The sequence below is a fragment of the Rosa chinensis genome, chromosome 7, assembly GCF_002994745.2.
Source record: "Rosa chinensis cultivar Old Blush chromosome 7, RchiOBHm-V2, whole genome shotgun sequence".
In the NCBI taxonomy this organism is placed as follows: domain Eukaryota; kingdom Viridiplantae; phylum Streptophyta; class Magnoliopsida; order Rosales; family Rosaceae; genus Rosa; species Rosa chinensis.
In genome coordinates this window covers 65,434,024-65,578,126 of record NC_037094.1, presented here as the reverse complement: position 1 = coordinate 65,578,126, position 144,103 = coordinate 65,434,024, and the positions used below count along the sequence as shown (strand labels likewise).

At 39.9% G+C, this 144,103-nt stretch overlaps 5 protein-coding genes and 3 pseudogenes across 10 annotated transcripts in view; 7 read left to right on the top strand and 1 right to left on the bottom strand.

Moving 5' to 3' along the window:
* Window positions 1-27,068: 27,068 nt before the first annotated feature.
* On the top strand, window positions 27,069-32,041 carry LOC112176675 (uncharacterized WD repeat-containing protein C2A9.03). Of its 6 annotated transcripts, XM_024314721.2 has the most exons (10): window positions 27,069-27,245; window positions 27,335-27,520; window positions 27,614-27,781; window positions 27,867-27,953; window positions 30,273-30,407; window positions 30,483-30,593; window positions 30,686-30,777; window positions 30,849-30,954; window positions 31,067-31,153; window positions 31,239-32,041. In XM_024314721.2, exons 2-10 carry the CDS (start codon window positions 27,341-27,343, stop codon window positions 31,650-31,652), a joined length of 1,380 nt encoding a protein of 459 aa, XP_024170489.1. In that variant the 5' UTR covers window positions 27,069-27,245; window positions 27,335-27,340; the 3' UTR covers window positions 31,653-32,041. The 6 variants fall into 6 exon arrangements, with proteins under 6 accessions (XP_024170489.1, XP_040365950.1, XP_024170492.1 ...); XM_040510016.1 differs by lacking the exons at window positions 27,069-27,245; window positions 27,335-27,520 and adding an exon at window positions 28,387-28,471 and having other exon boundaries at window positions 27,734-27,781; XM_024314724.2 differs by lacking the exons at window positions 27,069-27,245; window positions 27,335-27,520; window positions 27,614-27,781 and adding an exon at window positions 29,159-29,207 and having other exon boundaries at window positions 27,865-27,953.
* An 866-nt stretch (window positions 32,042-32,907) lies between these two features.
* LOC112176887 (MDIS1-interacting receptor like kinase 2) lies at window positions 32,908-35,890 on the top strand. Its single transcript, XM_024314988.2, has 2 exons — window positions 32,908-35,404; window positions 35,496-35,890. The coding sequence occupies exons 1-2, from the start codon at window positions 32,908-32,910 to the stop codon at window positions 35,888-35,890; spliced, it is 2,892 nt and encodes a 963-aa protein (XP_024170756.2).
* A 190-nt stretch (window positions 35,891-36,080) lies between these two features.
* LOC112176889 lies at window positions 36,081-52,473 on the top strand (annotated as a pseudogene).
* A 770-nt stretch (window positions 52,474-53,243) lies between these two features.
* LOC112176886 (probable leucine-rich repeat receptor-like protein kinase At1g35710) lies at window positions 53,244-59,000 on the top strand. Its single transcript, XM_024314986.2, has 3 exons — window positions 53,244-53,505; window positions 54,190-58,010; window positions 58,105-59,000. Exons 2-3 carry the CDS (start codon window positions 54,638-54,640, stop codon window positions 58,491-58,493), a joined length of 3,762 nt encoding a protein of 1,253 aa, XP_024170754.2. The 5' UTR covers window positions 53,244-53,505; window positions 54,190-54,637; the 3' UTR covers window positions 58,494-59,000.
* On the top strand, window positions 58,662-62,873 carry LOC112176145 (annotated as a pseudogene).
* A 979-nt stretch (window positions 62,874-63,852) lies between these two features.
* On the top strand, window positions 63,853-68,602 carry LOC112176888 (annotated as a pseudogene).
* A 26,430-nt stretch (window positions 68,603-95,032) lies between these two features.
* LOC112176804 (ethylene-responsive transcription factor RAP2-4) lies at window positions 95,033-97,038 on the top strand. The gene has a single exon (XM_024314890.2). It carries the CDS (start codon window positions 95,565-95,567, stop codon window positions 96,696-96,698), a length of 1,134 nt encoding a protein of 377 aa, XP_024170658.1. The 5' UTR covers window positions 95,033-95,564; the 3' UTR covers window positions 96,699-97,038.
* A 44,928-nt stretch (window positions 97,039-141,966) lies between these two features.
* LOC112179771 (endoplasmic reticulum-Golgi intermediate compartment protein 3) overlaps window positions 141,967-144,103 on the bottom strand; it is a 5,620-nt gene continuing 3,483 nt past the window's right edge. The window contains exons 8-13 of the mRNA XM_024318253.2: window positions 143,927-143,994; window positions 143,730-143,781; window positions 143,079-143,132; window positions 142,880-142,972; window positions 142,686-142,752; window positions 141,967-142,345 (exon numbers count right to left, since the gene is read on the bottom strand). Of these exons, the coding sequence (XP_024174021.1) occupies window positions 142,254-142,345; window positions 142,686-142,752; window positions 142,880-142,972; window positions 143,079-143,132; window positions 143,730-143,781; window positions 143,927-143,994 (426 nt within the window). The 3' untranslated portion in view covers window positions 141,967-142,253. The remainder of the gene's footprint in view (window positions 142,346-142,685; window positions 142,753-142,879; window positions 142,973-143,078; window positions 143,133-143,729; window positions 143,782-143,926; window positions 143,995-144,103) is intronic.

Genomic DNA, 144,103 nt, shown 5'->3' with positions numbered 1-144,103 from the left:
ATCGTAAGATTTATTGCAATTTGTTTCAGTCAAGATACGTACATTCATTTACACTTTCGATAAAATGATGACTATCTTAACTAGCTTGCCACTACTGCCAAAAGGTATAAATAGTGTTTAAGGATAGCTGCATGTACGTCATGGCTGCTCCTTAACCCTAGCTACCTGCTCTCTTCTAGTACTTCTTGTTCGGTTCTCACTAAGGCTGGGCATTTTCACCCGAGAGACAGAAAACCCGACTTGATCCGGACTGAAACCGACCATTCGGGTCAGTTTTGAGACACAAATTCCTCGGTTCAGGCTAAACCGAATCGATTAACGAATCATTCGGGTCGACCTCGGTTTCCATATTCGCAGAACTGATTAGGCCTGATCCGGACCGATAATTTGTACATGTCTACGTGTCGAGTTTTAGTTGGTTCCCAGATAAGCCTACGGAGCACAGCCTAAACTCACTTGCTGGCAATCACCCGGAGTCTTCGACCTAAAATCCCCAATTCCCCATTTCGATTTCATTTCAGCTGTCCCCTTCAGTCTGAGAAAACCCTCTTCCCATTTCTTTTGTTCTTCACTCTTGAGTGTCGATCACTCATCACTATGTCTCGATCAATCACCCATGGATTCATCCACTGGAAACACACCATAAACCGAATCCCAATCCGAATCCAATTCAAATTCCGATTCGGAAAATGCAAACTCGAATTCCAATTCTGATCCTGACACCGAAATTGCCTAGAATGCTGTCATCCCTGCAAGTGCTAGTGCTGCAACAGACCAACCAACTTCTGCTGGAACTCCGTCTACGATGACATCGTCCCGACCACCAAAACCCAGAAAGAGAGAGAGGAAGAGTACATCCACAGGGTCGAGGGAGCTCCACAACTTTGCATAGTTTTTCAGGTTTCACTTATTTTGTGCAGCTCCAGTAGCTTTTATCTGTTTAATTGATCTGAATTAGTCATTTCTATTGTACTGAGGCTGAAAATGAAGATGTTTGTCATGTGGAATTCTGAAAATTGGAAGCAGGTTACCTAAACTCTGAAAGCTGGAAAAATAGGTTTTTTAGCCCGGAAAACCGAAAGACCTGACCGATTGTGTTCAGATCAGTTTCTCATAGGTCCTAGCATGCTTAAAAGACCGATCCGGACCGAACCAACAATATCGGTTTCCAACTTTTTAGGACCGGACCGATCCGAACCCAGCCCTAGTTCTCACTTGACCAAATGTGAGTTGGTCAATGCTCAATCCTGGGCGGTCGTTGTTAGAGTCAGGTGGAACCCGAACAATCGACCTATTTAAGATAGGGATCGTCATTAGGCCAGGCCAGCCCTACCTAAAATTGACAGGCTTGGGTCAGGTCTTAACATGTTTATGCAATTTTATGGGCTGGGTTGAGCTTGGGCTTTTTTTGAAAAATCAAAGCAAGGCCTCGCAGGCCGGGCATGACTAGGATATTTAAATGGACCCGGGTTAGGCCTTAGTTTTTTAATCATGTTTTATGTAAATTTTTACAATATAAGATATATATATATATATATATATATAAATTTAGACGAAGTAAAATATTAATACAGATTATCAAATCTTAAATCATATGAAGAACATATACATCAAGTATAATTCATTTAATCTATTAATCTCCAACAACACCAAGTATAAAGCTAGTAATACATTAAGTGGCTACATGCAATTAAAGACTCAATATGAGGAATTCAATATAACACCATACCCATATTTCATGCCTCTTATTAGAGGAATTCAGACTACCTGTGATGGTGGTTATTATTGTTATTTTATTATTTTTTGAATAAAGGATTGTTGCGGCTATCCTCAATCCTTGATTAATGAAACTGTTGAATACAAGGGGGGACATTGGGCCTAAACCCCTGATTATAATAAGCATCTAGAGAACGTCCTGAAATAATATCAGGATTCTCTATAGAAAAAAAAAATATTCAACTAGGCACCAACTAGCAAAAAGTGCATCATGGGCTACTCTATTTGCTTTGACATAACAGAAAGATAACTTGATATGTAATACGATTACAACATAGCATAATTACAATGACCACATCTTTCCTACTATGTTGCCGCCGGAGGATAAATCCGACGACACTTCGCTTCACCCTGCCATGCATTGGGAGGTAGCAATCATTTGACGAAGCAAGGAACTCGCCACCTACCTAGAACAGACAACGCACTGTGAGTGCACCCACAAGCATATAGCCCGACTAGCCCTACAAAACAAATGTAGGGACTTATTGCTCGTAAATAATGCAAACAAACTAAGCAATCTAAATAAAAAGAAACTTTAAATAAAAAAAACCATAGGACAAGGCCCAATAGATGAGCCCAAACCCAATCTCCAGCCCAGATCGGGCCCACAGGCAGTATCCAAGCTCAAGAGACCAGAACATCAGAGTTACTGTATCAAACTCTTCCAACCCAAGTTCGTAGTTGTACCACACCACCACTTATGCCGCATGACTCCCGAGGTTGGACCCTCACCACCCTACCGCCGGGGGACCACCATCGAAAGATCCCACACACCATCACAATTCTGAACCCATATGGGCAGAGACAAGATTGAAGGGCTGATTCAGCAATCAGGCCAGCATGATCGCTCTGAGCACCATCCTCAGCCTTTCCATCCAACCACTGATTCCCCACTCCAAACCAGCTAAGATCCGTCTCCCTTCTACATCCTCCCACCAACCCTGAAGTAGTTACTTTCATCACCCAAGAGAGAAGAAAAACAGAGGCCCCTGACCCCAACCTCCAAGCACTAGACACGCCTATGCAATAAGCAGCCCGTCCGGACTCACTTATCATACACCGGGGTGGCCAAAGGCCGGCACCCAAACCCACGGGCAGCCGGACAGGAATTGAAGAAAGCAATTGCAAAAACCCTAGGAGCTCAGCACGTGTAGCGCGTTCTAAAAACCCAATTTTTTTTTTTTTTTGGGTTATTTTATCTGAAAACCTAATGTGTTTTTTTTTTTTTGGTTATTTTATCAATAGATGGAGACAAAACAGCTAACCCTTCTTGAACAATTAAACTCAAAATATGACTCTAAAAGACTGAAACTATCACTGGGCTTTTCAGGTAGCTAGGGATTTCAAGACCGGGTTGGGCGGGCCTTATTCTGGCTTAAATGGGCCAGGATTTGGGAAGGCCTAAGCTTTGAACCCTCGGCCCTAGCGCTGCCTTATGCTCACGTGGACCAGGCTGAAATAGGCTTTTCTTTGATGGGTCGGGCAGACTTTCTCAGGTAGCCAGGCTCGCGGGTCAAATGATGCATGGTACCTAATTTAAGATAAGCAAAGAAAGCGTTGTAGGCAAGCCCTCAACTAATAACTGCAAAAAGGGGTATAAACAAGTTGATGGGTTGGACGAGTCACATGAATATGGAGGCTAAGTGGACTTGGTGAGATCAATGAGGAAGATGAGGGTGGAGAAGAAGATAAGAGGGATGAGAATAAAAGCTCGAAACTTCATTTCTGTGTGTGTGGGTTTTGTTTGAGCGAGATGCAAAAATGAAAGCAGAAAGAGAGTAACATTTTTACTCCTTGAATCGACCGTTAATTTTCAAGGCAGCTTTCCCACTGAATTGACCAGTTAATTTTCATGGCAGCTTTGCTCATATAACATTTTACTCCTTGGTCCTTGCCTTTTCTATTATCAAATTAATATTATAATTTTTTTTTGGGCTAAATACTGTTTACCACCCTGTGGTATGGACCTCACATCAATTCAGTCCCTCGACTTTCAATTTCTTCAAAAACACCCCTGCACTATCATTTTCTCGTCCAATAGGTCCCTCCGACTCAATTCCGTTAATTTCAGACGTTAAATGCTGACGTGGCATTTCCAACTCATCAAAAGTGTGGTCCACACGAAAGTGAAATTTCCAAAATAACCTTGGCCCTATTCTAACTCAAAATTGAACCCCCAATTCCTCACAATTTTTTATTAATTCAAATTATTAAATTAAAGTCCTCGCTGTGTGTCCCAACCTCTTGTCTCTTCCTCCTTTCTTCTTCTTCTGCTTCACTCTCACTCCTCCACACTTTGAGCTCAGAGTTTGAGACAAGCAACCAACAACCATGGGCTGCGTTTCTTCCAATCTGTTCAACCACAACGATGACTTCTCCTAGCTCGGTAGCTCCGCCTTGAGCCACCACATCGTCTCCCTCACCTCCTCCACCTACAGCCTCCCCGCCCACCACCCCACCTTCTAAATTCACATTGAGTTCCATCTTTCCCACCTCCCTCTCTGAGCCCAGATCGCTCTGGTCCGACCCGAAGTCATCAACTCTTGGGAGCTCATGGCCGGCCTCGACGCCGACAGCTTCCGGTTCTCGCCGCTCCCTCCACCGAAGCCCTTCTCGATTCGAACCTCAAAATCCACATATCACATGTCGAAATTCATCTGCCAGAGCACAAACCCACCCGACTCTGCACATCTAGATGTGTTTCTACAAATCTAAACTAGAATATAGTATATCTTGAAAAGAAAAAAGTAAAAAGAATCTAACCCATTTCTGTAACATAAATCCAAACCCCCATTCTTGTAATGTTGCCACAGTTCAAATTTGGTCCACAGTAGCAATAAAAACAAACCCAATACATAAACAGAATGCATGAAACCAAATTTTTCAACCTTAATCAAACCCAGCCCCTATTCTAACTCAGATCACAGCCCCAAAATTTTCCAGCAATTGAAATGACTTGAAGAACACCGAAACCAATCCTCCAAGAACACCCACACCAGCCCTCCCCTCACCTCCTCATCCATCTCTAGAAGTGGAGAATAGATGTGGGGTTTGATTACCAATTTGAGTCGGAGTCGTTTGGGAAATTGGGAGGGCGAGGTCGGCATCGGCATTGGCGTTTAGGGATTTGAGGATCGGAGGTAGAGTAGACGAGGATGAATTGGGTGGCTTTGCAGACGAGGTCGTGTTGCGGACTATCAGTGGGGAGCTGCGGAGGTGGGCTGAGTAGCCATCTCTGAGCTTGAGCAGAAACGAAGAAGAAGAGAAGAGAAGAAAAGAAGGGAGAGAAGATCGTGAGGGAGTGAGAATAAGATATTAAAGAGCCAGGGTCATTTTGTGAATTTCACATTCATGTGGGCCCCACTTTTGATGAGTTGGAACTCCACGTCAGCAACTTAATGTCTGAAATTGACGAAATTGAGTCGGAGGGACCTATTAGACGAGAAAATGATAGTGCGGGGGTGTTTTTGATGAAATTGAAAGTCGAGGGACTGAATTGATGTGAGGTCCATACCACAGGGTGGTAAACAGTATTTAGCCCATTTTCTTTTTCTCCAAAAAGTTTAGTATTTTGTAGACTGATCACTTTTCCTATTATTTTTTCGTTGAATGATCAAACCTAGGTTTCGGGATGGCGGTGGGGAGTCTCGTACTCTCCAGACCGAGCAGTGGCAGGACGACAGCGGAGGCTTGGAGAGATGGTGGTTTCTCTTACAGCGATGTCGGGGTCTCGACCAAGACTTTCGGAGACTCTGTTTGAAGCGTTTGTCAGCTGAGGGTGTTTTTGAGAACAAGGTTGGGCGGATCGAGTCGGAGCTGCGACGTTGGGATCGATGCCTGCAGTTCTGGAGGAGATTGGGCTCTGCGTTGGCGTGGTGGCGTGGATCGTTTCCTTCAGTGGTGCCGGATTGGGGCGGCGTGGTTTGCTTCCTCAGATTAGGCCATGGTGATTCAGTGCGCTTCATGGAGGCACAGCGATGGGTCTCTGTAGCACTTGGGCTGGTGCCGGCGAGGATTGGGCTGGTGGCTGCGATTGGTCGTCTGAAAGTCAGGGCGGCGAAAGATAGGCAGGAAGCAGTCCCTGAAAATTCGGCCGAAAACCAACTAGGGTTGATTACCGGTTTGATTGGATTGTTTTCTGGGCCACATGTGATTGGGCCTAGGGCAATGACTGGGTCGAAAGTAGCAATTGGGCGTTTTTGGCTCAAATCTGAAAATGGGGCTATTTACTGCAGATCCCTAACGAGAGCCCGAGGAGCAACCTGATGCCGAGGTTGTTGGCTACTGAGGAGGCTGTAGAAGGTGTTGGTTGCAACCCTATGGGGAAAGGACTCTCGCTTTTTTAAGTCCTCCAAGCTTTTAGACATTCTGGACTCAAGCCTTTTGAAGGAGGGGTAATTTCTATAGGCTTTTCTAAGATGTTTCTAGTTGATATTTGTACCACAATTGCGTGACTGGCAGATTAGACTGGATGAATATTTCTCCCTTAGAGAGCGAGACTACTCTTGCTTAGTTTAGGCTTGCTGTTCAGCGAGCGTCCTGTAGATCTTAATGAGTTTAGAGTGGCTTAGATAGATTATCTGATTTGTCTCGGGTTTTCTTATAAGTTTTGCTAGACTCTAGCTTGTTTTTATGGCTTTGATATCCAATAACATCAAATCCATTTCAAAAAAAAAAAATTTCAATTTTTTATATTTGTGTTAATGCTTGGATCCGTGGGGGATCTAATTAACGATAAGTAAGAGAGAGGGAGAGATTGACACAAGATGTATAGTGGTTCATCTCCCGCCTTAGCGGGAGACTACGTCCACTTGAAAGCTTATACTAGTGTATCGAGCCTTGCGGCCTAACATGATCACAAAGTGTGTTGTGATGGGATCCCTTGAGTTGTGGGAGGAGAGTTCCTTTTATAGGTGAAGGAAGCTCTCTCATTTACATTTTCTTAGATGTGGGACTCAAAGCTACTATTCTAGTCTAGAGAAACATATTGTGGAGGCAACTTGGCAAGGCCGGGAAGGTGGCTTCCCGGCGACGGATTTGCGACTTCCGGATACCGTAGCGTAGCTTGAACATAGGGCTACAAGATGCATGTCTCGGTTGGGCCTAACCATGGCTTGTGGGTGTCTCAAAGAGGGTGTTACTTATGCTTGGTGATGTAGTAAATACTCCATATTGTTGGAGGTATGTACAAGTCCCCGAAGTCCCCAAGTAAGAGGAGCTTCTTGGTTGGGGAGTTATAACCACGATGTCATCAAGCATAAGTAACCGGGCGGCACGGAGCCCCTACAAGTCCCCGAACTCCGTAAGCAAGAAGGGACTCGTGAACCTGCAAAACAAAGACAAAAAACAGGCATATGTAGGATTCTCGTTGCATTGGGCAACAAATGTGAGTTGCACTTATATGCGTTGGCATATACGAACGTACGGGGTGCATGATACATGTTGATGTATACACTCGAATGGCACCGAGTACGATCGCTTATGACGTACAAACTCGAGAACGCGTATGGTCGTGTGAGCATATGGATTGCATACGATAAATGTAAGTTGTATGAGCGTTGCGGAGGTAAGCGTTTGTAATTCGTGAGTGTTGAATGCTTGAACGCTTGTGTTTGTTTGGTTGTCGCTCATATTAATGGAACGTGAAAAGAATTCGATTTGTCACAAGCGACAAATGGTAGAAGAATTCAATGTTCCATTAACGTGTGGTGTGTCGAGTAGACATGAGTGTAAAGTTCGAGGATTGCCGGGCAGGCATGAGCGAAACACTCGGGGTTGCCGGGAAGGCATGAGCGGGAAGTTGGTGGGTTGCCGGGAAGGCATGAGCGGGAAGCTCGGGGTTGCCGGGAAGGCATGAGCGGGAAGCTCGTGGGTTGCCGGGAAGGCATGAGCGGAAGCTCGGGGGTGCCGGGAAGGCATGAGAGGGAAGCTCGTGAGCGGAAGCTCGTGGGTGCCGGGAAGGCATGAGCGGAAAGCTCGTGAGCGGAAGCTCAAGGGTTGCCGGGAAGGCATGAGCGGAAGCTCAGGGTGCCGGGAAGGCATGAGCGGGAGCTCGGGGGTGCCGGGAAGGCATGAGCGGAAGCTCGTGGGGTGCCGGGAAGGCATGAGCGGAAGCTCGGGGTGCCGGGAATGCATGAGCGGGAAGCTCGTGGGGTGCCGGGAAGGCATGAGCGGAAGCTCGGGGTGCCGGGCAGGCATGAGCGGAAGCTCGTGGGGTGCCGGGAGGGCATGAGAGGAAGCTCGGGGTGCCGGGAAGGCATGAGCGGGAAGCTCGTGGGGTGCCGGGAAGGCATGAGCGGAAGCTCGGGGTGCCGGGAAGGCATGAGCGGGAAGCTCGTGGGGTGCCGGGAAGGCATGAGCGGAAGCTCGGGGTGCCGGGAAGGCATTAACGGGTAGCTCGAAGGTGATGCCCTGAGGCATGAGCGTGGCCGTTGCTAATTATGCTGGGCTGTATGTACAAGTCCCCGAAGTCCCCAGTCAAGGAGGGTGTTCTCGCGGGTTGATACCAAAGCGTAGCTTCGTGCCGTATATCAAGCATAATTAGTGCGAGTGCGTCGTCCATCTAGAATTGGTTGGAGCGAACGCTTTTGCCCTTTCGGGTGGGCCCCTGCTAGGCCCTGCGAGGAGTCCCCCACTCCTGGCTATAGACCTCCGGATGGTCGGAAAATTGTTTGATGAGGGGAGCTGCGCGGAGCAGAGGGTGTTGGGTAGCGAGCCCAATCTTAGATACCCAAGCGTCGGGGTTAACTGCCGGATCAATGGCTGCCGTGGGCTGTGTTAACTAGTCCCTAGCTGTTTTCTCGAAAGAGAAACTTGACTGCAATGCCGCGTAGCGGTCATTGTCATTATGAGGCGTTGCCTTACCGCCTGGCGGTTGGTCGTAGAACATAGACTCGTAAAGTTTGTATCTGTATGAAAAATGATAAACACATAGAGCAAGGAATAATATTTTGTTTATGTCCCCTGTTTATTTAATTGGGTTGCAATTAAATAGGAGCATGGCATATGCGTCTAGCATATACCTGTGATGTGGATGCTAATAATATTTTATATTTTTGTAGGCATGCTTAGAGATCGTTTGAGATCGATATAAGAAGCATGGCATAGCTAGCATGGCATATGTGTATAGCATGTACTTATAGTAAAGTTGCTAATAACATGTTGTAGGCATGCTGAAGGGTTATAGATACATGTAAAGATATATCAAGTGTGATATTCTATAAGCATGTAACGGCTGTAATTGCGAAAGCGTAAGAGATAAGACATAGTGACTTATCTTATGCCGATTTGGAGGCTAGCGGAGTTGGACGAGCATGACGCTCCATTGCTCCGGCGGAGTTTCTTTGTAGAGAGATGATGATTTCATTACTTGCGGAGGTAATTGGTGATTATATCTCCTTGAAACAAAATAGGTGATTAGTACATGGGTGTGTAAAATCAACACTAGTATTTTGTATATGTACATTTTGCATATGTACTTCGATAAAATTTTGAGCAAAGTGTATAAACAAAGTAGTGGTAATGATAACGAATGACATATTTGACGGTGTGCCGCTAATATGAATTTCAATTTGGCAAAGTAATAAGCGCCGGAGCCCTTATAGTCATATTGATGCCAAATATAAACAATGAACCACAATGAAGACATTGGGTTTGGACCAAAAGTCGTTGCTATTGTTGATGTGCAATTATAATGTTGAGTAGATTAAGGGTGAGCATGGTATACGTGCATGGTAGTTCATATAATTAACCCCCTCGGTTAATTCATATGTGGGCATGTTCCGCTAACCAATTTGGATCGCAAGTATATATATATAGCTCATACTATCACTTGCAATTATGGTGCTATACAAGACAAGCACAGTGATGAGACTTGGACTGGTCACGTGCAATTATGACACTAGTTTGTGAAAGGGAAGCATATATCAAGGTATGTGCACATGCACCACAAAGCAGCCCATAATTAAATTAATGTCCAGTGGTCGTAGTGTACTAAACATATATGTGTGAGCTGTCAACTGTGTATGTAGCCATGTATGCCACGGTGAGCTGCACATATGCAAGTGCTTTGAGTTACATGTTAAAGTAGCATACGTGTGAACTGTGAAGCATGCATACGTGCACACATGCATATGTTCTGTTTAAATTGTAAGAGTTGCAGTTTCATATCAGTAGGGTGAGAGAAGCTTAGCTCTCTGCATGGAGGGTGTGCCGCTAGAACTGGAAACACCGCTGCAGATTTCCAGTTGGGAGTTTGTCCTCTAGATGCCCAGGCGAACTGCATGGGTTTATTGAAGCTCTGCTACGACGTGAAGTCCTTCACTGCAGATTGGGGCTCCGCTGCGAAGTGAAGTCCTCCGGTGCAGTTTTAAGTTCGGCGGAGGATCTTGGCGGAGTACAGGGCGTCCAGAGTACACCGTGCTTCGGTTTTGCGCGCTGGCGGTGAGGAGCCCTAGCGGAGGTGGGAGCTAACCATGCAGAGTTGTAACTGGAGGAATGAAGTTCTGCCATGCTCAGCGGAACGGAGATGAGGGAAGCTGCAGCAGTGGGCGGAGTCTAGTCAGTTGAAGCAGTTTTGGTCAGCGGCACAGCGGAGCTCGAGTTCAGCGGAGCTGGAGCTCGGCGGAGTTTTGGTGTCCGGACGACGCTTTAGGTAGCTGAGGTGGAAGTCCAGCGGAGGAAAAGTTCGGCGGAGACTCGAGAGTCCGGCGGAGAAGCAAGAGTTCGGCGGAGCTGCAAGAGTCCGGCGGAGACTCGATAGTCTGGCGGAGACTCGATAGTCCGGCGGAGACTCAATAGTCTGGCGGAGACTCAATAGTCTGGCGGAGACTCAATAGTCCGGCGGAGACTTATACCGGCTAGCGGAGCCTCGGGCTCGGCGGTGCTTGAACTCAGCGGAGGCCGGCAAGCGGAGCCTTCTGTAGCGGAGAGGAATTTTTAGCCTGTGAAGCTTTTGGCCAGCGTTCAAGCTCGGCGGAGCGGAGACAGTCCGGCGGAGCGGAGCTCGGTGCTCGGCGGAGTTGGCCAGTGGGATTTGGATGGCGGAACTCTTGGTGGAGTTCGGCGGATCTGGGTCTTGCCAGCTGCGGTCTTGGTTGGCAGAAGTTGCTGTCAACAGTAGTGGAGCTCGGATGGAGGTCGCCGCGCCAAGCGAAGTTTGAGCTGGCGGTGGGTTACCGCTGGGTTGTGCGGGCGGTGGTTATGCGCTGGAGGGCGGGCTTGGCTGTGTTTGCTTGCAGTGGGCTGACGCTAGCGTGCCGGCGAGCTTGCTGGCGGTTCCGCTAGTGGTGTTTAGCGGAGATGGTGCCAGTGGAGCACTGGACGAAGCTGGGCGGAGCGGAGTCGCTGGCTGGTGGTGGCAGTGAAGATTGCTGCTCACTTGGAGCTCAGCGGAAGGACTGAGCTAAGCGGAGGCTCGATGCCGGCGGAGGTGTGCCGCTGGTGTTTATCCATGGGTGCCCAGAGAAGTCTTCTGGGTGTCCAGAGTAGACCAGCGGCAATTTTTTTTTTTTTTTTTTTTTTTTTTTTGAGTTGGGCGTTGACCAAAATTTGATCAAGCCTCGATGGGCGTTGACCGATCCCGCCGGGCGTTGACCGACCCCAATTTGATGTTGAATGAGTGTTGACTCGACATTTTCGGGTCAAAGTTCGTGGTAGGTGATGAAGCCTTTGTGTGTCGGCTTCCCACAGACGGCGCCAATGTTAATGCTTGGATCCGTGGGGGATCTAATTAACGATAAGTAAGAGAGAGGGAGAGATTGACACAAGATGTATAGTGATTCATCTCCCGCCTTAGCGGGAGACTACGTCCACTTGAAAGCTTATACTAGTGTATCGAGCCTTGCGGCCTAACATGATCACAAAGTGTGTTGTGATGGGATCCCTTGAGTTGTGGGAGGAGAGTTCCTTTTATAGGTGAAGGAAGCTCTCTCATTTACATTTTCTTAGATGTGGGACTCAAAGCTACTATTCTAGTCTAGAGAAACATATTGTGGAGGCAACTTGGCAAGGCCGGGAAGGTGGCTTCCCGGCGACGGATTTGCGACTTCCGGATACCGTAGCGTAGCTTGAACATAGGGCTACAAGATGCATGTCTCGGTTGGGCCTAACCATGGCTTGTGGGTGTCTCAAAGAGGGTGTTACTTATGCTTGGTGATGTAGTAAATACTCCATATTGTTGGAGGTATGTACAATTTGCAAACTAGAGATGTTACACTAAGGCATTATAAGACAAAATTTCACATTTCTCAATGTCAAATGTGGTTAAGTGTTGACAATATTGGTTTTATATGATAACAACAAGAGTGAGCTATGCAGTTTTTGTTGAACAACAGTAAAAATTGTCAAAACTAACCCCGAGCTTATTCGTTTACGAAAATGATATCTTGGATATGTATGATTATTTAATCTAGTGGCATCAACCTTTCCTTCATAAGTGAAATGACTCAAGATATAAGTTCATGAATATCCTTTCATCCATGAATTCAACATCAAGTGGTTTTTGTGAATTTGTCAAGTAGGTCGCCAACATTATCATCATTTTCCCTTTCCGTGATTGCAACACACCATTGATGCCTCTCACCCTGTCATCGTACGTAGGTCGTCTCGAAAAACTTATGAATTTGGGAGTGGTGATGAGATCTGAGTATAAGTATTGATGTTTTCATTTCTTTTTGGTCAATGAAATTGTTAATTTTACTTACCAAAATAGTATTAACCAATTTAGTTTGAGAAGTGGACCTCCTCATTCCTACTCTCAATAATTTTTTTAAATATTTTTTTTAATTTTAATTTTAATTTTAATTTTTAAGATTCTCACAAACTTAAGTTTTACTTTGCACATGCTCAGTCCCTTCTCACGTCGAGTTAGGGTTTAGTGAAACTAGGGTTTTGAAAGACGAGTACCAACCGGCGGCGGCACTTCTCGTGATTAGTTCGTGCATGAGGTGGCTCTTTCCTCTGCTGGTGTGGTTGTGGTCGAAAGGTGTGAGTATCTTGCTTTGGATGGAGGAGGTTGTGGGAGAGTTTTCACGGCGGCTGGCCATACAAGATGAGGAGGACTTGGAAGTTATTATGGTGGAGGACCCTGCAGAATTCATGGCTAAGCGGTTTTGGTTGGTAGGCAAGGTCCTAACTGCTAAAGTGTGAATAAGGAGTCCTTCAGGAATATCCTAAAGAAAATATGGAGGACGAAGGAGGACTTTTCCATTCTTGACTGGGAAGATTCGGGAAGGTTCGTCTTCTCTTTCAACTCTGATGAGGATCGGCTTAGGGTTCTCAATGGAAGCCCCCGGTCGTTTGATAATGCTCTGTTAGCCCTGGCCCCATCTGATGGTCTTATTAACCCTGGCGAGGTGTCGTTGCTGGTGCAAAATTTCTGGATTAGGGCTACGGGACTCCTTCTTGTGTTTCTCACGGAGGAGACTGGTCAGAAGATTGGTAGAAGTATTGGCGAATATGTTTACACGGATCCAGGGAGTTTTGGTGATGGTACTGGGAGCTTTCTTCGAATACGAGTGGGATTGAAGACGTGTGAACCTCTGCGAAAGGGGATTCGAATGAAACTCGACCCCAGAGATGTCTTTTTGTGTACGATGAAGTTTGAGTATGAGCACCTACCCCACTTCTGTCTTTACTGCGGTGCATTGGACCACATTGGGGCAACCTGTGCTGCTAGGTTGGAAGAGAAGAATACGGAAATCAGATTTGGGCGCTGGAAAACACTCTCTAAAGACGTCTATTCTATTGACCCCCATGGTCAGCTGCAAGGTCGAACATTTGGTCTGAATGTAGGGACGAAAAAATGGTCCTTGAGAGTACTTGATGCTCCAGTTTGTGGCGTGGTTCGGGCTTGAGATGATGTAATGGAGGGGGATGGCATTTCTGCTAGAAGAGAGGAAGGAGTTTTACTTGGGGTGGAACAGGTTGGGGAAGCGAAAAGATGTAAGTTGTTTTGGGGCGAGAAGAATTTGACTAGGGTGGCCGAGGGAGTAAGGGAAGTGACTATGATTGATGCTCCTCTGACTGAATTGACCAAGGCGGCTAGTAATGTTCACTTACCTACCCTCTTTGAGGTTCCAGTGGTGGATGAAGTGGTGACAGGAAAGGCAACTGGTTCTGCTCCTCCGGTGCGGAAGGGTTCTAGGTTGGCGGATAAAGGGCTAGGGATCTCTGCAGTTAAGAAAGGTGGGAGGAATAGGCAGGCGGCTGGTGCTTTGGAGACTGAGTCTAAGCAAAAGAAAGGCTCTCCGACGAAACGTGGGAGAACAAAAGGATTTGTCATGTCCAGGTCACCTAGTAAGCGACTGCCTTTTACATCACCAAGGAAAAATTCTCTGAAGGACTTGAAGCAAGGAGACTTTAGTTCTACTATGCCTGGAACTGAAGTAGTGGGTCCCGAGGGTCGGGCCCACCACGAACAATTATCATTTTAAGCTGGAATGTGCGCGGGCTTGGGAACCCGTCCACATTCAATGCCCTGAAGAAATTACTTAGGGCTCAAGATCCCGACTTAGTTTTCTTGATGGAGACTAAGAAAAAGAAAGAAGCAATGGAGAAGATTTGTGGGTCGCTTGGTTATAATAAGTGTAAAGTTGTGGATAGAGTAGGAAAGCAAGGTGGTGGGTTGGCACTCTTATGGAAGGATAGTTTACAGGTCAGTGCGTTGGATGCTACACCGGGTTTTATTGATGGGACGGTGCTGGTTAATGATAAGAAGTTGAGGTTTACGGGATTTTATGGTAACCCTGTTACTAGTGAGAGACATCATTCGTGGGAGGTGCTGCGACATCTATCTCACATGTTACCTAATGAGCATTGGATAATCTTCGGTGATTTCAATGAGATCCTGCGAGATGATGAGAAGAGTGAGGGGAGATTACGGCCAGCTTGTCAAATGGAGAGGTTTGGTAGAGTAGTGGACGAATGTTTACTTCAAGAAATTGGGTTTACAGGACCTAAATATACTTGGAGTAATGGGACGGTCTTGGAGAGGTTGGATAGGGGATTTGTGAACCCTAGTGCAACTGTCTACTTGCCTCGGGTGCATGCTTTTCATTTAGACGTGGGGGCTAGTGACCATCTCCCTCTAATTTTTGACGTACTTGGGGTTGGATTGCCAAAGCCGCAGAGGAGTAACAGAAGATTTTTATTTGAGCGCTTTTGGGTCAAAGAAGCACAGTGTGAAGATATTATCAGGAACGTGTGGGCGGATGAGGAGGCCGCTGATCTCAGCTCTAAGCTGAGGCTTTGTGCAGTTAAGCTAATGGACTGGAATAAGAATGTTGTGGGACATGTTCCAAAGAGAATTGCGGAGCCTAAAAAGGCCTTACAACGGTTCCCACTAGACCTTACAACTGAGGAGGATAAGGGACAGCGTGCAACCATTAAAGCGGACTTGGAGAAGTATGCTGAGTATGAGGAGTCGTTGTGGCGACAAAGATCGCGTATTGACTGGTTACAAGAAGGTGATCGAAATACAAAGTTTTTTCATGCTTTTGCCAAGAGTCGTGGGAAACAAAATAGAATTGCTGGGGTGTTTGATGAAGTAGGTCGCTGGTGTGAAAGAATGGTCGACGTCCAGGCTGCTTTTGTCTCTTACTTCTCTAATCTGTATACTTCGGAGGGATGTGACAATGTGGACTTCGTCCTTGAGAAGATTCCAAGGAAGGTCACAGATGTGGTGAATGGAAAACTTTTGCAGAAGTTTGAAAAATGGGAGATTGAGATGGCTCTGAAACACATGGGGGTAACGAAGTCACCAGGATGGGATGGTATGTCAACTCTATTTTACAAAACTTATTGGTCTGTGGTGGGGGATGAGGTTTGTAAGTTTTGTCTTGATGTGTTAAATGAAGGCCAGGAGCTGAGGGATTTCAATCATACTCTCATCTCTCTTATTCCAAAACTTCCGAACCCGAAAAATGTGACTGAGTTTCGGCCTATCAGTTTATGCTCGATTGTGTATAAGCTTATCTCCAAAGCTGTGGCTAATAGACTTAAGAAGCATCTGCCTGATATCATTGCTTGTACCCAAAGTGCTTTCGTGCCAGGAAGGAGTATACAGGATAATGTCATTGCAGCCTTTGAGACGGTGCATACCATACGTACCCAAAAGACCACCGCTGATCCAAACATGGTATTGAAGCTAGATATCAGTAATGCTTATGATCGGGTGGATTGGACCTTCTTAGAAGCGGTAATGCGGAGGTTAGGGTTTGCGGATGAATGGGTGAAGTTACTTATGACTTGTGTGCGATCTGTATCATTTTCCATCCTTTGGCGTGGACAACCTATTGGTCTTTTTAAGCCTACTAGAGGGATCCGGCAGAGTGATCCTTTGTCCCCGTATTTGTTTCTCTTTATATCTGATGGGTTATCTGGGCTGCTCCACCATGCTGATGTAATGGGATTGATTCAGGGAGTACGGGTAGCACCATCTGCACCCTCTATTTCCCATCTCTTATTTGCTAATGATAGTTTGCTCTTTGATAATGCCACGTTGCATAATTGCATTTCCTTGAAGCAGTGTCTGACTGTCTGTTATTATATAAGTGTGCGGCTGGTCAACGTATTAACTTCCAAAAATCAGCTTTGTCATTCGGTCCTAATGTTCCTGATCAGCAAAAGGATGAAATTCAAGAGCTGCTAGGAGTGCCTATAATGGAGTTTCATGAAAAATATTTGGGCCTTCCCACTACAATTGGTCGAAATAAGAAAGATGTTTATAGAAAGATGAATGAAAGATTGGATGTCCATCTTCAAGGTTGGCAAGGGAAGTTCCTCTCAAAACCGGGTAAGCTTGTCTTAATTAAGGCAGTTGCGCAAGCTATTCCCACTTATTCCATGAGTGTGTTCCAGTTGCCAATCAGGGTTTGTAAAAAATTCCAGTCGAAAGTTAGCCAATTTTGGTGGGGAAAGGGAGGAGGCGCTAGAGGTATTCATTGGTGTAATTGGGAGAGGTTGTGTGGGAAGAAGGAGGACGGAGGATTGGGGCTTCGAGACCTTAGAGCATTTAATCAGTCAATGCTTGCGAAGACGGTTTGGAGAATTTTTTGGGGAAGACCCTCGTTAGTAAGTGAGCTACTGCAAGCTAAGTACTTTCCACATTCTTGTTTTCTTAATGCCACTTTGGGGACTACTCCTTCAGCGATTTGGAGAGGGTTCATATGGGGGAAGCAGGTTCTTGATGGAGGTACTAGGTGGCGCATTGGCAATGGGAAACGGGTGAGCATCAAGGGTGATAGGTGGATGCCTTGCCCAACAAGTTTCAAAATTATTTCTCCGCTAAATGTTCCTCTGGATTGGAAGGTTGAGAAGTTATTCACCGACTCGGGTGCTTGGAACATTCCTTATTTCTTTCCCAAGAAGCGGAGATGATCCTCAGTATGCCAATGGGGTTGAGAACGACTCCTGACAAGCTAGTTTGGCACTTTACTAACAGTGGAATATTAACAGTCAAGATTGGTTATTGGGTAGCTTGAGATTTGCAAGCAAAGAAGTGCGGCTATGTGGCATGTACCAGTTCCTCCAGAGGATCTGACATTTGGAGGAAGATGTGGAATTTGAATGTACCCCAAAAGATTAAACTGCTGTGTTGGAGGGCCGCCCACAACTTCCTCCCATGTGCGCAAAACTTAGTCAAGAGGAAGATCATCTCTGATGCCTCTTGCTTGCTTTGTGGTGCTTCTATGGAGTCTGTTATTCATGTGTTTTGGGACTGCCCTAAAGTGAAACGTGTTTGGAAGCTTTCCTTCTTGAGTGATGTTTGTAGAACTTGGAAAGAACCTTCATTCCTTGATTTGTTCGACCATGTCAGTAGCATTGCTATTGGAAGTGAGCTGGAAACGTTTGGTTTCTTAGTGTGGTGGCTGTGGAGGAATCGCAATCTACATAGGCATGGGGAGAGATACATGGGGCCCGAATAGATTATACATGCAGTTGGAGATTGGCAGAATCAATATTCCAATCTTGGTACGGTCAACAGAGTCTCCAATCAACCTAATGTGGCCAGTCATGAAGTACGGGCTACTTGGCAGCCACCTGCTTTGGATTGCATAAAGCTGAATTTTGATGGAGCTACTGACTTGAAGAACGGTGTTAGTGGGTTGGGGGCGGTTTTCAGAGATCATTATGGCCACTTAAAAGGTGCGATCGCAGTTCCTCAAGTGGGAAACTTGTCTCCACGGGCAATGGAAGCTTTGGCCTTATTGCATAGTATCAGGTTCGCACTCCATGTTGGGTTTACTAAATTGGAGGTAGAAGGTGATGCTTTAACAGTCATCAATACCCTGCATGACGATGGTGAGGATCTTAGTTGGGAAGGTCACTTGTTAGATGAAGTTAAATTTCTAGTTCAGTTTTTTTTCAGTTTGTAATTGGCGTTTTGTGAAGCGGGACTGTAATGAGGTTGCACACTGCTTAGCAAAGGAAGCCTTAAAGTTGAGTCAACATTTTCTTTGTTTGGAGTCGGGGCCGAGTTGGCTCCATCAGTGTGTCAGTATGGACTTTGAGTGTGAAGTCTGAGTGGGCAAAGTTTTCTTCCTGACTTTGTTGGGGTTGTTGAAAACTTCTGTAACCATTCTCGTTGTAATCTTCGTCTTTTAATGAAGTTCTTCTTGATCAAAAAAAAAAAAAAGTTTTACTTCGCACCAATTTTGTCATCAACCAATTTAAAACTCGAAACTCACAACCTTCTAATCCAAGAAATTAGATAACCAAAAATAATAGATAACAGTGACCGCAAATTTAGACTTGATGCATGATGAAGGAAGAGAATTAAGAGTGTACCTCCAAATTCAGGATTTCAGAGATGGATAGTAGCCAACAACTAGCCATGGTGGTAGACTTATATAGTTTGTTTAATTGCTACGTACATCTTGTTTAATTATTTTTGTTTAATTGTCTTTATTTCAATTTCTAGATTTTTAATAGCTGGTGATTTAGGTACCTTTCTAAGTGTTGATTAGTCGCATATATTTTAGGCAAGTACCTTGCATAATTCTTTCCCAATCTTTATGTGGGCTGCAATTAGGACTTGTGCAACCAGGTCATGCAACGGGTCTTGGCCCTTTGGTGATGAAGATTGTATTGCCAGCCCATATTTAATTGCCATCCATATTTAAAAGCCCAAAATATATGGATTGGGGTTAACATCCAATCCAGAACAAGTTTACAATAGTATTTGTAGCAAGGAATAATGTTGAAACAAAAATTGTTTACTCATTTGATTATTATCACAATTATTTTCAGGTTTGTAAAAAAATGTATGACGATCTCAAATACACAATGTAGACGGTCAAAAAGTCCCATTTGATTAGTTTTGTCAATATTCTGCAATGATGACAATTGTTTTTCTTAAAAAAAAAAAAAATCTTAACCCAACCTACTCTTACATATGTCAGTAAGAATCGAACACATAATTTTACAATATTGGAATTATAACTTATTAATGGGGCTTACTTTACTAAAGATTTGGCTTCCTAACGAATCTCAAAGTCTATTTCGAAGTGAAAGCTTGCCCTACATAAGTTGGCAATCCATGTCCGTTTAACCTCCAACTATACGACCAATATTTGGATGTAGTAGAGCCCGTTCCAAGGGTTTCTGAGCAAAGCTCGGAGGCTGATCCCAAGTGTTGTAGTACCGATGAGCCTCCTTGTCGAGGGTCCTGGGGTGGAGGTTACAGGATCGAGTGCGAGTGTGAGTGCAGATCGGGCTTTGTGATTAGGTGATTGATGTTTTGCAGAGGAGGCAAATAGAAGTAAGGCGCAACGGGCAGATCAGCGGGGCAAGCAACTTTATTGATTGAAGCGGCATTAGGGCGAGAAGTAGTGTCAAAGGGGAGGGTTGTGGTCAAGCGTAGGCGGGCAACAGAGCTTCTCCTTTCGACGTACAGAGGGGAAAGGCAAGCCAGGGTAGCAACACTTGTAGACCCGAACTTGATAGGTTGCTGGTACGGCAAGCTGCCGGAAAGCGTGTTGGCGACTTTGGTAGAAGAGGGATTGGGCTTCTGCTCCCTTTGCTCAGGTTTGGGCTTAGGCCTTTAGGTCTAGGCTCAAAGTTGACTTGTTGGGCTCTAGGTTATGGGTCAGCAGGGAGGGTGTCTTGCCACCTTCAGTTATGACCTATGAAGCACGGATACGGCATTTTGGCCTCGTATCCCGTACCGATCCGGGATACGGGTACGATACGCTCGGATACGTGTGGATACGCGGATCCTGATTTAGATACGGTCTGGATACGTCGTATCTGAATAGGATACGAATTTTTGTAATTAAATTGGATACGCGGGGGTACAACTGACATTTTCCTTACAAAAAAGAAGAAGAAGAAGATAAAGACCTACCCAAACTATCTGCAGCAGCCGCTTCTCTTCTCTTCCAGTACGTGCTTCTCTTCTCTCCTCTTCTCTTCTCCTCTCTTCTCTTCTTCTCCTCCTTCGTTGGAGCTTCTGTTCCTCTTCTTGGAGAGGGAGAGAAAGAGCCTGGTCGTCAAAGACCTTGAGGAATCCATGATTGCAGACTTGCAGTATTGAATATCAATTGACCTTGAGGAATCCATGATTGCAGCTTGCAAAATAGAACGGGAGGAAGGCCAAATCTACTTTCTCAGAGAGTCAGAGGCCATCATCTCATCCCTAAATTGAATATCAATTGACCTTATCCATTTAATGACGTTTAGTTAGATGCTCCACCTATATATGGACTTATAAATGTATTTATTTATTTATTTTTTATATGGAGGAAAATCAAAGAGATATGTATTCTTGGTGGCTAGCTTGGTGTGTATTAAACTATTAAACTATTAATTGATGATGAGGAAAACTGACCTCTATATATGGCATACGATACTATTAGTCTAGTTATGAAGGATTACTATTAGCGACCGTGGTTAATTTCTTTCTCTATATTATACATGTTTTATTTATATTTTAAAAATTAATATATATATATATATATATATATATTTAATTAACGTATCCATCTCGTACCCGTATCCTAAAATGTTTTGAATTTGCCGTATCCACGTATCGTACCGCATCGTATCCGGATACTCATACCCGTATCGGTGCTACTTAGGTTATGATCTAGTGGTGAGAGTGGGCCTGGCCTAAGAGGTGGACCTTCTTGGCCTTTTAGGTCGTTGTATCGTCCAGAACCAATCATTTCGGGCCATAACTTTTGCGGGAGTTGGTAATTATTTGGAATAAGATTGGCTTTCAAGCGGCTTATGAATAAGGAGGTGCTCATATTTGTTGGTTAGGAAGTGGTCTTCTGTTGTTACCATGATTGAGTGATTAGCTAATGGGAGGCTAGATAATGATTTTGCCCTATAAAACATGGAGTTCCTTTATAAGTTCGCTAATTATAGTGAGCTTGTCATCGACTGGTAATGAGTTTGTTTTTGCTTAGAATAGGTTTTCGGATTTTCTTGCCAGTTATCTTGTTGTAAGTGCAAATAGACTTTAGCTATTAGCTATTGCCGGCTATTTATTCTAATGATATCAATTTATATTTAAAAGAAAAAACGACCAATATTTGTTGCACTTTAAGAGATAAATTATGGTTAAAATAAACACAACATCTTACGAACTACTTAGCTCTAATTACTTACTATATCGATTGGTGCTTATTTATTCTGATCTTGCTTTAACTGGATATTGACATGCTTCTAATGATAATACAAAATAATTTCATTTATGCAGCAAAACTAATCTCTGATGTAACTACTAGTTTTCTGGTCAAATAGGGCATTCTCCAGTAGGCAAGAAGAAACAAACTTTATCCAACTACCTTCTGTCTTGGTATTACCTCTGTTGAATGTCGGTCACTATAAAGATAGAATAATTTAGAAGAAAGTAATATTCCATTACGTGGTAACTTGATTATGTTCGATAGTTACCGCTATGAATGCGATTGTTGCATCTTTCAAAGAAATATCCTTACATTTGGTTTCAAAGTCAATCGTAAAACGTAATCCCTAGCCTTTTCGCATTGAACATTAAAATAGGTTTTTACAAAATTAGTAGAGACGGAGGCAACGTTCCATATTTTAATGTGAAATTGAGAGTAACAAATAAAATTTTGATGGCGAAGAAAATTGTCTTACTAGTTCAGGCAATTGTACCGTAAATCTTGCATGGTTATGATGATTTGATTAACGACCTATTATTTTTAAGTTTTAGAATTTTGTGCATAGAAGACTACCCTGATATAAAGCAATAAACCCACTAACTTATTCTTAGTTCTCATACAAATGACGTGCACAAATATAGGCACGAAGCATCATCATCTATATAAAGTGATCAAAACAAAAGAACTAAATTACCTACCAGGAACCAAATTGAAAGAAAGTAGCCAATTACTCTGATCCAATGTGCATGTTAGCTCGTAAGGATATATGTTGTTTAATTGCTATTTGCTTGGTAGTACCCGAAATCCTATCCATCGATCACTGATATGAATTTCACGTATATATGTTGGAAGCTTGTCCCTACTAACTTAATCTTAATTTGCTTTTTCTCACCTAAAAGGTTTAGATCATCATCTTATCTATTTCCACATTCCATATCGATAGTTGGTCATTCAAACATGTAGCTAGCTGTTTAAGCTTGGCGACAAATATTGAAGCAGACATGTACCTAATCTGATTAAGCTAGTCATTCTCTTTGGTATAGTTTCTAAGATCCAAGACTCATCAAGTTATCAAGTTAGCTAATTTGGGAAACCAGAACAGTCATCAACAGTGGCTACATAGGGTTAATGATTCAGTACATTTGAAAATTGAAACCAGAAACGATTTAGTTATGAAACACGTGTAAGATCATATTAGATCAGTAACCTACAAATCCATGTGTGTGTAGGTCTTTATTATTAACCTACTACATGAGACATCATCAATCTCAGCAACTACTAAAATTCTACTTGTCATCATATTTAACCAAGAGGATGCTTCTGATAATGACATTAATTATATTTAGAAACTTTGAATAACATGTTATCTGTGATGTATTGTATGAGGATTTTTCTTCCGATTGATCTCTTTTTAATAGAATGGCTAGCTTTCAACTGTTCTACGATACACGGATCGATCATCAATACAGAAGAAGTGGAATTAATTTTCTTCCAAATCTGCAGTGTTAATTAAAGAAGATGTATCGATCACTACAACTTCCTGTAAATAAAGAGCCTGAGTCGTAAAGGAATTACATTTTTCATTTAGGCAATTCCAACTTAGAACTTACATCTATAGCCAGAATCACAATTAAAGTAGTAGTTAGAGTATAGAAATGAAGGCCGAGACCCTAGGTGCAGCAGCTGCTATATGTTTATTGATTTCAAATATTGAGAAAAATATTTTCACTAGTACGTATAAATGATGAGACTATCGTGAAACAATTTTAAAATATAAAATGTCGTTGAGAAAAAATATAAAATACATTTAAAAATTTTATATGTTTTGATATTGTTTATTTATTTATTTTTATTCAAATTATTCCAATCAAGATACCGACGTTGATTTAGATTTTTTATTCGATTCCTAGATGAGTAGCTTGCCACTTTCATTACATTCCCACCGCCAAAAGGCATTAACAGTGTTTAAGGATGGCATGATGAGTAATCATTAATTAAAGAAACAACCATGCACGTACGTCATGGCTGCTCAGGTTAATTTATGATTCGATGGCCTGGGTGGCTCCTTAACCCTTAAGCCACCTGCTCCCTTCTCCTTCTCCTTCTTCTTCTTCTTCTTCATTTCTTACTTGACTAAATGCGAGTAGGTCGATGGTCAATGCTCATCGGACCCAAAATTACAGTTAGCCCTCAACCCTGGGCGGTGGTTATCCGAGTCGGGTGGGACCCCAACGACCGACCAATTTAAGAAAAGCAAAGAAAGCGGTGTAAGTACGCTAAGCCCTCAACTAACCGCCGCACAGGGGTGTTTAACGGCCGCGCTGAACCCGTAACGGCGTCACAGCGACCAAGGGGGACCCGTCAGCTTCGTGAGCCACGTGGTGGCCCATCGGTGCGCCGAAGGTTGTAGATGTCGCGCTGTGAGTCCAACCACGTGGATTCATTGTACTGTGCATGGTGGACTCAGCACCTCGTTTTGGTGCCCAATGGGGACTTGTGGGGCCGCCAGTTGGTATTTTGTAATGGCGGTAGGGCCCGAGTTTCGAGTAATTTAGTATTTTCAAGTGGCCGTGAGACCCGGAGCAACTGACAAGTGTCGAGTGTAGTTACTTGTTTTTGTTGGGGGTGACCGGTTAGTCAACTTGTAGCAAGTGACAAATTCTTTGAACAGACGGTTTTGCCCCTTCATATTTTTTTTTTCCCTCTAATTATCCTTCCCCATTTCATAGAAGGTAAAAAAACACAACGATCAAAGAAAAATTATGTACATTCTCAAAAAAAAAAAATAAATAAAATTATGTAGAAGAAAAAGCATGGAAATTAACTAGAAAATTTTCTTTTATCCTTCTTATGGAAAGAAAAATCAATTTTTATGAATTTTCTATTTAAATTTTAAATATGTGATGACACTTAAAAAACAATAAAGAATTAATCATTAATGTATTATTTATAAGGTAAATGAATCCCTTCCCATGCTGTGGCGTAGCTAAAAATCTCACTGAGGAGATCAAACTTATTTAACTAACAAATTATACTAATTTTCAGTCGTCTTCTAAAAATAACACAATCTTTAGCCCAAAAAAATATATATTAGTATAATTAAGAAAATTTAGGTGTAATATTTCTTGTACTAATGCTGAAATTGAAAGATCCTTAAATCATGTTGAATAAATTTTGGCTTTAAGATGAACGATAAATATAGAAAAAATTATGTGTTACTTCAATTTAGCATATTAACAAAGAATTCAATTTAGCATATTAACAAAGAATCGTAAATATGCGCATATGGGCATATACCGATCAATAGGGTAAGAAAACCTTGAAAAGATTCTTATTAATTAGATATATGTAGTGTATTAATTGTGTAAAATATTATTTCATTCCATTAAAGTTTAAGGATAATTAAAACTAATTAAGATAAATTTGTATTGAATTTTAAAAATTGAGACTAGTTAAGGATTTCTCAAAAGTTGAGAAGGGTTAATTTTATTTCATTCCATTAAGGTTTATAGATCATTAACACTAATTAAGGATTTTCCAAAAATTGAGAAAGGTCAATTGACCTTTCTCACCCTAGGCTAGCTATGCCTTTGTTCCCATGCTTCCTTAACCGACCACCTTTGGCATTTTTGGCATGTTAACCTAGCCTCCCTTTCTTTATACAGACAACATAAACACAAATTATATCTTTCACTCTTTCCTTTTCTTTCCGAAATTTGTTTGTATCATTGTTACATGTCAAATATAGAAAAATATTAAATTTCTTTCTTAAATCCTCAAATTTATGAACCAAAATAGGTCTACATTTGAGTACGTACCCTAGGAGGTATTAGAAGACCTAGAACGAGTCGCACGCGCCTAGGAGTTTTTCTCGATCGTTTCGCTCGCTCGTCCGGCTGCTCATCCCTACGGCATTGTCGTCGACCAGTTGCTTCCTCTCTTGTCATCCCTCTTCTACGTGCCAGCGTGCTTCTAGTTAGCAGGGAGTGGTGGTGTCTTGTTTGGTGGATGGATTTGATGGATCTGACATGGATCGCGGCTTAGCTTTTGTTGGAATGATTCGACGACGGGGCTGGGTTGGAGGTGGGGTGTTGCAGGGTGGTCAGATCTAGACGCGATGGTCGGTGCATGGTGATGGCATAGTGTTGGCGAGGCTGGGCTCCTGGTTACCTTTGTTCAATCGGTGGTTGTGCTCGCAATCCAGATGCAAATTGGATTATGGGGTATGGTGACGTGGTGGGACAATAGAGATTGTCTGGAGGGGCTGGTGGTGGTTAGGAGGAGGCGCGATCAGATGGGTGACGCTACGGTGGTGGGGGATGTTGTTCTGTTGGGGATTGGCTAGCGATGCTTGGTTGACGGTGGCGGCGGTTTGGGCCTTAGTCTGATTGTGGGCTCGGCCTGGGCTTGGTGGTAATTGGGTCTGAGGCAATTCTCTAGGTCCATTAGGTGTTGTCTTATGTTTTAAAGCTTTTAGTTTTTGTTTGCTTGGCAGTTGGTGTCTTGTTGGTAATAAGACACTACAAAGGGTGTGGTAGAGACAGTCTTCTCTTTTGACATCTTGAAGGTCGTTTCTGTTCTGGAGTTGGGTCAGCAGCAGTGGCAGAAATGTCTGGCTGTTGCATAGACAATCATCCTTGGCCTTCTAGTGGATCGTTCCTGTCTGGGTTCAGGTCGGAGGAGATGGTGATTTGGAGCAGTTGAGGATTAACGGTGTTGACAATAGGGTGGTGATGGTGTTGGGTTTTCTTTAGTCCCAGGTTTGAATGTTTGGCGACTCTTTTTGTCAAGTTTAGGTCACAACGAGTGTTGACTTGGTCGATCAAAGCTGGTCAGGAGGATTCTTGTTGGTGAGTTAGTGTTGACACAAGTAAATCGTCTAGTTTAGAGTTCTTACTGGCTGAACGAGAGGTGAGATGTCAAGGATTCACTGCTCCTGTGCTTTTTGTTTTTGCCATACAGTTGTAGTGCAAGTTTGGAGTCAATCATTGTAGAGTTCCAGTGTGAAGTTTAGTGACAATTTATGTGTAAGAGATGTCACCTAAAACTCGTTGTAAGCAGTTCATTATTAATGAAGTTCTTCTTAAATAAAAAAAAATAAAAAAATAAAAAAATAGGTCTACATTTCTTATACCACAACTTCATTTCTCCAAAATTTTAATCATTAGATAATTTTGAGGAACTTTTACCCTTTTTTTTTTTTACTGCTAATAGCTATTACGTACTTATATGATTTACTTCATATTGAAATAAGTGTTTAAAAATAAATTGAAAACAAATCAACCCGATAAATTCAACAAGCAATATGAAGTGTAATCTAATAATGTGTCATCATCAAGTGACCTATCACAAATTCATGTAGAAATAAACAGAAAATGTCAATGCAAATATAAAATACGAGCCAAAAAAGAAAAATTTGTAAATAGTAAAAAAATTCAGCCTCAAAATGGACACACAATTCATTTAGATTTATTAGTAAAAAAATAGAGAAATATCAACCGACTCATTTAGTCATTTCCAATTAGAATGGCATGGTGGTAATTGCACAATTATTACATGAGTTGGCATCTTCTTTCCACATCAGTGTGCTACCGTCCCCTGGTTTCAGCTCTCTCTCTATCCACCAAGTCACCAAGCCTATAAGTAGAGCAACATGGTTCAGCCCACCTCGCTTTTTTTCAGCACAATCCAATTCTCGCTCTCTGGATTCTTCTCCCTCCTTTCACTTTTCTACATCATCGTCCTCAGATTCCTTTGCTCTCTCCAAAAGAAAGCACTTTTCTACTTGTTTTCCACACACTTCCTACCTCATCAGCTCTGTTCCTCCAATTCCAGGTAATTTTGATTCTGATTCACTGTGAAATCTCACTTGTTGTGTATTGTGTAACGTGAATTTTGAGAAATTGGAAGGCTTCTGTGTCTAGGTTTCAATGGCGTATTTCCAGAACGATGACCTCGAGTACGTCGTCAACGACTACTACGGCGACGTCGTTGAGTTTGAGGAAGACAACGACGCTTTTGCTGATAACCAGCCCCGGCGAAGCCTTGAGGTCGTAGACTCCGACTCCGACTCCGACTCCGACGACGACTTTGAAGACGACCTTGATTCGGTAACGCCTCTCTGTTTATCTTCAATTTTCATGTACTGAAATTACTTGATTTTGAGAAATTGAGATGAGCTGAGTGATCTCTGGGAGTTACAGAGCCAGGTGAAGAGTGATACATCGGCTTTGGAAGCTAGAAATGGAAAGGATATACAGGGAATACCATGGGAGAGGCTTAATTTCACAAGAGATAAGTACCGTGAGGCGCGATTGAAGCAGTATAAGAACTATGAGAGCCTCGGTCGGCCTCGTCAAGACCTCGAGAAGGTATACCTTTTGATCTTATGCGTTCCTCAATTTTCAGCCGGATCGACTTTTTTGTTTGTGTAGTAAACTCTTCTGGATCTTACAGGAGTGCTTGCAAGTGGAGAAGGGGAAGAGGTTCTATGACTTTCACTACAACACAAGGCTTGTGAAGTCGACAATTGTGCATTTTCAGGTAGAGATCATGATCTTGGTTCCCGTAACTGTTTGAAATGATTTTGAAGAAAATTAGTTTTTGATTTTGTTTCCATTTCATTTTTCAAAATTTCATTCATATGTAGTGGTGCACAATGCATACCTTCATATTCATACTCAAACTGCATTTTATAAGTCCTTGTATTCATTTTGTTAGGAGAATATTGTGATGTTCCATATGTAGTGCATACGTTAACTTTTCATTATGTAAGTCCTTGCATGTAGTTCATATGAAGGGTGTTGCATCTGTCATATAATTAGTATAGATGGCATGTTGTCCGCAAAAACTTTGATTTTGGATTTCTTTTGATTTTCTTGCCTTGCTGCTAGATACAAATACATCGTCATAACCTTAATATATAGCTGCTCCTTGCTTTAGTTCTATGTATATCAATAGTTTGGTAGTTTTGCAGGTCTTATAAAAAAAATGTTATATCATTTCTGATGGATATCTTAATTTATGATTATGGTTCTGTGCCTCAAATCATTCACCGGAAGGTATGAAGTTCATCAAAATTCTGTCTTTGTTGGGCATGTTTATAGATGTTGCATAAATCTGAGATGTAACCAATATACCTACCTAAACTGTAGCCTGTAGGTGAAGGGTGACCATCATGACATAACTTATTATTCATGTGTAAAATTTTATTGTTGCTGAACTTAATAAGAAAACCTAAGAATTATATTTTTCCGCAAACATTAATTAGCTTTGTGTTTTCTGAAAAAAGAATCACCTAATCAGATATCTATAATACATTAGGTCCCCCCCCCCCTCTTTTTCTTTCTCTATGATCTATTTATTGGAAATAAGGATTTCTTGTTGAGAGGGCATTTTGCCTGCAGTGTAGTTTTAGGACATTTGAAAAAGTTGATTGCTCCTGAAGTACTAGTTTTAGATGCATGTCACATAAATATGCTTTTGCGCACTGACATAGGCATAGAATGTTTGAACTGTGATGGCCACATAATGGCATCAAGCTGGGGTGTATTCACTTGATCCTTTCTGCCTTTCTGGTAGATGTGTGAAGGCTGCCCTTTCAGCCATTTCTTTTGGTCACTCACTGTTACTATTTACTTCTGTAACTGGTCCTTGAGTTTTGCTTTTGCTTGTAATTATATTGTTTCTGCTGTCTCTTAAATATAATTATGTTGCTTTTAGGATTACTATTGCTCTCTTTATTTCAGCTTTTAAGCAGGGTGGAGTTAGAGCTGCTGGCGCGACTTTGGTTATATGGTATGATAGGAGAATATCTGAGCATTTAAGAGACCTCTGTAGCAAGTTGGCCATTCCTGTTATTTAAGTAGTGTTATTGCGTTCTATAAGATAGGACCTATTAGCATTATCCTTGATTTCTTAGACTTGAATTTTCATGAGGATCCTTGTAGGCATCAAGGACTTCACATTTGCATTTCTCTGACTTATTAGTTTATTTTCCATTCTGAATTTATGTTGGCTTGACCACATACTATCTGCTAGTACTGTTGTACAATTTTTTTTTTTCCTTCTTTTAATTGTAATGGTGTGCCATGTAAGTTTCATATTTTGGGTAAATCTTCTTTTGGAGTTATTAACTATGGCTTTGCATAATTGCACTTCATGGTTGGAGGCACATACCTTGATCAGATGAAGTTTTCATTACAAGCCCCAAGTTATAGACCCTCTAATTTAGAAATCTGCAGTGTTGCATGTTTCTGATAAAATGCATTCCTGTACAGCCACCAAAATTCCTATGCATATTTTATTTTTGTCACTTCAGGGCTGTAGAATTGAGTCTTAGTCTCTCCCTGTCCATCCAAGTTTAAGTTTTTCGTCAACTATATATGAAGCTTCCAAACTTTGGTGTAACATTTAATTGACATTTTTTTTTTGGTTGGGATTCTTGTGGTCTACTGATCTCTAGGTTTAGGATTTAGGGTGCTTGGTTTTTTCAATTCAGTCTTGTGGTGCTTAGTAAAATGGCATTTCTCTTTCATTTGCTAGTTTTTTCTCGTTGTGGGTTCTGGTTTTAGGGTATGCATCGACACAGAAAAAATGGCCCACATCTCTTGTTTTAGCTGAGCATTAAACATTACTTGGTACAAGCTTTTTTAGTAATGGAATAGAATGCAAATAGATAATGTGCGAGCTTGAATGGCCTATATATTGTTGCTTCAAAGTGCATTATATTGTTCGTTCTGTTAGCTGAGAGATGCACACAAACATAAGATATGGTTAATGAAATGCTTTTATTTGCTTTTTTGGTTTGTCGAAACGTGTTACCAATATGTCCCTCAACTTGGTTTCTTTCTTCTTGTACAGCTAAGGAATTTGTTATGGGCCACATCAAAGCATGATGTATACCTGATGCAGAACTTCTCAGTGATGCATTGGAACTCTTTGCACAGGAGAGGCAGCGAAGTACTCAATGTGGCCAAACCAATTGTACCTACCGAGGTATAAATGCTAGACTGATTAGTACGGAAACCAGGCTAAAAGAATGTTGTGATTCATGTTGGTATGTTCTTACAGAAACAACCTGGGTTGTTGGCACGACCACTCTCTAGAGTGCAGATAAGCACTATGGCTGTCAAGGACAATTTGTTGGTTGCTGGGGGCTTCCAAGGTGAACTAATCTGCAAGGTAACCGGGTGTGATAACAGATGTTTCTTTGCGGATACTGAATCAGTTGTATATTTATTTCACATTTCTTATTTTTCATTTATTTGGAGCAGCACATGAAACAACCTGGAGTTGCTTTCTGCTCAAAACTAACAACAGATGAGAATGCCATCACTAATGCAGTGGATATTTTCCAAAACCCAACGTAAGTTCTCCTCCAGAAAATGTTGCAGGTTGCTCGACTTGACTTAATTTGACTGAATGCTTTCTGTGTAGTGGCTCAATGAGGGTAATGACTGCAAATAATGATGCTCAAGTTAGAGTTTTTGACATTGAAAAGTTCGCTTGCCTCAACCGCTTCTCCTTTGAGTGGTCTGTAAATGTGAGTACCCTATACAAACTTTTTTTTTTTTTTTAAATTTAATTTATTTTATTCTGACGTAAGGTTATTCTTTACCATTTCGCTCAATGTTGGCTTCGTTATATATTGGCAGAACACCTCTGTTAGTCCCGATGGTAAGCTGCTTGCAGTACTTGGTGATAGTGCTGACTGTTTGATAGCTGATGCTCAGTCTGGAAAAGTAAGTCGCATACTATTCTCTGCCTATATAATTTGTTTTATGCACCGAGTGTGCAGAGTTCTGATATATTTCCTACTATATATAGGCTGTCGGGGGCTTGAAAGGGCACTTAGACTATTGCTTTTCTTCAGCTTGGCACCCGGATGGACGAATCTTGGCTACTGGGAACCAAGACACTACCTGTAGGCTATGGGACATAAGGAACCTGTCAGAGTCCCTAGCCGTGTTGAAGGGAAGAATGGGAGCAATAAGAGCTATAAAATTCACCTCTGATGGTCGTTTTATGGCCATGGCTGAGCCAGCAGACTTTGTTCACATCATTGATACCCAGTCTGGATATGCAAAGGGACAAGAGATTGATCTGTTTGGTGAGATTGCCGGAATATCCTTCAGCCCCGACTCTGAAGCTTTGTTTGTTGGAGTTGCTGATCGCACATATGGTAGTGTATTGGAGTTCAATAAGAGGCACTATAATCCCTATCAAGAAATAGTCTTCTAGTTCAAGACCCTCGGTCATGGGAAGATGAAGGTGTATATTTGGCTAAGGTTTCTTTATCAACTGTATTTACAACTATATTTAGCTGAGGACGGAGAGGTTCATCCTCTCTGGTATATTTGGGATTTACTCTGCCTTATTATATTCAGCGAGATTGATCCACCAAGTATCCAAAAAAAGAAAAAATTGTATCCAGTTTTGTTTCATCTTGGCTTCTCAGTCCAACAAATTCGCAGGTTTTGAGTTTTGTTTCTCCATTTCTGTAAAATGTATTTGTTTCATCAAGCAGAAATGGAATAAATAACTCTTGGATTGTAAAGCTCTTCCCGTTGGTGTGTATATTTGTAAACAGTTCAAGGTTTCCTAGTGCATTTTACTTATTTTACTGTTTGCATTTTATGTGTAGTGTTGTATTCTTAGACTAATATGTTAGCATGGGATTTGTTTGAAGTTCCAGATGCCCTCTTGATTGAGAGTTTGAGACCTAACCTTTCCCATTTCATCAGAATTCAATGGAGAAGATAAATAACAATCCACACATGGGTTCCAAATGGGGCAAAATGACAATCCTGTTATTTGCTTGAACAGTCTGGTAAGATCATATATAGAATAAAACAAAAGGAACCCTTGCTTCACTAAAACAATTCTGGGTTTGCCGAAAGAAGTCTCACCTCTGACTCTCTCAAAGCAATGCTTCGATAAAAGGGAAGGAGCAGAATCAAGTGCCAGCTGCAACTAGGAGATCCCCTCTCTTATTTCTGACAGTAGTATAGCTAGTAATAGTCGTCAATTTCATCTTAACGTACGCGTTCAAACCCAGTTTTTGCAAGCCGAGCTTCAGTAGTTGAAACTTGAAAGTACTGAAGAACACGAAGTGCACGTTACGCCTCAACCGACTCTAATGTTGACCAACAGTAAACCCCACACGCCTAAAACACCAAATAGTCGAAACGCAAGGACAAATTACTGTGGAACACGAGAAGTGAAAAAAGCAAGACTTGAAACAGTAGTCGATTAATGATTTAATGTGGAACACGAGACCAGGGCACTATAAAGTGATAGCTGACCCTCACTGAGTGTACACAAGAACAAAACAATAACCATGAGATCTTGTTATTGCCTTATTTTCTTGTATGTTCACCTACTTTCATCACAAAACTACTTTATTTTTGCTTCTGCTAGGTCAACTACTGAAGCGCAAGCCCTTCTGAAATGGAAATCCAGCTTACAAAATCAAACCCAACTTCTCAACTCATGGATGTACCTTCCCAGTACAAATAATGCCACCACTACTTCCAGCACTCCCAAAGCAATTGCAAACCCTTGCATTTGGACCGGTATTTCATGCAATGCTGCTGGAAGTGTCAACAGGATAAACCTTACCAATTCTAGTATACAAGGTACGCTACATGAATTCTCATTCTTGTCATTCCCTAATCTTATGTATCTAAACCTCAGCTCAAATAAACTCTTTGATGTCATACCACCTGGAATTAGTTCCCTCTCCAAACTCATTTATCTTGATCTATCTGTAAATCAATTTTCTGGAGAAATCCCGCCAGAAATAGGTCTTCTAAGAAGTCTCACATTTCTCTATCTCGATAGAAATAATATTTCCGGCACTACTCCTATGGAGATAGGAAACTTGAAATCATTGGTGGGTCTGCAGTTAAGCACCAATCATCTCAGTGGTTCAATTCCAACAACGTTGGGTATTTTGACCAACCTTACCACTCTCTATCTCCATTCAAATAATCTTTCTGGCACTATTCCTATGGAGATAGGAAACTTGAAATCATTGGTGGGTCTAGACTTGAGCACCAATCAACTCAGTGGTTCAATTCCGACAACATTGGGTGATCTGACCAACCTTAACATTCTTTATCTCCATTCAAATAATCTTTCTGGCACTATTCCTATGGAGATAGGAAATCTGAAATCATTGTTGGATCTAAGGTTGAGCACCAATCAACTCAGTGGTCCAATTCCGACAACACTGGAGAATCTGACCAATCTTACTATTCTCTCTCTCTTCTCCAATAATCTTTCTGGAACTATTCCCACGGGGATAGGAAATAACCAGAAGTTGATAAAATTATTCTTGGGTTCAAACCAATTTTCTGGTTATTTGCCCCAAAACATTTGTCAAGGTGGATCCCTCACACACTTTACAGCAGGCAATAACCATCTAATTGGTCCAATCCCAAAAAGCTTGGAAACCTGCACGAGCTTATTTAGAGTCCGTCTTGATGGGAACCAATTTACAGGCAACATATCAAAGCACTTTGGTGTTTATCCAAATTTGAATTTTATAGATTTGAGCCATAATAGATTTTATGGTGAACTTTCAAAAAATTGGGGACTGTGCCAAAATTTAGCGGCCCTACGATTTGCGGTAAACAACCTTTCTGGTCCATTACCACCAGAGATTGGAAACGCAACCCGAATTCAAGAGCTTGATCTTTCTTCAAATCAATTAGAAGGGGCGATTCCAAAGGAGTTCGAGAGATTGACTTCACTACTGAAGCTTAAGTTGGATGGCAATCAACTTTCGGGTCGTGTCCCTTCAGAGTTTAGATCATTGACTGATCTAGAATATCTTGATCTCTCAGCAAACAAATTTGATGATTCAATTCCAAGCTTTGTAGGTGACCTTCTCAAGTTAAATTACTTGAATTTGAGTAACAACAAGTTCAGTCAAGCAATTCCATTTCAATTGGGGAAGTTATTTCATTTGTCTCAACTAGATTTGAGTTTTAACGCAGTTGAAGGTCAAATACCATCAGATATTGGGAATATGCAGAGTCTGGAGATACTTAATATATCCCACAACAATATTTCTGGTTTCATTCCGACAAGTTTTGAAAACATGCGTGGGTTGTCGAATGTAGACATATCCAACAATGACTTGGAAGGTTCACTTCCCAATAACAAAGCATTTCAAGCTGCTACTCAAGAAGCATTGCAATGGAACAAGGGCTTGTGTGGCAGCACACGATTTTTGCAACCCTGCAATAAACAAATCCTTAAAAAGGACCATAAACTCGTATTTATGATAATCTTCCCTATTCTGGGTGCATCTGCGCTTCTAGCCTGTATATTTACATTAGTAGCAAAAAGGAAAAAGAAACATCAACATGGAGAAAAAACCAATATGAATGATGAAATTTCTTTTTCAATATTAAAGTTTGATGGAAAGACAATGTTTGAGGAGATCGTACGGGCAACAGAAGATTTTGATCCCATGTATTGCATAGGGCAGGGAGAACATGGAAGTGTCTACAAAGCAACTCTGTCATCCACTTACACAGTGGCTGTGAAGAAACTCCATTTGCTATGCGATGAGGACAAGAATATTCAGAAGGCTTTCTTGAATGAAATTAGGGCACTAATTGAGATGCGTCACCGAAATATTGTGAAGCTTTATGGTTTCTGTTCACATAGGCTACACTCATTTTTGGTGTATGATTATGTGGAAAAGGGTAGTTTAGCCACAATGTTGAGCAAAGATGAGGAAGCTAAAGAACTAGGGTGGAGTAAAAGGGTGAATATAGTTAAAGGTGTTGCTCATGCCTTGTGTTACATGCATCACGATTGTTTACCACCGATTGTGCATCGGGACATATCGAGCAAGAACATTTTGCTAGATGATGAATGTGAGGCCTGTGTTTCAGACTTTGGCACTGCTAAGTTCTTAAACCCGGACTCAGATAATTGGAGTGCCCTTGCAGGCACATATGGATATGTTGCACCAGGTAATATTTGTTTTTCTCTGCTCTCTATTTTTATTAACTCATTATTATCTCTATATACCGACATTTGACTGTTTGAGATTTGACTGAGCAGAGCTTGCCTATACCATGGAAGTGAATGAGAAGTGTGATGTTTATAGCTTTGGAGTGGTGACATTGGAGACAGTTATGGGAAGACATCCGGGAGATCTTCCCTCATCTCTATCTTCGGGGGCGTGTTCATCATCGTCCACTGCATTACCAGCCCATCAATTGCCAGTTGTGGATGTTTTGGACCAACGCATTTCCCCTCCTACACGTGAAGTTGCAGGAGAAGTTGTCTCTGTTTTGAAGGTGGCATTTGCATGCCTGAATTCCAGTCCTCAAGCTCGTCCAACCATGAAGCAAGTTTCTCAACACCTCTCGACTAAAAGACTGCATTTGTCAGATCCAACAGCTATGATAACATGCGGTGAATTGCTTGCTTCTAATGGTTTCACTGCCTCATGAATTTTGAATCAGCAATGTTCTTCGGATTTCTGTTCAGCCTGCCTCGCCTTTTTTCGGCACAATCCAATTCTTGCTCTCTCTCCTTTCACTTTTCTACATCCTCAGATTCCTTTCATCCCTCCAATTCTTGCCGCCATTTTCATTTTCTGATTCAACACATAGAATTGAATTTGATGATCTGCTTCCACTAAAAGAGTTTAATTGGCCACTCTGAAACCTCTAAACTTACCCGCCAGTGACTTTAGAACTTTCACCCTTCACCTTCTTCCACCATCTCAGACCTCCCTTCCTTCCTTCCCTCTCTTGGTCTCTGCAACACCAAAACGCTGCGTTTCAAAAACAATGCTCCTCCAATAGCTCTCCTTGCCGGAACAGAGTAGCTTAATCCACTGCGATCATGGCGAATTGGATCTCCTCCAAAATACGGTTGCCAGATTGGAAGGGGAGAAGCAGAGCTTGGAGAAAATACCTGAAGTTCAAGCAACAAGCACAAGAGGTAAGAATTTTTTTTTTTTTTGAGATGCATAGTTGAATTTTTTTTCCTATCCTTAGGTTTCTTATTTACTCTTGTTCATTGTCAAAATAAGTAGTCAGAACTGTTTTGTGTGTGCTTGAGACCTGCATCTTAAAAACTTGTTGATAAGTCTTACATTTGTTTGAATATTAAGTTGATGAACACAATGTCACTTTCCTTCCACCAATAGTTTGTTTACTTGAATTCTTCGTAAAATATATTCTCCCATGATCCATTAATCCTTATATAAACTCCTTACTGCCTCAGGCTTCAAAGCTACAAACGACTATGATGCAAACCATGGAAGCGGCTGATAAAGAGAAGCAGAAACATAATAGTACTAGAATGGAAGCCTTTGTGCGTTTTGCTAAACTTGAGGTTCGACAACCTTTTTCCATTCCCTGTGTTTTGTCTGTTTCATTCTGATATCATTGGTTTTCCTCTACATCTAGAAGTAATAGAATTCTTGCTCTGTTGAACTTTTTAGTCAGTGCCCTTAGTTGGATTTTCTTATTACTAACTGTCAAAATGGTTGCAGACTGCAAATGCTGACCTTGCGAAATCACTAGCCACTGTGCAGTGGAATCTCGAACAGGAGGTATGGTGATATCTTCATTTAAAGGAATAAATATTTGATCATCTGTTAATTGATGTTTTGAGCGGTAGATAAATGTCCAGCTGGTTTAATTGCTCTTAAGGTGCAAATACAGTAGGCGAAATAATTTTTGTAAAACCATCATTGCCTGTTCTTGCACTTAAATCCTTACTTATTAGCTTCTCAGTTTATTATTAGGGATTTGAACCCTGCTCTCTGGCATTTTGAATGATTTGAATGCAGTTTCTTATACATGTTTGTATGCCAAAGTGTTGGTAATCTAACTTTACTGAAGTTTTGCATCAATACAATCTGAAGGATATATTTTCCCATTCCATCAACTGTTTTATGTTAATATTCTTGCTACTTGTTTTTGGTAATTGCTCTCTATCTGTCTCAAGTCTCAACTGATGGTTTTACTTTATTGTATACATCGTTAATATTATTTTAACAAGTTTCTGCATTGAAATCAACTTACTGTCTCATAAGTTTTCTTGTTCTCTTTGTTACACCTCCTGCGTTTCATACAACAATCAGAAATTGTGCCGTTTAGTTTGTCCGGTGAACATATTTATTTATATGTTCGATGTGAGTCGTGAGTACTTATCATAGTTGTTAACTATTTTTTCTGTTTTATTTGTCTCTTCTAGGTCAATCATGTAGCAGAACTTCGACAGCAAGTTGAGTTAAAAGAAGTTAACCATGAAGGTATTTCTCTGAAATCACAAAGTAATGGTTTATGCACAATGGCACTTTGCTTCATAAAAATTTGGTGGTACCATGTTTTTTTCTTCAGAGTTGTTTGCAGGGTTCCAGCAATAAAACATAGAGCACATAAAACCATGTATAATTTGCATTTATGATAAAATCAATGTTCTATTACTGGTATGTTAGTATAATTCCTTGGAACTCTGTTTTCTTATTGTAGAACTCAGGAGGAAGATCTCTGATACTCATCAGATCGAAATATTTTTATAGAGTGATACATCGGCTTTGGAAGGTAGAAATGGAATAGACATACAGGGAATACCATGGGAGAGGCTTAATTTCACCAGAGATAAGTACCGTCAAGACCTTGAGAAGGTATACCTTTGGATCTTATGAGTGATTTGATTTTCAGCCGGATTGATTTTTTTTGTTTGTTTGTGTAGTAACTCTTGTGAATGCTATAGGAGTGCTTGCAAGTGGAGAAGGTGAAGAGTTTCTATGGCTTTAACTACAACACAAGGCTTGTCAAGTCCACAATTGTGCATTTTCAGGTAGAGATCATGATCTTGGTTCTCGTAACTGTTTGAAATGATTTTGAAGAAAATTAGTTTTTGATTTTGTTTCCATTTCATTTTTCAAAATTTCATTCATATGCAGTGGCGGATCCAGGATTCAAATCTTGGTGGGGCTTGAAGTTCTTAACAAGAAGAAGAAAAAAATTATTGTGGAGAATCTCGACGGTGTGAGAGAATTTTATTGATTAAAAGACAAAATATACACCCTTCTAGACAAGTTATAATACTCTTGTTCACACCATTGCTTGCAATTGCTCCTCGCTCCACATAATTTATGAAATTAACATATAACAAGTAACTAACAATGACAATATAACATATATATGGTTTGATTTCGGGTAATTGGGTGGGTTTAATCAAGAGAAAATACATTTACAGCAACAAGAAGTAACATATATATATATATAGTTTTTTTTTTCATCCCACAATTCTCGGTGGGACTTGAGTCCCCCCAAAAAGGGCCTGGATCCGCCCTTGTTCATATGTAGTGGTGCACAATGCATACCTTCATCTTCTTACTCATTTTGCATGTCCAAGTCGTTGCATTCATTTTGTTAGGCAAATCTTGTGATGTTCCATATGTAGTGCAGTGCATACCTGAACTTTTCATTATGTAAAGTCCTTGCATGTCGTTCATGTGGAGGGTGTTGCATATGTCATATAATTGGTATAGATGGCATGTTGTCTGCACAAACTTTGGAGTTTATATTTCTTTTAACTTTCTTGCCTCACTGCTAGATACAAATAAATAATCGTAGCCTTATTATATAGCTGCTCCTTGCTTTAGCTCTATGTATATCAATAGTTTGGTAGTTTTGCAGGTCTTATGAAAAAAAATGTTATATCTTTTGTGATGGATATCTTTATTTATGATTATGGTTCTGTGCTTCAATCATTCACCGGAAGGTATGGAGTTCATCAAAATTCTGTCTTTGTTGGGCACGTTTCTAGATCTTGCATAAATGTTAGATGTAACTGATCTACCTACCTAAAATGTAGCTGAAGGATGACCAGACATAACTTATCATTGATGTGCAGAATTTTATTGTTGCTGAACTCAATGAGAAAACCTAAGAATTATATTTTTCGGCAAACATTAGGGTTGTGTTTTCTGAAAACAGAATGACCTAATCAGATATGGCAATGGATGTGTCAATTGACAGATGGCAATCCAACAGCTATAAATGACCTATGAAAATACTCTCCAACCCATATGTCATTGCCACGGTGGATGACATTTTGAAACCAAACTGTCAAATTTGACAGTCTTTGCGGTCATCTGTCTTTTATTTCTTTATTGTTTCTCTTTCCTTCCTTCGCGTCTCTCTCTTCTTCCAACCCAGGTCGACCAAAGCAAAACTCTCTCTTCTTCTCCCTCTTTCCTTCTGGTCTCTCTCTTCCTAATTCCCACCTCTCGCAAAACAACCTCTTTCACATTTTCAAGTCATTTTATATTCAAGTAATCCAAACAGACCGAAATCCAAATTTGATATGAGAGAAGACAAACAAAGCTTACTGCTGGAGAATCAATTTGAATTTTGGGGCTGTTTGGTAAGAGGCTCCGTCACCAGAACCATTTATCCGGAAAACTCTCCCTTCTGGTCTCTCTCTTCTAATTCCCACATCTCACAAAACAACACCTGGAACATTAAACCCACTTCTAGAACATCATAATCCCAATCCGGAACCCACATATCTCTGTCAAAATCTAGTCTGAAAAACTAGATTGAATTTATAATCTGGGATAGGATTGCAGAAAGATATGGACAATGAACTGGTAATTTGAATAGTATTTGTAATATGAGCCCTACGAATTGAGAGAGAGAGAGAGAGAGAGAGAGTTGGAGAAGAAAAGAGTTTGAAGAATCTCAGAACATAATCAAGAGAGAGAAGTAGATAGGATAAAGATTAAAAAAACAATAAAATGATATAAATATTTAACAGATGGGTTGAAGGAAAAATTCTAGTAAAATGTCAATTACTATGTCATCTGTCAAATTCAAATTTGACAAAAAAATTTTGACATCTCTGCTGGAGATGCTCTAAATAGATTAGTCCCCACTTTTTTCTTTTTCTATGTTCTATTTATTGGAAATAAGGATTTCTCTTTGAGAGGGCATTTTGCCTGCAGTGTAGTTTTAGGACATTTGGAAAAGTTGACTCTCCTGAAATACTAGTTTTAGATGCATGTCACATAAATATGCTTTTGCGCACTGACATAGGCATATAATGTTTGAACTGTGATGGCCACGTAATGGCATCAAGCTGGGTTGTATTCACTGGATCCTTTCTGGTAGATGTGTGAAGGCTGTCCTTCATGCCATTTCTTTTAGTCGCTCACTGTTACTATATAATTCTGTAACTGGTACTTGAGTTTTGCTTTTGGTTGTAATTATATTGTTTCTGCTGTCTCTTAAATATAATTATATTGCTTTTAGGATTACCATTGCTCTCTTTATTTCAGCTTTTCAGCTGGGTGGAGTTAGAGCTGTTGGCGTGACTGTGGTTATATGGTATGATAGGAGAATATCTGAGCATTTAAGAGACCTCTGTAGCAAGTTAGCCAGTCCTATTATTTAAGTAGTGTTATTGCGTTCTATAAGATAGGACCTATTAGCATTATCCTTGATTTCTTAGACTTTGATTTTCATGAGGATCCTTGTAGGCATCAAGGACTTCACGTTTAACAAAGATAATTTGAAAATCCAGCTCCTCTCACTAAAAGTGAGAGCGTCTCTCTCTAGAATATAGAACCACCCCCACTACCAGTAGTGGAGATCCCGGAACCAGCTTTCCGATCCTCTGCTTAGTCGCAACTACTCCGACCAACCCACATGTCATATCATTCAAATCCACCGCTGGTCTAACCCCAGCCATTAATCCTGTTGATCTAGAGTTCTTTCCGTCTCTCTTCTATCCGCCTTTACTCCGCAGTACCTACGCAGTACTTCCCAGATCTGTACCAGATCTACTGCTTCAATGCAAGCAGCCTTTATGTCCATTCATACTGCTCCGCCGCACCATCTTTACTCACACCCACCCTATTCATGCCCATCCCCCCGGTTTTTTCTCCAATAAGCTATTAATTCCTCAGCAAATCCCCTGTTTGCATACTTCTGGAGTTCAAAACATCTAATCTGTCCCCTGCAACAAGAACAATTTAATCTTACACAACTCCCAGCTCTGCAATTGCCTTTACTCAGGTATCTCTCTCTACCTAAATACCTAGCATCTGCAAATTCTTCCACTTAGCTTCTCCCATTCCTCACCTAATGACCTCCATCCACCACTTTCCCTATTTATATGCTACTTCCCGTGCAACCTCTTCAAGCACAAAAACTCCATTGCATAGTTTCAGTCAATACACTTCCCCTCAATACCTCTTCTATCTATCCCCTTTCAACAATACCCAGACCGCGGCTTCCTCCATGGAACCCAACCAAAATGTCAATCTAAACCCGGATAATCCAAACCAAGTTGATCAGGTACTTGACCTTAATCAACCCGACCCCCAAGCCGACCAACCACTCACGCTACTTGGCTTCCTTCTAGCAGACAAATTCCTCAATGTAGCAGCTGTGATCAGGATTCTTTCTCGAGCTTGGGCTGAGTTTGGTGAGGTTCATATTGAAACTATCCGGGACCATCGCACTTTCACAATCACTCCATTGGAATGGGAAACTGGTCAGCAAATCCTGAAAAGAGGACCCTGGTCGGTCATGGGCCACACCATCTGCATCAACGCCTAGCCTCTTGAGGCCAGACTGGAGGATGTTCCTGCCCACCTTTTGGCTATTTGGATTCAAGCTCATGGTCTTCCAAGGGGGCAGATGACCTATGCCAATGCTGAACTTCTGGGGGCAGTCGCTGGTACGGTCCTAAATGTCGAAGACCCTAACACTATCATTGGCTGGAGGGGCTTCGTTCGGGTCCGGGTCAATATTAACACACAAAATTCCCTTGTCCCAGGTGTGTGGATTAGCTATGGATCCAACCCCCCTATTTGGGTGGAGTTTAGATACGAAAGAATATCTCTTTTCTGCTACAACTGTGGCCACCTCAGTCATAGTGAACGCTTTTGCAATCAACCTCGATCCCCAAGAGCTGATCGTTTGGGAGTTTGGATGATAACCCCCACTGCTAGACGTCTGTCGTCGGGTCCTCAATCAGCTGGGGATAGGGGATGGGATCGTTTCCAAAGCCAATGCTTTCGTGCCCGACAAAATAGCCATCAATGCCCAGCCGCTTACATGATATCCCAACCCCTGCTTCAAGCTCCGAGTCAACCAAATTTCAGCAACAGCCCACAAAGCCGAGCTTCTCTGGTGATCTAGGATAAATCTCCGTCCCCGGTCAGGGAGCCCACCTTCTCCCATCCACACCTTACTGTGTGTGTGGCCTCCTCCTCTGCCAGACCCAAGAAAAAAGGTAAGGCCAAAATGGTTCAGGATGATGAGTTGGTCGTTGCAGCTGTCATTGAGGATAGTAGGAGTTTGTTTATTAGACCGGACCCAAATCGTTTCCCTACTTTGGGCCTATCTGGTGAACTCAATTTGGGAAATACTCAGTTCATCTTTGACAACTCAATCAATGAGTTTGTCCCACTTCCTCCACCATCAACTCTTTACCCACTCAGCTACCCACTCAATCAGGTCTTTAATCCTCTCCACGACCTTTTTGAACCTCACCTCACTAATTCCCAAGCACACCTTCATCCTCCCACCAATGATTCTCTGGAGGATTTAGTGGCTGCAAACATTAAAACAAACCCAGTTACACTTCCCACTTCACATCCCCCTGCATCACCACCAAATGAGGCCATTTCAGGAATAGCCTACTTCATGGATCAGCTCCGCCTCAAACGTCTAGCTGATGACACCACCATTGAAACTGACCCAAAATGCAAAAGATCAAAGTTCAGATCAGTTTCTTCTTTTGACATGGCCTTATCTTTGGCTCCATTTTCTGATCTCTATCTTCCCAATTTGGATAATGATGGACCTCCTTTGTCGGGGAGGAGAACCGAAGGATCTAGCAAAACCTGGATGACTCGATCTCGAGGCAAGATTCGGGGCACCCGCAGTCGTGGTCGCGAGGGTCGTCGGTCGGTTTCCTCTGATGCTCCCTCACCTCAAGATCTGAGTGTTGTCTCGGAAATTCCTGTTACTCCCACTTCTCAAGTTCAGAGAGATGCTTTTCTGAGAGAGACCCTTGCAACAACTGAGGGATTATTTGCGGTTCAACTCATTCTAGCAAATAACTCTCACTCTAGCATCCCTCCTCTGGACCTTAATAGGTCAAGCTATCTATCCATGAGTCACAATCCTCTATCTCCAATAACTGATCTTGAAGGTCTCCCTCTGATACAAGCACGAGATCAACAACATATTCCTTTAGAACTCTTGTCTGACAATGTCATGCATCACCCCCCTCTGTTGGCGCCGGAATCTGCAACCACTGCCGCGCCAACTTCTCCAACTAATCATGATCCTCCTAAGGATTAGGGCACCGGTGGCTGGGGCGATGCAGCCACGGGCCCAACATGAGGCTTCTATCGTGGAATTGTCAGGGCCTAGGGGTGGACCTGACCGGAAAGACACTCCGACGTTTGGTTAAACGTCATAACCCCTCTATGCTTTTTCTTATGGAGACTAGATAGCAAGAACCAGTGCTAAAGTATTGGCTGAAACAACTGCGGTTTGACCACTTGCATGTTGTCAATCCAACAAATAATGGTGGCGGAGGTCTTGCTCTATTTTGGGACAACTCTGTCCAGGTTTCCATTATTATCGGCTCGGTTAATTATGTAAATACTAGTGTGTTTTTCATTTCAGAAAATTTTCACTGCAATGTTTCTTGGTTGTACGGGAATCCCCATGTGAATCAAAAAACAGGCTTTTGGCGTTCTTTGTACACAACTTTCTCCCCTCATGCTCTCCCTTGGTTGTGCTTGGGTGATTTTAATGAAATTCTATGGCTCTATGAAAAATGGGGAGGCCTCCCTCAGCCACCTTAGCGGATTAACCTGTTCAAAGATTTCATCAATCATGCCCAACTCTCAGATCTTCTTTTCCAAGGGCCAGACTTCACTTGGTTCTCCTATCAACATGGTAAGGTGGTAATCAAAGAACGTCTGGACCGTGCCTTTGCCAATAATGAGTGGATTGCACACCAGCCACAGACCCAAGTCTTTCACCTTCCTTTACTTGGATCGGACCATAGACCAATCATGCTTGATACTAATCCAAAGGAGTTGAAGTCTCCACCAATTTTCCGTTTTGAACATCTCTGGACCACTCATCCTTCTTGTCAACAGATAATACACTCCAACTGGCATACTTCTTCCTCTCTTGATCATTCTTCTTCTTGGGCTACAAACCTTCGAAAGTGCCAATATGCCCTCTCTCTTTGGGCAAGACACTTTCCCGAATTTTGGCCAACTTGAAATTGATGAACAAGCTCGAATTCAGTCTCTCCTGGACTCTGACCTGCCTGATGCTCACCAACAAATCAAGTCTGTCTATGATGATATTGCTACTCACTGGGCTCTTGAGGAAATGTATTGGAAACAAAGGTCAAGGGTTTCGTGGCTAGCCCATGGTGACCTTAACACTCGGTACTTCCATCAGACAACAATCATACATCGTCGGAGAAATAAGATTCTTAGACTTAAGAATGATGAGGGTACTTGGTTAACAAATGAGAATCAGCGTCAGAGACGGGTTGATTAATCGAGGCTAGGGAATCAGCAATTGATTTGGCTTGTTGGAGGTACTCATCAACAGATTGAGAACCCTTTTGAAGATCAAAGAGTTGAAGTTTGAGACTTGTGGCACTGGCAACAGACTTCTAGGAGAAATGGCGAGCGAGGCAGTCCCATATCCCTTTAGATGTATCGAAGCCAATGGTGAGACGTGCCACATTTTCAGAAAGGGAAGTGGTGAGGATGCTGACAATTTGTTGGTCAGTAGTGAACCAGGTTTCATGCTCAGGATTAGGGATGGTTGCGGCAGATTGGCCATCACTTGCAGGTTGTGTTTTGGTGGCAGCAGGTTCAGGGATAGAGCCATCTATATAGCCCCAGAGTTTTGCACCATGAAGATATGGTTTCAGCTGACAAAGCCAGACAAGATAATTTGTTTCTGTAAGTTTGGTGAATTGAGCAGTGTTTTGGGAGGGAGGGTTGGACGATGAAGAGGCCATGGAGATAAGGAGGGTGAGATTGGAAGAAGGAAGAAGACACAGGAAAGTTGACACCTAAGTTGACACCTTAGACTACTGATACCATGTTGAAATTGTATTTCATTGATTTGTGCATTTACAATGTTTACAATATATAGGAGAAGCAGCATCAGTTTTGCAATGCTGTAATAACTAAATTTATAACAATATCAAAACTGATCCTAGATTGATGCACAGCAATATATGCTACAGCTATCTATATTTATAACAATATCAAAACTGATCCTAGATTAATGCACAGCATTATAGCCATATCAATGGCTAGTGATTGAGGAAGATTGAGTATCTTTAACAGAGATATTGTTGCCCACCTAAACCACTTTTTTCGGGATATGTATGATGCTTCTCCAACTACCCACATGCAAACCGTTCTTGATTTTGTTGATCCGGTGGTAACCATGGATATGAATTTGGCCCTGCTGGCAGAAATCACCATTGAGGAAGTAAGAGCTGCAGTTTTCTAATTGGGAGGGCTTAAATCTCTTGGACCGGATGGCTTTCCAGGTACTTTCTACCAATCATATTGGGCAATTGTTAAGAAAGTGGTCCATGAAGCAACAGCTCAATCTTTTGCCTCTGCCTCCATTTTGAATCAATTTAATGCCACCTATATTGCTTTAATTCCTAAGGTGGAAGTTCCCCAGATAGCTACCCATTTTCGTCCCATTGCTCTCTGCAACTTTGCATATAAAATCTTGACAAAGATCATATCTACCAGACTCAGACCTTTTATGCCTTCCCTTATTTCTGAAAATCAATCGACTTTCGTCTCTGGCCGCCAGATTTAGGACAACATTCTAGTGGCCCATGAACTTTTTCATCACCTCAAGTTACTTAAGGCAGGATCTGACGGTGAAGTTGCAATCAAACTTGACATGAATAAAGCATATGACCGTGTGGATTGGAAGTTCTTGGAATTGGTCCTTCTCAAAATGGGTTTCCATCATCTCTGGGTAAGATTGGTTATGTCTTGTGTTACATCTGTGACTATGGCTATTCTTGTTAATGGATCCCCTGGTCGCAAATTTAAGCCATCCCGTGGTTTAAGACAGGGAGACCCACTTTCCCCTTTCCTTTTCCTTTTCATAAATGATGTTCTTTCAACGATGATTCGGAAAATTTGCGCTGCAAACTTACTTGATCCAGTAAAGATAAGCTCTGATGGTCCTTTGGTCAGCCATCTTTTCTTTGCAGATGACTCAATCTTCTTCCTCAAAGCTACCTTGTCCAATTGTGAAGTCTTATCGGACACATTGCATCATTATTGCAGCGCTTCGGGACAATCCATCAATACTCATAAGTCCTCACTCTTTTTCAGCCCCAACACACCTCCTCAAGTTGTCAACCTCATTAGTTTGGTGTTGGGCATGAGTCTGGTTCTTAACCCGGGTTTATATCTTGGTCTTCCTACCATCTGGGGACACTCCAAGGTATCAGCTTTAGCCTATGTCAATGAGAATATTGAAAGAAAATCTCAGGGTGGAACATTTCCACTCTCTCCCAAGCCGGGAAAGAAATCATGATCAAGGCTGTGGCAATGGCAATTCCTGCCTATCCGATGTCAGTTTTTAAATTCCCCTCTTCTCTCTGCAACCAAATCAACTCGGCTCTTGCAAACTTTTGGTGGGGAGACAACACTACTACGGGCATTCATTGGAAGAAGTGGGCTTCTCTTGCCTTGCCAAAATCTGATGGGGGAATAGGTTTTCGAAGTATTGAGACTTTCAATTTAGCTCTTCTGGCTAAGCAGGGTTGGAGGATATTGTCTAATCCTAATGCTCTTTGGGTTCGTGTTCTGAAAAACCGCTATTTCCCTCGGTGCTCCTTCTTCGAAGCATCCCTGGGTTCCTCTCCATCTTGGGCATGGTCCAGTATCTTGGAAGGACGACATATTCTCTCTACTGGGTGTATTTGGCAGGTAGGTTCTGGCAACGCAATTGACTTTTGGAGGGACAACTGGATCCCGCGCCTTCCTTCCTTCAATTTGCAAAATCAAATGCCCCTTAATTCTCCGGTCATCCATGTCAGTAATTTTATTGATACAACCAACCATGAGTGGAACTTGGACTCTGTCATCCCTCTCCTCTCGATGGAAACCATTAATGCTATAAGGGCTACCTCATTCGGCAATCCGGAGGAATTTGATTCTTTACTATGGTCGGCAAATTCTTCTGGTATCTACTCGGTACGGTCTGGGTATGAATCTAAAGTCATGACAGCTTCTCCCAATCCTGCAGGACACCCTCATCTATCGCACTCCATCCACACGAGTATTTGGACTTGGCTATGGAAAGTCAAGGCAACTCCTCGCATCAAACACTTCATGTGGCGTGCTCTCTCTGGTGCTCTAGCAACTAACCACAATAGATTCCAAAGGCATCTTGCTTCATCCCCTATTCTGAAACAATTGAACATGTTTTATTCCTATGCCCTTGGGCAATGAGAACATGGTTCTGCCACCCTCTGTCTTACAAGGTTGATCCCCAATCCATCACATCGCTTGATAGATGGATTATGGCTGTCTTTAGACTGGAAGAGACATCTTCTTCATCCAACCGGATCTTTCAAACCCATGCTTTGTTCTTACTATGGTTCATTTGGAAGCAGAGGTGTAACAGTGTGTTCAATAATGAAATTCCTGATTCAGTCCACACTGCTTCCCGTGCTCACTCGGCAGCTTCAGAATATCTCATGATCCCTCAAGGCCTCTCCCGCAAAATCAGGACGCCCATTACAATGGAAACCCCCCTCCCCTGGTCTTCTGAAGATCAATACCGATGCGGCATGGGATGAGAGGTCCTCGGAGTGTGGTCTAGCTTCCCTAATTCGTGACTCCAATGGGTCCGTCCTTGGCGGCTTTGCGAAGTCAACTCATGCCTCTTCCTCTCTGGCAGCAGAAGCCATGGCTATTGAGCTTGGTCTTTCTCTGGCCTCTTCTTTCTCCCTCTCTTCTTTTCAGTTGGAATCTGACTCAATGGTGCTGATTTCAACCTTGTTAAACCCTCTCTCGTCGATCGATTGGTCAGCTTCGCGGATTGTGGCAAAGATCCGGGTCCTGGCTGGGCAATTTGATCGAGTAAACTGGCTCTGGACCAGTAGGTATGCTAATCAAGCTGCAGATCTCGTGGCGGCGTTGGCATCGCGCAGGGTGTGCACCGAGGACTGGGTTTCCAATCCTCCTCCCTCCCTAATGCGCATACTTCTCTTTGATGCTCAAGGGCCTCCTCCTTGAGTCGAGTTTCTGTTCTTTTTAGTTTTGTTTTTCTTTGCTTTTGCTGTTTTCTGGTTTCTTTCTGGGCTTCTGTGCCTGGTTGTCTTCTTGTATCTTTAAAGCCAAAAAAAAAAAAGGACTTCACGTTTGCATTTCTCTGACTTATTGGTTTATTTTCATTCTGAGTTTATGTTGGCTTGATCACATACTATCTGCTAGTACTGTGGTACAATTATTTTTTATTTTTTGTAATTTCCTTCTTTTAATTGTAATGGTGTGCCTATGAAATTTTGGGTAAATCTTCTTTTGGAGTTATTAACTGTGGCTTTGCATAATTGCACTTCACTGTTAGAGGCACATACCTTGATCGGATGAAGTTTTCATTACAGGCCCCAAGTTTATAGACCCTCTAATTTAGAAATCTGCAGTGTTGCACACTTGCATGTCTGATAAAATGCATTTCTGTACAGCCACCAAAATTCCCATGCATAAATTATTTTTATCACTTCCAGGCAATAGAATTGAGTCTTACTCTCCCCTTTCCATTCAAGTTTAAGTTTTTCGTCAACTATATATGAAGCTTCCGAACTTTGGAGTAACATTTAATTGACTTTTATTTTTTGGTTGGGATTCTTGTGGTCTACTGATCTCTAGGTTTAGGAGTTAGGGTGCTTAGTTTTTTCACTTCAGTCTTGTGGTGCTTAGTAAAATGGCATTTCTCTTTCATTTGCTAGTATGTTCTCGTTGTGGGTTCTGGGGTATGCATCGACACAGAAAAAATGGCCCACATATCTTGTTTTAGCTGAGCATTAAACATTACTCGGTACAAGCTTTTTTAGTAATGGAATAGAATGCGAATAGATAATGTGCCAGCTTGAATGGCCTAAATATTGTTGCTTCAAAGTGCATTATATTGTTAGTTCTGTTAGCTGAGAGATGCACACTTCCATAAGATATGGTCACTGAAATGATTTTATTTGCTTTTTTGGTTTGTTGACACGTTTTACCAATATGTCCCTCAACTCGGTTTCTTTCTTCTTGTACAGCTAAGGAATTTGTTATGGGCCACATCAAAGCATGATGTATACCTGATGCAGAACTTCTCAGTGATGCATTGGAACTCTTTGCACAGGAGAGGCAGCGAAGTACTCAATGTGGCCAAACCAATTGTACCTACTGAGGTATAAATGCTAGACTAATTAGTACGGAAATCCAGGCTAAAAGGATGTTGTAATTCATGTTGGTATGTTCTTACAGAAACAACCTGGGTTGTTGGCACGACCACTCTCTAGAGTGCAGATGAGCACTACGGCTCTCAAGGACAATTTGTTGGTTGCTGGGGGCTTCCAAGGTGAACTAATCTGCAAGGTCGGCGGGTGTGATAACAAGTGTTTCTTTGCGGCTACTGAATCAGTTGTATATTTATTTCGCATTTCTCATTTTTCATTTATTTGGAGCAGCACATGAAACAACCTGGAGTTGCTTTCTGCTCAAAACTAACGACAGATGAGAATGCCATCACTAATGCAGTGGATATTTTCCAAAACCCAACGTAAGTTCTCCTACAGAAAATGTTGCAGGTTGCTCGACTTGACTTAATTTGACTGAATGCTCTCCGTGTAGTGGCTCAGTGAGGGTAATGACTGCAAATAATGATGCTCAATTTAGAGTTTTTGACGTTGAAAGTTCGCTTGCCTCAACCGCTTCTCCTTTGAGTGGTCTGTAAATGTGAGTACCCCTATAGAAACCTTTTTTTTATATTTTATTCTGAAGTAAGGTTATTCTTTACCATTTTGCTCAATGTTGGCTGCATTATATATTGGCAGAACACGTCTGTTAGTCCCGATGGTAAGCTTGTAAGCTGCTTGCAGTACTTGGTGATGCTCAGTCTGGAAAAGTAAGTCACATACTATTCTCTGCCTATATAATTTGTTTTATGCAAACAATGTGTTTGGCTCCAAAACCAGCTGGTGTGCAAACAGTCTCTTTTGAGCGAGTGATTGCGTAGGCGTGCCAGCACCGCGGGGTGCAGTCGTTGGGGTAGTCCCGTGACCTGACTTCTTCTTCAAGCGCTGTGGACGAGGAGAGCACCAACCTCGTCACAGGGTTCTTTTCTTGCCTTTAGGAAAAGGACTTCTTGCCTTACGCGGGTAAGGGCTTTGGTTGTGGTCTCTTTGTGTTCACCGAATCGATACTCAACGTTGAGAGGCTGAGCAGAGCAATCACTGGGAAGTTTGAGAGAAGCACAGGTTTGCTAAAGCGTGACTTTAGCTTCGCTGGGTGCGAGGGCGTTACCCTTGCTTCGCTGGAAGTAACAGTGGCGGTTGTGCTAGCAGTCGGCTCGCGAGGAGACTGGGACTGGAAGTACGGTCGCCGGGTTGATCTGGTGATGCTGACAGTCGGCTCGTGAAGAGACTAGAACTGGCGCGCGGTCACCGGGTTTCAACGAGGTTGAAGGTTTGCTCCGGGGAGGCTTTGTAATCGCTGGGATTGATTGCTCAGAGAGATTAAAGGTCAAAAGGTCATTTTCTGTATCGTATTTAGCCTCTATATATAGGCTATTGCAGATTCACTTTCCTAATATGAATGGAATACTATATTTTAGGCCACAGTTATTGGCCTTGAATCAAATCAAAACTCTTAATAGTTTTGATATTATCGTAAGCGATAATTAATAATTATCCTCCTCTGTCGCCGCTAGAATGTAGGCAAGGATTAATCGCCTCTTAGAATCCTAGATGTGATCGCTGGATGCGAGCAGTAGGATACACACGTATTAATTGCAAATATATCTTCACACCCTCACAAGCGCTCATATCTTCATGCAATTAAGGATGATATCTCCTTATGAAACACGGGATAAGCAACATCACAACCCAAATCCGTGTAGTCTCATTTTTTGGGCCGCGGGTATCGGCCCACTGGCTCAGACCCACTAAAGGATTTCGCCAAAGTTACTTTTGGGCTCAAACACAATGTGCAGAGTTCTGATATATTTCCTACTTTATATAGGCTGTCGGGGGCCTCAAAGGGCACTTAGACTATTGCTTTTCTTCAGCTTGGCACCCGGATGGACGAATCTTGGCTACTGGAAACCAAGACACTACCTGTAGGCTATGGGACGTAAGGAACCTGTCAGAGTCCCTAGCCGTGTTGAAGGGAAGAATGGGAGCAATAAGAGCTATAAAATTCAACTCTGATGGTCGTCTTATGGCCATGGCTGAGCCAGCAGACTTTGTCTACATCATTGATACCCAGTCCGGATATGCAAAGGGACAAGAGATTGATCTGTTTGGTGAGATTGCCGGAATATCCTTCAGCCCCGACTCTGAAGCTTTGTTTGTTGGGGTTGCTGATCGCACATATGGTAGTGTATTGGAGTTCAATAAGAGGCACTATAATCCCTATCAAGAAATAGTCTTCTAGTTCAAGTCCATCAGTCATGGGAAGATGAAGGTGAATATTTGGCCATGGTTTCTTTATCAACTGTATTTACAACTATATTTAGCTGAGGACGGGGAGGTTCATCCTCTGGTATATTTGGGGTTTACTCTGCGTTATTATATTCAGCGAGATTGATCCACCAAGTATCCAAAAAAAGAAAAAAATGTATTCGGTTTTGTTTCTTCTTGGCTTCTCAGTCGATGCAAGTCGCAGGTTTTGAGTTTTGTTTCTCCATTTCTGTAAAATGTATTTTTTTCATCAAGCAGAAATGGAATAAATAACTCTTGGATTGTAAAGCTCTTCCCGTTGGTGTGTATATTTGTAAACAGTTCAAGGTTTCCTAGTGCATTTTATGTGTGGTGTTGTATTCTTAAGCTAATATGTTAGCATGGGATTAAGAGTTTGGGACCTAACCTTTCCCATTTCATCAGAATTCAATGGAAACGATAAATAACAATCCACAGATAAATTCGTCAAATGGGGCCAATGACAATCCTGTTATTTGCTTGAAGAGTCTGCCAAGATCATATATAGAATAAAACAAAAGGAACCCTCGCTTCACTAAAACAATTCTGGGTTTGCCAAAAGAAGGCTCATCTCAATGCAATGCTTCGATAAAAGGGAAAGAGCAGAATCCAGTGCCAGCTGCAACTAGGAGATCCCCTCTCTTATTTCTGACAAGTCCTGAAAAAGACAGTAGTATAGCTAGTAAATAGTCTTCAATTTCATCTTAACAAAGTAAGCCTCCAGTTTTAAGAAGGCAACATACGCGTTCAACCCCAGTTTTTGCAAGCCAAGTTTCAGTAGTTGAAAGTACATGAGCTATGAAACCAACAGAAAACTAACTGCACGTTACGCGTCAGCAGACTTTTCATGTGGATCAACAGAAATCCCCACACGCTCATTTGAAGACTTATAACAGCAATTAGTTCAAGCACAAGGACAAATTACTTTTGAAAAGAGAAGTGAAAAAGAAAAAGCAGATTCTTGAAAGACTTGAAACACGAGACCAGGGCAATATAAATAGATAGCTAACCCTTACAAAATGAACACAAAAACAAAACGATAACCATGAGATCTTATTATTGCCTAATTTTCTTGTATGTTCACCTACTTTCATCACAAAACTATTTTGCTTTTGCTTCTGCCAGTTTAACCATTACATCCATACAGGAAGAATCTTGGTCATGTTGGTTCCTTCAAGTGGCGAACGACTACTACGGTGATGTGGTTGAGTTTGAGGAACAAAATGACGCTTTTGCTGATTACCACCCCCGGCGAAGCCTCGAGGTTGACTCCGACGACTTTGAAGACGAAATTGATTCGGTAACGCCTCACTGTTTCTCTTCAATTTTCTTGAACAGAATTTACTTGATTTTGAGAAATTGAGCTGAGCTTAGTGATGTTTGGGAGTTACATAGCAAGGTGAAGACTGATACTTCGGCTTTGGAAGCTAGAAATGGAAAAGACATATAGGGAATATTAAATTTTCACCTTAAATTTTCATTATATAATTGCATGTAGTTCATATAAGTCCTTGCATGTAGTTCATATAGGGAATATAGATGGGGCATGTTCTCTGCAAAAACTTTGGAGCTTATATATATATAGCTGCTCCTTGCTTTAGTTCTATGTATATCAATAGTTTGGTAGTTTTGCAGGTACTATAAAAAAAAATGTTATATCCTTTGTGATGGATATCTTAATTTATGATTATGGTTCTGTGCCTCAATCATTCACCGGAAGGTATGGAGTTCATCAAAATTCTGTCTTTGTTGGGCATGTTTATAGATCTTGTATAAATCTGAGATGTAACCAATTTACCTACCTAAACTGTAGGTGAAGGGTGACCATCATGACATAACTTATCATTGATGTGTAGAATTTTATTGTTTTTGAACTTAATAAGAAAACCTAAGAATTATATTTTTCGGCAAACATTAGGTTTGTGTTTTCTAAAAACAGAATCACCTAATCAGAACTCTATAATATATTAATTCCTTCTTCTAGGTGAAACCGGTTCAGCATTCAGAAAAGGGGTTAGCAATGCCTCCAGTTGCTGGCCGGCCGTCTGCGACGATTGAGAGAGAAAGGACATATCTTCGCCATCGGAAACCAGCGCTTAGTCAAACTAGTACGTTTAAGAGGCAGCCTTGCCCGATTGGTCAAACGTGTTGCCATTATTTTGACTTAAAGTCAACAATGGATAGGAGGCACCTATGCCTCATGTTTGTGTCACCGGTTTGATCGCTCATTTCCTATCCGCTGACAACTAACCGTATGAAAGGGGCTTCCCTATTTATTGGAAACGCGTCAACGGACTTTTCATGTGGATGAAAAGAAAGCCCCACACGCTCATTTGAATTAGTTCCAACCAATTATTGTGGAACACGAGACCTGGGCACCATAAATAGACAACCAACCCTCACCAAGTGTACACCAAAACAAAACAATAACCATGAGATCTTATTATTGCCTTATTTTCTTGTATGTTCACCTACTTTCATCACAAAACTGTTTTACTCTTGCTTCAGCCAGTTCAACTACTGAAGCGCAAGCCCTCCTGAAATGGAAAGCCAGCTTACAAAATCAAACCCAGCCTATCAACTCATGGATGTACCTTCCCAGTACAAATAATGCCACCAATACTTCCAGCAATCCCAAAGCAATTGCAAACCCATGCATATGGACGGGTATCTCGTGCAATGCTGCTGGAAATGTCAACAAGATAAACCTTACCAATTCTGGTATACAAGGTACGCTACATGAATTCTCATTCTTGTCATTCCCTAATCTTGTATATCTAAACCTCAGCTCAAATAAACTTTTCGATGTCATACCACCTGGAATTAGTTCCCTTTCCAAACTCATTTATCTTGATCTATCTGTAAATCAATTTTCTGGAAAAATCCCCCCAGAAATTGGTCTTCTAAGAAGTCTCACATTTCTCTATCTCTATGAAAATAATCTTTCCAGCACTATTCCTATGGAGATAGGAAACCTGAAATCATTGGTGGATTTATGGTTGAGCTACAATAAACTCAGTGGTTCAATTCCGACAACATTAGGTAATTTAACCAACCTTACCACTCTCCATCTCCAAACAAATAATCTTTCTGGCCCTATTCCTATGGAGATAGGAAACCTGAAATTATTGGTGGATTTATGGTTGAGCTACAATAAACTCAGTGGTTCAATTCCGACAACACTGGGTGATCTGACCAACCTTACCACTCTCTATCTCGGTTCCAATAATCTTTCTGGCACTATTCCTATGGAGATAGGAAACCTGAAACCATTGGAGGATCTAGATTTGGGCATCAATCAACTCAATGGTTCAATTCCGACAACATTAGGTAATTTAACCAACCTTACCACTCTCCATCTCCATACAAATAATCTTTCTGGCCCTATTCCTATGGAGATAGGAAACCTGAAATCATTGGTGGATCTAGAGTTGAGCACCAATCAACTCAGTGGTTCAATTCCGACAACACTGGGGGATCTGACCAACCTTGCCACTCTCTATCTCCATACAAATAATCTTTCTGGCCCTATTCCTATGGAGATAGGAAACCTGAAATCATTGGTGGATCTACAGTTGACCACCAATCAACTCATTGGTTCAATTCCGACAACACTGGGGGATCTGACCAACCTTACCACTCTCTATCTCTTTGAAAATAATCTTTCTGGCCCTATTCCTATGGAGATAGGAAACCTGAAATCATTGGTGGATCTAGAGTTGAGCACCAATCAACTCAGTGGTTCAATTCCGACAACACTGGGGGATCTGACCAACCTTATCACTCTCGATCTTCATAAAAATAATCTTTCTGGCCCTATTCCTATGGAGATAGGAAACCTGAAATCATTGGTGCATCTAGACTTGTCTGCCAATCAACTCAGTGGTTCAATTCCGACAACGCTGGGGGATCTGATGAACCTTACCACTCTCTATCTTTATAGAAATAATCTTTCTGGCACTATTCCTATGGAGATAGGAAACCTGAAATCATTGGTGGATCTACACTTGAGCATCAATCAACTCAGTGGTTCAATTCCAACTTCATTATGTGACTTGCATAACTTGAATATCTTATACCTCCGTGACAACCAACTTTCTGGCTCCATCCCTCCAAAGTTGGGAAATATCCAAAAATTGATCGAATTGGAATTAGATACAAATCAACTTTCCGGTTATTTGCCACAGAACATTTGCCGAGCTGGATCGCTTAGACAATTTGCAGCAGACACCAACCGTCTAACTGGCCCAATCCCAAAAAGTTTAAAAACCTGCACAAGCTTATTCAGATTGCGTCTTGAGCAGAACCAGTTGAAAGGTAACATATCTGAAGACTTTGGTGTTTATCCTAGTCTCAATTTTATAGATTTGAGCAACAATCAACTTTATGGTGAAATCTCACCAAATTGGGGATTGTGCAAAAATTTAACATCACTACGAATTGCGGGAAATAAACTTACTGGTTCTATACCAGCTGAGATTGCTACCGCAACCCAAATTCAAGAGCTGAATCTTTCATCAAATCGTTTAGTCGGGACGATTCCGAAAGAGTTTGGGAGATTGACTTCACTGGTGAAGTTGATGATGGATGGCAATCAACTTTCAGGTCGTGTCCCTTCAGAGTTTGAATCATTGGCTAATCTAGAATATCTTGATCTATCAACAAACAAATTCAATGATTCAATTCCAAGCTTTGTAGGTGACTTTCACAAGTTATATTACTTGAATTTGAGCAACAACAAATTTAGCCAAGAAATTCCATTTCAGTTGGGGAAGTTAATTCATCTGTCCAAACTAGATTTGAGTTTTAACACACTTGAAGGTCAGATACCATCATATATTAGCAACATGCAGAGTCTGGAGATACTGAATATATCCCACAACAATCTTTCTAGTTTCATTCCAACCAGTTTTGAAGACATGCGCGGGTTGTCGTATGTAGACATATCCTACAATGACTTGGAAGGTCCACTTCCCAACAACAAAGCATTTCAAGCTGCTACTCAAGAAGCGTTACAAGGGAACAAGGGCTTGTGTGGCAACGCACGATTTTTGCAACTCTGCAATAAAGAAAGCCCAAAAAAGGACCATAAACTCTTATTTATGATAATCTTCCCTATTCTTGGAGCATTTGCGCTTCTAGCCTTTATATTTGCATTGGTAGCAAAACGGCAAAAGAAGTATCAGCATGGAGAAAAAACCAACATGAATGAAGAAATTTCTTTTTCTGTATTAAAGTTTGATGGAAAGACGATGTTTGAGGAAATCGTAAGGGCAACAGAAGATTTTGATCCCATGTATTGCATAGGGCAGGGAGAACAGGGAAGAGTCTACAAAGCAACTTTGTCATCCACTTACACAGTGGCCGTGAAGAAACTCCATTTGCCATGCGATGATGACAAGAATCTTCAGAAGGCATTCTTGAATGAAATTAGGGCACTAATTGAGATGCGTCACAGAAATATTGTGAAGCTTTATGGTTTCTGTTCAAATAGGCTACACTCATTTTTGGTGTATGATTATCTGGAAAAGGGTAGTTTAGCCACAATGTTTAGCAAAGATGAGGAAGCTAAAGAACTGGGGTGGAGTAAAAGAGTGAATATAGTTAAAGGTGTAGCTCATGCCTTGTGTTACATGCATCACGATTGTTTGCCACGAATTGTGCATCGAGACATATCGAGCAAGAATATTTTGCTGGATGATGAGTATGAGTCCTGTGTTTCAGACTTTGGCACTGCTAAGTTCTTGAACCCAGACTCAGCTAATCGGACTGCCCTTGCAGGCACGTATGGATATATTGCACCAGGTAATATTTGTTTTTCTCTGGTTTCTATTTTTATTAACTCAATATTATTATCTCTATATACGGACATCTGACTGTTTGAGATTTGACTGAGCAGAGCTGGCTTATACGATGGAAGTGAATGAGAAGTGTGATGTTTATAGCTTTGGAGTGGTGACATTGGAGACAGTTATGGGAAGACATCCGGGAGATCTTCTCTCATCTCTATATTTGGGGGCGTGTTCATCATCGTCAACTGCATTACCAGCCCATCAAATGCCAGTTGTGGATGTTTTGGACCAACGCATTTCCCCTCCTACAGGTGAAGTTGCAGGAGAAGTTGTCTCTGTTTTGAAGGTAGCATTTGCTTGCCTGAATTCCAGTCCTCAATATCGTCCAACAATGAAGCAAGTTTCTCAACACCTCTCAACTAAAAGACTGCATCTGTCAGATCCAATAGCTATGATAACTTGCGGTGAATTGCTTGCTTGTAATTTTGAATTTTGAATCAACAATGTGCATCTGTACCCACCAACATTTCTGTTCATCCGATTCTTCTCCCTCCTTTAACTTTTCTACATCCTCAGATTCCTTTCATCCCTCCAAAAGAAAGCATTTTTCTCCCCCAATTCCAGGTAATTTTGATTCACTGTGAATTTTGAGAAATCGGGAACGATGACCTGGAAAGCATTTGCTCCTCCTTCACAACTTCCACCGTCTCAGACTGCCCCCAAATTCCGATGCGTCTTGCATCAGACTGCCCCCAACTTGGCGGTCTCCTTCTCCCTCAGTTCCGTCTTCACCTCTGCCAACCTCATCGCCATCGCCGCCTCCAGCTTCGGCTTTCTCCCCGGCGCCGTCACCTCCACCATCACTCAAGTCGCTGTCACTGCCGTCACCATCGCTTCCACTAAAGTTGATTTCTTGTGGCCCAAACTCGAAAGACAGCTAGCCCCGGCGAAGCCTCGAGGTCGTAGACGACGACTCTGACGACTTTGAAGATGACCTTGATTCGGTAACGCCTCACTGTATCTCTTCAATTTTCATGAATAGAATTTACTTGATTTTGAGAAATTGAGCTGAGCTGATTGATGTTTGGGAGTTACAGAGCAAGGTGAAGATTGATACATCGGCTTTGGAAGCTAGAAATGGAAAGGATCTACAGGGAATACCATGGGAGAGCTTAATTTCACCAGAGATGAGTACCGTGAGGCGCGATTGAAGCAGTATAAGAACTATGAGAACCTCGGTCGTCCTCATCGAGACCTCGAGAAGGTATACCTTTTAATCTTATGAGTGCCTTGATTTCCAGCCGGATCAATTTTTTTTGTTTGTGTAGGAGTGCTTGCAAGTGGAGAAAGGGAAGAGTTTCTATGACTTTCACTACAACACAAGGCTTGTGAAGTCGACAATTGTGCATTTTCAGGTAGAGATCATGATCTTGGTTCTCGTAACTGTTTGAAATGATTTTGAAGAAAACTAGTTTTTGATTTTGTTTCCACTCCAGTTTTCAAAATTTCATTCATATGTAGTGGTGCACACAATGCATATCTTCATATTCATACTCAATTTGCATTTTACAAGTCCTTGCATTCATTTTGTTAGGCAAATCTTGTGACGTTCCATATGTAGTGCATACCTTAACTTTTCATTATGCAAGTCCTTGCATGTATTTCATATGAAGGGTGTTGGATATGTCATATAATTGGTATAGATGGCATGTTGTCTGCAAAAACTTTGGAGTTTAGATTTCTTTTAACTTTCTTGCCTTGCTGCCAGATACAAATACATAATCATAACCTTATTATATAGCTGCTCCTTGCTTTAGTTCTATGTATATCAATAGTTTGGTAGTTTTGCAGGTCTTATAAAAAAAAATGTTATATCCTTTGTGATGGATATCTTAATTTATGATTATGGTTCTGTGCCTTAAATCATTCACTGGAAGGTATAGAGTTCATCAATATTCTGTCTTTGTTGGGCATGTTTATAGAGCTTGCATAAATCTGAGATGTAACCAATTGACCTACCTAAACAGTAGATGAAGGGTGACCATCATGACATAACTTATCATTGATGTGTAAAATTTTATTGTTGCTGAACTTAATAAGAAAACCTAAGAATTATATTTTTCAGCAAACATTAGGTTTGTGTTTTCTGAAAGCAGAATCACCTAATCAGATCTCTATAATATATTAGTCCCCCCTTTTTCTTTTTCTATGATCTATTTATTGGAAATAAGGATTTCTTGTTGTGAGAGCATTTTGCCTGCAGTGTAGTTTTAGGACATTTGAAAAAGTTAACTGCTCCTGAAATACTAGTTTTAGATGCATGTCACATAAATATGCTTTTGCACTGACATAGGCATAGACTGTTTGAACTATGATGGCCACATAATGGCATCAAGCTGAGGGTGTATTCACTGGATCCTTTCTGGTAGATGTGTGAAGGCTGCCCTTCATGCACTTTCTTTTAGTCACTGACTCACCGTTACCGTTTACTTCGGTAACTGGTCCTTGAGTTTTGCTTTTGGTTGTAATTATATTGTTTCTGCTGTCTCTTAAATATAATTGTATTGCTTTTAGGATTACTTTTGCTCTCTTTATTTCAGCTTTTAAGCAGGGTGGAGTTAGGGCTGCTTTGGTTATATGGTATGATAGGAGAAGACCTGAGCATTTAAGAGACCTCTGTAGCAAGCTAGCCATTCCTGTTATTTAAGTAGTGTTATTGCTTTCTATAAGATAGGACCTATTAGCATTATCCTTGATTTCTTAGACTTGAATTTTCATTTCTCTGACTTATTAGTTTATTTTCCATTCTGAGTTTATGTTGGCTTGATTACATACTATCTGCTAGTACAGTTGTAGATTTTTTTTTATCTCCTTTTTTTAATTGTAATGGTGTGCCGTGTAAGTTTCATATTTTTGGGCAAATTTTCTTTTGGAGTTATTAACTACACGGGAGGCTTTAAAAAAAAAAAAAAAAAAACTCGGGAGGCGTGGAGGGTGATCATGTTGTGGCTTTGCATCAATTGTACTTCGTGGTTGGAGGCACATACCTTGATCGGATGAAGTTTTCATTACAAGCCCCCAAGTTTAAAGATCCTCTAATTTAGAAATCTGCAGTCTTGCATGTCTTTGATAAAATGTATTCCTGTACAACCACCAAAATTCCTATGCATAAATTAACTTTGTCACTTAAGGGCAGTAGAATTCAGTCTTACTCTCTCTCTCTCTCTCTCTCTCTCTCTCTCTCTCTCTCTCTCGCTCTGTGTCCATCCAAGTTTTAGTTTTTCATCAACTATATATGAAGCTTCCAAACTTTGGAGTAACATTTAATCGACTCTTTTTTCTTTTTTTCTTTTTGGGATTCTTGTGGTCTCCTGATCTCTAGGTTTAGGGTTGATAGTTTTTTTACTTCATTCTTGTGGTTCTTAGTAAGATGGCATTGCTCTTTCATTTCTAGTAATTTTTTTCTCATTGTTGGGTCTGGAGTATGCATCAACACAGAAAAAATGACCCACATATCTTGTTTTAGCAGAGCATTAAACAGTACTTGGTACAAGCTTTTTTAGTAATGGAATAGAATGAGACATGATGTGAATCTCATAACAAATATACTTCGTGAATAGATAATGTGCCAGCTTGAATGGCCTATATATTGTTTCTTCGAAGTGCATTAACATTGTTAGTTCTGTTAGCTGAGAGATGCATACTTGCATAAGATATGGTTACTGAAATGCTTTCATTTGCTTTTTTGGTTTGTTGAAATGTTCTACCAATATGTCCCTCAACTTGGTTTCTTTCTTCTTGTGCAGCTAAGGTATCTGTTATGGGCCACATCAAAGCATGATGTATACCTGATGCAGAACTTTTCAGTAATGCATTGGAACTCTTTGCACAGGAGAGGCACCGAGGTACTCAATGCGGCTAAACCAATTGTACCTACTGAGGTATTAAATGCTAGACTGATTACTATGGAAATCAAGGCTAAAAGGATGTTGTGATATATGTTGGTATGTTCTTACAGAAACGACCTGGGTTGTTGGCACGACCACTCTCTAGAGTGCAAATAAGCACTATGGCTGTCAAGGACAATTTGTTGGTTGCTGGGGGCTTCCAAGGTGAACTAATCTGCAAGGTAGGCCGGTGTTATGACAAATGTTTCATTGCCACTCCTGAATCAGTTGTATATTTCTTTCACATTTGTCATTTTTCATTTATTTGGAGCAGCACATGAAACAACCTGGAGTTGCTTTCTGCTCAAAACTAACAACAGATGAGAACTATTGCAGTGGATATTTTTCGAAAGGCATTGTAAGTTTTCCTCCAGAAAATATTGCAGGTTGCTCAACTTGACTTAATTTGACTGAATGCTCTCTGTGTAGTGGCTCAATGAGGGTAATGACTGCAAATAATGATGCTCAAGTTAGATTTTTTGACATCGAAAACTTCGCTTGCCTCAATCGCTTCTCCTTTGAGTGGTCTGTAAATGTGAGTACCCTATAGAATCCTATTTTATTATTATTATTTTTTTTCAAATTCTGAAGTAAGGTTATTCTATACCATTTCGCTCACTGTTGGCTTCGTTATATATTGGCAGATCACCTCTGTTTGTCCCGATGGTATGCTGCTGGGGAGTGCTCGCACTACTTGGTGATAGTGCGGACTGATAGCTGATACTCGGTCTGGAGAAGTAAGTCGCGTCACTATTTCTCTGCCTATATAACTTGTTTTATGCGGACAATGTGCATAATTCTGATATATTTCCTACTTTATATAGGCTGCATGTCGAGGGCCTCAAAGGGCACTGAGACTATTGCTTTTCCTCAGCTTGGCACCCGGATGGACGAATCTTGGCTACTGGGGACCAAGACACTACTCGTAGGCTATGGGACATAAGGAACCCGTCAAGAGTCCCTAGCCGTGTTGAAGGGAAGAATGGGAGCAATAAGAGTTGTAAAATTCACCTCTGAATCTCTGATGGTTGTTTTATGGCCATGGCTGAGCCAGCAGACTTTGTTCACATCATTGATACCCAGTCCGGATATGCAAAGGGACAAGAGATTGATCTGTTTGGTGAGATTTCCGGACAAGAGATTGATCTGTTTGGACCAACGCATTTCCCCTCCTACACGTGAAGTTGCAGGAGAAGTTGTCTGTTTTGAAGGTAGCATTTGCATGCCTGAATTCCAGTCCTCAATCTCGTCCAACAATGAAGCAAGTTTCTCAACACCTCTCAACTAAAAGACTGCATTTGTCAGATCCAATAGCTATGATGACATGCGGTGAATTGCTTGCTCTTGATGGTTTGACCGCCTGATGAATTTTGAATCAAGAATTTGCTTCTGCACTCCCTCTTCTCTTCACTGCTCTCTAGATTCTTCTCCCTTCTTTCACTTTTCTTCATCATCATCCTCAGATTCCTCCAAAAGAACTCCCTTTTCTAATTGTTTTCTACACACACTTCCTACCTAATCAGCTCTGTTCCTCCTCCAATTTACTGTGAAATCTCAGTTATTGTGTATTCTGTAATCGGGAAGGTTTCTGTGTCTAGGTTTCAATGGTGTATTTCCAGAACGATGACCTGGAAAGCATAGCAATGCTCAAGCTCCTCCTCCACAACTTCCACCGTCTCAGCCTCCCCAATTCCCCCAAATTCCGATGCGTCTTGCATCAGATTGCCCCCAACTTGGCCGTCTCCTTCTCCTTCTGCTCCGTCTTCACCTCTGTCAACCTCATCGCCCGCTGCCTCCAGCTCCGGCTTTCTCCCCGGCGCCGTCACCTCCACCATCACTCAACTACTCCCTGTCACTGCCGTCACCTCCACTAAAGTTGATTTCTTGTGGCCCAAACTCGAAAGACAGCCAGTTTGGGCTGTGACCCGAAGGTTGTTCACCATCTTCATTTTCTGCTTCAACATATAGAATTGAATTTGATGATCTGCTTCCACTAAAAGAGTTTAATTGTCTGTCAAAAAGCTATTGCATCCATACAGGAAGAATCTTGACCATGTTGATTCCTTCAAGTGGCGACGCTTTTGCTGATAACCACCCACGGCGAAGCCGCAAGGTCGTAGACGACGACTCCGACGACTTTGTTGACGACCTTGATTCGGTAACGCCTCACTGTTTCTCTTCAATTTTCATGAACATAATTTACTTGATTTTGAGAAATTGAGCTGAGCTGAGCGATGTTTGGGAGTTACAGAGCAAGGTGAAGACTGATACTTCGGCTTTGGAAGCTAGAAATGGAAAAGACATACAGGAAATACCATGGGAGAGGCTTAATTTCACCAGAGATAAGTACAATGAAGCGCGATTGAAGCAGTAGCAGAACTATGAGTGCCTCGGGCGGCCTCGTCAAGACCTCGAGAAGGTATACCTTTGGATCTTATGAGTGGCCTTCATTTTCAGCCGGATCAATTGTTTTGGTTTGTGTAGTAACTTTTGTGAATGTTAATCTTATAGGAGTGCTTGCAAGTGGAGAAGGGGAGGAGTTTCTATGACTTCCAATACAACACAAGGCTTGTGAAGTTGACAATTGTGCATTTTCAGGTAGAGATCATGACTCATAACAGTTTGAAATGATTTTGAAGAAAATTAGTCTTTGATTTTGTTGGAATTAAACGGATAGGATTTTTGTGATGTTCCATTTCATTTTTCAAAATTTCATTCATATGTAGTGGTGCGCAATGCATACCTTCATCTTCTTAGCCAATTTGTGTCGTACGAACAAGTCCTTGCATTCAATTTGTAAGCAAGTTTTGTGATGTTTCATATGTAGTGCATACCTTCACTTTGCATTATGCAAGTCCTTGCATGTAGTTCATATGAAGGGTGCTGCATATGTCATATAATTGATATAGATGGCATGTTGTCCGCAAAAACTTTGATTTTAGATTTCTTTTGATTTTCTTGCCTTGCTGCTAGATACAAATACAGTCATAACCTTAATATATAGCTGCTCCTTGCTTTAGTTCTATGTATATCAATAGTTTGGTAGTTTTGCAGGTCTTATAAAAAAATTGTTATATCCTTTGTGATGGATATCTTAATTTATGATTATGGTTCTGTGCCTCAATCATTCACCGGAAGGTATGAAGTTCACCAAAATTCTGTCTTTGTTAGATCTTGCATAAATCTTCGACGTAATCAATTTACCTACCTAAATCGTAGGTGAAGGGTGACCATCATGACATAACTTATCTTTGATGTGTAGAATTTTATCGCTGCTAAACTTAATAAGAAAACCTAAGAATTATTTTTCGGCAAACATTATGTTTGTGTCTTAGAGGGCATTTTGCCTGCAGCACAGTTTAGGACATTCGAAAAAGTTGATTGCTCCTGAAATACTAGTTTAGATGCATGCACATAAATATGCTTTTGCGCACTGACATAGGCATAGAATGTTTGAACTGTGATGGCCACATAATGGCATCAAGCTGGGGTGTATTAATTGGATCTTTTATGGTAGATGTGTGAAGGCTCCCCTTCATGCCATTTCTTTTAGTCACTCACTGTTACTATATACTTCTGTAACTGGTCCTTGAGTTTTGCTTTTGGTTGTTATTATATTGTTTCTGCTTCTCTTAAATATAATTATATTGCTTTTAGGATTACTGTTGCTCTCTTTATTTCAGCTTTTAAGCAGGGTGGAGTTAGAGCAGCTGGCGTGACTTTGGTTATATGGTATGATAGGAGAATATCTGAGCATTTAAGAGACCTCTGTAGCAAGTTAGCCATTCCTGTTATTGAAGTAGTGTTATTGCGTTCTATAAGATAGGACCTATTAGCATTATCCTTGATTTCTTAGACTTTAATTTTCATGAGGATCCTTGCAGCCATCAAGGACTTCACGTTTGCATTTCTCTGACTCATTAGTTAATTTTCCATTCTGAGTTTATGTTGGCTTCTATCTGCTAGTACTGTTGTAGATTTTTTTTTTTTCCTTTTTTTTTTTAATTGTAATGGTGTGCCATGTAAGTTTCATATTTTTGGGTCTTTTGGATTTATTAACTACTTGGGAGGCTTTAAAAAAAAAAAAACAAAAAAAACAAGGGAGTCGTGGAGAGTGATCATGTTGTAGCTTTGCATCAATTGTACTTCATGGTAGGAGGCATATACATTGATTGGATGAAGTTTTCATTACAAGCCCGCAAGTCTAAAGACCCTCTAATTTAGAAATCTGCAGTCTTCCATGTCTCTGATAAAATGTATTCATGTACAGCCAACAAAATTCTTATGCATAAATTATCTTTGTCACTTCAGGGCAGTAGAATTGAGTCTTACTCTCTCTGTCTATCAAAGTTTAAGTTTTTCATCAACTATATATGAAGCTTCCAAACTTTGAAGTAACATTTAATTGGCGTCTGTTTTTTTTTTTTTTTTTTTCTTGGTTGGGATTCTTGTGGTCTACTGATCTCTAGGTTTAGGGTTTTGGTGCTTACTTTTTTCACTTCATTCTTGTGGTGCTTAGTAAAATGGCATTGCTCTTTCATTTGCTAGTAATTATTTTCTCGTTGTTGGGTCTTGGGTATGCATCAACACAGAAAAAAATGGCCCACATATCTTGTTTTAGCAGAGCATTAAATATTACTCGGTACAAGCTTTTTTAATAATGGAATAGAATGCCACATGATGTGAAGCTCATAACATATATACTTCATGAATAGATAATGTGCCCACTTGAATGGCCTATATATTGTTGCTTCGAAGTGCATTACATTGTTAGTTCTGTTAGCTGAGAGATGCATACTTTGCATAAGATATGGTTACTGATGAAATGATTTTATTTGCTGCTTTTGGTCCGTTGAAACGTTTTACCAATATGTCCCTCAACTTGGTTTCTTTCTTCTTGTGCAGCTAAGGAACTTGTTATGGGCCACATCAAGGCATGATGTTTACCTGATGCAGAACTTTTCTGTGATGCATTGGAACTCTTTGCACAGTTGAGGCATCGAAGTAATCAATGTGGCTAAACCAATTGTACCTACTGAGGTATTAAATGCTAGACTGATTACTCCGGAAATCCAGGCTAAAAGGATGTTGTGATTCATGTTGGTATATTCTTACAGAAACGGCCAGGGTTGTTGGCACGACCACTCTCTAGAGTGCAGATAAGCACTATGGCTGTCAAGGAAAATTTGTTGGTTGCTGGGGGCTTCCTAGGTGAACTAATCTGCAAGGTAGGCTGGTGTTATAACAAATGTTTCTTTGCGACTAATGAATCAATTGAATATTTATTTCACATTTCTTATTTTTCATTTATTTGGAGCAGCACATGAAACAACCTGGAGTTGCTTTCTGCTCAAAACTAACAACAGATGAGAATGCCATCACTAATGCAGTGGATATTTTTCAAAACCCAACGTAAGTTCCCCTCCAGAAAGGGTTGCAGGTTGCTCGACTTGACTTAATTTGACTGAATGCTCTCTGTGTAGTGGCTCAATGAGGGTAATGACTGCAAATGATGATGCTCAAGTTAGAGTTTTTGAAATTGAAAAGTTTGCTTGCCTAAATCGCTTCTCCTTCGGGTGGTCTGTAAATGTGAGTACCCTATACAAACCTAACTTCTTCTTCTTTTTCCCCTTTTAAATTTATTCTGAAGTTAGGTTATTCTTTACCATTTTGCTCAATGTTGGCTTCGTTATTTATTGGTAGAACACCTCTGTTAGTCCTGATGGTAAGCTGCTCGCAGTACTTGGTGATAGTGCAGACTGTTTGATTGCTGAGACTCAGTCTGGTAAAGTAAGTCCCATCACTATTTCTCTGCCTATATAATTTGTTTTATGCAGACAATGTGCAGAGTTCTGATATATTTCCTACTTTGTATAGGCTGTTGGGGGCCTCAAAGGGCACTTAGACTATTGCTTTTCTTCAGATTGGCACCCGGATGGACGAATCTTGGCTCCTGGGAACCAAGACACTACCTGTAGGCTATGGGACATAAGGAACCTGTCATAGTCCCTAGCCGTGTTGAAGGGAAGAATGGGAGCAATAAGAGCTATAAAATTCACCTCTGATGCTTGTTTTATGGCCATGGCTGAGCCAGCAGACTTTGTTCACAACATTGATACCCAGTCCGGATATGCAAAGGGACAAGAGATTGATCTGTCTGGTGAGATTGCCGGAATATCCTTCAGCCCTGACTCTGAAGCTTTGTTTGTTGGGGTTGCTGATCGCACATATGGTAGTGTATTGGAGTTCAATAAGAGGCACTATAATCCGTATCAAGACATAGTCTTCTAGTTCAAGTCCATCAGTCATGGGAAGATGAAGGTGTATATTTGGCTAAGGTTTCTTTATCAACTGTAGTTCAACTGTAGTTACAACTGTATTTAGCTGAGGACGGGGAGGTTCATCCTCTGGTATAGTTGGGTTTACTCTGCGTTTTTATATTCAGCGAGATTGATCCACCAAGTATCCAAAAAAAGGAAAAAATTGTATCCAGTTTTGGTTCTTTGGCTTCTCAGTCGATGCAAGTCGCAGGTTTTGGGATTTGTTTCTCCATTTCTGTAAAATGTATTCTTTTCATCAAGCAAAACTGGAATAAATAACTCTTGGATTGTAAAGCTCTTTACGTTGGTTTGTAAACAGTTCAAGGTTTCCTAGTGCATTCACTATGCCAAAAACATCAACAGACGACCCTTCTCAGACAACGAAAAAAAAATTTCCGTCGTGTGTTGATGGAAATTGCTTCATACAACACGTTTAAGGAACTTTCATCATACAAGGATATTATAAATCAAAAGTTTGTAGCTAGAAAGTCATTGCACAACATTTACAAGAATGATTTGTTGTGTGAATGAAAAACAAAATGAGCTGCAGATTTCCCTCTTACCTTGACTCAAATTTGGCTCCAAATTTATACTACATTGTAACAACAGAATAGTTATATCTGTTGTTTGAGTGTAGCTTGCAAAATGTCACACAACAGTTTTCCACTTTGTGTTGTATTATAAGGAAGATATATTGGAAAAGTTTGGATGTCACTTCAAATGCCACTGATTTGAGTTTTATTTCATTCGCCTATCGCGTAACAATCAACACGGTCATCAAAGATGGGAAGTATTTACGTCCTGATTTATCGTATCTCGGGGATTGCGAGCTAGCGAGGTCACCAAAAATCACTTGCACAAACAAATTATAAAAAAAAAATGTTAAACAAGGCACCGAGCCTCATTCAAGCATGACTTTGCATCACACAAAGTCACATAGACGGCCTTGCACCAAGTAATGCCTAGATAGGGCCGTGAAACACACAAAAGTGCTTGTAATGCTCACGCCCACATGGATTTACAAATAAGTGGTAGTGGAAAAATCACAATGTTTTTGGATTTTCATAAATGATAAATAAATTAACTAACTACGACACAAAAATAAGATAGATAGAAAGATGGGATGCATCGCATCAAGGGTCACCATGGAATTCAAGGTTCTCCACACAAATTTAAAATCATATTAAATGACAATGATTAATTCAAATGATGCTTCAAATGTTTTGTCAGATTTCCATGTAGCATTAAGAGGTCGAAAAGAAAGCTAAATTGATTGTCATAAAATAGTAGTCAAACCCTAAGCAAAAACAAGAAGAAGAAAGATTACTTAGTTTTTAGCAACCCTATACTAGTCTCAAACCTTATGCCTTGTTAGGGCCATAAGTGCTCAAAACTAAATGCTTTATGTTTCAACAATCGATTGTAACACACTCTAGCAACCAACACCACAAATAATAAGGTTGAAAAGAGTACTTGTGATAACAATTACCCAACCCAATCATTCTGAATACTATTCTGACAATTACTACAAGAAATCTAGGCTTTTACCACCTAAAGTTTATGGCGTGCCTACATGTGTGCCGTAAAAATTGATCATTTACGGCGTGCAATTAATGTCTATAAAGTTATTTACAGTGTGCTTTAAAAGTGTGCAGATCTGTCCTGAGTTATTTATAGCTTGCATTGGTAGCACGCCATAAATATAGTATTACACAGAGGAATTTACCGCATTCTTTGGTTGCATGCCGTAAATGAGGATGAAGTATTTACTGCATGCATTAGTTGTGCGCCACAAATGGAGGTGGTATCAAATTGTGTCGCCCGCTCAATTTTTTTCGCCAAACTTAAACTTCCCACTTTTTTTTTTTTGTGAAACGAAATAAAGGTGCTCATTGAAAACGAAACCTCTCTCTTCTCAGACGCCCAACACTCATAGCTTGCCATCTCTCTCGCGAAATTTCCCTCTTCCAATCCCCATAGCAGATCTACCTTTTCTGAATCATGAACGTTTGCTCATATCCACACAATTTGACTCCCACCCCGCCTCCGTCACCGCTGAGTTTTGGATGGAGAACCTGATCTCGCTGGTCAACAAAATCCAAAGAGCTTGCACAGCTCTCGATGACCACGGCGAAACCCGCGCATTACCTACTCTTTGGGACTCGCTTCCCTCCATCACTGCCGTCGGTGGCCAGGTCAGCTCCCGATTCATTCCTCCACCTTCTCTTTTCTCTCTGATTGATCCAGCTATTCAGACTCTGCTTTCGTCAGCTGGATAACCTAGTTCTTAGTAGATGCTGTGTGAATGCTTTGCTTGATTGAAGTCTATTGCATAATTTGCTTAGTGATGAAGATAGAGAGTATGATTATTGTGTTAAGCAGAAGCATTGAAATAGCTTTCAAGCTATCAGAAATCCTAACATAGTCTGTTTTACAGAGTGTACTATGAGTTGCTTCCTCTACCTTTGGTATGTCAGTGGTGGGGAAAGGATAAATATTGGTGTCCAATTTACTTTTATAGCTTGGGTTCTGATGGTTATTTCTATGCTGCATTGCTGCAAGCCTACAAGACATACTTTAGTAAGATTTGGAGGCATGCCTTGCTGCTCATCACTTGTTTGACAGGTCAATTATTTACCTGTAGTAACAGAAAGCAGGGAACGATTTCCTGTTGGAAGACTGAATAGGTTCTTCTTCAGACTAATATATGGTTTTTTATATAATTAAACTTGGCTTGCAATTTCTTGCATACTCAGATGGCTTGTTTTCAAAAATAGATCCATTTTGAGCGAAAGAATATGAGCATTTCTAAAGCAAAAGTGTAGTCATCAATGTTAGATATAATCTTGCATGCTTGATTATTGTGCTTAATCACATATTCATTGAATTCTGGACCAGTTTTTAGACGCTAGACTAGTTTTAGTTATTGTGCTGTGTAGCGGAAGCAAATTGCCTTTTATGCATTTTGGTGGAAGTGGAATTTTGCTCATGTTAGCTGAAGCATGTGTATTAATTTGAAAGGTGTATTTGAGAAGAAAATTCATGAAGAATGAATTTATTGTGATATTAATGGATATTGTTTACTTGTGTTTTGGTTTTGTGGGGTCGAATTCAAGGAAGTCTTCTGTCTTGGAGAGCATTGTCGAGAAGGACTTCTTACCCCGTGGTTCTGATAAGATTCTTAGTTATCTGTGAGGGCTTGGTTTGGTCGATATAGAGTGGCCATATTAATTTGTTTAGTCATGTAGATATCAAATGCTAGTCTTTGGCTGTTCTTGCCACTCATTTTTGGGATGTTTTCATTTATGGTGATGTTTCTTCTTGGATGTTTGGGAAATGACACATGGGGAAATAATTGCAGGAATTGTTAGTCGGCATCCTCTAGTGTTCCAGCCTCATAAGATTGACGAACGCAGCAAAGAATATGAGGAGTTTCTCCACCTTCCAAGGAAAAGGTTCACAGATTTCGATAATTGCTTATTCTTTTCCTGATTTTGCTCATCTGAATATACTTTGCTATGTTTCAATTCTATTTAAATTTTATTCCATATCAGTAAAGTTTCCATATTACACTTTCAAAGTATATCTCAATGAATAATAAAATGAAAATCAGTAGCTTGATTAATCTTTTTTGTTTACTTGTTTATTTTCTTCACATGACTAACATGCCAATATTGATTATGTATGTACAACTGCTGTAATAAAGGAAATTTCAGACTAAACAATTCGTGAAACTGGCTGTAGCAAAAGATCTCCGGTGTTCCAATTCATCTTAGCATATATTCTCCTGATGGTAAGATAACGGGTACTTGATTTGTTTGCTTGTACTTAATTATTTTGCATCCTGCACTTTGGAAATGGGAATGAGAAAGAACGTGTGGGGGTATTCATAGACTGTTAACACAGTAATTTGACTTGGATTTGACAATCTTGTTTCAAATGTCATTTACAATTTTAGGAAAATCTACTCAAGTTTTGCATATCATCACATTTCTTAAACTGATAAACAGATAAGATGGAAGGTTGTTTCAGGATTTCCAAAACTAGTATAACTAGAAATGAAGTGTGCCACATTGTTGAATGAGTGACCTAGTCACAGATTGTGAGAGTAATAGTATTGTGATTACCACATTTTCTTCTTCTCTTCTACTGACATAACAAATGATTCCTGGCAGTTATCAACTTGACATTTTTTATCTTCCTGGGCTTACAAAAGTTGGTGTTGGTAACTATCAAGGCTCTCATTTTTTTTACATGTATTTCTTTGTCGTTGTATATGCCTGTGGAAAAGTGTAAAGAAGCTCTCATTTTTTTACATGTATTTCTTTGTCGTTGTATATGCCTGTGGAAAAGTGTAAAGAAGCCCAAGGGCTATGATGGAAAAAAGAACGGTAGAACATAAATGCATTCCTAGGGATCCTTGTACATATTAATTTTTACTGAATTCTATTAATCGTATATGTAGTGGGCGGGACTCTTAACAATCTTGAGGTAAAGAGTCCATTGATAGTCTTTAGTTTGGTGCTCATTAAGAAAATAAAGTAAGCAATGTTTGTTTGGAAACTCTTATTAGTTAATTATCTTCTGTTTTTACTTGGTGAATGACATCCTCTGTATGATATGTTTAATAGGATCAATGAAGTCTTTTGCTATACTAGCCTAGCATATGGCACTGACTCCATTTCAGTTTTCTCAATGTCAGTTTTAGGACACTGATTCTTGGTTAGTTTATCTCCCTTAGACATTGGAACTTCACCATTAGCACAGGTTTCCATTCCAAATCTTTTCAAAAATTTTGAAATATAATTTTGTTGAGACAATCCCAACAGTCCCTGCTTCCTATCTCTCTTAATCTCAATTCCTAGTACATATGATGCTTCTCCCAGGTCTTTCATGTCAAAATTACTTGACAAGAAAGCTTATCTTTCAGCAATTTTACATTACTGCTAGCAAGAAGAATGTCATCTACATACAGGATAAGAAAGATAAAGGGCTAAATACTATTTAGTATCCTGTGGTTTGTGTTCAACATCGATTCAGTCCCTCGACTTTCAATTTCATTAAAAACATCCCTACAATATCATCTTCTCGTCCAATAGATCCCTCTGTCGGGATTCTGTCCAATGGAACCGTTAAGTAGCTGATGCAGCATGCCAACTTAGCATTAGGTGGGGCCCACATGGAAGGAAAATTACAAAACTAACCCTGGCTCTATTCTAACTCAGATCACAGCTCCAAATCCCATTAAGCTTAACTCCAAATCCCATTCGCCGCAAGAGTAGCAGCCTCTACCACAGCCTCAAGACTTACTCTTCCTCTGCCCCCTCTCAACTCAAAGAGAGAAGTTGACTTTTGGATTCTCTTCTTTTTGTTCACACACTCGAGCTGTCTCTTGAAAACAGAAACTGAACAAAAGAAGAATAGGTATAATGAAGACAAGAGGTTCTTCAACTATGGTGATTTCCAGTCAGATTCCTTCTAAAAAAATTTATGTAACTTAACTGAATCACCTTGGATATTAAGGCATCCCTTTCCTCTCAAATAACTTGGTTCTTCCATCTTCTTTTTTCTACAGTTTTAGTTTCATGAACCAAAATTAAGGAGGAAAATGGGGTTTTCCCAAATATTATCAATCACCTGCTTAGTTTTCACCTTTGCCATAATCTTCGTAGCACCATAACTGATCCTAGGCATTTCCCCTTATCACATTGAGTGAAAAAACTGAGCAATATATATTCCATTTCATGCCTCCCATTTGAACTCAAATTTCCAAAATCATTTCTCCTCATTTTGTTCTCTTCATCTTTCAGAAACACCGAGAACCCAGAATACGGCAACACGAGGCTCCAGAACCGTCGTGGCTCCACTCTGACGTCACCAATTCTGACGAACCCTCCAGCAATCTCTGCGAAGTACCTCAGAACCGAGAACCCATTAGAGTCTACAGAACCTTCGTCCTAAGCAAAAGGCTCGTTGCTCTTGGAAAAGACCGGACAAATTTTAGCGAGACCTCATTGGTTTTGGCTTTCGGGTCGGCCATGTACCTGATTCCGATGACCCGACAGAAATTGAGAGCTCGGATTCTGACAGAGGCGGGGAAATCAATGTGGGTTTGGGCGTGCTTGGCGTGGCCTTGAGGGAGGTAGAAGACTTCGAAGTTCACCGGAGGCATTAGATCATGCTGCCGGCGCATGCAGCTATAGCTGGGGAAGAACATGAAGAACACAAAAGGGTTTTGGAGAGGCTGTGTAATAGGGGCTTCGGGGTAATATGGATTAGAAAAAGAGTGAGGGTTAGTTTTGTAATTTTACTTCCATGTGGGCCCCACCTAATGTTGAGTTGGCATGCCACATCAGCTACTTAACGGTTCTATTGGACGGAATCCCGACAAAGGAACCTATTGGATGAGAAGATGATATTGTGGGGGTGTTTTTGATGAAATTGAAAGTCGAGGGACTGAATCGATGTTGAGCACAAACCATAGGGTACTAAACAGCATTTAGCCCAAAGATAAAATTATTTCCAACTACTTTAAGATAAACACACTCATCAACAAGATTCTTAGAAAATCCAAAAGATGAAACCACTGAATCAAATTTCTTATACCACTACCTACTAGCTTGTTTGAGTCCATAAATGGATTTCTTAAGTTTACAGACCATATTTTCCTTCCCTACTTCAATAAAACCTTCAGGTTGTACCATGAAGATTTCTTCCTCCAACTCCCCATTCAAAAAGGCTGTTTTTACATCCATTTGATGTAATTCCATGTCATAATGGGCCACTAAAGCCATTATGATTCTAAATGAATCTTTAGGTGAAACAGGTGAGAAAGTTTTTGTAAAGTCTATCCCTTCCTTCTGTGTGAAACCCTTAGCAACTAGTCTAGCTTTATGTCTTTCTATGTTTCCACTAGCATCTCTTTTGGTTTTAAAAACCCACTTGCAGCCAACAGGTTTATGATTTTCTTTCAGCTTCACAAGCTCCCAAATACCATTTTTATACGTTGAGTCAAGTTCTGCAATCATTGCTTGAGTCCAAGCATCAGAATCTTTACTGTCAGTTCCTTGTTTAAAACTAGTGGGATCATTGTCATCAGATAGTGCAGACTCAACTTCGTTTAAGTAAACTTCATAAATATCATCCTCCCCTCCAAACCTTGGTTTTCTCACTCTCTGTGATCTTCTAGGTTCCACAACTTGATTTTGTTGTGGCTCGGGTTGAGGTTCAGGTTCAGGTTCAGGTTCTGGCTGAGGTTCAGGTTGTGGTTCATTTTGTAGTTCAGTTTGAGTCACTTGTGCCCTAAGTCTAATTCAGCCATTTCAGAATCATGCTCATTAGCCTTTTGACCTTCAACTATAGCATTTTGACCTTCAACTAGATTTTGACTTTGAGCCAATCTTGAGTTTAACAAATTATTTTGAATGCTTGGCATTGCTGCTATATTATCCACATTTTCTACAATTTCTTCAAAATCTGAAGACAGGTCCTCAAAATTTGTATCGCAGACACTTTCACCTAAAAATTTAACTTGATGAGTTTCAAAAAGTCTAGGTGAATGATGAGGTGAATAAAGTTTATAGCCTTTAGACTTTTCACAATAGCCAATAAAATGGCAACTTATAGACTTTGGATCAAGCTTTCCTAAATTTGGATTATAAATCCTTGCTTCTGCTTTACATCCCCAAACATGACAATGGTATAAACTTGGTTGCCTACCACACCATAATTCAAATGGTGTTTTATCTACAGCTTTGCTTGGAGATCTGTTGCAAAGGTAATTTGCAGTTCTTAAAACTTCTCCCCAAAGCATCTTTGGCAATCCAAAAGTACACATCATACTTCTTACCATGTTTAATAGAGTTCTATATTTCCTTTCAGCTACCCCATTTTGTTGGGGATTATATGGTGTTGTATACTGAGCCTTTATGCCTACACTTTGCAGATATAATTTTGTTGTCCTTACTCAGTATACTTGCCATAAAACTCCCCCCCCCCCAATCAGACCTCACAACCTTAATTTTCAAGTCCAGTTGATGTTCAACCTCAGTTTTGAAAATTTTAAAGGCCTCAAGTGATTGTGATTTTTCTGACAGTAAGTAGCTGTAGCTGCTATACTTGGAAAAATCGTCTATAAAGATAATGAAGTAAATATTTCCACATATTGTCTTATGTCTAAATGGTCCACATATATCTGTATGGATTAATTCCAACAGTTTCTTGCTTATGTTGGCATTTTTCTTTCTTAAGTTTGTCATTTTTCCTGTATAACATTCAATACAATTTTCAAGATCATCAAAGTCTAATTCTGGAAGTGTTTTATTTTTCACAAGTACTTTCAATCTATCTTTTGATATGTAGCCAAGTCTCATATGCCACAAGTATGCAGATTTTTCATTGTGCAGGGTTCTTTTCACACCAGTAATGGTGTTTGTGCTTGATGTGTTATTGTTATTTTCAAGAAGTAAAGTTTCTTGTTGACTTAATGAACAATTCAATCTAAAATAGTCATTCACAATAACACCAGAACCAAAAGTAGAATAATCTTCAAGCAAGAAATTAAGAGAATCCTTGAAAATTTTTACTCCATTAGAACCAATGTAAAAATTACATCCACTCTTAACCAAAAGACTAACTGAAAGCTAATTCCTCTTAATTGAGGCAATATAATAAACACTATCTAAAACCATAAAATTTCCTAATCCCAAATCTAGTGTTAAGATCCTACTGCCTTGACTGCAACCCTCATTCCATGCATTCCCAACGCAGATGTTAGCTTCATCACTTCTTGGCTTCCTCTTCCTTATGAATACCTGCAAAGAATTCGTAATATGTAAAGGACTGCCACTATCTAACCAATAAGAATGAGGTTCAATGTTAACAAAATTAACTTCTAATGAAAAAGTTTCTAAATGATTAAACCCTTTTTCACAAGCCATGCCTTAAAATCTGTACAGTCATTCTTCATGTGTCCTACTTTCTTACAAAAGTAGTACTTGAACTTAAATAGCTTGTTGACTTTAGCTGCTGCAGTTTTTTCTTAGGCTTGAGCTTGTTCTGTTTCTTTGGCTTCTCAACTAAGTTGACAGAGGTGGAGGGCTGCTTCTCTTTCTTCATTTTACTCTCCTCATCCACGCAAATAATTATTAACTCATTCAAGGTCTAGTTCTCCTTTTGTGCATTGTGACTAGTTCTCAAGGTATTGAAGCTAGGTGGCAGAGAATCTAAGGCATTGTGAACAAGTTGGTCATCCTTAATCTGACGTCCCGAACCTAAATTTACCAGTTTACAAGTCTTTCGATAGGTAAACAACATTTACATTTAATTTTTGGCTCTGTTTTGACATTTTAGGGGGCCCTAAAAGTTGACTTTTTGTTCGGGTCAAAATTTGAGAAAATTCTCTTCATGAAAGTTGTAGTGGACATTAAACCGAGCGTGTGCATATGTGGTACGTAAAAATCGGAGTTCGTATGCAAAAGTTATACGCGAAAATGTGAAAGTTACTGTTTACAGTAAGTAGTATATATTTGAATTTCTACTGTTGGCCGGTAACTTTTCTTTTTCTTTCTCTCTCTCCTTCCCCGCGTTTTCTCTCTCTTCTCTCGCATCACTCTCTCTCTTCGGCCTCACCCCTGCAACTTCCTCCTCCGGCCACCTGGGAACGCGAGGCGGGCACCGTTGGACTCCTCTGCCCGTACCCAACCTCCCCACAGTGGTAGATCACGACGTCTTGGCCAGAAAATAGCGCACCAAGGCCGAGAAGTTTACTGTAGCAAGTGACCGTTGACCTCAATTCCGGCCACCTCCGGCGACAAAGCCAGGCTTTTTAGAAGCGTCTTGAGGCGTACTTGAAGCTCCCCAAATATCTTGAAGCGATTTGCAGCGTGGAGGAAGCATAATTAGAAAATTTTACTCTACTTCGGTTTGCTTAATTGTTCGGCCACTTAGGGGTATTTTCTGACTTGGCCACAGTTATGAAAGATTCTTAGAATATTGAGTTGTTGATGCTGGTAAAATTTAGTAGCCAGATATGGTGGTTGACCGACGGTGCGTGGGCCAGGCGCAGCTGCCTGTGGCGGCGCATGAGGGCGCGTCCGGCCTATCCTGGTGAGTTGTTTTGGTCTATTGATTAGTATATATTGTTATGAATTTATGGATATGTGTTTGGTGGAAATTGGAGGAGGTTTGGATATTAATCAGAATTTCCGGAAGTTCAATAGTTTGGTTATTGGTTTATGAGAAATTCCACTATCGGATTTCTCTCAGTTTTGCCATAGAAACCTTCAATTGATGAATTGGTACTAATGGTGAAGTTTGGGTTAAATTGGAGAAGAAATGAAAATGTTGATTTATGAGGATTTGATGTGGGAATTGTATTTAATTTCCGGATTGTTATTCGCGAATTATAATTGTGTACAGGGCGACGTGCCGAGCTACTGCTCGACGTAGGAAACTGGTAGCGTGGTCGCCTAAATAGTACTGTGAGTGGACATTTATTTTAAATTAATTGTGCATGCAGTATATTAGCATTTTCCGATTGAGATTTAATTTATAATTTGAATTATTGAGTTTTATGGTTTTATGAGATTTAGTTTATCGAGATTTATTTATGAATTACGAGATTAGTATTGAAATTCCTTCCCGAGGGCTTTTAGTAGATTTTTGAGATAGTTATTCATGAGTTATTGAGTTGAGAAATGATTTTCGGGAAGTGACTGATTCAGAAAATATTATAAGAATTATGGATTTTGAATATCGGTTTTTATGAGGATTCACGAGTACGAATGTTTCATTGAATTTTTGAGTATGATTGAATTATCGAGATTTATTGAGCTTTGAGCTCCGTACTTATCAGCCTTGAAGTTAGATTGAGTTTTCTTTCTGAAAGCATTTATTGATTTACAAAGTATTTGATTTTATGCTTTCGAGGATGCTTTCAAGATTTTGAGGTTATTTTCAGTTTCTTGAGGAGGCTATTCAGTTTATTAAGGATGCCAGTTTTGGCGCATGCGTATCTTACCTAGTTGGCAGTTCCTTCTAGGTAATAGTCTGGTTGGCAGTCCCTTCCAGACTACAGCCCGGTTGGCAGTCTCATCTGATAAGTCACCTGGTTGGCAGTCCCGTCTGCTACCTGTGGTTAGTCGGCAGTCCCGTCTACTACCTGTGGCTAGTCGGCAGTCCCTTCTATCCACCGCCTCCTATTTCGGTTGGCAGTCCATTCTGATGCGTCATCTGGATGGCAGTCCCTCCTAGATGGCATGAGATGACTAGACAGCAGTCCTTTCTAGTCATCAAACGAGCCTCATGAAAAGGATGTTTTTATAAGGATTGAGGATGAGATTTTAAGAGGTTTCAAGATGTTCTTGTTACGTGATTGAGATTTCAATAAAGAGGATGATTAAGAGTGTTTTCAAGATTGTTACTGCATGCGAGATTTTAGAGAATAACTTGGGAAAGCATTAAGTTTTACTTATACATTCGAAATTACTTATTTTTTGTCCACTCACTCTAACGGTTTTTAAATGTTTTCCCCTGGGCCCTTCGGTTTTAAATGCCCTGCTTGCAAGCCAGTTTAGCTTGAGGTCGAGCGTATATGGGGTTGAGGTATAGCTGTCAAAGCTTCCGCATTATAAAAGTATCGGTCATTTATTTTGTATTAGATTCTTTTGTACGCATGTACATTAGATTGCTCTGATAACCTATGAGATTAATATTATTAAGTTCAGAATTGTTTGTGAAATGGGAGATGTTGTGATATAGGGAGCAGGGTGGCTCTAGAAGAATAAGGGTGGATTATTTTAGAAGTGTAACTGTCTTCCTACAGGATTTTGGGTAGTCCACTTTTAGAGGAAGTTCTGCCAAATTTTTGGGTAGAATTTCTTCTAAGGTGGGCCCCGCAGGGCCACTCCGGATTTCAAGGTGAAGTTCGGGGTTGGTCCTGTCAGTTAACTCCCATATCGAGATCCCTGAGTCTAGCATTTAACTCAGTGAGCTTCAAAATGTGTTGCCTAACTCCTCCACTACCAGTATATTTTAGCTCATTCATCTCTTTAGAGAACCTTGCTGCCTCAGCCTTATTGCTCTCTTTGAATTTCTCGGGTATGGCATCCATATAGTCAATTGCTAAGGCTAGTTCATCTATGCTACCCCTCACAGTATCAGTCATGGTAGTCCTCATCACATTCTTAGCTCTATAATTGGCTCTATGCCAATCTCGATAATATTTCTTTCCATCAGGTGAGCAATTGGCATCTATTCCATAAGGCTTTACATCAGTAAAACATAAGTCCATATTTTCATGCATCATGAGATAGAAATCTACACCACTCCTCCAGGCCTTAAAGTTTGATCTAGTAAGCATCTGGATGTCATTCAAATTCATGTAGGTGATTCCTAGGGAGCAAAATAAAATTAAAAGTGTAAGTTTTAGTTTTCACAGTTCTCAAAACAAGTTTTATCAAAAGATGTTCTGCATCCATGTGTTAATTCTAAAGCAGTTCATATAAACACACAAGCAAAAAAACAAAACAACTTGTAATCAAAACAATACGAAAATAATGTAATTCTAGCCCCAAGAACTGTAATCAATATCAAGCATCACTTTTATAGCAGAAAACATGATATTCTGAAGATTTCTTAATCATTATGCCACAAGCAGTGAATTCATATTATTCTAAAGACAATCAACATCTTTATGACAGAAGAAAAGTCCCTAGAATCCAAAATTGAACTCAAAATTATGCATAATTCTACTTCACGTTCTAAGCCATATAACTCACACTTCTTTGGAAGACAATATACATATACAGTTTAAAAGCAAAACACAAGTTTCTGATCTTTTATTCATCTTAATGAATTTTGAACAACAGACAGATAACTGCTTTGTGCAACATATCCACTCAACCATTTAAATTCTCAGACCATGAAAAGTTTCTATTCAATCTGCAGTTTTAGCACAACAAGCATGTACAGGGAGATTAACTTAATAACATGTCATATCATATATACCATCGCAGATCATCAATTATAGAAAATTCTTAGGATTAATTTCAGTTTACCCCCCTGAGGTTTGGGGGTGTTATCATTTCACCCCCTCTACTTTCAATTTTGAATTTTTACCCCCTAAACTTTCCAATTTCAATCAGCCGTGTCCAATTTCTACTATTCCGTCCAAATTGGACGTTAAGTTTGACCCTTGAGGGCTAAAATGGTCATTTCAACATAAAAATAAAAATAAAAAAATTTAAATTTAATTTTATTTATTTTTTCTGTTTCTTAGTTTTTTTTTTTTTTTTTTGTGTCTTCAACCTATACACCACAAGTTATAATAGGTTTATAAAAACAAAACAAAAAAACTCTAGGTGGTTGAAAGATGCTCGCTGATCTACGATATTTATGACATAGCTCCGATAAAATGAAGAATTTAGGATATATCCCCAATAAAGTGAAGAAATATCTGTAAAAAATAATTTTACACTTTATCTGTAAATAAATATCTGTAAAAAATGATTTTACACAGATATTTCTTCACTTTATTAGGGATATATCCTAAAATTCTTCAATTTATTGGAGAAATATCACAAATATCGTAGACCAAAAATGATTTTACACAGATATTTCTTCACTTTATTGGGGATATACAGATATTTATTTACAGATAAAGTGTAAAATTATTTTTTACAAATATTTCTTCACTTTATTGAGGATATATCCTAAAATTCTTCACTTTATCGGAGATATATCACAAATATCGTAAACCAGCGAGCGGCTTTCAACCACCTAGAGTATTTTTTTGTTTTTATAAACCTATTATAACTTGTGGTGTATAGGTTGAAAAAAAAAAAAACAAAAACAAAAAACAAAAAAAATTTATTTAAAAAAAAAAAACGAAGAAACAAAAAAAAAACTAAAAAACAGAAATTTTTTTTAAAAAATGTTGAAATGACCATTTTAGCCCTCAAGGGTCAAACTTAACGTCCAATTTGGACAAAATAGTAGAAATTGGATACAGCTGATTGAAATTGGAAAGTTTAGGGGGTAAAAATTCAAAATTGAAAGTTGAGAGGGTGAAATGATGACACCCCTAAACCTCAGGGGGATAAACTGAAATTAATCCAAATTCTTAACATGTGAAACAATCATATCAAAACATCAAGATATTCAAACATGCTCATTCTGAAAACCATCAGATCACAAAATAATTTCTTGAAAATTAAGTTTCATCCGATCACCATCTATTCTGGCCTAGGTGCACGCCGGGATTGCCTCTATTGTTCTTGTACACTATAATGATTAATTTCATTCTTGAATTTAAAACAAGATTTCTAGAAAACTCTAACCTTGTTCATACTTAATTTTGCTGCAAAATTTATCGCGGAAGCATGAATTTTTGACCAAAAACAACAATCGATCAGTTCGGCCTCTTAATCCGCAGCGATTGGATTCTTGAATTCCATGGAGGATATGAACATCCTCTGCACTTTCAATCTCGGACCAAAAACCTTAATCCCCAAATCATATATGACCGTTAGGGTATAACGGTCATCTGCAGAGGAGTTCTGAATGAAATTTGGATCCAGGTCAGCGCCTGCGGGTTTGGGCCGAAAAGATCTCTCTAAAATTTTGGCCCATTCGTGGCCTGTTTTTCTTTAGCAAGGTTTAGAGTAAAATTTTGTAGGTTTTGCTGAAATTAAAATTTTGGTTCTTCCAAAATTGATTAATTCAAAACGATTTATACTTGTGAAAACCTAAATGCTCTGATACCATTTGTTAGACTGAATGAGCAAATCAAATCCCATGATCAATTCACAAGAACATAAACACACTTAATAATAATCAATACCACATGAACCAAAATACAAAGTTTAGAAGCTAACCTTCTTCTGTGTTGGGAGCCATTGCAGTAGCACTAAACGATCTTGACAACGAACATAAGTTGATCTTCTCCTCAGCTCTGGAATCAAGCTACTTTCTATGGGGTAGGACTTAATGCTTTGTAACAGAGAGAGAGCAGGGACCAAACCATCTATTTATATTGGTTAATTATCTTAAGAATCCTCCCATAAAAGTGTTTCTTAGAAAACAAGTCACCAATAACAAGAAGCCTAATGCAACATTAATTTGGATTACAATTGCAATCGAACTAATGAATTCCTAACCCATGAGCTAATATAATTGTCTCAATAGGTATTTGGGTATTGTACTTGTCATACATCTCCTATTAATGATCAAAGTTCCAATCCAATTTATAAACTGAATAATAGATGATGATAGGTCCACATTTGTTCTAACATCTAGCCCATTTTTGTGATTATTGATCTAGTGCTATCAACCTCCAGTTTAAAAAAAAATGACTTCCTTCATGCATCATCCTTTTTCATTTTATCTTATAAGAGAAGCGACAATAATGTTATTAATAATATAAATTAAGTACAATCCTCAACTACAATTTCAGCTAAAACAAGAAATGCTGAATCAAGTTCTAGAACACTATAGCCTAAAGGCCCATGCAATGCTCAGTGCGCTAATATGTGAGCAACAAAGTTGGCTTCACGTTCAATATGATGATGGAAATATCTAGGTAAATCCTTGAGCCAGCTTAGAAATGTCTAGGAGTTTCATTTCTCTTTTTTGTTTTATATTATGGGGAAAAGGAGAAAAAACAAAAAAACAAAAATATTCTTGTTTGAAAGTTGAAGCTTCTACTTTCTTGACAAGCGCATGACCATACTCTCAACTCAAGTTCAAACCCGCGTGGGGTGCATAACCAGGTATGGTGGTCTACAAGAAAAAGAAAAAAATCTAAACAATATAAAGGGAAAGGGAAAGGATCGAAATAGAAGACTTTAGAGAATTTCATTTGCTCACTTTTGAGCAACATTCCAATCAATGCAGCTAAACTTTCCATTGTTTAATATCAACTTTGGATTGGTTTAGCATCTGCAAAAGTCTTCACGCTCGATCACCACTCAACTAAACAGTGTTCTTCTTAGATTTTAGTTCTGTTTCCATTCAAATTTGGCACACTGTACTTGTACCCCAGTCTTAGGTAATTGAATTCACACTGCAAAAGCTTAGCATTGCAGAAAAAGAAAGAAGCTTGAAGAAACAGGGACTATATTCGATCACCAAAAACAAAGAGATGGGGGGTCATCAACAGTGTCGTGAATGAGTGAAATTTGATCGAGCTGCACACTCACCCACCAAATCCACTGAAATATCTTTGGCTATAATGACATGAAAACTGCCTGTGAAAATGACACCAACTATTGCTTGCTTTGCTTCCAAGACTTGAATTCCAAAATGGCCATGGCCCCTGAATCTGCAAATTGAACTAATGAATCATTTTAATGGCTTGCCTTCCCCATTACTTTCCATATAGTGTTGAGAACGGTTATGTATGCAATCTGACATCGCTTTAGTCACGAATTCTATTTGGTACGCAAAATCTTGAGGGAAAACAAAACCCTAATATGACGCATTGCAAATCTATTTGTTAAAGTGATTTCAATTAAAAAAAGGAAAATGATTTGTGGCCTCAATGAGGCCTAAGATTTGTGGCCTCAATCTTAGGTGTCATGTCATGTCATCTATACAAATCACCTATTTGTCAAATCATGGCATGATTATTGAGAAAAATATCATCTTATCCTTCAAAAATTTAATGACTCTAAATTATTTAGGCTTTCTTCTAAAAAAAAAAAAATTTGGCTTTCTTTAATTTTTTTTTTTTCATTACACTCATGCTTAGATTTAAACAACAATTTTTTTTCTTCAATCAAGAGTAGAAAAAATTTCATGTGACTCAGTTAATAGATTTGCACGTACATTTGATTAATAGATTTGTATAACACATGTATATGAATTCAACCTTTGTTAGGTTCCTGCAAATTTTGAAAATATAGGGTGAAAAATACATATTCATATGATTGTATTTATTCTTTTGTTCATTGTTTTCTCTTTATGTAGCTAGGGTTTAAACGTTAAATCTGAATTTATTATTTTTTGTTTGTCTTTCCCTTATATTTAGATTGCATATATTAATTAATGGCTGCTAACATGTAATTTTTTCGTACCTCTTAATTTAGACATAAGTATTTCTCAAATTCAATTAACTAATGCTATATTTTTGTGGATGAAATTAATCAATATTTGGAAAGAAAAGTTAACGTCTATTTCTTAACACATAATTCAATATATTAATGCCATTTGGGAAGAAAAATTAAAGGAAATAATTTAATTAAATGAAGAAAAATATTGATCAAAGAATTTGTAGACATATCTCTTAAATTAATATATAATTAATAGCTGACATTTTTTTTTTCACCTAATTAAATTCATTAATGTAATTGATTCACCCCTAATTAACATCTAAAAGGAAATGTAAAAGGGTAAAGTTGGTGTTAAAATAGTATGATGTGGCAAGATATATTATATGGAATTGAAAATAAATTTTTATTTACTTATATGGCATGACACCTAGGATTTGAGGTCACAAATCTTAGGTCTCATTGAGGCCCTATATCATTGCCCTTAAAAATATATGTTTGATAGCGTTTGGCAAAAAGTGTTTTTAGAGTTGTAGAAGCATTTTTTTTTTATATGAAAAATACGTTAACTTATCAAGTGATTCTAGTTGTTTCGACATTTGTTATTAGATCTAGAAAGTGCCGGCTAGTCAAGGCAATCACCACACTTAAATTTTTGGTCAAACAAACATAATACCCACCGGCCATCTCTCTAGTTGCAATTTTCCAACAAACAATGCACATCTCTTCCTTTCGGTCTTCATATTGCATAACTGTCTAAAAAAAAATTGCGCATCATTCCGGTTTCTGTGTTGAGCATTTGCTCGACTTGTTCTTTTCCTTAAATAAGTGAGAGAACGTATGTTTGTTAAAATATTTGAAAGAAATTTAGACTCAACTTAAAGCGTAAGTTCATTAAAAAAAATAAAAATTAGGCAATTGATCGCTTCAAAGTTCAAAGAAACTCGAGTTAAGGCAACGGGTAAGCAAAATAACTTTGCACATATATATTTTTCATATCTCAGCCTCAAAAATATAAATTTTATACATGCGTCACCGCCTACAGGTGCTTTCAAAACAAGCACCCAAAAGTGTCGTTGATCAAAAGTACTTTCCACAAAAGCACATGAAAAATGAACCCCAGTCAGCCAATCATCCTTAATTCAACCCGAGTGATTCCAAGAAAAGGAGAGGCAGGTAGCTGAACTTGTGTACTCCATTAAGACCGTTTTGAATAATGAACATGGCTCAATAAGGTGGCCAATTTGTAACCTTAAATCGGTCCATAGCCTGGTCAAGAGATTTGGACCTCTTACTTAATGCAGGTGTTTAAAGTGTTTTTCTGTTTGGTTCATCCCAGAGTAAGAGCTGTAAACAACTACTAAAATTATTGGGCCGACATCACGAAATCATAGATATGTAAGACGAATAAAAAGATAACGTTCTAATTCAAAAAAAAAAAATATATATATATATATATATGTTAGAAAATTTGTATAAAAACATTAATACGTGAAATTATCAATGTCGGTAAAATATCGGTAACATTCAACTAAAATTTTTACTTGCCTGCGAGCTGTTCATATTGTTGATTTCTTAGAATTTCGTTGTGAAGACCAAGGATTAATATCTCATTGACATACTCACTGCACCTGAGTGGAGGTGGGATAGCAAAAGAATTGAAAACTTTACTTATCAAAACCATTAGTATCTTCAGTAAGTAAATTAACTTATTTTATTTAAGTGTGATATAATGTTTTCTAATTGACTAATTTGAAATGGTTCAAATATTTATAAGTCTCGATATGAAAATTTCAAAAACACAAGAGATATCTAGAACCTTGTGTGTAGCTGATTGTTTGATCTTTTAAACCTGCTACAACTGCCGGTTTTAGTGTATTAAATAAATCCATATTGAGCTCAAACAAAATATTAGCTTGAAAACCTACCTAACATATCTAAAAGTTGTGACAATAATGTTTTCGTGTGGGCTAAAGTGACACGATTGGCTAATTAGCCTAGCTCCTTGTCCACTAATGATCGTCTTTTTCTTTTCTATCTTCGGTAATGAAATTATCATAACAACAAACATTATTATCCCAATCATGGAAAACAGTTGCCTCATAAGGAATTACGTCGAAAATGGTGGGGACTAATTGTTGTCACGAAATAGGAAGATCGTTTTCTCACAAGTCTTGAACAAGGATTATCTCATAAGAATTAGGTTACGTAGAGGCACCAACTCTAATTTCCATTAGTTATATATACCCCAAGTAATCAAAAACAACCATCTTGTACAATCAAAATGACAATGACAAGCTATTCATCTTTTGTATAAATTACTTAGGTTACTCAAAATTAATATAAGTGATCACTCGCATACTAGATGGATGAGGGATCGAGTCCTTAACGAATGTAATAATTTTCAACAATTATTATTTGATCGGTAAGTAAAGAAAAACCAACTATGTCCATCTTTTCATTTAGTTATAATTTAATTTTTCCTCAACTTCCAGTCCAAGCTCAATACAACCATGAAGCATGAAAGATAAGAAAAAATAATTTTGTATATTTTAAACACAAACATGAACAATATATCGTTTCACCACTCAAATATCGTTATGTGCTAAAATTAAATACGTGATAATAACTACTCGTCTCAAAAAATCAAGGATTTAAGTCATCCCTATTCTAAAATATAGTGGAATGACATGATACAAGAATCGAAAACCCTATCAATTACTCCTAATTAGGGGGAGTTGAAGCATTAATTTGAAAATGAAAGAGGAAGAAAAAAAAAAAGTGAAATTCCTAAAAGCCGCGTGATGTCACGTGAGGTGCACGAGAAGTCAGGTGGTGTACTTGTCGTGTTAAGTGTGGCTTTACTAGACCGGAACACTTGTTGACTATAGACAAATAAAGAAGACCGTAGACCATAGAACTATGGCGGCAGTGAAAAAGGGGTAACATAAACCGCGTGCCAAACGCTCCCATGGGACCCGCCGTCTCCATAAAATACTTGGCTTCCTCTTCACGCTTCTTCTTTTACACCGTCACTTCCGCTCCTTCGTGCGTGCCATGCAATGTCCAACCTGTTGGTATTTGTCTCCTAGTTCACTGGATTAAACGAAGTCGTTTGGTTCAAAAATCTAATATTTAAGCAAATAAGTAATCAAGGTTTTTACAATTTTCGGTTTTATTGCAAATTTCAAAAATATTTTGAATATAAAATATTAATGAAGTTAAAATTACAAAAAAAATTGATGAAAATTTTGATTGTTTCAATGAATTTAAAAAATTAAATAAATAAATTCATTAATTTAAGAATCGTAACGATCAGTATAGGTGAGTGTCATGGTGATACATACATTTGGTATTTGGTTCTCAGAAAGTAAACATTAAGAAATGAAACTTGTTCCTTTCTTGCATTTGAGATACCAAAAGGAAATGAGATACTTTCTTAAAGGAAAGGAAAACAAAGAGGAAAGTGATTCATTCCAAACACCAAAGCAATCACTTTCCTTGCATTTATAACTCAAAAAATATTATTTTATTACATTAATTACAAACTTTTTAACAAATTTTCTGATAATTTTTTTAATATTACCAAATATCGGAATAGAAAGTTCTTGGGATTTCCATTCTCATGGGAAAGACAAAATTAATTACTTTCCTTTCCTTGAACCAAACGAGGCCTAAGAATCCTCTCCTAGATAGTTTCAAAGCCACAAACAGCTTGACCATGATTGTTTTTTGTAATCAACACCCATGGCATCTTCCTTGCATCGGAACCACGAATGTCGTCAACCCCAAATTGAACCCTAGCACGAATTGACAAATTGGGACCACTTCTGAGGAACGGCCTCAGCCATAGAGAATGGCGAAGAACAAACTCGCCATATTTCTCTATTTTTTTTTAGCACAGAAGTGCACCCTTGATTGGAAGGCAAGTGAATAAGATGTGATTACTTCCGTTTAATATTGTCTAAAATATTAAATTAAAGGACATGAACCTTTCTTTTATTCAAAAAAATTCTGGTTGCTTTCGTTGTGTTCTTCCTCCAAATTATAAAAGCGGCAAGGAACAAGTTGGATCATATCATGATGAAGCAAGAATTTGACACTCATTATTTAGAGGAATGTGGTAAGAAAGTCAAAAAAGTAGCTATCACGTATGCATGATTAGATAAGAACGAGTTGTAAAGAACTACCCATTAGCAACTTACAAAATTAATATTAATACTATTTTCTTAGTAATCTAAGGGGTTACTAGACAAAAACAGCACTTCTACGGTTTTAGTATTTCGCAAGGGAAAAAACAACTTTGTATTTTAAATATTTAGCTTGTTATTTTCGTGATTACATGTAAATAGATTACTTGTCGTAGAGCTATTAGTTAATTTGGGCAAAGACCCGCCATGAGAATTTTGTGGCCTAAGCCGAATGTGATCTCGTATAAATTGATTTTAAGTATCCACGTAATTTTGATAAAAAAAAAAAAAAAGTATCCACGTAATAGTTTTAGGTAACTATTAATACAGTTGTTTTATTAGTTAAATAAGTTGTATGATACTATTTTTTTTATTTGTTTTTCTTATTCTACATCATTCGAATAGAACAAACTCTAATTCTAATTTAGCACTAACTCACTCCTTCACGTTGTCTAGTGAATCGTCATATAACTTTAAAACCATACACCTTAGCCTCACCATTATAAGTTACACTACTAATTCATCAATGGAAATTTGGAACCCAAGCATAGTATGGCCACTAAACTATTTATGGATCCATATGGGCAATGAAGATAATCCGTCTAGCTTCTTTGAATTCAAAAGATATTATCACTAATTATTACAACATTAAACTTTATGTATTATGAGTTTGATTCAGTTGTATTATGAGATAAACTGTGTATCAATTATACATTAATAAAAAAATGAAGTCAAAATTAACGTGTAATGAATATTAACATGATTGATCGCTAAAAAGAGAATTGAAAATCCAAAACAAAAAAGAAGAAGAAGAAAATACAAAAATAAACCAAGTGGGAAAGAATGCAATGGTAACGTTAGAATCTGCGAGAACTACTCTAGCATGATTGGCATGCTTTTCCTTTGATTCCAGGGTAAGAGACCCGCAAAGGCATGACCCGGAAAACAAATCATTGCACGACGAAATAATATCGGACTTCGGGTTCCACCCGACATGGCCCAAGATTCATTCGCGATTCTCTTGACCCGATTCGGTCAACTGACTAAACCAACGCCTTCGTGCTTCAGTTACTCCCATATTAAAAGCATTTATCACGCTCAATAATGACCGACGCAGACAAGAAGCGCGTGAGATGCACTTTCCACCGCAGCGCGACAAGTGGACTAGCCATGGTTCACAAGTACTGTTTTTCTCGCTGGCGCGCGTGAGTCAAATTTCCGAAAAAGGTCCTGGCGCCGCAATTGAAGAGCTTGTCCCATTCGCTGCACGTGTCATGTTGGCTCCTGCTGTATTCTACCCCGTATCCTCCGCCGAAACCCAACCCGCAGTCGACACAAATAGAAACCATGGTTAGGTTAATTCAATAATACAAGAATGTTCTAAACCCTCCCATTTGACTCTTTTTTATTTTTCATCAATTAAAAGAAAAAAATTAACTCTGAAATCTTTATGAATTGCTGAAGAAATTCCTTATTTTAATATTTTAAATAATCAATTCTTCAATTACTATTCAGTACGATGATCACCGGGTTCGTATTATCAATGCTAATAGTTTGAAAATTTTGTCAAAATAATTGAAGCCCGTCAATTCATTGATTTTCAATGTAGCAATATAATGGTGTAATAGTTTTGGTATTTATTGGACGACTTTAGCTAATTCGATTAGTTATTTGATTACTTGATTTTTAATTTTTTTTCGATTATACAACAATTGAGTTCTCTAAATGATTAGGATTGCCATATAGAGAATTAAACTAATCATGTTTGAGTTCATTTGATAGGTTTTTTTTTTTTTTTTTTTTTTTATATAGAATAAACGAGCTTAATTGTTTAAAATAAGTGGTACTTGCCGGTGTTGATAGTTTGCTTGGTCTATAAAAACTTGATCTAAGATAAAAATTTATGTGTTGTTCTGGCTATGATAAAAATGAAATTATCTGTTTATTCAAAAAATAAAAAAATCCAATATATCAATGAGAGAGTAACAATTCCATCAATCAAATTCGGATCGAAACAATTAGGAAATAGCATACTTCAAATCAAACCTACACTTCTAGACTTCTAAAGGAATCAAATCACAAATTTGGGCACGAGTTGATACTTCGATAGAGAGAGTTTGTGCCTTTTGGAAAAACACAAGGAGTGAAAAGCATGAGTATTTCCACGTCGCAAGTTTCCATTCGCATAAACACATAAGGATCACGAAACAGACAGGGAGTCAACCTCAGCCATCTGATACATGCCATTCTGACGTCAAAAACTCTCCTTTTACCTCATCAACGGCTGTCATGGCTCCTTTAAGTCCTTGTCACTCCAACTATGCAAAATTGAGATTGAAACTTTGCCCTTCTTTTCCTTTTGGTACGCGTATACGACTTTTATTGAAAACGATTTGTAATCAATTAATTAACATAAAAGGCTTCAAGATTAGATCGTGGTGGAAGAAGCGGATGAGGATGATTAACTAGTGCCTGGATTAGATTAAGCCAACTGGAGTTTTTCGCTAATTCTGGTAATTGTGGTATTTGGTTGTCCTAAGCGGTCAAAAATAGAAACTTGGGTACTTGGCACGAATTATACTAGCTTTGCACTAGTTTGTACATTGCTTTAAAATAATGGTTCTGGAAAAATTTGTCAACTGGGAAATGGGGGAAGTTGGTAAGTGGTGAAGTAATTATGTGATCACTAGCCGTCCATTAACTTGGTTGTGATGGTGAGCTAAGGGATATTGGGCGGATAAGATTAAATAAACGGGTAAAGCAACGTTGTTTGTCAAACATAGTGGATCATGCGCGCATAGGGACTATTGGATCATGTTTGTGTGCTCGTTAGTGCATTGTTTTATTATTGTGGTAGTGTTTTTTTCTGGGTAGGAGCGTATTTAATTAGTTTGAGATAATACTGGATAGGAACAAAAGAAAAGAAAGGAAAAAAAAAATATTAGACCGAATATTTCTATAAGATATTGTGACACAATATATACAAAAAGAGTGAAGTTGTACAGAATGGGTATTTCACGGATATGAAAAAAAATCACAATCTAAGCAGATATATAGTTTACTACAACACTTTTATTGCTGTGGTTAACAACTTATTGGTTAATTTTATAATAACAACTCTGTTGAGTTAGTAATAACTGATTCGTTTTTTTATATTATAGTCATTCATTGACTTTAGTAAGCTTGGTACTTACCATAACAAAACTAACTTTTTTTCTTTTTCGATATGTAAATGTACGGTACAAACCAAAAAGTCTTGGTCGGTTTGTTGATTCAGTATTATGAGGCGTCGTAACTTTCAACTGCATGTGTCCACCACATTTAGCTCTATTGAATGAAAACCGTGAAGCTAGTTTGACAATTGTCCACTTTTTAGAAGAGTCATGCTAACATCTTTTTAAACCAAAAACTGTTTAAGTAAAACCCATATGTTAGCTCGCAAATGAGTCATTAACTTATTACTAACTGCATGAAGTATGTGTCTTCATTGGATTTAGGGCCTAACGCATGAATAATATTAGATAACAAAAGAAAAGAAAAAATACGTTACAAGACAAAAAAAATTATAAGAATTTGTAAAAATATATACATAGGGAGCGAAGTTGCGCACAGTGAATATTTCACAAGTATGAAAAAAAAGAGTCACAATCGAGGCAATTTCACATACTATATTGATCATATAACAGTAGGATGAGAACCCAAAATATATAACTTACTACAAGACTTTCATTGCAATGGATAACAACTTATTAGTTTATTTTAAAATAGCAACTCTGTTGAGTTAGTAATAACCGATTCATTTTTATTGTAGTGATTCACTGAATTTAGTAATTTTGGTACTCACCACAATAAAACCAACTTTTTTTATTTTTCAATATGTAAAAATACGTTACAAACCAAAAAGTCTTGGTCGGTTTATCGGTTCAATATTATGAAGCATCGTAACCTTCAACTATGTCCACTGCACTCATCTCTATTGAATGAATATCGTGAAGCTTGTTTCACAATTGTCCACTTTTTGGAAGGTTATGCTAACATCTCTCTAAACCAAAAACTATTTAAGTAAAACTCATATGTTAGCTCGTAGATGAGTTATTACTAACTACACGAAGCATGTGTATTCATTGGATTATTTAGGGCCTAAGAGCAACTCCAACAACTTCCCCATATCTTAATTTTTCTCAATTTTAGGGAAAAATTTGGCTGTTTTGCTCAAACAGATTCCTTATAATTATCCCTAAAATGGGGATAGAGATGAGAGATAAAACAAAATTCCCTATATTTACAGCAATCTGTAAACTTTTAGGGAACGATTTAGGGAAGAATTATGAAATTTGTAAAATAGAGAATCTGTTGGAGTTGGAGCATAATTTTTTTTGGAGATTTTAATTTTTGCTTCCATATAATAGAGAAATTATAGAGAAGCTGTTGGAGATGCTCTAACGCATGAACAACTCAGTTGTTGGAGATGCTCTAACGCATGAACAACTCATCAGCTAATGGTAATACTTGTATTCTGTATGAAACGGATTAGAAAATAACATCTTTTTTACCATAAAATAAATTTGGTCGGTTTGTCTGTTTAGTATTACGAGACATCGTAACCTTCAACCGTGCCCACTACATTTAGCTCCATTGAATGAATATATCCTGAAACTAGTTTGACTGTTCACTTCTAAAAAAAGAGTCATGTCGATAACTCAACATATCTTTTAAATCAAAAATTGTTTAAGACTTTAACGTTATCTCATAAATAAGTTATATTGACTATTAAAAACATACGTTTTCACCGGCCTCTAGAGCTTAACACATGAATAACTCGTTAGCTGATGATACTATTTGAAGTTAGCACAATCAACTAAAAATTGATATTTACTATACTAATTCTTCAGATACCTAAATACCCTCAATACAAAAACTTCAAAAGAGAAAATGGAAAGGACTACCATACTAATTCTTCAAATACCTAAATACCCTCAATACAAAAACTTCAAAAGAGAAAATGGATACATGCAGTCATGCACTCGGTACAAAAGTTCCATAGTGTCGATATTACCAAAAAAAAAAAAAAGGTTCAATAGTGTTGCCCTAATATTTTAAGTATATCTTATCAATTTTTTTTGAATATATATAATAGTTTTAAGTACAAATCTTGAATAGTGAGCATTAAATGAACCCAACCAGATTGAGAAAGTGTGAAGTGTGAACGCCACAAAATATGGTCAACAAACTAGGCAACAAATTGAAGGTGCGACTAACTATAACCCCACCGACAGCTGCCCGTCACCAACATGACAGGTGTCCATCACCGAACCTTGGTATGGTACGTGGCACACCCTGATTGGCTTAATCTCATTCGATGGACAATCCATACGTCAGGAACAGAACCGGGAGACCCGAGAGCGACGCAATAATTAAATAAAAAAACACAAGTGGGGCTTTGAGTGAGATAATCATGATTAGCATTGTAATTATCGGGAGGTGATTAAGGCGCTCGGGGCCTTTATATAGACGGCGAGGGCGAGCTTTGCCAGTCAGAGCGAAACAAAGTGAGGCCGAGTGAAACCAAAAAAACAAAAACAAAAAAAAACCAAACAGGAGTGAAAATCAGTGAGAGAGTTTCAGATCAGATTTGTGTAGTTCTTGCTTGTGTTTGAAATCCTTCCCCCCTCTGTAATTTTCCCCGCTTCTCTGAATCCCTTTCTGTTAATCATCTGTGTTTCTAAAAGGTTAATGGTTTTTGGGTTTGTTTTCTCAAACTTGGAAAAGATTGATTTCTCCGGAAGCCACAGGTGTTTTCAGAATCGAGATCCAGCTTTTGTTTTTTTAAATTTTTAATATTTTTCATTTTTCGTTTCGAGGGTTGTTTTTGATCCCTCCTCCCAGGAGCAACAAGAGGTTGATTATTTGAAATCTCTTTCGATCTCCTTTTTATTTTGCGTGCCTGTTCTTTAATTTTATCGAAGAACCAGGTTCGGTTTTTTTATTTTTATTTTTAGTTTTTCTTACTTTTGAGTAGCAGATTTGTTTCTATTGTTATCTTTGAATTTGATTTTGAAGGCATGGCAGCTATGGATATCTACAGTAGCAGACCTCTTCAGTCATCTTCGGATCCTTTTACGGGTGAGCTCATGGAAGCACTTGAACCTTTTATGAAAAGTGCGTCTCCACCGCCGCCTTGTTCTTCTTATTCTCCTTCTTCTTTTGATTTCAACCCTTCTATCCCAACCCCATCTTCTTCTTATTCTTCTTCTTCAACCCCTTTCCTTTCTTCTACTCCTTCTCCTTCTTCTTCCTACAACTACCTGTCTTTCTCCCCTTCAATCCCTACCCCGCAGCCCAATTTGTACCAAGACGGTGGCTCAACCTTTTCCTTGGGTTTCGAGCAGCAAGGTTCGATTGGGCTGAACCACCTTACCCCTTCCCAGATCCACCAGATCCAGGCCGAGATCCAGCTCCAGAATCAACCCCAGATGATGGCATGGCAGCAAAACTATCAGCAACAGTCATCACCATCCCACACGCTCAGTTTTCTCAGTCCCAAACCTGTTCCCATGAAGCAATCTGGTTCGCCGCCCAAGCCCACTAAGCTTTACCGGGGAGTGAGGCAGAGGCATTGGGGGAAATGGGTCGCCGAGATCCGGCTACCCAAGAACCGAACCCGCCTCTGGCTTGGCACCTTCGACACAGCTGAAGAAGCAGCCTTGGCTTATGACAAAGCAGCTTACAAGCTCCGTGGCGACTTTGCCCGCCTCAATTTCCCTCATTTGAAGCACACCGGCTCAGTTGTTGGTGGCGAGTTCGGCGAGTACAAGCCTCTGCATTCCTCTGTTGACGCGAAGCTTCAGGCCATTTGCGAAGGGTTGGCTGAGTCGCAGAAACAGGGAAAGGCAGGGAAGCAGGCGGGTGCGGCCAAGAAATCATCGGCCGCCCGCTCGCAGCAGAAGCCGAAGTCAACACCGGTGCCGGAACCGGAACCGGAGGCTTTGACGGTGAAGATGGAGAGCTCCTCCTTGTCGCCGGTGATGACGGATAGTGATGGGTCTGCAGGGTCTTCTCCTCTATCGGATCTGACCTTTGCCGACTACTCAGAGTCCTCATCTCCCTGGGAGAACTGCGGAACGGAGAGTTACATGTTGGAGAAGTATCCATCGGAGATTGATTGGGCTTCGATCTTGAATCAAAATTCGAATTAAACCATGTGGGTTATGTGTAATTGTAACTGTGTTATGCTTTAGTTTGTTCAAACAAGAGTCAAGAGTCAAGAGTCTAAGTTCACTAAGTAATTAGGGGGCTACTGCAATCAAGTTTTTGGCAGTTGCAGGGCCTAATCTAGTATTGGAAGATTAGGGTTTAGTGGATCATTTCGGGTTTATGTTAATATTATGATGTAAATCATCGTCATCATGGTCAGCTAGTTTTTTTCTTGCGAGACCTTGAGTGATTGAACTTCTTTTTATGTAATCTTCTTCTATTCCAGTATGTACTCTTTAGTTGTTTATATGTGTATTGAATTGAAGTAATTTTATTGTTATATTATCAAGTAGTCTATTTCTTTCTTTCTTTGATTCATATTCGGAGATAATGTTGATGATCGATGTGTTTGTACCCTTGTGGTTGAGGTTGGAGTAGTACAGAACTCCGGATGATATTAATGAACATGTGATGCCGAGTCAAGACGTTGTCATTCATACATCTGATGGGCCCATTTTTGATTTAGATTTTCTGACATTTAGCTCTGGGGAATCTGGGAAAGATTGGGGAGACTACTGTTCTGATTTCTCAAGTTGTACAAGTCACGGACCACCTTACTTTGGTGGTTGGTAACTCCATCATTATCCTTCTGGTTTCACGTTGAAAAGATTATAGTTCAACGTAAGAGTAATGGGAGCCGAAAGATTAAAAGATAAACTCAATTAAAAGTGAATCGGGTGATCGATAACCTGTGTGCTAAGAATGATTAGGATCACGATTCATAATCATTCACCATGAGTGTGGAGTGTGGCATCCATAATCAATCAGCGTATGCGGCGGGATGACTCGGATATTGAAGCAATTACACGCTGGTAGATGAAACTACTACTAAATCAGTGGTACCCTTTAACCTTAAGATGTTAACAAGGTAATTTAGGGTTTCTTCCTCTCCTGGACGAGGGTTGCCAACCTTTCTCCTCTTTTACCAATCCAAGTAACGGGGGTACCCTTTCTTGTTCATTCGAGTAAAAATGATTCATTGGATTCCCATACAAGCAATAATCATTTAGGCATGTGTAGGTAATACTCCAATACGTCCACTACGCAAAATGATTGATTGATTTCTTTGACTTTCGAATCCCAAGTAATCTGGTATGGGATTACAGATACTTTATCCCAGACACTCTTCATCTCTAAGTCACTTAGCAGAGGCTTCTGCAACTGCTAAATGTGTTTCAAGACGACGCGATTTAAATTTTGTTTTCTTTTCAGTAGCTGATGGATTCGTTATGAAGAAGTGCCTGCGTCAACACTTGCAGATCTAAAGCCACGAGTCTTGAAATCTCGCGGCATACTTTTGGTGAGACTTAAATACTTTGTAAGAACGATACAGTAATGTTTGATAATTGCTTCAAAAAGACTAAAATTAAGTTTACAGGTAAAACTAGTTGTATGAGGGAGCTTCTTCATCTATGGATTCATCGATGCCAAACAAGTGCTAACTTATGAAGTTAGGAAAAACCAACAACTACGTTTACCCGAGCAAATAAGAAACCTTATGTGCTTCAAACAACTCTATGTTTGTAGGTTTTCAATTTATCCAAGCTATTTAGTTGAAAATATCATCAAGATCTCCTAATTTGAATACTAACATTGGAATATCCTACACTAACATCACCAACTTGATGAAGGATAAAGTTTTAATTTCAATGACAACACTTTGGTCTGAATATATCAATAATTTGAATATGTTTTTGTGCACATTGTTAAGTTCTCTTAAATAACTATACAAATACAGTGAAAGACATGCCCTCTAGTTTCATCTGAATTATCTTTATGATTTAAAAATCAGGACGATACCAAATGTCAAGCAGAACTTGGTTGATTTGTATACTAAACCATATACTATAGGTTTAGCCATAGTTGACACTCTCAACGAGTGCTTGAATAAAAACAGTTCATCATTGCTTCATTTCATAATCTATATTGTTAGAAAAATAATCTCTTCCCAATTAAATAGTAGCTACAGGAGGAATATTCTCCCAAATTTCATAGCACTGTCACTGAGACTAATGTGAAAGCAAAATGTTGCTCATTTTTATAGTAAAATTCACATGGAGACAGGAAAAATCACTTCCATCGGAGCAGTCTATGCATGTGCTAAGTTGTTGTTATTATTTTTGCTTGCGCTAATTTTCAGGCACTAGTGATTTTTCATGTCACTCACAAATTGGTCAAATATTTTCAAAAATTAAAGAATTGGGAGTATTGGAGGTGTGCAGTGTGCACTAGTAGTTATGCGTGCACGAAGCAGATGCAATGTTGAAATTCAAAAGCAGAGTTATTAGTTAACTAATCCTTTTACTAAGCTATGCCTTGCGATGCAGGCCATTGATTGAACCCTACCTTACTATATTCTAGCTTGAAAGCACATGCTATCATTTTTGTTTTTTCTGATCAAATGATCTTGGGGAGGAGAGGAGAAGAATGGTAAACTTTGACTCATGATGTAGAAAGTTGTTGAATTTTGAGTATTTACGACTATGTCTTTATTTTCCTTCCTAGACGGCAAATATTGTTTTGATCACTAGTCTAATTTGCTTATTATATTTATGAATTTTGAATAAACTATAAGACAGCTCGCAGGTTACCGTCTGAAAGACTAAACGTAATATAGAAATAGTATCGTATAGTAAGGTATCATGGTGTTCTAAGAATTTGCAGATGAGGTTGCTGATATAGGGACTGTGACTAGGGTTTCGCCCATGCAACTAGGGTAGACGACCCCAAATCCCAATTGGGACAACTATGCCCAAACCTAAAGCCGAACACTGCTTTCTTCTGGACCTCATTAGGCAAGCTCGAACAATTGGCACAATGGGTCAGCCGTGTAATGCAAGCCTACTCTCAAGAGAACTAGTTTTTCTCGAGTGGTAACTAGTTTTGTGGCCTCAAGGACTCTAAAGTCGGATGAAGTCAAGTTTATTAAAAAAAAAAAAGTTGGATCAAGTCTTCGATGAAGCTTCGGACCCACCAATTGAACTTCAGAAACTTAGTCTCGTATAAGTTATAACTACTCCTAGTTTCTCATGAAAGAAACTGAAATATCCTTTTTGTCATTAAAGTTGTACACGTGACATAGTTTGAAGCCCGTGTCAGATAGATCTAATGATCCGATTGCCTGATTGAAGACTTACTTCTAAAGAGTGCGATGGTTGAGATGAAAAATATCACACATAATCAGAGCTCTAGTCGTCCTTCTTGAGACTATTGTATTGGGCTCTTACTCCACTTTTGGATTCAGAAAGAAGCAAGCAGTTAAGAAATGATGTAAGAATTTGTTGTGTTCAATGTGTATTATCATGTAGTAACTTTTTTAGTTCGAGCCAACTCATGTAATGGGTTTACCAACTCAACATACATTTTTTGTTTTTTTTTAGAGGGGTTTGGAACCGAGCCTAACTAGGAGGCTCAGCTCCGCGCCCGACAACTCAACATACTTATGAATGAAAAAACTGTTCTCTTTTCTTCATAGAAGAAATAGATTAATGTAATGGTGCGATCAAAGGGAAACAATATAGAAGTATCGTTGATGCCCCATGATTAAAATACATCTGCTTCCTAAAATAATAGGCAAATTGGCCAAAATATTTGTTCTTATTCTTTGGATGTTCATCTTTATTCTTATTCTTTCTTCCAAGTGTGCAGACCCATATTGCATAAGGAAGGCCACAGGAGGGCCACAGAAAGAGGGTAAAAGGAGATCCAAAGATAAAGCCGGTAGGGTATTTGGAATCCATTTGTGACAGAATCAAGTAATTGGGTTTGATTCTTAAACATAAATTATGGTTACTGCTCCTTAAAAGCAATGTGCTAGTACTTTGTTTCTTCTGTAAATTCCAAAAGCACTTCAGGGAAAAGCAAAAAGGCGTATGAGACGGCCAGGGGATAATAGTGCAAAGGTCGTTTTGGACGAACGGAATTGAAATATATTTGGCCTTTTGCTCTGAAAAGATAAAAGATTAAAGGTGATTAGATCAGTGAGGCTGAGGCTACCCTTCTGCAGATAAGTTGTCGAAGAATCTCCGCAAATCGTTCTGAAAGAAAAGCTCCAATACATGGATATTTGAGAATAGACTCGCTTTTCAGTCTTTTCTTCTTCATCACTCCATGGTTCCCACAGACTTCTTCACTAATTTTGTTTTTGGTATGAGATGAGAGATTTACGCGCCAAAAAGTTGAGAAATTCCAATGTTATTATTATTATTATTATTATTTTTGGTCAGAAAATTCCAATGTTATCTAAGATTCTAGATGAAGCAGCGGCTAAGACTTTTCTAAAGCCAAATCAGGGGACTAATGGCTAATGTGCACTTCATGCGCATTCCCTGCCAAGCACCTGCAAACCGTCCCACCCGCAACTTTTCGGCTGAAACCAACCTGTGGTGTTTCCAAAACCGCTTCTTCAATCCTCAACGATCGTTTTCTTCTTTGGACAGACACGCACCCTCAGAGTTATCATGGTGCCCACCTCTAGGGCATGTCTTGAGAATTCAAGAGCTCAAGCCAAAGTAAATCTACCATCTTCGAGATTTTTCAATATAATTGAAATTATTATTTTTAACTAACCAATATATGAAAATGAATCTAAAATAAAGATTGCAGCGTGGTGATGGCAGTGTTCCTTAAAGTGGGGCGGGCCGCTGTACAACTACAGCGATGGTTGCTTGCAGTGCGCTTGCGTTGTTTTCAGCACAGCGAGGTGGAGGTGGTACTTGATTGGGCCAGCAGTTGGGTCTAGCGTTTTGACTCTTCTTTGAGCTAGTTGGGCTTCTAAAAAGTTAGTTTTTTCTATATGTTGTTTCCTTTTGTTGAGGGAACACTTTAGAGCAAGTTCAGCGGTGTGAACTTGACTGGTCATAGTCAAGTTATTGCTGATGTGGTGACCGACTGAGGGAGAAATCAGTTTGCAGCGGAAGAAGTTTGACCGGGCAAAACCCAGCCCTTCATGACTACAGCCAAGGAAATAGTCATCTCCATGACTATTTTGATGACCGGCCAAGCTCACATGCCACACAAGCCAAGCCCTTCACGTGGCTGACGTTAGCACTTCTCAGCAACCAACGACGCGCCGAGGGAGGGAAGTGGAGGACAACAAGCCGACGCGTGGCGCCGTAACCCATAGAAGGTGAAGCCAGTCGCTTGTCGCGTAGCGACAGAGAGAGGGAGCTGGCATGCCACGTGGAAGGTAGCCGTTGGTCCTATTTGAAATCTGGGCCTAACGGTCAATTAATCCCAGCCCTTCATTTCAATTAAATGGGCAATCCTACGGCTTACAATTAACATGTATATATATGTTTGAAATCTGGGCCTAATGGTCAATTAATCTCAGCCCTTCATTTCAATTAAATGGGCAATCCTACGGCTTACAATTAACATGTGTATCTATATATATATATATATATATATATATATATATATATGTTTGTAACGTTAATAAACGGTAACTAAAAAAATTTTAAAAATTCTAAACATTTCTCTATAAATACCTACCATTTATTTTACAACTCACACCAAAAAATTTATCTTTCATAGTAACCCAATTTTGTGCTTCCTCCTCTTCATATAGCTCTCATCTTCCAAATTTATTTATATCCAATATGGCTGAAGAAAGGGGAAACACACGTCCAATGGCCGGACAAGAGGGAGATCAAACTGAAGATGATAATATCCGAGATAAAAGGAGATGGACGGTTGAGGAAGATGTTCAATTGTGCAAGTCTTGGAAAATTGTTGGCCAAGATCCGGCTGTGGGCACAAATCAGAAAAAAAAACGACTTATGGATGCGTGTGAGGCGACACTTTTTTTCGCAAATTGGCCCCGGAGCCGATCAGCTTCCTCTTTGCAAGGAAGGTGGAAAATTTTGAAGGTTGAACTCTATGAGTGGCATTGTGCATTAAGGCAAGCGAAAAATTGGTATAAGAGCGGTTCGAATGTGGTTGATGAGGTATGTATTTTTTGATAAATCATTTAATTTGTTGATACATTAAATTAAAATATTACATGATAAATAATGTAATAATTATAATATCGTTTTAATTGTAGTAATTGTTTTTCGTTACAATTAAGATAATTAGTTGATAAATAATGATGTAATTACAACGATGTTTATATTTGTACTAATTGATTTTTATTGTAAAACAGGATAGATACTTTTTTATTAAAATTATGACCTTTATATTTGTTGATAAATCTTATTGATACATTATAGTAAAATATGTCTTGATAAATAATGTAGTAATTGTAATATCGTTTTAATTGTAGTAATTGTTTTTTGTTATAATTAAAATATGTCTTCATTAAAATTATGACCTTGTTCAAGGAAAACCTAATTTGTGTTTAGCCCAAACTCTAGGTTACTTGACCTAGTGGTAATAGGATTTAATTAGAAGGATCTAGAATCCTAATCAATGTAGAATTACTTTCCTTGTATGATTGAGATTCTATGCATTGTAATCCTCTATATAAAGAGGCCCCTATTATCAATGAGAACACACAGCAAATTTCTCTCCAATTCAGTTTCTCTACAACACGTTATCAGCACGAAGCTCTAACCCTGAAATCCTAAATTCGTAGCCTTCAAATCCCAGAAACCACCGCCGCCCACCTTAAATATCCCAACTCCAGGAGTCCAGAACCGGCTGCCTCACCCCCAGAACCGGCCGGAAAACCACCGAACCGGCCACCGGAAAAAGCAAAGGTTTCCCTGCCCGGTTCAAAGCTTTTCTCACCACCTCCTGCAGCCATACTAGACCACCTGCAGAGTCTCCACCCCAGAAACCCGGAACCGGAACTTTCATCACCGGAACCGGCCAAAATTCCACCGAACCGGCCACCGGAATCCTCCTAACCTGAACCGGCAGAAAAAGAAAAAAAAAAAAAGGGACCTGTGCAGCCCACCTGCTGCAGGCCCAAACCCACAGGTTGAGCCCACGTGCAGCAGGCCCCAACCCAAGCTGCCAAGCCGCCAAACCTTCTGCCACGTCAGCACTGAACCTGCCACGTCAGCGCGCGGACCTGCCACGTCAGCACCCGGTCAACGACCGGTCAACACTTTCCGGCGACTTTTCCGGCCACTTTCCGGCGACTTTTCCGGCCAACTTCCGGCGACTTTTCCGGCCACTTTTCGGAGATTTTTCCAGCCAACTTCCGGCGACTTTTTCCGGTCTGCTACAGTAACTCCGGCAGCTACAGTAACTTTTCCGGCGACATTTTTTTCTGCCATCTTTTTAAGGTAAACTTTTCTAAAAGTTCCCGTTTTTGAAGTTTTTTATATTTATTTCTTCTTCTTTTCTCGGGGACTTCCAACATCCCTTCTTCTACCCCCCTTTCTTCTTCATAGGGGAGACCAATAGCCGAACTGTGGGGGTTCGTGCTCACTCCAAACTTGGAGCTTGTAGAGTTCTCCAAACTCAGAGTTTGTTGAGAAGAAAACGATCGACCACATATATCGTTGTTTCGATCTAATCCAAAATCCCTCTTGGAATCGTATTTTCTTAGAAGCGACTACGCTCAGAAAATTCCTAATTTCTTGGAAGCGACTACGCTCAGAGATTTAATAGTTTTTTGTGGTAGCATTTTCGCTCCGAAACTAACCCTAATCTTGTGTTGTTTTTCAGGATGAGTAACCTGAACAAGTTGAACTTCGTTCCACTAGAAACAACTGGCGCAGGATACCATAGGTGGGTCCGAGATGTGCGCCAACATCTTAAGGCTGATGGACTTCTGGGAGCCATCCAAGAGCCTGGTCAGAACGTGCTCTCCATTGAGCAAGCTACTGCTTTCGAAGCAAAACAAGCTAAAGCCATAATTCTCATGACAAGGCACATGAATGACGCGCTCCAAAATGAATACCTCAATGAGGAAGACCCAAGAAAGCTATGGGTAGAACTTGAGCAGCGATTTGGCAACGTTCGTGACTCCCTGCTTCCTGATTTAGAAGTGCGATGGCATAGCCTCCGCTTTTGTGATTTCAAGTCTGTGCTTGATTATAACTCGGAAGCTCTTCGTATCAAGTCTCTGATGGAGTTTTGTGGCCAAGCCATAACTGATACGATGTTGATCGAGAAGACTCTCTCTACCTTCCCCGTCTCTGCACTGATGATTTCAAAGAATTATCGGATTGATGTAAATGCAGGACGTATCACAAGGTTTCATGAGCTCATTGGCGCCATGAACGTAGCTGAAAAGCACAACAATATCCTTGTGAAGAACTATAATGCTAGACCCGTGGAAACTAAGCCTATTCCGGAGTCTAACTATAGTCGCGCCCCTAATGGAGGACGTAAGGAGCGAAACCCTAAGGATAGGGACAATTCTGGACATTCTGGTCCATATGTTCGCCCTAAAGAGGAAGGAAATCGCCAAGAGAGGCGTGCACGGAACCGTGGAGGTCAACGTGTGAAGAGAGAGAGAGGCGGAGCCTCCGACCATGGTGGTAACGCCACCAAGAGGATAGGTCGTCCAAATCGCGCCCCAATGGCGCCTCGATCAAGGGAGCTTGACCATAATGATGTTTGTTTTCGATGTGGATCAACTAAACATTGGGCCAAATCATGTACCGCACCCCAGAATGTTGCAAACGCATACAAGACGTATCGTGAAGCAAGGGAAGCGAATTACATGGCACAAGAAGATCAAGATGGCGATCTAGATCTAAGGGTGGAAGACTACAAGGATCAAGACCCAGAAACTGGCGATTTTGATTAAGTCTTTTTATTTTCCAAGAGATGTAGGCGATTGCCATATTCCTTTTTATTGGATTAGATTTTCTTTGATCATAGAAACAATGATGTATTTCGTTGGCTTATGAATAAAATTTTGAGTTCTTTTCATTACGACTCAATTTTGATTCTGAGCATATGACTTTGTGACTACGATGGCTAAACCATCAGTATTAATTCAAGGACATGGAATAGCCCAAGTTCCACTTGCCAAATGGCACCTTGATTACTGTTGTCACAGAAACTCTCTACGCTCTTAGGGCAAATCGTACCCTATGAATAGCCAACGAATTCCATGCGAAAATGCATGTAGAGAACGGAAATGAGTTCCTTTGCATTACCTCTAATGATTGCGAACAAAGACGCATCTTAGAGAAGTTTATGTGTCTCTCTAGTGGATTCTATGTCACTATTCGAGCTATTAAATCCAATAAAGTTTTGAGAGAAGATCTCTTGGATTTAGACACATATTGGCTTTGTCACGACAGGATAGATCATCCTAGTCATGATATGATGATCCGTCTACAAAAGACTTCACATGGACATCATTTCTTTTGAGCAAAATGAAGCAAGATGACGCCATAAAAGGCGCCAACCATGGGCATAACGCCATGGTTGTTCCTCCTTGTGGCCATGACGCCATACATGCTAATTTCCATGGCTCCCACGCCATGATGGGAGATGTAGTCACATATTTTGCTTCTAATAGCGCTACAGACGCTTAGGCCTAACCAAACTCCTCATTGGTTCCTTCTAAGGCCTCTCGCTCGTTTTACAAAGCCCGTTCCTTAGGGAAATTAGGACTGAGACCGTCCTATGCAAAGGATATGACAATACTCATTCTGTTCTTACAAAGAATCCGTAGGGATTTTGTGGATTGATTCAACCAACTTGCGGACGCTTAAATATTTCATGATGTTGGTTGACACGCAAACACGCTGGTCACGTGTTGTGCCATTGTCCACCTATAAATGCTACTTATGCTAGACTCCTAGCACATATCATATGACAATGGGCTCACTCCCCAAATCATCCTATTCAGTCAATTGGATTTGACTATGCTAGTGAATTTACATCGAAAGACTTTCGATGGATATTGCAATGGGTTTGATGTTGGACATCACATTCCCATGTACACACCCAATTGGTCTCGCGGAAACGACTACGATGGTAGTCCGAACATTGGTAATGCGCACCAATCTTCTTACATCCGCTTGGGGTGATGCGATATCGCATGCAGCCTTGCTAATTCGTCTCCGACCTCCCACCACTCAATGTACCTATGCGTTACAGCTAGTGACTGGGTACACGTATTTTGTACTTACGCACATTTGAGTGAGCCATTTATGTGCCAATTGCGCCGCCACAGCGCTCTATGATGGGTCCTTACAAACGAATGGGCAACTACGTTGGATTTGAGCTTCCAACAATCGTCCGCCACTTAAATGCCCTTGCTAGGCGATCTTCTTACCGCTACATTTGGGGATGTCACTTTGATGAGACAGTCTTCCCGTCGTTAGGGGAGATAAGAACACGAATGTTCAACAGGAACGACAGGAATTGTCGTAGTCTGTCCCCACTATGTCTCATCTTGATCCCTATTAAAGTGACGAGATCACACAAATATGCTGCAAACATGCCTGCAAGGAAGGACGTCCCTACTAGAGGACGCGCCACCCTACACGGAGGTAGGCATGGCGCCAATGCCAAAGAGAGTGGCACTCTGGCGTTACAGGCCATGGCCCCAGCTAGGATGCGTGGGAGGCCCGTGGGTTCGAAGGATACTTTGGCACATTCCAATCCTTTAATCATCAAGACTCAAAATCCGTCTCATGAGTATCTTCCGGGTTATGGTTATCGTTGGGGGACGCCTCAACGTCAAACCCTATTCCTGAGAATATAGAGCTCTATGAAACTTACACTAGTGTACATGAGACGTGGGATATAAACTCCATCAGAATTGATGATGTAGTTGCGTATTTTGTTGCGCATGAGTTTTTGAGTTAGATGATGTCGAACCACGCTCCGTTGATGAATGAATACCAACGTAGAGAGTTTTTGGCCTAAATGGAAAGATGCGATCCAGGTTAAGATGGGTTCTCTAACGAAGAGGAAGGTTTTCGAGCTAGAGATGCCAACACCTCCTAACATAAAACCTGTTGACTAATGGGTCTTCGTTAGAAAGCGTGATGAGAAAAAGAGATGGTAATCCCGCCTTATGGTGCAAGGCTTCTCACAAAACGCCCTGGAATCGACTACGATGAGACATATTCTCTCGTAATGGATGTCATTGCACTCCACTACCCTGTCAGTTTGGTAGTTTCCGAATAACTGAACATGCAGCTTACAAATGTGGTCACTACGTATCTCTATAGGGATCTAGATACGGAATATACATGGAGGTTCATGGCGAACTTCATTTACCCAAGTCAAGTGGCTCTAGACCATGGAGCGCGTTTACAAAGAGGTTGAAACGTTCACTAAAGTGACTACTTGATTGGGAAGGGATATGCCCACGCGTTTCTATGACAAGTTTCAGATTCTATCGCGGTTCATGTTGGACATGATCTTCATTAGAAGCCCTTAAAGAGTTAAGGGAAACCGCTGAACACTTGAAATCTGAGTTTGAGATGAAGGATTTTGGGAGAACACGATTATGTCTCGGTTTGGAACTTGAGCATCGTGTCGATAGATGCTTAGGCATTTTGACAAGGTCAAGCCTTCGAGCACCCCCATGATCGTCCGTAGTCTTGATCCTGAAAAGGATCATCTTCGTCGAAAGGATGATGACGAAGATGTGCTAGAGTCAAAAGTGTCTTACTTAGTACAATAGGCGCATTATTGTACTTATCTCAATGCACAAGACCGGACATCTCATATGTTATGAACTTGTTAGCTAGATATAGCTTTGCGCCAACGCGACGCCATTGGATTGGTGTAAAAGATATCTTTCGACATTTGAGATGGATGATTGATATGGGCTTGTTCTATCCCTACGAAGAGATGATGGATTCGGACCCATCACACACCAGAAACGCCGCTAACGCTGGCCTGCGTTCTCTATCCCCATCCCAAAACGACATGTGTTTTGGAAGGTTTTGCTGATGTTGGGTATCTCTCTGACCCACACAATGGTCATTCCCAATCCGGTTAAGTGTTCACCATGGGAAAAGACCGTGACATCTTGGAGGTCTACAGAACAGACCGTAGTCGCTATACCTTCGAACAATGCAGAGATCATTGCTCTTCACGAAGTGGTTCGTGAATGTATATGGATTAGATCCATAATTACGCATGTTCGAACAATTGTGGTTTGAAGTTTACCACAGATGAGCCTACGAGCATTTAGGATAATGCTACTTGTTTTGAACAAATGAGGCAAGGCTACATCAATAGCGATAACACCAAGCATAATCAGCAACAACAGACACTCCTCGAGATCAAAGTGAACTAGGTTCGATCTGAGGACAGTGAGGCAGACTTGTTTACTAAGTCATTGCCCAATACCACGTTCGAGAAACATGTGGCAAGAATTGGCTTGAGGAAATTATCTGAACTCCCATGATCGTAGTCATCAGGGGGAGGTGCAGACATCAGGGGGAGATGTCTACATGTTCGTCTCGAATCGTGAAGGGTGTGTTGTGCTCTTTTTCCCCTTCGACCGAGGTTATTTTTGTCCCACTGGGTTTTTGTTACTCGGCAAGGTTTTTAACGAGGCAACGAGAGAAGCACCGCGTTTGGGCAACACAAGGGGGAGTGTTCAAGGAAAACCTAATTTGTGTTTAGCCCAAACTCTAGGTTACTTGACCTAGTGGTAATAGGATTTAATTAGAAGGATCTAGAATCCTAATCAATGTAGAATTACTTTCCTTGTATGATTGAGATTCTATGCATTGTAATCCTCTATATAAAGAGGCCCCTATTATCAATGAGAACACACAGCAAATTTCTCTCCAATTCAGTTTCTCTACAACAGACCTTTATATTTGTTGATAAATCTTATTGATACATTATAGTAAAATATGTCTTGATAAATAATGTAGTAATTATAATATCGTTTTAACATTCCGCCACCTTTTTTTTATTGTTTTTTTTTTTTTTTTTAAATTTCGTAGTGAGATGAAGCACATAAATTGTGGCATGCCGGGATGAAGAGAAAAAATGGGAAGTAAAAAAAACACAATTTTCAGAGTTTTGCTAGTTACGCTGCTGTGGAGGGCTTTGCACAATTTAAAGACATCCCTAATCATACATCTGGAGGAACATCAAATGAAGGAAATCAACATACGCCTACACAACCAATTCCTGGAAATTCTCTCATCAACTTGGACATGAATGTAGATGAGGTAATTGCAGGTGAAACTGCAAATCCCAATGTGAGGCCTCAAGGAAGGAAGGCTGCCAAAGAAGCAATACGGAAAGGAAAGAAGGCAGCGAAAGATCAAAGTTCTTTGTCAAGCAGTCTGGAGAGTATAGCGAACAACCAAATAGAGGCAACCAAGGGCAAGAAAAAACTCGATGACGAATTCGCTCGAAGTCTCCAAGAGGAAGAGAAAAGAGCATGTATCCTCTTGCAAATTGAAATACGAAAAGGGCAACTCCTATTTCAAGAAAGGCAAGATCAAATTAAAGAGAGGGAAGAGCGAAATAAAGAGAGGGAAGAGCGTACTATGGAGATTGATACAAGTAAAATGACGCCAAATAAAAAGCGTTATTGGTCAAGAAAACAAAAGAAGATAGCGGAGAAAGAAGATCTTGACGAGCAGCCGCCACCTTCTATGGGTGGATACTATCCGCAACCAAATTTTGGTGGTGCATTCCCACAACCAAATTTTGGTGGTGCATACCCACAACCTCCTTACCCCGGTGCATACCCACAACCATCTTGCCCCGATGGATTCCCACAACCTCCCTTAATCGGTGGATTCCCACCACCTCCCTTCACCGGTGGATTCCCACAACCCTCTGCTTCTATGGGTGGATTCCCACAACCCTCTGCTTCTATGGGTGGATACTATCCGCAACCACCTTACCCCGGGAGATATCCTACACAACCATAATTTTCACATTTCTCTACAGATGATTCCACCAACCCTAACCCTAATGATGACCCTTCAAACACAAATTGGATTCCTAGAGAAGATGAGGATTATGATTATGATTTGAATAATTAGTTGATTATGCATGTTGTTAATTGTATTGTACTTATTCATAGTTTTTCATTTATGTAAGCTACTATTTAATGAAATAAAAGTTGTATTTTAAAATTCCTTTTATTAAAGCACATTCTTCTTATCAAAATCATAGCACCTAATAAACATAATACAAACCAAATTAAAATCACACTGACATAAAAAAACATAGACATTAGCCAAATTCAAAGCACACAAACTTCCCAAAACATAATACAAGCCAAATTCAAAGCACACAAAAATAACTTGTCCACCGAAAATATTTTTAAGAAAATAAAATTACATAATTATGACATTAATTATCCACAAATCTCTGTTAGTAGCATCAAATATATTTTATTAAAAAAAAAGGGCTAATTACTGTTTAGTACCCTGTGGTTTTAGTCCAACATCAATTCAGTCCCTCGACTTTCAATTTCATCAAAAACACCCCTGTAATATCATTTTCTCATCCAATAGGTCCCTCCGTCGGGATTCCGTCAATTTCAGCCGTTAACTGCTGACGTGGCAGTCCAACTCAGCAAAAGTGGGACCCACATGAAAGTCAAATACCGAAAATGACCCTAGCCAACAAGATATGGAAAAATCTAAAATAAACCCCAAATTTTGGGGTTAGGGAGATTCGAACCCAGACCCCCTTGCATGCAAAGCAAAAGTCCCAACCACCATGCCACTTGCACAACATTAATACATGTCAAACAACATAATATATATATCTGTATACCCAACAAGATATGGAAATATCCAAAATAAGCCCCAAATTTTGGGGTTAGGGAGATTCGAACCTAGACCACCATGCATGCAAAGCCAAGGCCCAACCACCATGCCACTTGCACAACATTGTTATATGACAAACAACATAATATATATATCTGTATATGTCAACAAAATCTGGGATTTATTTTATATATTATGTCAACATGTATATATATATATATATTATATTGTATATTATATATATTTTATATATATTGACATAATATATATATATGTCAATATATAACATAATATATATTGTCATATAACATAATATATATATATATATTATTATATATTATGTCAATATATATATTATAATATAATATATATATATATATATATACATGTTGACATAATATATAAAATATATATAATATACAATATAATAATATATATATATATATACATGTTGACATAATATATAAAATAAATCCCAGATTTTGTTGACATATACAGATATATATATTATGTTGTTTGTCATATAACAATGTTGTGCAAGTGGCATGGTGGTTGGGCCTTGGCTTTGCATGCATGGTGGTCTAGGTTCGAATCTCCCTAACCCCAAAATTTGGGGCTTATTTTGGATATTTCCATATCTTGTTGGGTATACAGATATATATATTATGTTGTTTGACATGTATTAATGTTGTGCAAGTGGCATGGTGGTTGGGACTTTTGCTTTGCATGCAAGGGGGTCTGGGTTCGAATCTCCCTAACCCCAAAATTTGGGGTTTATTTTAGATTTTTCCATATCTTGTTGGCTAGGGTCATTTTCGGTATTTGACTTTCATGTGGGTCCCACTTTTGCTGAGTTGGACTGCCACGTCAGCAGTTAACGGCTGAAATTGACGGAATCCTGACGGAGGGACCTATTGGATGAGAAAATGATATTACAGGGGTGTTTTTGATGAAATTGAAAGTCGAGAGACTGAATTGATGTTGGACTAAAACCACAGGGTACTAAACAGTAATTAGCCCTAAAAAAAAAAACCCAAAAAAATGAACAATGAACAGTGCAAAATTCAGACTAAAAACTCAATGAACAGTGGAAATGGTGAACAGTACTGGATGAACAGTGCCACGATGAACAGTCTTGACCGGTCAAGAAAAAAAGGGTGGAAACCCATGTCCAGTGGCAGTGAACAGTAACTTGACTGGTCGAATTCTTGACTTTTCGACCTTGACATTTCTTGACTACGGGTGAACTTGCTCTTAGGTTAGTAATCTAGTTTACTTTCAATAGCTCCCTAGGTATTTTAGAGAACATTTTCGTGCCTATAGCGAATCTTCTAAAATAATATCAAAGAAGGATCATGTTATTTCAATGAATTTAATGTCAAATGAGTGATCTAATTTTATAATTTTATGTACCACCGTGGGTACTAACACATCTTCTTGTCTGTTTAGATGACAGTAGAAGAGTAAGTAATGACCATTCTGGTTTTTGATCAATATATTGACTTACTTTCATTCAAAAATAAAAATAAATTAATAAATAAAATAAATAAATAAATAAAGATTGCAAAGTGCAGTAGATTAATATATTCTCCAATTTTTTAAAAGAAGTAGCAGGTTTTTAATTTTTTATTATTATTATTTTTTTGGAATAAAATCTAAAATGATTTTTCATTTAGCTCAAGCTAGAATGACCATCACATACCTTTACACTGCCATTCTTTAGATCGACAAGAAGTTGTGGTGGCACCACAATGGTCATAAGGATAGACCACTCATTAAACATCCAATGCTCACTAATTCCTAGTAAGCCTATTAAACTATGAAACATAAACATGTACATAGACTCACTGTAAACATAAAGAACTTAAGTATATGCTGGGTCAATCCTCTTGGATCCTAAATGCGAAACCCTAGAGTGCCCTAGCCCGTTAGCCTGGTCCATACTTGGGTCGAAATCCAATTTCAAACTGCTTTGGACACTTGAAACGTTCTAAGCACCTTCTTTAGTTTGGGCCTCCAAAATGGTTTGGACACCCAACGAGATTTGGGCATCCAAAGTACTTTGGGCACTCAATCTACAACCACGTCGTAGCTCTTCATCCTCGTCTGCCCGACATGCCATGGTCACTTAGTTGATGTCCTCTGCTGCTGCTGTACCATCACAGTCGTGTGCTGCCGGATGTCACTACCTTGTGAACCGTCACAGTACCTCAAGCAGCCGAACATGGTAAGCCCAGCCTTCGATCCCACAGCCGACATCGTCAATCTCATCGCTGCCTCTACTAAACGCTGTTCACAGTCTGTAGCAGTCATCGCCCTCGTCACACTTGTAGGTCGGAGTGCTATGACTCCTGTTGCTCTATCTTGGGCACTGGAAACTTGGCTCCTCCGCTTACCAGAGGCTTTTAGCCCATCATGATCTGCTTCTCGGTTCACCATTGCCGCTATAATCAGGTCAGGGAAAAGGCGATTACCTCTTGATACAGTAACCGCTTCTCCACTAGGTCCTATTTGAGCTGAGCCCTACACTGATGAAGTAGTGGGCTTCAGCCCGATCTATGCAACTTTTAGGTTTTTTTTTTCTCTGTCCAGCAGTTAGTTGTGTTCTTTGTCTATAGTAGGCCTCGTAAACAAACCGGGCGGGTCAAGTCTTACTATATTTTTAAGTAATAATAATGGGCCGGATTGGGTCGGGCTTCATTGTACATTGCAAGATCCAAGCCTGTCCATATAAGCGGGCCTTGCGGGCTTTTTGGGGTTGGGCTAAGTAGCCCTCATTTTTTCAGATAAGACTTTATTTACAAAAAAAAAAAAAATCATTATCATCAGGGGCACCTTAACTTAATTCCAGTTCCAATTAAGCATAACACAGTAAGAATAAAAGTTTTGCCATCAATAATAACAAGGGTGTTTAAGGAAAATTGAATTGGGAGAGAATTGAGTCGTACTTTCATTGATAATAGGGGCCTCTTTATATAGAGGATTACAAGCATAGAGATAGAGTTGTACATGGAAACATAATCGTACATTGATTGGATATCTCCTAAGATTCTCCGAGAATATCTCTAATATAAACCCTATTTCAACTAGAGCAAGTAACCTCGAGTTTGGGCCAGACACATATTCTGGATTTACTTGAACACTCCCCCTTGTGTCTCCCAAACGTGGTGCTCTTCTCGTTGCCTCATTAAAAAACTTGCCGAGTAACAAAAACCCTGTGGGACAAAAATAACCTCGGTCGAAGGGGAAAAAGAGCACAACACATCATTCACATTTCGAGACCATACATGTAGGCATCTCCCCCTGATGACAACGGTCATGGGAGTTCGGATAACTTCGGCAAAAAGATGCTACCAACATGTTTCTCGAAAGTGGAATTTAGGCAATGACTTAGTGAGCAAGTCTGCCACACTGTCCTCAGATCGAACCTAGTTCACTTTGATCTTGAGGAGAGTCTGTTGTTGCTGATGTAGCATTTGCTTCTTTATTCAAAACAAGCAGCATTATCTTAAATGCTCGAAGGCTCATCTGTGGTAGACTTCAAACCATAATTGTTCGAACATGCGTAATTATGGATCCAATCCATATATATTCACGAACCACTTTGTGAAGAGCAATAATCTCTGCATTGTTCGAAGATATAGCGACTAGGGTCTATTTCTGTAGACCTCCAAGATATCATGGTCTTTACCCATGGTGAACACTTAACCATTTTGGGAATGACCTTTGTATGGGTCAAAGAGATACCCAACATCAGCAAAACCTTCCAAAACACATGTCGTTTTGGGATGGGGATAGTGGACGCAGGCCAGTGTTGGCGGCGTTCCTGGTGTGTGATGGGTCTGAATCCATCATCTGTCTATAGGGATAGAACGAGCCCATATCAATCGTACATCTCAAGTACCGAAAGATATCTTTTACACCAATCAAATGGCATCGCGTTGGCGCAGAGCTATACCTTAGCTAACAAGTTCACTGCAAATGAGATGTCCAGTCTTGTGCATTGAGCTAAGTACAATAATGCGCCTATTGTACTCAAGTAAGGCACTTCTACCTCTAGCACATCTTCGTCATCATCCTTCAGATGAAGAGGATCTTTTTCAGGATCAAGAGTACAGACGATCATGGGGGTGCTTGAAGGTTTGACCTTGTCAAAATGCCTAAGCATCTATCGACATGATGCTCAAGTTCCAAACCGAGACATAATCGTGTTCTCCCATAATCCTTCATCTCAAAATCGGATTTCAAGTGTTCAACGATTTCCCTAAACTCTTTAAGGACTTCTAATGAAGATCATGTCCAACATGAACCGCGATGGAATATGAAACTTGTTATGGAAACGCGTGGGCATATCCCTTCCCAATCAAGTAGTCATTTTAGCGAGCGTTTCAACCACTTTGTAAACGCGCTCCGTGGTCTAGAGCCACTTGACTTGGGTAAATGAAGTTCATCATGAACCTTCATGTATATTCCGTATCTAGATCCCTATAAAGATACGTAGTGACCACATTTGTAAGCTGCATGTGCAGTTATTCAGAAACTACCAAACTGACAGGGTAGTGGAGTGCAATGACATCCATTACGAGAGAATATGTCTCATCGTAGTTGATTCCAGGGTGTTTTATGAGAAGCCTTGCGCCATAAGGCGAGATTACCATATCTTTTTCTCACTATGCTTTCTAACGAAGACCCATTAGTCAACATGTTTTATGTTAGGAGGTGTTGGCATCACTAGCTCAAAAACCTTCCTCTTCATTAGAGAATCCATCTTAACCCGGATCGCATCTTTCCATTTTGGCCAAATCTCTCTACATTGGCATTTATTCATCAATGGAGTATGGTTCGATATCATCTAACTCAACAAACTCATATGCAACGAAATGCACAACTACATCATTAATTATGATGGAGTTTCTATCCCACGTCTCATGTACACTAGTGTAATTTTCATAGAGCTCTATATTCTCAGGAATAGGCTCTAACGTTGAGGCGTCCCCCAACGATAACCATAACTAGGAAGATTCTCATGAGACGGATTTTGAGTCTTGATGATCAAAGGATTGGAATGTGCCAAAGTATCCTTTGAACTCACGGGCCTCCCACGCATCCTAGCTGGGGCCATGACCTATAACGCCAGGGTGCCACTCGCTTTGGCGTTGGCGCTATGCCTACCTCCGTGTAGGGTGGCGCTACGTCCTCTCGTAGGGATGTACTTCCTTACAGGCATGTTTGCAGCATATTTGTGTGATCTCGTCACTTTAACAGGGATCGAGATGAGACATAGTGGGGACAAGCCACGACAATTCATGTCGTTCCTGCTGAACATCCTTGTTCTTATCTCCCCCTAACGATTGGAAGACTGTCTCATCAAAGTGACAACCAGCAAATCTAGTGATAATGAGATCCGCCTTGCAAGGGCATTAAGTGGCGGACGATTGTTGGGGTCTCAAGTCCAACGTAGTTGCCCATTCGTCTATAAGGACCTATCATAGTGAGATGTGGCGGCGTAATTGGCACATAAATGGCTCACTCAAAAGTGCGTAAGTACGATACTTGTACCCAGTCACTAGCTGTAACGCAAAGGTAGATTGAGTGGCGGTAGATCGTAGACGAATTAGCGTAGCTACATGCGATATTACATCACCCTAAGCGGATATAAGGAAATTGGTGCGCATTACCAATGTCCGAGCTACCATCGTAGTCGTTTCCGCGAGACCATTTGGGTGTGTTCATGGGAATATAATGTCCAACATTAGTCCAATGCAATAACCATCGAAAGTCTTCGATGTAAACTTTCTAGCATCATCAAGTCCAATTGAAGGAATATGATGATCCAGGGAGTGAGCCCGTTGTCATATGATATGTGCTAGGAGAGTAGAATGAGCAGCTGTTACAGGTGAATAATGGCGCAACACGTGACCAGCGTGTTTGCGTGTCAACTAACATCATGAGATATTTAAACGTCCGCAAGTTGGTTGAAATAGTCCACAGAATCCCTATGGATTCTATGTAAGAACAGAATGAGTATGTTCATTTCCTTTGCATAGGACGGTCTTAGTCCTAATTTCCCTAAGGAACGGGCTTTGTAAAATGAGCGAGAGGCTTTAGAAGCAACCAACGAAAATTTTGGTTAGGCCTGAGCTTCTGAAACGCTATTTGAAGCAAGTTGGTGATTGCAGCATCACCTGGGGCGCCATCACCATGATGGAGGCCATCCATGGTGTTATGGATAGGGACTGCGCTAGCCCTAGGCTGGTGGTGGACGGAGGCGGTGCCTTAGGTTGCAGCATCGGTCACACTTAATCCAGGAATCAACTTTTGATCCATGCTTCATTTCACTCTAGAGAAAAGATGTCCATGTGAAGTCTTTAGTAGACAGATCATCATATCATGACCAGGATGACCTATCCTGTCGTGACAAAGCCAATATGTGTATAAATCCAAGAGATCTTCTCCCAGAACTTCATTGGATTTAATAGCTCGAATAGTGACATAGAGTCCACTAGAGAGACACATAAACTTCTTTAAGATGCGCCTTTGTTCGCAATCATTAGAGGTATTGCAAAGGAACTCATTTCCGTTCTCTACATGCGTTTCACATGGAATCCGTTGGCTACTCATAGGTGCGATTTGCCCCAAGAACGTAGAGAGTTTTTGCGACAGTAATCAAGGTGCCATTTGGCAAGGGGAACTTGGGATATTCCATGTCCTTGAATTAATATTGATGACCCAGCCATCGTAGTCACAAAAGTAATATGCTTAGAATCAAAATTGAGTCATCATGAGAAGAACTCGAAATTTTATTCATAAGCCAACGGAGTTACATCATCATCTCTTTGGCCAAAGAAAATCTAATCCAAAATGCTAGATAATGTAAAACAATGGTAGTCGTCTAACTTATTTCGGTAATTCCAAAATAAATGTGACCAGGTGAGTAGAGAGATGTCGGTGGAGCAAAGCTCGTTTAAGTACCACTAATCTCATAACCATCCTAGACATCACACTTACTTTGGGTTAGCCTACTTTGAAGAAAGACTAAACCATTGGCATCTACTACAAAAATATATAGCAATTGCCTATTACATCTCTTGGAAAAATAAAGACTTAAACAGAATTGGCGATCTATCCCAGCCAGATTTGTAGTCTTCAACCCTTCACTCTAGATCATCTTCTTGATCTTCTTGTTCCATATAGTGAGCTTCTCTTGCTTCACAATATGGTTTGTAAGCGGTGACAATTTCTTCACGAGCTCTACAAATGTGTGCCCAATGATCAGACACTCCACATCGAGAACATACATCTCTTTGCTCAAACTCCATTGATTGAGGCTCTTTGAAAGCGTCATTTAGATGGCTCTTAGTGTTGGTGGCGCCACCAACATGGCCAGAGGTGTTGCCTCCCTCTCTCTTTTCACGTTGACCTCTTCAGTTCCGTGTTCGCCTATGTTGGCGATTACCTTCCCAAGTAGAGCGATTATATGGACCAGAATGTCCAGAAGTATCCCTAAGATTAGGGTTTCGCTCTTGGCGCCCTCTCTTTGGGGCACGACTATAATTGGATTCCGGAATATGCTCTGTTCCCTTGGATCTCAAATTATAGTTCTTCACAAGGATGTTATCATGCTTTTCAGCGACATTCATAGCTCCAATGAGCTCATGAAACCTTGTGATTTGTCTTGCAGTAACATCAATTCGATAGTTCTTAGCAACCATCAATGCAGAGATGGGGAAGTTAGAGAGAGTTTTCTCAATCAACATCGCATTTGTGATCTCTTTACCACAGAATTCCATTAAGGATTTAATGGGAAGTGCTTCCGAGTTGTAGTCAAGAACTGACTTGAAATCACAGAAACGGAAGCTATGCCATCTCACTTCTAGGTCAGGAAGCAGGGAGTCACGGACGTTGCCAAATCTATCTTCGAGTGAGACCCACAACCTTCTAGGGTCTTCTTCATTCATACACTCGTATTGGAGCGAATCATCCATATGACGAGTCATTAGGATGTTGGCTTTCGCCTTATTTGCCTCTATGGCTGCTCTATTGGCTTCCAAAGCTTGAGCTTACTCAACAGTTAGCACGTCCTGGCTAGGCTCGAAAATCGTATCTAAGATTCCATCGGCCTTGAGATGCTGGCGAATATCACGAACCCACCTGTGATATTCAGAGCCAGTTGTTCCCAATGGAGCAAAGTCCAATTTGTTCAGGTTACTCATCCTGAAAGAGAACAAGAAATTAGGATTAGTTTCGGAGCGTAAAAGGCTACCATGAAAACAAATAAAATTTCTGAGCGTAGTCACTTCCAAGAAATTTGATTCCAAGAGGAGTTGGATTAGATCGAAACAATGATGTAAGTGGTCGATCATAAATTCTCTACAAACTCTGAGTTTGGAGATCTCAACAAGCTCCAAGCTTGGAGTGAGCACGAACCCCCACAGTTCGGCTTAATTAGGTCTCCCCTATAATGAAGAAAGGGGGGTAGAAGAAGGGATGTTGCAAGTCCCCAAAAAAGAAGAGAAATTGAATTTAAAAACTCTAAAAAAAGGGGAACGTTTAATAAAAAATACCTCGAAATAGGTCGACAGAAAATTTGACCGGAAAAAGTTGTCCGAACAAGTAGCCGGAAAATGGCCAGAAAAGTAGCCGGAAAGTGGTCGGAAAAGTTGTTGACCAGGGGTTGACTGGAGGGCTGACGTGGCACGGATGCTGACGTGGCAGTGGGTCCTTCTGCTGACGTGGTAGTGATGACGTGGCAGTAGGTCCCTGTGCTGACGTGGTTGTGGGTCCTCCTGTTGATGTGGCAGTGGGCCTCTGCCTTGGGCTTCTTTTCCTTTCCTTTTTTTTTTTTCCTTTTCTTTTCCTCTTTTCTTCTTTTCTGCCAGTTCAAGGTGCAGCTGCTCAGGTGGCCGGTTCACGTCTTTTTAGGTCTGTTTTTTGACTTTTTCTTCCGGTTCCTGAAACTTCATATCAAGGGGCTTCTGCTATCAAAATTTGGTGGAAATTGGAGGTCCAGAAGATGGTGAACCGGTGAAATATTTGCTCTAGTTGTATGGAGCTTCCGGTGGCCGGTTCGGTGGTTTCCGACTGGTTCTTGGGTGGGGTCTCCTGTTTTGGACTCCTGGGATCAAGTTCTTTAAGGTGTGAGGTGGAGCCAGAAAAGGCTTCAAGGTTTTGTATTCAGATTCAAGGTTTTTAGCTTCTTGAATCAGAGTTTGGCTATTTGTTTCAGGGTTAGGGCTTTGTGCTGATAACGTGTTTAAGGAAAATTGAATTGGGAGAGAATTGAGTCATACTTTCATTGATAATAGGGGCCTCTTTATATAGAGGATACAAGCATAGAGATAGAGTTGTACATGGAAACATAATCGTACATTGATTGGATATCTCCTAAGATTCTCTGAGAATATCTCTAATACAAACCCTATTTCAACTAGAACAAGTAACCTCGAGTTTGGGCCAAACACATATTCTGGATTTACTTGAACAAAGGGTTAATTATATATAAGTGCATTTTTGAATATTTTTTAGCCATAAGGCCCCCAACTATTTTTTTTTTCCCTCATAAAGCCACTAGATTAAAAAGGATGTTAAATTTTAGATATAAAACCAACATATTTACATAAATACCACTAGAGTAAAAAGTCAACAATCATTCTCTCTCCTCTCCAGTGATGTCTCCGGCCAACTCCAGCGGGTCTTTGATTAACCTCCAGCCAACTCCAACAGGTCTCCGGCCAACTCCCGTGATCGCAAAAAGTACTGTCAGTAACACCAAAAGCTACTATCTCTAGCAACAAAAGTTACTTTGGTGAGATTTCCGGCAACCTTCAGCGATGTCACAAAAGCTACTGTCACCAACAACAAAAGCTATTGTCATTAGCAACAAAAGCTACACTGGTGAGATTTACGGCAATCTCCGAAGAGGTCACAAAACCAATTGTCACCAACAATAAAAGTTACTGTCATAAGCAACAAAAGCTACTTTGGTGAGATTTCCGAAAACCTCAGGCGAGGTCACAAAAGCTACTGTCATGATCAACAAAAGTTATTGTCATTAGCAACAAAATCTATTCTGGTGAGATTTTCGGCAACCTCCGGCGAGGTAACAAAAACCACTGTCACCAACACCAAAAGTTACTATTAACAACAACATTTATGCTCCCTAAACCCAAAAGCTATTATCCTCACCAATAAAAGCTACTGTTACCAACACCAAAAGCTACACTAACCAGCAACAGACGCTACTGTCACAAACATTAAAAAGCTACTCTCACCAATAACAAAAGCTACTATGACCATCACCAAAAGTTACTCTCATTAAGACCAAAAGCTATAACCAAGCAGAACAAAAACTACAACCAATCAGAACAAAAGCTACTCCCAGAGATTGAGAAAACTATTCTCAGATACTAAAAAAAAGGATTAAATACTATTTACTCCCTATACTTATAGGGTTTCATCGTTTCAATCCCTGACCTTTGAATTTCACCTAAAAAGTCCCTGAACTCTCAATTTCCTTCGAATTGGTCCATGCCGTCAAATTTTTTTGTTAAAGTTGCCGAAAATGTCTATTATACCCTCACTTATTTATTTATTTTTTTTTAAATTTATTTTCTCTCTCTCTTTTATTTCTTTTTTACATTTCACCTCTTGAAGGTCTGTGGATTAGAACCATCTTGATGAGGAGATGAATAGAAGGAGGTGAGAGAGCCAGAAGAAGAACATGTAAAAACAAAAAATAATAATAATAATAATAAAATAAAATAAAAAAAAGATAGGAAGTTTTTTTTTTAAGTAATTGAGGGTATAATAGACTTTTTAGGGGAAGATAACGGAGTTTTTGATGGATGCTTGACGGTAGGGACCAATCGGGAGGAAATTGGGAGTTCAGGGACTTTTTAGGTGAAATTCGAAGGTTAGAGACTGAAACGATGAAACCCTATAAGTATAGGGAGTAAGCAGTATTTAACCCTAAAAAAAACTATGAAAATGTAAAGGATACAACCAAAATAAAAATGCTACTGCAATCGTGAGAAAAAAAAACATATTCAATGATACTAAAAGTATGCAACGTTCAACAATGATATAATTATGTAAAAAGCCACTACCATAGTTGTGAAAATATATTACAATAGCTTTATACAGCTATTGTCAATGTTGTAATGCTACTGTCATTTTTCAATGGTGACGAAATCCATAGACATAATTTTGTCACCTTCAACACGAGACTTCATTTCAACATTTCTTGGTTGGCCGAATGATCTCTTGGTCAATGGAGGCTTCAATATCCAAATCCACATGATTTTCGAAATCTACTACTACAAATGCAAAGGGGAAGAATTCTGCAAAAACAAAAATACAATAAAATACTAGTATTTGAAATAAAAACTAAAAATGACAATGTACCGCTGTGCCACAAACGTGGCACTCTTTATCAACTAGATAAACAAATAAAAATAAATAAGCAATCTAAAAAGTTACCATTATCCTTTCAAAAAAAAAAGAAAAAAAAATAAAAGAAAACTACTATTATAGTTACAGAAATATACTATAATACATGTACAAAGCTAGACAGACTGACATGGGTACAGAAAGCTATTATAAAACATGTACAAAGCTACTGGATCAATATTAAAAATCTACAAACATAGGTATAAAAAATTACTAAAACACATGTACAAAGCTACCAGACCAGTAACAAAATACTGATTGCACAAAACCGGCTGGTTATCCATGTTGAATGTGTAACACAAAACCCAAACAAGAAATATTAGAGATACAAAATCACAACAAGAAGAAAATTGAATTTCATTCATGATCATGCTTTTCCAATTTGATAAGCTATTGACAAAAGACTACTTGAAATCAATCAAAATAAAAATAAAAAACCTATTGATATCCAATTGAAAAGAAACTAACATAGGGATATAAAACTACTATCGTTGTGTTAAAAAATAACTATAACAACTATAGTGAGCTACTGACTTGAAATCAATCAAAATTAAAACAAAAAACAAAAAAAACCGGCTGATATCAACTTGAAAATATACTAACATAGGCATAGAAATTAAGTTACTATTATTGTATTAAAAAGCCACTATAATAATTCTAGAGAGCTATTGACTTGAAATAAAAAAAAAAAAAAAAACTACTAACATCAACGTAAAAAGATAGTAACATAGACATATAAATTGCTGTGTTGAAAAACTAACCCTCAGAGAAATCAACGAACCGTCAAAATGAACTGAGAGCTTCGGCATTTTCTGCTCCCATGCCATAATTAATCATGTTGCTTAACTACTTTTTCAACTTTAAGGTCATAGGCCAATCATGAAGCCTATCTGAGCAGGCTTTTTTTTTTTTCCTCGAGTTTTGGTATAAAAAATAAAATTTTGGACCACTACTTGAGTATCTTGTGAGGTCTACTGATCTAAACACAAAACAGCCTAGAGATAATCCATATTGTAGAAGAGACACCTCAAAATCTTGCACTAACATATTGTATGAATCCTTGTTATTCAACTACATTTTTAGCATTAAACCCGAAAAAAATGCAGCAGAAGTAATTCAAAATTCACATAACGATTCCATCACATTTGCTCGCATTTAGGAAAAAGGAAGAGTCCCAAATCAAGATAGAGCTCCACTTGAAGAAGGCTGGAATTGTAATAATAGAAGTCGAGAAATGACTAACCATCCATTTAAGCATTGTGTTGTCACAATACTGCCTCACGCCCAACAAAGCATTGTACTGATTTCCACATCCAAGAACCAACTGAAACTACCATGAACTATCAAAACAAATAGCACCAGAAACCTTTAAACCCTAATTAAAAGGGAAGTGGAAAATTCTCAAGTCAGTGTAGGTAAATTGTGAAATTAACTATGATTCATTTCCAAGAATGTACTAATTTTACAAAATTACTCAAAGAATCAAGCGAAAACCTCAAGAAACGCAAAAACTAAAGTTGTACTGACTGGAATTCACAGTCACCAAGCTGATCAAATCGTCGCTGGCATGATTTCGATTGGAGTACAAGCAGCCTAGGTTGAGAACGAATGATCCTTGAACATTGCAAATGATGCGAGCGAAGGTCAACTCTGGAATCCATAGCATAATGAAGTCCCCCTCGGAGATCATGGAGTTTCCGGCAATCAGCAAGAATACCTTATCCGGTGAGACATCGGCGAAGTTGGCCAGGTAAATGAGTGGTGGCACGGCCTTCAAGAGAAAAGTAGCGCCTTGGTTCAGTCGGAGTTCAAACATGGTTGGAGTCTCGTCGGACCACCATGGGGAGTAGACGAAGACTCGCCGCTGCCATCATAGTATAACATGCGAGATTGAGCTAAGGTTCCGACTCCAACTCGTGCTCCGGCGAGTCACCAAGGCATCGCCTCCTGAATTGCCGATGAGAGAGAGAGAGAAACAGAGAGAGAGATTAGGTGGCCTTATGACTAATTAAAGTTTCAAAATGACACTTATGAGTAATTTTATATAATAACAATAACAATGTTGTTAAAGAGCTTGTCCAGAATATTCATAAAGCACCCTAGTACGTAAAGCTATAACCACTACCCAAAATGACGCTCTCACAGACTTGAGAGGAACCTGCAGCTCCCTTCTTCCTTGGTACAGCTCTGGTACCTGTTCAAACAAACAAACCAATTAATGACAAAAAAAAAAAAAAAACTAGAGTGAAGTATTTAGCAAAGGGAAGTTCTAGTCATACCTCCTAAAATGGTATTTAGACCTCCAACAATTTTTGGAAGTTTTTAAATCCAATTTTGCCCTTCTAAAAAATGAACAAAATGAAAGATAAAAAAAAAATTAAATAAAATATGCACCTTCTCTTCTCCCCCCTTCTCCCTCCCTCATTCTCTCACAGCCATACATGAGGATTATTGGGCAACTTTGATTAAGGTAGAATGTTAAAGATTGCAAAATGGAATAAAGGACAAAAATATAGAGAAGAACAATCGAGAAAATAATGATCAAAAAGCAATTTCTATTTCCTATTCTTTTTGTTTCTTTCTAGTTTGGCTTAATTGCTTCACTTCATGGAGTTGATCGTTAATTGTTATTTTGGTCTCTTTTTATGTTTTTTTTTTTTTTTTGCTAGAGTAGACTATGTTGCTAGCCTGATTTGGGTTTAGGGAAATTGATTTTGATAATAGTTTTCTTGTAGTATTGTAAATTGCACGATTTATTAAGAAATAAAAGGAGGTTCATAAGAGTATCCAAGCTTACAAAGTGAATGATGTTAAGTCATGGCAATGAACTGAGTTTTAAGTGATGAAAAAAAGATATTACTAGTAGATTTGTATTGGAAAAAATTATGTAGATACAAAAAAGGGCAAGATCAGAAGTTTTGTGTAAATTTTAAAATGGGAGGTCCAAATACCAATTTAGGAGGTATGAATAGAAGCTCCCTTTAGCAAATTGAAAAAAAAACACTAGAAATGTGGCAAGGAGACATAATCATGGAACAAGTTATATTTTGAGATTAAAATCTGCTGACAATGCTCCCTTGATTAGTTCTTTCATGCCAAGTAGTGACTTTCCTAAACTCATAAACATTGCTTTATTCCAAGACATAATCATGGAACAAGATATGGTTTGAGATTAAAATCTGCTAACAATGCTCCTTTGGTTTGTTCTTTCATGCCAAGAAGTAACTTTCCTAAACTCATAAACATTGCTTTATTCCAAGAAGTACCTCTTTTTACTAAACTATTCATAATTGCTGGAATATGAAATCCAAAATGTCGAAGAATATATTTGGTTCTAGAAAAGCAGAGATTTTGAAACAAATTTGTAACCATAACACTGCTACTTCATTGTTACCTTTGCTAAAATGTACTAAAAAACTAGGAAGCACTCAAAAATTACTAATCCATGGCTACCCAATAGCATGAATAAAGAAAGAGAAAAGTACAACAAACAACACGATTAATATTTAACAGAATGCAATTGCAGAGCTCCTACACCAAGTGAATCGTATGAATATACACAAGCAGATTAAATAAACTTAGGATTAAATTCAGTTTACTCCCTTGAACTTTAGGCCTAAAATCAGATTGGTCCCTCTTTTTGAAAATCGATTACGATGGTCCCTATACTCTCAAATGACATCACCCGAGTCCAAAATTTGAATTTGGCTCGAAACATGACTTCAACTGCTGAGTTGGAGCCGACATGGGGGCCCACAATGAGGGCAAAATGGACATTTCAAGTTTTTCTAATTTTTTCTCTCTCTCTTTTTTTAATTTTTTTTCTCTCTCTCCCCGATCTGCTCTCTCACTCTCTGTATCTCTCTCCCTCCCTCCCTCCCTCCAATGTCGAGTTCCACCCACTCCTCCCTCCACCTATGTTTGAACCCTCCGACTCCTCGTCAGTCAAAATCAGAATCTCCACCCGGCGAACTGGGCCAGGGATCCTCTCATTAAGATAGATGCTGAGTCCAAACCGCATCGTCGGCTCAATTTCGGAGTCCGGAGTTTGTCGATACTTGAATCGGTGAGTTCCATTACCTGCGTTAGGGTTCAGAGATCGAGGTCATCATTGTCAGCGCAGGTACCATTGTTCACGGTTCAGATTTTTCAATCTCTGCTCTCTCGCATCGGGCGACTCAAATTCTCCGACGAGGTTCTGGTTTTCTAAGACACATCAACCCAGTCAGAAGCATGTTGGTTGTGGGCTTCGAATCACTAGTTCATCATCAACCCAGTCTCGACAAGGAATTCTAGGAAACTGAGTTGGTTGCAGTCGGTTCTCGAAGGTATATTCCCAACCTTTGAATCAAAGTTTTACTCTTGTGGTGATAATTGGAAGCAAAGCAACTGAGTTTGGTTTGATTTGGTTGAAATTGAATTCTCCCTGGTTATTGATTTCATCAGATTGTCGTAGTCTTGGTGGTTAATTGAAGATGGGAGAAAATTTGGATCAGATGATGAATCTGTTATTGGTAATAGGACTAGAATTAGTTGCGCCATGTTTTGGAAGCTTGGCTCGATTGTCTTATAAACAACTGATCGAAATCGCTCATGGGCTTGAGAATTCTAAGCAGGCTTTTGTCTGGATTATTGGGAAAGTGTTTGCATCTGAGAATAAGGATCATGAAGATGAGAAAAATTGGCTTGTGGGTTTTGAGAAGAGAATGAGGGGGAGTCAGAGGGGTTGTGATAAGGGGATGGGCTCCTCAGATTTTGATGTTGGAGCATAAGTCTGTAGGTGGGTTTGTGAGGCACTGTGGGTGGAACTTGACATTGGAGGGAGGGAGGGAGAGGGAGAGGGAGAGAGTGAGAGAGTATAGATCGGGGAGAGAGAAGAAAAAAATTAAAAAAAAGAGAGAAAAAATTAGAAAAACTTGAAATGTCCATTTTGCCCTCATTGTGGGCCCCCATGTTGGCTCCAACTCAGCAGCTGACGTCATGTTTCGAGCCAAATTCAAATTTTGGACTCGGGTGATATCATTTGAGAGTATAGGGACCATCGTAATCGATTTTCAGAAAGAGGGACCAATCTGATTTTAGGCCTAAAGTTCAGGGGAGTAAACTGAATTTAATCCTAAAACTTAACCCTATGCTGAGAACAACATAGCCACAGACTCTATACTTAGCAGGAGCTTTTAATTTCTATTAGCCTTTGTACAAATACTTGATTCCAACGTACCACAATTGCGTACTCGACATCTAGATTAAGTAAAATAGATTGCTTACAGGGCGAAGTACATTTGTTTAATATAGACTATTCGGTGATCAAAACAATGTTAAATGGAGTAATCTCTTGGTAGTATTCTATACCCAAGTTAGGGTTATATATGGAAAGTCTACGAATCCTTAATATTAGGGGAAACAAAAAAAGATTAATATATTCTAATCAAGTTTTTTTTTCATTTTTTTTTTAAGAGAATGACGTCAAGCCCTTATTAATAACCAAAAGTAGATAATTACAAGTCATAACCTGCTTGCAAGGGCCACATCAATATCAATCTATGATAGGTTAACATACAACAATCTAAATGTAATTACTCTAGGAATAAGCGCAACTAACCAAAGTAACCAAGGCAATGTTAAGGGTAAAGAAGAAACCTATCCTAACATATTCAGACAATAACTAGGACCCACCATGTGCAGAGGGGCTTTCCCGGATCCCAAATACGAGCCCAAAAGTGATTGGGCCTAAGAATCTTGGCCAAAAATGGCCAAACATAAGCAGATTCCGACCCAAACAAAAGGGGCCCAGGCCAAACAGAAACTGCTTTGGGAACCCAAACAGGCTACAATCTTCCACCACCATTTTGACCATGTCAGGAGAAGAAATCAGAGGCCGAAGCTTGCCTTGAATCCACCCTACTCAACCACCAAAAATCTGGATCGTGTCGATGAATCTGTCGCCCACAATCCATTGCAGACCACTATGTTGAGCTGCTAACAAAGAGTCCAGCGCACCATCCACTCGTCGTCGGACACGAACTTGTAATTGAAACTGTAGGGGCTTGGTACTGCCCGAACGTCACTTATGCTTGATGATATCATGTTTATAACTCCCTAACCAACCCAACCAAGAAGCTACTCTTACTCAGGGACTTCGGGAACTTGTACATACCTCAACTAATATGGAGGATTTGCTACATCAACAAGCATAAGTAACACCCTCTTAGTGGGCCCACAAGCCATGGTGGGACCCAACAGCGATATGCATTCCGTGGCCCGACATCCAAGCTACATGGTGATAGTCGAAACCGGCCAAGTCCTCACCGGGAAGGCACCTTCCCGGCCTTGCCAAGTTGCCTTCACAACAAGCTTCTATGCACTAGAATAGGACTTTAGCATCCCACATTGGAAACACATGTTAAGGAGAGTGAGGGGCTCCCTTACCTATAAAAGGGACCCCTCCTCCCACTTAGAATTCATCCCATTATATACTTTATAATCCCTTTGGGCCGCAAGGCCCAAACCGTATAGTGCAACACTTCAAGTGGACGTAGTCTCCCGCTAAGGCGGGAGACGAACCACTATACTTCTTGTGTCTCGTTTCCTCTCTCTTTCTCTCTAACGTTAATTAGACACCCTCGGCCACACACGTTAACATTGGCGCCCTCTATGGGAAGCCAACACAAAGGCTTCGTCACATACCATGAACTTCGGTCAACGTTGATCAAGGTTGGTCAACGTTGCACTACCCAAAAAAAAAAAAAAAACTTTACCGCTAGCAAGGCTAACCCAGCTTCAGTGGTACTGGTAGTCAGCGGCCCAGTGCATAGCGAGGCTAGGGTTCAACGAGCTCTAGTACCAGCCCAGCTGCCATCGACCCAGTGGTAGCGCCTAGCTGCTAGCGTCATAGAGGCTAGCGGTCAGCGACCGCCAACGTCAAACCAGCGCATACCAGCGCCTAGCGAGGCTAACGCCAGCGACTCCCAGCGGTAGAGGTAGTAAGCACCGACACCCAACGCCCCCTCCTAGTAAGGCCAACAACCATCTCGGCTAGCGCCAGCTCTAGCGCATAGCGAGGATAGCACTCTGCCAACGACAACACTCTTCACACCAAGATCTTCTCTTCACACCCTGACATTTTCTTTGGACACCCACTCGTCCACAACTTTCCTCTTCAAACTCAGAAGGCATTCTAAAGAAAATAACACATTTTTCTCTAAGCATCAAAGTCGACGAGCCAAAGTTAAGTTTCTCTATCATACTCTTATCTTCTTACTGAACTCTATACGAGCAATTAAACATTGATAATCTGCCCATACAGTTGTTCATGTGAGATGGTCGCTGCACATACTTATCAAGCTTTCTGTTATACACTGATACACATGGTTTTCTATGACATAACACCACGTATCAGCAACACCACACACCTATATGTATATCTACAGGTCTTTGTTTTACACAACAACATGATAGATAGCTCTAACTATTAAATAGCATGACATATTTGACACCTTGCTTACCTGTGCATTTCCACGTATATTTATACTTCACACATGCTCCTTCTGCACAATTAGCTACCCTCATTGGGTGCCACTCAAACTTGGACATCCAGAAATCTTCTTTGGGCACACTGCAAGCAACAGAGCCTCCTTAGCGGGTCAGTTCAGTGACGGTAATTGCGGCCAAGAGGCCTAATCTCTATCACTTGCCAACCGCTATGCAGCACCTCCGCTAGCCTTCCTCCGCTGGCCATCCTCCACTAGCAATCATCCGCCAAGTATCTTTCGATAGCCACTACCGCTGGCCAAAGCTCCGCTACCACTTGCCCAGGCTCCGCCAACAGCTCCCAGTGATTGGTTTGAACCGAGCTTCATTGGTCATTCACTTCGCTTGAAACAAAATATGCAAGCTAAGTTCCTCTTTATCACTTTCTCCCAACTGATACGAGCACCGACAAGCTAAGCATATCTTCATACTCACTAAGAGCATGTCTACGCATACGTACTCCACACATATTCATTGCAGCATTGTATATATATTCATAGCTATGCTAGGACTGTTGGCCACATGCACCATCACGTTTAGTTAATTGACAGAGACACGCACCGCTATCGAGCAATGCATCTGCACCCTTTTTAGCTAAATCACAAGCTGCCACTTAAGTCCTAAAGAAACAAATGCTAAACTAGCTTACTGGCTGCATCCCAATTTTCCCATATTAATTTATATTGCTGCACATACTTTTGTGGTCACCTACACACAGCGTATCGTAATTTTACTTGATATATAGTCAATTACATCGCATGCACTTTGCTCAATCCATACAACAATATCATGCAATTGATATCACTCCTTTCATAATTATTATGAACCTGCATATTCTCCGAATCAAATTCGAGCGCAATTGCTATACTCTTACTAAATGCATTTATATGGACAAGTGTTAACTCTCTACTCTTTTTGGTAGGAGATCAAGCATATGCATCGGATGCTTCTACTAACCAAGGACCTCAATATTGTGCCTTGCCCACGGCATTCAAGACCAAAACAAGCTATTTGCGGTCATTCACCAATCACATGGAGCGTCATGCTTGGACAACTCCAACATGATTTGGGTACTTATATCAATTCCAACTCCAACTTGCTCCAAATCGGTATAAGATAAGTAACTATATCTTATCTTTCATGCATTTGCAATTAAAGCCATTGCCATGACTTTACATGCTTTTACTACTTTTAAGCACGGCCACAATATATCACACTTGATATGTCTTTACATGCTTCTATGACTTTAGGCATGCTTACAATATGTATCAATTTTAGTAGCATACCTACTAGTCTTACATACTATTGCCATGCTTCAAAGGTCTCCACAATGTCTATGCATGTTTACAACAATGCAAAAATGTTATTAGTAACTTTACTACAAGTACAAGCAATACAAATACCATGCTTAAACTAATTTAATGTGACACTCACTTAAACAAACCATGCCATGTCTAGAAGCTTGTGACACTTATGACTTAATTAAACTTGTTCGGATTACGACTTGCTTGGGTATCGAGCATGGCCACGACATGCTTGGGCCACGCCCCGCATGCTCGCACAGCGCCTACCCTCTCAATTACACCCAACTTGCTCGAACACAACCTAACTCGCTCAAACATATCCAACGTACATGCTTTAGTTAAGCTCCAAGTTCACAATGCTTCATACTATTCATCAGGAGCTACTCCCAAAATTTTATATAGACACCCATTACACTTGCCGCTATCTAATATGCATGTTACATGACCATAAGATCCATATATTATTACTTGTTATGCTTATTTATTGTTCTTCACACAATTAGCAAGATTTACATGTACATTATATGTAAACATATGGTTTAGCCTCCGGGCACCATAGTTTGTCAAAATCTCCCTACGGAAAGAGACCTAAATGGGTTTAGACTTCACGAGTCTGTGGTCCACGACTAGCCGCCAAGCGGTAAGGTAACGCCTCATAATGACAATGACCGCTACGCGGCATTGCAGTCAAGCATTTCTCCTCCAGGAAAGAGTAAAGGGACCAGTTAACACAGCCCACAACAACCATTGATCCGGCAGTTAACTCCCAACGCTTGGGTATCAAAGATTAAGTTCGCTACCTAACGCCCACTACTTAAATGCAGCTCCCCTCATTAAATAATTTTCCGACCATACGGAGGTCTATAGCCAGGAGTGGGGGACTCCTTGAAGGGCCTAGTAGGGGCCCACCCAAAAAGGGCATAAGCCTTCGCTCCGACAAATTCTAGATGGACGACGTACTTGCACTAATTATGCGCGATAAATAGCACAAAGCCATGCTTTGGTATCAACCCCGCAAGAAAACCCTCCTTACTTGGGGACTTCGGGGACTTGCGCATACAACCCAACATAATTAGCAACGATTACGCTTATGCCTCAAGGCATCACCTTTGAGCTGCCCGTTAATGCCTCATGGCATCCCTTAGGTTTACGCTCTTGCCTTCCTGACATCCCTGAGGTTTACGCTCTTGCCTTCCCGGCATCCTCGTGCTTTCATGCTCTTGCCTTCTTTGCAACCCCGAGCTTTCACGCTCTCACCTTCGTGGAAACCCCGAGCTTTCACTCTCACGCCTTCGCAGAAACCCCGACCTTTCACTCTCACGCCTTCGCGGCAACCCCGAGCTTCACGCTCATGCCTCCACGGCACGATCGAGCTTTCATGCTCTTGCCTTCCAGGAAATCTCGAGCTTCACACTCATGACTCCCCAACATAATACACATTAATGGAATATTGAATTCTTCTACCATTTATCGTTTGGAACAAATGAAATTCTTTTCACATTCCATTAATAAGAGTGAAAACCAAACAAACACAAGCGTTCGCGTAGTCATCGTTCATGACTTACAAACTCTTGCCTTCATGGCACTCATGCAACTTACACCTCACGAGCGTAACCTCGTCAACTCGACCTCGTTCGTTTTTATGCGCGCATCACTCATTCATCATATGCAATTCATACGCTCATTCTTAGTATGCTCACACAACCATATGCATTCTCGAGTTTATATGTCATAACCGATCATACTCGGCACCATTCACATACATACATTGACATGTATCATGCACCTCGTACATTCGTATATGCCAATGCATAACCGTGCAACTCACATATGTTGCCCAATACAACAAGCACTCTACATGCGCACACACCCCTATCTTCGTTTTACAGGTTAAAGAGTACCTACTTGCTTACTGAGTTCGGGGACTTGTAGGGGCTCGGTGCCACCCAGACGTCACTTATGCTTGATGACATCATATTTATAACTCCCCAACCAAGAAGCTGCTCTTACTTGGGGACTGATACACCCAAAATAGATGCTCAACTTAACCCTGCAAGATGTAGTCGTTAGCAATATAGAGTAAGCAGGGATCGTTCAAGTCAGGGATTGAGGGTAACTATATTAATCACACAAAAGAAAAGAAAAGAAAACAAAACTAACACTAAAGAAATTATCACACACTAGAAAAGAAGAAAGAAAGATGGAGGGTCAGAGAGGGGATAGAAGAGGGCACTGCAATCCTAAAAACGAAACTGATTTGAGGTTTTTGGGTTTTTAACGAAAATAAACATAAAACAAAGAAAAGAAAAACGATTTTTGAGTTTAAGGTTTGAAAGATATGGATGAAGATGTTAGGAACTCGGAAATCCACCACCAAAATATGCTTGAGACAAATTTATCATCCTAGTTTTAATTATTAAGTCGTGAAAAAGGTTTCAATCAAGAATAAACCATGAACGCATGCATAAGTTCTTATTACTTCCCTAGATTACTTAAGCAAGATGAACGCACCATTACTAAGCCTTTAGAATAAACAATCAAGGTATAGAACGCTATCCTACCAACAATTTATTCTAAGCATTAATCACATGTGGAAGTTTGATCGAAACAAGTATGCAAAACTAGTGTGGAACGCCTACCTAGCATGCAATCCTTTTTATTTGGTTTCACCTATTGTCCTATAGGTTTTACTACCATTGAAATAAGCATTATTAACCATTTAGGAGATTAAAATACCTATTTCTAGCCTCACTTACAAGTTCATAATGTTCCATGCACGCGTTCATGAACATAAACAAGTAAGAGTTATCCATAAACCAAAGCCAAATAAACAATTTCACAACAAAGCAATCACAAAACTAGGAATCAAAATATTGTCAAAAAAATATCTTAGGGGCTTCAAACCTCGCCCCTAACAAAAGTGAATTAGCCACACATTGTCTCAAAATTCACAATTAAACACATATGAGTTTGAATTACAAGAAGGTAAAAACCGTAAAGGGAAGAAGATGAAAGCCACGAATTCACTTTTAGGCAGCCTTGGACACAAGAACTCCCTTCAAGATGGTACACGGCAAGGCTTGGTGATGATGGATGATGGTGTGCACGGTTTTTGCTTCTTGAAGTTTAGGAATTTTAGACTTTGTGAACTAGGGTCTTTAGACGGAAGATGGCGCTGTCGATCGGTCCTTTTTCACATTTGCAGATGCTCTAGATGTTTGAGGAACACAGCTCAAGTTTCCTTCTCCAATTCTGCTTTTAAAAACCTTCCCTAGTTGCTTGAGGATTTCTTCTAATTGGTGCACAATTAATTGATTTTCAAGCCTTAGTAATCTTCCCAAAATCTTGAGGAATTATTGTGGGAGTATCCTTAGTATTTGCAGCATCAATAACCTTCCAAAAATGCCCTGGAAATCCGTCCAAAGACGAGTCTTGGCCAAACTGCCCTGTTTTGGCTAGGATTCAATTTCTGTCTCTGAAGCTTCCTTCTTGGACAATGAACGCCTTTCTCTCGCCACTTTTCTAGATGGTTCTTGACTCCCACGTGTTCTATGACATCAAATATTCTAGAATGATCAATAACCTTCTGGAAAAACTCCAAGAAAATCATCGGAAAAGCTGACAGTTTCTGCCTTATCGAGAAGCCGACTTTGAGCTTGGTTTCCTACTACCTCGTTGACACTTCTGACCAGTTATTTAGCTCTTGTTTAAGTATAACATCATGTCTTTAAGGTTAGCTGTCCCTTTCTTCAAAGTTACATCTAGAGAATGCAAGAATTTCTCCTCGAAATCGTTCCCAGAAAGCTTATTCTGAAACTGTAGTTTTCTGCTTTGCAGCAACTGTTTTGCACAACTTTTTCCGTGGACTTCCCTTGTAATTTCTGGCTAAAAGGTTGGTCAAAATTAGTCCTCTGCATCAGTACTTCATGATCATGGCTTCGTTGCTCCCTTTAAGCTCATATTTCTCTTGAATCACTCCACGAACTACCTAAAAGAAAACAAAGTTAAAACTGACTTTTTAAAGGAAATAGCTAAGAAAAGTGTAGAGGATTGCACATTATATTTGTCGCATTTATGCTCCCATCAGGGACTTCGGGGACTTGTACATACCTCCACTAATATAGAGGATTTGCTACATCAACAAGCACAAGTAACACCCTCTTAATGGGCACACAAGCCATGGTGGGACCCAACAACGATATGCATCCCGTAGCCCGACATCCAAGCTATTGGGTGTGTGGATCAAATTCCACATAGGATAAGGATTTGTTAATTCTTGATCAAAAAGGAGTTTTGATTGTTTCCTACCTGCTTACATAATTCTACTTGGTAATGGTTTTCATGTCCATTGGGAATAGGTTTCCAATGTCTTATAGGGTCCAGTTAGATATCTATAAATAGGGGCATAGGTTGTAGCAGTAGATCAAGTCTTTGAAGCATTAAACAGAGAGAGCAAGTAAGGTCTTGAGGGTTGGTGAGAACTTCTTGTGAGAGATTCTTGTATTCTTGTTCGTGTATTCTTCTTCTTCTATAGTGAAACCCAAGCAGCCCGGGGATGTAGGCAAAGTTCTTTGCTGAACCTTGTTAACAAGTTCGTGTTTGTTTTCTCGATTGTTTATCTATATTGTTTTGCACTTGTCTGCTTCCGCAAGAGGAATTTTAGGTCAAATTCCTAACAAAGTTGGTATCAGAGCTTAGGCTCTAGAGTGGAAACAATGAGCGTAGAAGACGTTGAGAAGAGGGTTGATAAGTTCGACGGTAATGACTTTAGCCTATGGAGGTCACAAATCGAGGACTACTTGAATATGAAGAAGCTTGCTAAGACTTTAGAGGACAAGCTCCCAAAAGATATGAAGGAGGAAGAATTTGTCGAGATGGATAGGATGGCCCTTGGAGCCGTTCGACTATTGCTTTCGAATGATGTACGGCGATTTGTTATCAAGGAGACTACGTTGAAGGGGATGATGGATAGTTTGTCCAACATGTATGAGAAGCCAAATGCAGTTCAACAGTTGTACTTGATGAGGCGGCTGTTCACTTTGAAGATGGGTAAGGGTATATCTGTTCGACAGCAAGTTGGGATAGTTGGTGATATTATCGAGCAACTAGCATCGGTGGATGTTAAATTCGACGAACACATCAAAGCATTGGTGTTGTTGACTTCCATGCCTTCGGATTGGGATGTGACTGTGAACTCGATTTGTAGTGGAGCTGGGACTACGAAGAAGCTGAAGTTTAATGATGTGCATGACATTCTTCTAAATGAAGAGATGCGAAGACAAAATAACCTTGAAGATCCTTCAAGTTATGCGCTCTCAATAGAAAATAGAGGTAGAACATTCAACAAGAACTCAAACAACAATCATGGAAGGTCCAAGTCTAGGGCACCTGGAAAAGGCCGAAGCGTGTCCAAGTCAGGAAAGTGGTCTGATGGGTGTTGGCATTGTGGGAAATCTGGACATGTCAAGAGAGACTGTAACTAGTGGAAGGAGACAATGAAGATGGCAAACACAATTGAGTTTGATTCGGATGCACTTGTACTAAGCGTTACTAAAGCACCATTGGAGTCATGGATCGTAGACTCTGGAGTGTCTTTTCACTCAACTTCACAACAAGAGCTCATGGTGAATTACCGATGTGGTAATTTTGGCAAAATGTTTCTTGCTAATGGTGGAGCCTTGGAGATTGTGGGAAGGGGTGATGTGAAGATTTCGCTGACAAATGGTGGAACATGGACCTTGACCAATGTTAGACACATACAGCGGTTAAAGAGGAATTTGATCTCTGTGGGTTAGTTGGATGATGAAGGATGTCACACTACCTTTGAGAAAGGTACATGGAAGGTGTGTAAAGGAGCTATGGTGTTAGCTCGTGGAATCAAGACAGGGACACTTTATATGACCTTGAATATTGTTGCTATTGTTGAGAACAATGAAGGCACTGCGATCGTTGAGAAAAATGAAGATGCATACTTATGGCATCGTAGACTTGGGCACATCAGTGAGAAAGGTATGGGTGTACTTTAGTCGAAGGGTAAACTACATGGTGTGGAGTTAATGAAGATTGGGCTTTGTGAAGACTGCATATTTGGGAAGCAAAAGGTTGTTAGTTTCTCAAAGGGTGGCAAGGCACCAAAAGATACAAAACTAGAGTTGGTTCATATTGACGTGTGGGGACCTGCACCGAAGCTTTCGTTAGGTGGCTCAAAGTACTATGTGACTTATATTGATGACTCCACAAGGAAAGTATGGGTTTATTTCTTGAAAAATAAATGGGAAGTATTTGATACTTTCAAGAAGTGGAAGGCGATCGTAGAGAATGAGACCGGGTTGAAGATCAAATGTCTGAGGTCGGATATTGGAGGTGAATACTGTGGTAATGATTTCAAAGAGTATTGTGCAGAGAATGGATTAGGATGGAGAAGACAATTCTCGAAACTCCACAGCAGAATGGAGTGGCTGAACGCATGAATATGACTCTGAATGAGCGCGCAAGGAGTATGAGGATACACGCATGATTGCCAGACATGTTTTGGGCTGGTGTAGTTAATACTGCTGCTTATTTAATTAACTATGGACCATTAGTACCATTGAATCATCTTCTACCTGAGGAAAAATGGAGTGGAAAAGAGATAGGCCTATCACATTTAAGAGTGTTTGGTTGCGTGGCATATGTTCACATTGAGTCCGGTGCGAGAAGCAAGTTGGATCCCAAGTCTCAAAAGTGCATATTCATAGGCTATGGCAGTGACGAGCTTGGCTATAGGTTTTGGGATATGCAGAATAAGAAAGTTGTAAGGAGCAGGAATGTCATCTTTAATGAAGAGGTGATGTACAAGAATAGGCAAGTAGCAGAGCCTAAAAATCTTGTAAGAAAAGATCGGCAGTTTGCAAGGTTGGAAGAATTGTCCAATGAAGATATGTCTAAGGGAAATCATGGGGAGGAACGACAACAACAAGAATCTCCTGAGGTCGCACAACCTAAAGAACAAGTTCCTAGTGATGAGCCCGTGACAACTCTTTTTGTGCCAAGAGTATCGTCAAGAAGTGCTAAAGGAATACCAGCTGATAAATACTCGCCTTGTGCTAACTATTTGCTGTTAATTGACTGTGGTGAACCCGTGAGTTATGATGAGGCAATGCAACATAAAGATTCTGATAAGTGGAAGGGTGCCATGCAAGATGAGATGGACTATCTCATGTCCAACAATACTTGGGAGTTAGCTAAGTTACCAACAGGCAAGAAAGCATTGCATAACAAATGGATTTACAAGATTAAGCAAGAAGTTGATGGGAGCAAATGTTACAAGGCAAGGTTAGTTGTGAAAGGTTTTCAGCAAAGGGAGGGAATTGATTTTGATGAGATCTTTTCGCCGATTGTGAAACATACCACAATCCTGGTGGTGCTTGGTTTAGTGGAAGCTGAAGGTCTGTATTTGGAGCAGCTAGACGTCAAGACTTCTTTTCTTCATGTTGATTTGAAGGAGGTCATATACATGAAGCAACCACAAAGTTTTATAGCACCTAGTAAGGAGGACTTGGTATGCAAACTGCAAAAGAGCCCCAAGACAGTGGTATAAGAAGTTTGATGCTTTCATATGTAGGAGTGGCTACACAAGATGTCAATCCGATTACTGTTGTTACTTCAAGAGGTTTGACAAATCTTATATCATTCTTTTACTGTATGTGGATGATATGTTGAAAGCTGGGGAAGACTTCAATAAGATTGAGAAGTTAAAGAGAGAGATGTCAAACCAGTTCGCGATGAAGGATTTGGGTGAGGCGAAGAAAATCTTAGGTATAAAGATTATCCGTGATAAAGTGGCTGGTACTCTGAAACTTTCACAAGCGGAGTATGTTGAGAAGGTGCTTAAGCGATTCAATATGGATGAATCGAAGGCTGTAGGAACACTGTTGGCAGCTCACTTTAAATTGTCCAAGGAACAATCACCCAAGAACGAAAAAGAGAAAGAATATATGAAGAATGTACCTTATGTATCGGCAGTTGGATGCTTATTGTATGCTATGGTGTGTACTAGACCCGATATTGCTCATGCAGTTGGAGTTGTGAGTAGGTGCACGAGTAATCCAGGAAAGCAACATTGGGAGGCTGTGAAGTGGATCATGAGGTATCTTCGGGGTACTACTGATATGTCTCTTTGTTTCAAGATGTAGTGCTGAACTACAAGGATATGTTGATGCAGACTTGGTAGGAGATCATGATACTTGTCGGAGTACTACTAGTTATGTGTATACTGTGGGTGGTACTGCTGTATCTTGGGTCTCAAATTTGCAAGGGCAAGTGGCCCTGTCTACAACGGAGTCCGAGTATGTAGCAGTCTTAGAGGCTGGTAAGGAGATGGTGTAGCTAAAGGGTCTGTTGGAGGAATTGGGTAAAAAGTAAGAGAATTGTTCATTGCACGATGATAGTCAAAGTGCAATTCACTTGGCAAAGAACCCTGCTTTTCATTCAAGTACTAAACACATTCCTGTGAAGTATCACTACATACGAGAACTCGTGGAGAATGAAGTGTTGCAATTGTTGAAGATTCAAGGAAGTGAGAATCTTGCTGATATGTTGACTAAGTCTGTGTCAATAAGTAAACTAAAGCTGTGGTTGGCCTCAATTGGTCTCCAAGTTTGAAGAAGGAGATGTTGGTTGTGATAATGGGTTTTGTGTTGGCTATGATTGAAGAGTATTGAAGAATGTTGGCTATTGGCTTAATCGGCCCCAAGTGCAAGATTGTTGGGTGTGTGGATCCGATTCCACATAGGATAAGGATTTGTTAATCCTTGATCAAAAAGGAGTTTTGATTGTTTCCTACCTGCTTACATAATCCTACTTGGTAATGGTTTCCAATGTCTTATAGGGTCTAGTTAGATATCTATAAATAGGGGCATAGGTTGTAGTAATAGATCAAGTCTTTGAAGCATTAAACAGAGAGAGCAAGTGAGGTCTTGAGAGTTGGTGAGAACTTCTTGTGAGAGATTCTTGTATTCTTGTTCGTGTATTCTTCTTCTTCTATAGTGAAACCCAAGCAGCTTGGGGACGTAGGCAAAGTTCTTTGCTGAACCTCGTTAACAAGTTCGTGTTTGTTTTCTCGATCGTTTATCTATATTGTTTTGCACTTGTCTGCTTCCGCAAGAGGAATTTTAGGTCAAATTCCTAACACAAGCTACACTGTGATAGTCGGAAGCGGCCAAGACCTCGCCGGGAAGGCTTGCCAAGTTGCCTTCACAACAAGCTTCTATGCACTAGAATAGGACTTTAGCATCCCACATTGAAAAACATGTAAAGGAGAGGGGCTCCTGTACCTATAAAAGGGACCCCTCCTCCCACTTAGAATCCATCTCATTACATACTTTGTATTCCCTTTGGGCCACAAGGACCAAACCATATAGTGCAACACTTCAAGTGGACGTAGTCTCCCGCCTTAGCGGGAGACGAACCACTTCTTGTGTCTTGTTCCCTCTCTCTTTCTCTCTAACGTTAATTAGACCCCCTCGGCCACACACATTAACAGAAATATTCGAAAGTCAATGCAGAGACCGATTCAGAACCCTAGGCCGATTCGAAATTCAACTGAAAAACCTAAGAATACTCTTATTACGAAGTGGATGTCGGGCTACACCTAGACGCCACCACCAAGATCTGGGATCCCAAATTTGATTTGGATCCACCAATTCGTTGAGGATCCACATCCTCCTTTTGACGTCTGCCAGAGAACGAGCAGCACCACGCTAATAATTTAGTGATTGAATCCCATCAACGAAACAACGACATTCGGAAGCAACAACCAAAAGGTTGGACAAAGGTTATCCGCAAGTTCAGAGAACTCGGCAGCCAGGCATCGCGAACACCATCAGTAATCAAATGGTGCAACCCTAGGGTTGGCCGCGGCAGAAAAGAGAGCAAGAGCTCTCACAATTCACTATTTAAAGCGCAAGCTCAACTATTGGAAGTGTTGGTTGAACAACAATTCACTATTTAAAGCGCAAGCTCAACTATTGGGAAACCAAAGGCCTCATCGCGGAAAGCTCTAAACTTCCATAACTGGGTCGACCCTATATCATGTGGAACTCCTAACAAATTCATTTTAGCAAACCTAACATTTCCAAATTAGTAGTGTTCAGCTGGTAACCAGGAAAGTGGTGGTCGCCCACTCTCGGATTCAAATTAAACACTAATCTAAGGATAAGCAAGCACAAGGAACCAGAACAGTGTCATTCGCATTTCAAAAGCAAGAGGAAGCCGGCAACATAAACCTTCCTTTTTGTGTCGAAAATCCTGCAACAAATGAAAAAGCCGTCTTTTTTTAACTTTGAAGCATATTCACATCATGCCTGCGGTTACAAAACTGTTCTAATTGTGGCATTTGGCATCTCTAAATTAAGAAAATTTCAATCTAATCCATTTGATCAAACCCATTCATGAGAAAACTTTAGTTTGTGGTCAAATGATGCCAGCCCAATCCATTTGATGAATTCATTACATGCCTCCTCTTTCCTATCTCGTCTCCGTCTGGAAAGCCATTGACTGACAAATCAACAATTACAGCAGCAACTTGCGCCAACAGAACCATTTAACTGAATTTGCCAATTTCCATCTTCTTTTTAATTGCCTTCTGACCATGGTATATAAACGAATCCAATATTCCAGACACGGTAAAAACACCTGAAAAACAGCATAGATTAGCATTAAAACAATAAGAAAGAAAAGAAAGATGATCATGACAGTGACAAGAGATCAATAAAATATGAGCAAATCCAAGACCCACAGATTGCAATAAAAAATAAATGACAGAAAAGACCTCTAGAATGTAACATGTTGCAGAGGGTCAGATCAAGTTTTCAAGATGATTGATGACAATCGACCACAAAGTTAATAAGGTTGATGATCATATGACAAATGGAATGCCATAACTATAAATACATAAGAGAACATGAAAAAAATCAAAGGAACCTAGAAAATTACTCTACATTGCTATATAAGTAAAATAATCATTCAATATTACCTCCAACAATGGCACACACATTTGTCAGGAAGTGTAAGAAAGAAATATGCTCCTCCGTAAAGGTTACCTGAAAAAGCAAATCAGCTACATGAGACCGAAAAAAAAAAAGAACCCATCCCCAAAAGTGTTCTAGATAAGTATCTTGAAAATGATGTGAAAACTTCCTATGGAATTGGATACGCCACAAAACCCACCTTTATCGGGGAAAGGTCATAGAAGAAAAACACTCCAGGAAGAAACTGAAGGTTGCCTATTTCAGTACCCCTATAATGTTCAGTGACAGAGAACTGCAAAGTCCAATTATAAAGGCATAATGTTATATTCTACTGGCACACAACAAAATTCAAAAATTTGCAACATCTGTTATCCTTTTTTCAGTTCGAGTTTCCCCACCTGATTTGACTGGATAGTGTGCCCCCTGACATCTGTGTACACAGTAGGAACAACCTGCAAAATACAAACTAGGAGAATCATCATGCAGTACCAAACTAACTTGCTCGAAATTCTGAATTTTACTATAAAGTAACAAAAGTCAATGGGCACAATATGTAAGGCCAACTTCTAGCTAGAGATTATGCAAGGGGACAAAGAGAGGCATTGTATTCTATTTATAAAAACTAGAATTAGCATGTGGTGAAAGCAGGTAGCGTAGAGAAAAAAGAAGCCATGCAAGGGTATTTAATTACTATGATATAAATCTAGTAGAAAATTTGTCCAATAATGAGCTAATTTGGTCTACTTAAGGAAGAGGAAAAAAAAAAAAACTTCCTCTACTATCTAAAATATATTCTCTGCATGCTTAGTGGTTGTGCATACATGCAATCACATCATGCATGCAGCTGACATAATAAAGAAAATAGTATATCGTGTGAATTCAAATCCTTAAAGATATCAATTTTCCTCTAGAAATTGAATTTCAAAATACTTTTAAGTAAACAAAAAAAACCACATTGTACTAACAAGCTTTGAGTTGAGACAATGCACGTTGCATGTTGCTTCCATTAGGAAAGAAAAACTATAAAGAAAATTTTGCTGGACTCTGACCTTGATAAAATATTGATACATCCCACTGGGGTTGTCCTGTGTCCAGTGCACCCTGAAGGTTAACAAGCAATATATAAGCACACACAAGCATATATTAGTATCCAATGTAGATGATGTAAATAACCATCACCAAGAGGAATTCAAAGATTTTTTTTCAAAAAAATAAAAAAATAAAAAAAGGAAAGGAAGGAGCATACCCATCAAGAGGATTGACAACACCAGGGAAATAGTCTCCAAAAGACAATCTGTTGATTGTGTGACTTATCTGTATCATATAACACAAATTCATTAGATGGCTTCTTTGACAAAGATGGGTCTCAAAAAACTTAATTCAAACAAATGTGATGATTTCATAACATTACTTTTGTAAATTC

Coding starts and splice junctions, on each gene's coding strand:
- LOC112176886 (XM_024314986.2), top strand. CDS start 54,638: ATGAGATCTTATTATTGCCTTATTTTCTTGTATGTTCACCTACTTTCA. Junction 58,011..58,104: donor GTATGGATATATTGCACCAG/GTAATATTTGTT, acceptor TTGACTGAGCAG/AGCTGGCTTATACGATGGAA.
- LOC112176887 (XM_024314988.2), top strand. CDS start 32,908: ATGTACCTTCCCAGTACAAATAATGCCACCACTACTTCCAGCACTCCC. Junction 35,405..35,495: donor ATATGGATATGTTGCACCAG/GTAATATTTGTT, acceptor TTGACTGAGCAG/AGCTTGCCTATACCATGGAA.
- LOC112176675 (XM_024314721.2), top strand. CDS start 27,341: ATGGCGTATTTCCAGAACGATGACCTCGAGTACGTCGTCAACGACTAC. Junction 27,782..27,866: donor CTCGTCAAGACCTCGAGAAG/GTATACCTTTTG, acceptor TGGATCTTACAG/GAGTGCTTGCAAGTGGAGAA. Junction 30,408..30,482: donor AACCAATTGTACCTACCGAG/GTATAAATGCTA, acceptor ATGTTCTTACAG/AAACAACCTGGGTTGTTGGC.
- LOC112176804 (XM_024314890.2), top strand. CDS start 95,565: ATGGCAGCTATGGATATCTACAGTAGCAGACCTCTTCAGTCATCTTCG.